The sequence below is a fragment of the Microcebus murinus genome, chromosome 6 (assembly GCF_040939455.1).
Source record: "Microcebus murinus isolate Inina chromosome 6, M.murinus_Inina_mat1.0, whole genome shotgun sequence".
NCBI lineage: Eukaryota > Metazoa > Chordata > Mammalia > Primates > Cheirogaleidae > Microcebus > Microcebus murinus.
In genome coordinates, this window is record NC_134109.1 from 34,652,202 (window position 1) to 34,796,380 (window position 144,179).

Genomic DNA, 144,179 nt, shown 5'->3' on the forward strand with positions numbered 1-144,179 from the left:
ATATTGCTATAATTGCCAATTGCTATAATAAATCTTCTCTTATATCTTTCCCTCCCTCCTTCTCTCTCCCCCTCTTTCCCTCTCTGCCCCTTTCCCCTTCCTCTCTCCACCTCTCTCCTTCAGTTCTGTTTCTCTGTCTAATACAATTGGGTAAAATCACTCCTAGGTTCAACTACTGTCCTCATGGTGCCCTGCTGTGCTTCCCAGTTGTCTATTTTGGGATTGTGCTATTCTCAAATCCATCAGATTCCCTCTCCCTCTCTCAGCTTCTTCTGGCACATGTGCCGATACCTTGCAGATCTCGAAGCTATTGGTGGTTTGCCACATCTGCTTGTATTTTGTGGTTTGTGAGGATATTTTGTTACTTAATCTTGTAAATATTGTTCAAATCTTTTGCTATCTAGTTGCTCCATTTTTATGTGGGAATTCTGGTGGATTTAAAAAAATATGCCACTGTCATTGCTGTCCTCCCAGAATCCCTCCCCAATAACCATTTTTTCATAGTTTGTCTTTGAATATGAATATTGATTTTTTTATATTCAGATGTTTTCAATTTTTATTAGTCAGATCTATTTGATCTTCCTTCATTGTTTTCATGTTTACAAAGCCCTTTGGCATATAGATAAAGATCCTCCTACAGTTCCTAGTGATGTTAGAAGTATCATTATATATATCTTATCCATCTCATCCATTTGGAAATTATTTCGTAAAATACTATGGGAGGAATATCTAAGTTAATTCTTCTTTCCTTAAATAGTAAATTTTCCCAACTCCACTTATTAAATTTGTAATTCCTCCTTTATTATAGGTCAATTTTAAATATCAAACTCTATATCTAGATTATCTCTTCTTTATATGTCCATTTTTGCAATTGTGCCACAACATTTATTTCAGCATGATAGTATATTTTAATATCTAGGGCATGTCCCTCCTCACTATTTTTTTTTTAATCTTAGTTGTTTTTACCCATATTATTTCTTAATGAACTCCAGCAGAGGGAAAGTCCAAAGTCATTTTAGAGGGGTACCCTTTTGGTTCCCTAACAATTTTTTAATTTAAAACATAAATACATCTACTTGTTTAGCCTCTTCCAAATAGTGTGTAACTTTCCAAGAGGTGCTGTCCATGGTTGTATCTAAGGATAGGCTGAGATAACTCATGACAGCTTATTCAAAGCTGGACAAATAAGTTTGGGAGAAGATTCAAGTCTTGACATTAGACTTGCTCAGCCAGATGATGGGAGAGTGATTGAGTTTAGGGACACCATCTACAAGTCAGGGTTCAACCAGGAAGACAAGATGTCTTATGCAAAGAGACTTAGCCTTTCCAGCTGTGATTCAGGAAAATGCTCAGCATTGACAGGTCCAAGATATAGAATCAGTTCCATCCACAGATAACAAGAACACAACACCAAACTGTTGTTCAGAGAAAATGTTTCTTAAAACCAGTAACATACATTTTCAAGATAGCTGGTTGGAGATAGGACAGTGATATGAAGCCATGAAACAGAACAAAACTAATGGAATTACAGAGAACACAGATCCATGATCTTGATCTCTCAAGTTGCTGAAATCGTCCAACTCACACAGCCATAAGTAGGCAGTAGCAATACAACATATTTGCATCCTGGAGTTAATTTTTTTTCTACACAGGGCTTTCAGCCTTGACCTTGTAAGGTAAGGCTGACAGTTTATGCATATCTTCTGTAGTCTTCCTGAGACAAAAACAAAATGAATATGTCTAATAAATGGAATATAAATACTCCCATCTTGTAAATAAACTTGGAAAAATATTCTGGAATATCTCATAAAGTATCAACCTAGAGCCTCAGGTGAGATTCAATAGATTTTATTTTATGTGCAGCCTGTTGTTTAAAGGGATACAAGGAGTCAAATAGTAAAACTCAGCCTTCAGGGAGACACAGAGATACTAAACAGGAACAGGCAGCTCATGTCTGTCGGCAGTGAATCCTCCAGTGGCCCTGGCCCATTAATCTTTTTTGTATTTTCTGTTTTCAGCAGTCAGAACCTTCAATGCACCTGCAAGAAAACATATTCACTAGTTTCATTAACTCATTCAAATTCAAAGCTTCAAGAACCTTAAGGATGACCACTTCCATCCCCCTCATTTTCTAGGCCTAGCCAGGAGGCCCACAGTCCTGGAGGGGCAAAGGGACTTGCCCAGGACACTTGTCACAGGAAAGGCAGAATCTGCTAGGTCATTGCTGTAAAATGGCAGCTGTACTCACAGATTTCACATTCTTCTCATTTTGCAGATGGACAAAATAAAGCCAGCAATAGGGAGACCATGTGGCCGAATTACCAAAAGAGGTTCTGGGAATCCTACTGCTAAGAAAAGCATCAGGCTGGAAGGACCAGAGCTTATACGAGGTTGCTTTTGTGTAAACTGCCCATAAATGCGCTCTCAGAGGGTGCAGTGCTCTAAGCAGCCACAAACAGAACAAGTAATCCGTGTATTTTAATTACTATAGAAAACAATAAGCGATTTTAAGTTAGGAGAGCTGCCATAACACCATAACTAAAGTCAATACGTTGCTTAGTAGATAAATTAATTGATATTTAAATAATAGAAATGACTATCAATTATAAAACATTACGACAAATTACTTGCTGCACAAACAGCTTCTTTTGCTATTATTAATAATAGCAGCTACTGGTTTGCTGCAATTGTAAGGCACAATTTTCCTTTGGATGAACAGCACAGCAGGGCCACAATGCAAAAGCCAAGGTCCCACTCGCTCGGGGAAAGATCACCTGGTGCCCTTCCCCATTCTCCTGGTGCTTCAGAAGCAGCTTCTCAGCCTCTGTTCTCTGCTGTCAGAGAAACCTAAGAGAATCAACCGTTTAGTGTTTTCCCATTATGGATAAAACTGGCTTTGGTATTAAAATCAAATATCCAGGAAAACACCTGAGGCAACATTTTCTGTTTCTGAGCACGGCTTGCTCCGATGAAATCACTCCACCTTGTGTGATCAGTGCGGCAACGCTGGGAGGCATATCTTGCAGGTGGCAGATGACAGGGAGTAATGTGATATATTAGGAGTCCTGAGTCTGTGCTTTAGAAGAGCAGGGTTCAAGTCCCTATTCTTTAATAATCTCAATGTGGAATTGGGGACAAGTTATTTAACAAATTTGAGATTTCATTCTCCCTCTTATAAAAGGTAGCCTGTGCTCCTGGCCATTTATTTCACAGAAAAATGGGTGGGGATTGCTGTTGGTGTTTAAACCCTAAATAGGACAGATGATAGACGAGGACAGACTTTGCTCTCCTTTTCTCATTTAAAATGAGTTATCGTTAACTCTCGGGCTGATTATGATTGGGTCAACCATTTATCCTGTGTGGACAGGGCCCCAGGAATAAAGGTCCAGGTTTTGGGTGTGCTTCACCTTCCTGTCCCCTCCGAATGACACACACAAAGTCAGCTGCTGCCAAATTAGCAAAGTTGGCATTTACCGAGCACTCCCGGTGGCCAGCACCATCCTTAGCCGAGGCATGGATTTCTCGCTCAGTCCTCTCAGACTGAACCGGCTCTGTGAGGTAGGCCCCCTTTCTACAGATAAAGACACTGAAACAGCAAAAGGTCAAAAGATCTAGCAAATGACAGAGCCAGGATATCAACCCAGGAGGACTCTTAACCACCCTGCTAAACTGTCAAACATACAGTCGTCATTCTTAGGCCGGGCTTCTCTCCCGAGCCCCTGCCTCATTTCCTGCCTCCGTAGCCTGGTTCTGACAGCTAGGAAGGCAATTGTCTTACATCAAAGGAACCTTCCAAGCAGAAGCCAGCTCAGACTCCACTTCCTCCAAGAAGCCCTCCAAGGTGCTCCCACAGCAGCCTGGGCTCACCGTATCCTGGCTCTCAGCTCAATCACTTCACAAGACTACAAGCTTCTGGAGGACAGGAACAATTCATTGCCGGGTCCCTAGTCCCTTACTTAGACTCTGCCACTAGTAGGTAATGTTTGTGTAACAAGTCTTCTCTCTCTCTCTCCAATGACCTTTGGGCCCCAGAAGTCCCTGAATGCATCTCTAGAACTCCTGGGCCTGCAATCTCTTCCATCTGGCCAAGGCCCTTCCTACACCTCTCCTCAAAGATGGCTACAGGGAGCAGGGACAGGAGGGAATGGCTGCCCCACTCTAATCCTCCTGGGTTTGTCTCTGCTGTGATGTGGGGTTTCCAGTGCCTCTTTACCCATCACCGTGTACACCCTTCTCCCCCAGAACACTTGCAATCTTCCCTAGACCCTTCCTCCATGGGGCTGGGTACAGTCGGCAGCAGATAACGTCCAAGAGAGTGAAAAGACCCTGGTCTCTGCTCAGCTGACTGCTACCTGCCGCCTGTGAGCTACCCTCACCCCACGAACCACACCACCCTCTTAAAAGGTGACTGCAATAAAACAGGGAATAAAAAGCAGAAAGCCCATATTCTTTGGCTGATCAGTCTTTGTAATAAATACTACAAGGTGGAACAGAAATAAATTTATGAACTATCTCAGCTGCAATTTCTTGATTTCAAAGTAATCCAATCGTGGGGAAATGTCAGTTCCAATTGAAGAGGAAAACAAACTTCAAGTGTCTGGTGTTTCCCCAACCTGAGCAGTCGCTGAGGTAATAAATGTGGTAATTGTTTGAGAGCTCCAGAAAGTCCTGTGCTGGGCTCAGTGGCCACGTGTGTTTACAGGAGCCTGTGCAAACCCTTCACTCCTCAACAGCTCACGTTCTCACCATTCCCGGCATTCCTCCTGCCCACCAGGGAAAGGGATTGGTATTTGAGCCACTGCCGGCCTGCAGAATTCACACTCCAGAACACAAGGGGAAAGAGCCCAGCATGGACCCCGATGGCAGAAGCCAGGCTGATCCATCAGAGCCGCCAGGGCATTCAGGAGGTTCACTGGATCAATGGGAAGTGAGAGACGGTGCCCAGCCCAGGCGTGGCAGGCGTGGCCTCTCATGGACTCTCCAGGGGCAAGGCCTCTGGGTAGCGCGGCCTGGATGATGACCGTGGTGACCTGCTGCAGGAAAGGGACGCTGTGCTGCAAGGTGTGGCTCACCCAGAGGGACTGGGACAGGACAGGGACTCCAAGTGCCCTGGATCTTGCTTTTATTTGCTTTCTGGACATCTCGGTAAATCACTGTCTCATCCTGTGGCTAGGGCTTTATGGGCTCATCTGCTGTGGGGATTGTCTGAAATTTCTTGGGCCAAGATCTGTTTCTTTTTTCCTTTGTTTTTAAATTAGGTAAATTCCTTGTGGTCCCTTATAAATTCTTTGCCTCTTCCCAGCTTCCCACAGAACTGACCATGCCTTCTCTTTTAGAGCACTACTTCTGTGCAACCAGGATGCTACTCTCCCTGGGCTTTTCTCCTTCCCTTGGTGGCTCTCTCTGGTCCTCTTGGAGGACTGTTGCTTTTATCCTTGAATGCTGGCCTCCTTCAGAGTGCTATTTTCCACATTCTTCTAGTTCTACACACACACTCCAAACACCCTCCTTCCCTCCATGATAGGACTAGGTCACCCTCCTGTGCTTAGGAGCATTCTCTTGTTCCTTGTTCTTGCCCCTGTAATAGCACTTACCCATCCATATTGTAATTACCTAAGGGGAGGGACGATATCTTCATCCTAGTGCTTAGCCACTATGCCAGGGTCCTTGTAGGCACTCAATCAATAACTTTTAGTGGTTGGATAAAGGGTACCACATGGGAATTTGCCCATGAATACAAAGTTTAATGCCTTAGTCTTTCTTTTTTACATAGAATTAGATAAACTTCAGGTATAAACCAAAAGTAGTCTGGTCCAGTTGATGAGATAAACGTTCAGATTTGAACATAACATTTGCCTTATTCTGAATGGAGATCTACTTATTAATATTAATGCATTAAAACATTTAAAAGTATTATAAATAACAGCTCATTTTATGTGTCAGACATTACTTAGTTGCTGACTCAAAATCCATTCCCTACTTCTTTTAATGGAACCCCAATTCTGCCTGGGGTGCAGTGTGCCTGCCCTCAGGAGAAGATTCCAGATGGGTCCAGGCCAAGCGTGGGATCCCATTCCCCATGCCAGGGTGGGCCTGCGGCCTGACTGGCCAGTGAGATCTGAGGTGAAGCCCACTGGCTACTCCAGGGAAGTGTTCCTCCCTGATAAAAGAATGAGCAGCAGGAGGAAAAAGGGTGCTCCTCCCTATCCCCTTCTTGGTGCTTAAGAAGATGTTTTGTGAGGACATGATTTAGTGAATGTGGCAGCCATCTTACCACCATGAGGGGAGACAATACTGAACTACTGAGGAAGTCAGAGCAGAACAGCAGGTAGCGCCCAGGTCTCTAATGCACCCAAGCTGCTCTCCCCATGCTAGAACCACCTGCCTCTAAGTTTTCTGTAAAAAATAATTAAATGCTTTTATTGCTTAAGCCACTATTATATGTTTGTTTATTATTTGTAGCTGAAATAATTCCTGGCACAAATGACTTTGAAATTTACCTTTGAATACCCCAAATTTGTTATTAGTAAATATCAGAAACTTTAGTCTATCATTTAGCATAGTTTTCTTAAGGCCTGAAATGTTTCTGCAGCTGGCTTATTGACATAGCGGCTGATATGCTGGAGAGTGGGACTCTTTGGCATGAGGGTTCTGCTGCCCGCTTCGTTTGTTAGCCAGGGCTCCAACCCTTGCTTCTTTCTCAGTACGTTCCTTGACTCCTCAAAGGAACTGGCAGGAGTGGAACTAAGACCTCTTTACCTGTTTTCTGAGACTTGTCCTGGGAATGATTCACCAGTGTGGTAGGGAGAATGGCAAACGGCCTCTCAAAGATGCCCATGTCTAATCCCCAGAACCTGTGAATATTTTGCTTTACATGGCAAAAGGGACTTACGGTGTGACTAAGGACCAGAGATGGGGAGACTATCCGGAGCCCAATATAATTACAAAGGTCCTTAAAAGTGGAAGGGAAAACAGAGCTTGAGAGGGAGCTGTGACTACGGAGGTGGTCAGAGACGCAGCGTGGTTGGCTTTGAAGGTGGGGGAAGCGGCATGGCCCCAGGACTGGAGGCAGCTTCTAGAAGCTGGAACAGCAAGGGAGGGATTTTCCTCTAAAGCCTTCAAAAAGGGACACAGCTCTGCCAACTCCTTGATTTTAGCCCAGTGAGGCCCATTTCAAACTTCTGGCCTCTAAAACTATAAGATACTAAATTTGTGTTGTTTAAGCTGCTAAATTTTTGATAGTTTGTTATAATAGTGGAGGAAACTAAAACAACGAGAGGGCGTAACTGACTGCAAAACTGAGCACTGCTGATTTGGGCAAGTATCGGGGTGCTGCCTGCATGAGGGAGCAGCCATAAAACCAACTGGAGCCAAAGCTTGAGGGGCCGGGCTCAATACTGGAATAGACTTTGGAAACTGTCAATGAAAAGGTAGTTTTCATCAAGGGACAAGAAAACTCAAGGATAGGAAAGACTCAGCACAAGCGCAGGCTGGCTTAGTTCTAAAGGTTCTAAAGGTTTCCTTTAACACTCTGGAAACCAGGACATCCTCCTCTGCTGACTTTCTTCCCATTCCTCCTTCCATCTCTTTTCCCCTTGCTAATGCCGGTGGGAGTGCCCAGCGTGTCTCTCCTACATCCTGTGAGCAGTGCTGTGTGTGGTTAGGAAGAACCTGAGTCCAGGGTCCAGGGCAGAGAGTGAGCCCTGACTCCGGCCCACTGGAAAGTTGTCAGACTTTTCTTTTATCAGCAGCAGCAAATGATAGGGCACCCATTCAACAAATGTGAATTAATTACCAGCTCACTGCATGGTGCTAGATGCTGGGGGTACAGTGTTGAACAAAATAGATATGGTCCCCATCTTCTGCCCTAAATTCTTGTAGGGAAGTAGATGTTAAACCAAAAGACAACACTTAAACATATAGCAACACTCACAATGAGTGTGACAGAGGAAAATAGGATACTAAGAATAAGAGGTGACTAATATAGGTTGGAGGGTGAAGGGAGGTGTTTCTTAGGAAATGATATGTAAATTAAGAATTGAAAGGTAGGTAGGAATTTACCAAAGAAGTGCTAGGGGAAGAAGCTCTAGGCCCCAAAACAGCATGTGCAAAGGCCCTGAGGAAGGAAGGGAGGGGCAGTTTGCTGTGGCAGTTCTGTAGTTTGGAACAGCAGTCCCCAACCTTTTTGACACCAGGGACCATTTTCATGGAAGATAATTTTTTCATGGACTGAGGTGTGGGGGATGGTTTTGGGATGATTCAAGCACATTTATTGTGCACTTTATTTCTATTATTATTACATTGTAATATATAATGAAGTAATTATACAACTCATCATAGGTTGGGGATCCCTGGTTGAGAAGGGGTGAGCAGGGCATGAGAAGGTGTAGTGCATTTTAAGAGGCTTAGGTGGTTTCAGGCAAAGGTTCTGATTTTCACCTGTCAAGCTTTCTATGACATTAACTATGGCTGCCATTTATTGAAGAAAAAACCAGTCCAGAATAAGGCTCAGGCCACCAAGCTCGATGGTGCCCTGCAGCCGGTCCTCTCTTTAGATGGTGAACAGTGGGCCAGGGGTGAGGGGAGCCAGTACAACTTGTATCATATCCTGGCTGAGTTTTTTTGCTATAATCTCTAGAGATTTCCAAAATTAGGGTCATTACCTATATGGGGAGCCTGCAATGCAAATCCAATGAGAGGCAGCAATAGGCCAATGAAGGCCGGAGACCTGGCAATCGAATGAAACGAACAGCCCTGTTACAGGTAGAGGACAGTGCCATGCCACGTGCTGCATGGAGCAGGAACAGAGGAAAATTCGGAATTTGTACTGTGTTCTACAAAGGCAAATACAATTTAAATATATATTTATATATCCATTATCTACCTATCTATTCTATCTATTAATATCTATCTAGCTATGTGGCAAGGGGGAGAGAAAAATAGGATTTAGATACCTTGGAAAGGCAACGTGCTCTTCTTATGTGGCCCAGTTGATCAAGGTTTCTCTGGTTCTCAGTCACTGAAGGGTCAGGAGATGAGCCTCCAAAGCCACTATGGCACCATGCCCTTTGGAATGGCAGAGCGACGCGTATTCGGCCAAACTGAGGCGAAATGGTAAGATAGACGGATAATGCAAAAGAAAAAAAAATTGTCCTTTTATATGTAATAAAATATAAACATGTATATATACTTAAAACTTTGTTACTTACACAAATATGTAAAGTTAATTTATTCATGTAAAAATCATTCCTTGAAAACCTGACAGGTGCCAGGAACTATTCCGTGGATAGACCTGATTTTTCTGATTCTTGGATGTTTGGAAAACATAGGTGGTCTCTGAATTTCACTTGACTCCAAACTTTGTGATACTTCTGGAAAGTACCTGTCCAACTAATTGGCAGACCATCACCCTCAGAATCAAATTTAATGGGTTTTTCAATCTGGGAGCTCAGTGAGATCAAATGCTAGTAGATTCTGTTTAGGTGTTGCCCCATTATGCTGTGAGATTACAGGATCTTGGTTTTCTGAAATTTCATTCATCCAAGAAATAGCAATAAGTGCAAGGATGATACTAATAAGAGCTGGGATACCACCGTAAAGGTGACAATCAAGGTTGCAGCTCTCAGTGAGCTCATAATTGGCTTGGAATTCAGTGATCAATTCTCAACATTAAACAATTTCAAGAAAGTCTTGGATGCTCAGAACTGAGGAACATTTGCTTGAAAACCACTACCTCAGGGTAAATCAATGAAGCCTGTGTTTTCTCAGCTCATCCTGTTTCGACAGTAGCTTTCGTTGGTTTATTTTTATGAAAATTCAGCCTCTATTTTTATTGTCAATAAGTTAATAGGCTTTATTTTTATATTTTGTTATCCTGAGACATAATTCTTTATGTTCATAGATCAATATTAGAGGAAATTTCTTTGCCAAGTAATGATCCATGTAGTCATAATAAAAGGGAAAAATTTCGAAGGTTTTTTTTTAAGAGCCAAGAAGAACGATTAGAGATTCAAGTGGTCCTATCTATAACTGTATTGTCCAAATGTCCCACTAAATTTATTAGCCATTTTTAGCTCTTTCATGATTGAAAATGAACTTTTTGGCAATTGGGGCCAGAAATGAATGAATCTAGCTGAATTTTAGAGCTAGAAGGCATCTTAGATACCATATAATCCAATTCATGCAGTTAGGAAACGCCGGCCAGGCTGTTGACAGCTCCTGCCCATTCAAAGTCTTCTAGGTCATGGCCATTGATTTCATAAATCACAAATAAGATTCTTGCTTAACCACTTGCATGAACCTTCCCACCTGTCTCAAATTGCTTTTTAAGGAAGACTGAGGCTGAAAGAAGTTAATTTGCTTTAAACAATGCAGTTGTTGCAGATTTAAGATTAGAACACAAGTCTTCATAACACTCAATCCTGGAGTACTTCCATGTAACCAAAAAGCATTTGTAATAGGGATAATAATACCTCCCCCACTGGGTAGTTATAAGGATTAAATAGGACAATCTGTGGGAAATCATTATGTTTACCTACAGTTTCTTTTGTGGCAGATAACTTGCCTAATCAAAAGGTGGATTTCTCAAAGCACCATAGGGCAGGCAGGTTTGCAGCTTGACCTCAGGAAGGGCTATGATCAGATGCTGGAACTTATCAGGGCTCTCTCTCCATCTCTCCTCTCTGGCCCTCACTGCACATCACTTTGATTCTTCTTTATCTATAGACAAATCTCCTTTGCTTCTCTGATCCATAGATCATGGTCAACTGATTTATGTGTGGGAGGCTGACTCTCTCTCGTTCCCCACTGGGCATTCTCAGGGAAGGGACTTTATTGCCCACAGGTCAAGCACAGACCAAGTAACTGGGTGTGTTGTGTTGGGGGCAGGTGTCGTGGGGACAGCAGTAGGGTGACCAGAAGTTAGGAAAGTTTCAATAAATAGGTAGTTCTCCTTAAGGAACAAGAAAACACTATGATAGGAAAGACTCGGCACAAGCCTAGTCTGGCTTACAGTTCTAAAGGTTTCCTTTAACACTCTGGAAACCTGGACAATCCTACTCAGCTGTCTTTCTTCCCATTCCTCTTCCCATCTCTTTTTCCCCTAGCTAATGCCGGTGGGAGTACCCAGCGTGTTTCTCTTACATCCTGTGAGCAGTGCTGTGTGTGGTTAGGAAGAACCTGAGTTCAGGGTGCAGGGTGGGGAGTGTGTTCTGACTCCAGCCCACTGGAAAGATGTCAGCCTTTTCTTTTATCAGCAGCAGCAAATTACAGGGCACCCATTCAACAAATGTGAATTAAGTGCCAGCTCACTGCATGGTGCTAGATGCTGGGGGTACGGTGTTGAACAAAACAGATATGGTCCCCATCTTCTCCCCTAAATTCTTGTAGGCAAGCAGATGTTAAACCAAAAGACAACAATTTAAACACATAGCAACACTTACAAGAAGTGTGATGAGGGAAGAAAATAAGAGAATAACAGAGAGGTACTAATTTAGATTGGAGGGCTAAGGGAGATATTTCTTAGGAAATGATATATATACTGGGGCCTGAAAGATAAGTAGAAATTAATCATGGATGGAGCTGGGGAAAGAGAGATCCAGGCCCAGGTAACAGCATGTGCAAAGGTCCTGAGGCAGGAAAGGGAGAGGGTTTGGGCTCCTATCAAATAGGTTGTGATTACTAGAGATGGGGAAGAATAGTACTCAGAAAAAGAGAACTGGACAAATAACCCAGGAGGTGTTCTTTATTAATGTCAATTATCATACACATGAGTTTTATTATAGACTTAGAGAATCTAAATTCTTACAGATTTAGAGAATCTATCCTCACATAGGCATATTGTTATACAATTAACAATCTGACATTGGGACTTCTTGGAAACTACTGATGCAACAAATGCTACGTAAGCAGAGAGGGACATTCTGTGGACTGAGGGCTTCTGTCAGGGTCTCTGTCGTGGTGAAAGAAGGTGACAGGACCCCACAGATCCCAGGATCCAGCTCTGGACTCGTCATTGATTGTACGAGGCAAGGGAGTGTGGTTGCCAATTGGCTTATCAGTTGAGTCAGCGACAGTTTGTGTTCTTGGTATTTCCCCTCTTTTCCTTTCATGAATATGGAGCAACTTATTTCTAAATAAAAACCATTCAGAGCATGCACATGTGTGAAATTCTATTACGAGGCTGAGCTGAGAAGAATGCTACTGGGGTCAAGGGTAGTAAAATGAAGTGATTCAGTTTCTTTGTCTCAGCTCCTCGCTCATTCAGCTCAACCTAGGAGTTCTCCAGCAGGCTTCAAGAATTGAGGAAATTGCTGATGGAACTACCCCAGGGGTTGGCAAACCATAGCGCATGGGCCACATCCGGCCTGCCACCTGCATTAACAAAGCTTCACTGGAACACAGTCATGCCCGTTGGTTTACCTATTGTCTGTTGCTGCTTTCTCACTTAACTAAATGGCCCACAAAGCCTAAAACATGTACTCTCTGGCTCTTTCCGATCCCTGGCCTATACCACAGATTATCCACAAACTGTTATGTGAATGATAACTTCACCCCAAAAAGGTAGAAACAAGATCCGAGCAAGAGTGTAGGGCTAGTGATGTTTTCTTCATTTAAGAAAAAGGTTTCAGACAAGAAAGAAAGAAAAACAAAAGAAAGGCGCTGTATAATCTTGTCTAATTCTGTTGTTTTATGAACAAGAACACCGAAACTCAGATAACCTGACCTCCCAAGGGCACATGGCTGGTTACCTACTCCCGGTGTAATGTGTACCCTCCCAACGCAGCAGGGCCTACTGCATCAAATTGCTACAGTCTCTGATCTTTCATTTTAGGGGCTCTTAAAGAATTATGTATTTTCCTTACTTGGGAGGTGCAGGAGTTAATGGAACACAGACTTACCTTTCAGATGGTCAGAGAGTTGCCTGAGTCACTAAAACACGGTTCCCTGTCACTCTTTGTAGCAGGAAGAGGAGGAGGGAGTGCGTCCAGGGACCGTTCCTGGGACCAGGGGTGACAGTGTGTGGGCTAAGCAAGTGTGAGCCATCACACTTTTGCTCTACTGTTCCTTGGCTCCTCACACATGCCTCCTGCAAACACTGATCAGGCTTCCCGAACAGGGGCGATGGGGCTGCATAAATAATTTCAAGTACCCTGAACACCAGCCATCTGAGCGCAGTCGAGTCAAGTAATATTGGAGCTTGCATTCAGCACATGCCACTCATCCCTTCTTATCTGCCACTGTCAGCAGCATGTCAGCAGCTGGGAGTGCTTAATCCACATTCTTCAGTCTCTCCCATTTCCTCCTGGTGCTGCGAGGGATTAGACAAACTTTCAAATAGGCCTGGCCAACTTGCATGCGGCTAGGGCAATGGGCAGAGCACCTGCGTGTGGCTGATTAGACCCTCTCCTCTCTGAAGAGCAAGTGGTAAGATGGAGTCTGGGGAATGGACAAATTCCCACCTGGGCCATCTGATCAGAAGGTGCATGAGCCCAGCGTTGGGTTATGTAACTCACAGCCATTGCCATGGTCCCTCTGCCACTGCTCTTGCTCCCCTCCACCAAGGAGACTATGGCTCTGAATATTTGTCCTGGCCCCTAAACAGTCACTGCTCTTTTGAATCTCCAGATGTTCCCTTGGGCCCTTTAGGAGGGCATGTGAGGTTGAGCGGCTATCCCGGTCTATCCCAGATCATCTGCCTAAAAAGGCCACAGCGCATGCTGACTCTTTTACCTCAGGGTGAGTCTGCTGCCCCATTTCTTTTTAGAGATGCTCCTTTAATTGCCACCACCCCCACCCCCGCCCCATCCACTTCTGAGATTGAAGCAGCTCTTTGTTGGAAAGGTTCTAGACACCACTGCAGCCCTACTGTTTCCCACCAGACCTTGAAACATGCACCAAAGAGGACTTCTAAAAGTGCTGGCCCTTGTAAGTCTAATAGACTAAAATCACGCCTTCCCTAGGCCTCATGTTCCATCGTCCTCAACAAAGATGTGATTGGAGCATTTGGTGCAATATTCAGCTTCTCCAAACAGCCAATCCAATTAGCAGGGATCTAGACAGAGTACATGACCCACCCCTGCACACTCTCTTATTCTCCTAGGTGACTCTCAAACTGCCAACACCTCCTTCCTCAACCTTGCTTCTAGAGAGATGATCTTGTTTCTAATTTGCTGGGAAACTAAAGCAATCAGAGATTTCCCACAAACCCTCACTACTGTATCTGCCTCCCACCAGCATCTGCACCACATCCTCTGCCTTTGCGTACATTAGCTTAGAATGAACATCCATTTTCTTTTGTCTTTTCAAGGACATCCTTACAGCAATTTATCTTTCTCTCTCCTGCACCATCAATTTTCTCTCTCTAGTAAGTCATTCCCATGAGTATACTAGCGTACAATTATTTCTCCCATCTAAAAAATAAAAAGAAAACAAAATAGCCTTTTTCTTAACTCCACTTCGCCCCACCAACTCCTGTCTCATTTCTTTGCTCCCTCTGCAACAAATCTCCTTGGAAGAGATGTAGGCACTAGCTGTCTTCCGTTCCTCTCCTCCCATGTCCCCTAACTCTTCCAACACCAACCTCTTCTTGTCAAGATCAGTGATGTCCATCTGGTTAAATCCAAAGGTAATCCACAGTCTTCACCTTCCTTGACCTATCAGCATCATTTGATGACATGTTTTAGTCCTTCTTCCTCCCTAATAAACTCTCTTCACTAGGCTCCCAGGGCCCCATGCTGTGCTGGTTTTCCTGCTGTGTTAATGAACACTTCTTCCCAGTATCTTCTGATTCATTCTCTTCTCCCCAGCCTTTCAGTGCTGGGATGCCCTGGGAGGTCAGTCTTTGGATCTCTTCTCTTCTCTCTGATTTCATTTCCTTGATGATCTCATCATGTCCCTTGGCCTTAGATACCATCTATACATCTCCAGCCCAGATCTTGCTCCAGCGCTCTAGACTAGTGTAAGCAGGCTGCTCAGCTTAGCTGCCTGAGCAATCAGGTGGTCTGAAAGTATTTATCGAGCACCACTGTGTCCTTGGCACTGGGGATGGCAGTGCACAAGTCTGAGAATCTCTGCTATCAGGAGATGACATTCTAGAGAAGGGAGCCAGGTTATAGACACAAAACCAAGTCAATGTAAAGAGGTGGTGTGGAGCACTGTGGTGAGAGAAGAAGGGCAGAAGTAGGGCAGGTATTTCTAAGGCATGACATCAGAGCTGGAATAGAATGCTGAGAGGGAAGCAGCCAGGCAAAAATCTGGAGGAATGGATTTCCAAGGGGGAAGAAATGGAAGAGCAGAGGCTCTGAATCAGGAATGAGTTGGCCTATTTGAGGACTGCTAGCTAGAGTGTAGAGAAGGAGAGAGTGGAAAGAATTGTGGCCACAAAGTGGGCACAGCCAGATCAGGCAGGGCCTTATAGGCTATAGGAAGTGTACATTCTTTCCTTATTCTAAGTGTAAAGAGACCCAGTGAAGCCATCCCTGCAGCATCTCTGCATCTCTCCTGCTAGGGTCTGTGGGAAATTGTGGGGATTGTCTCCTTCCATGGAAACCAAAGGGAAGCCTGGCACAGGAGCTGTTCCCCCAGGTCCCAAATCTGCTGGTGTTTACATAGCCCTACCCTTGGCTTAGTTGGGAGTAGGGCAGGACACAGGCTTCCCTGTTAGGGATGCCTATCACACCCAGCTACCTTGTCAGGAAAAGTTGTGAAAGACTTCAGAAATAGGCAAAATTGATTAGTGAGTATCCTACACAGAGCACTCTTCTGGGTCACCTTTTATTATCAGCTATTATACAACTCTGTCAAGATGTGGGATTCTGGTACTAATGCAAGTGATTCTTGCACAAAGGAATGCAACTGTGTCCAATGGAAGGAAGCTGATTATTTTCCTGCAGATATTGACCAATTTTGTATTCACCTGTATTTATTTCAACATTCTATTTTTTTAATAAATTTCCCCCCCACACACACTCAGATGCATATATACAAGTGGCCCTGAATATACACTCCTATTTCAGCATTCTTGATGGTCTATATGTGTGTGTTTTTTTGAATCTTCCTTTGAACTAGTTATAACATCTTATCGGGTGGGTGGTGGTGGCACATATGTGTAATCCTAGCACTTTGGAAAGCCGAGGAGGGAGGATTACTTGAGGCCAGGAGTTCAAGACCAGTCTGAGCAAAAGCGAGATCCCATCTTTAAAAAAAATAGAAAAATTAACTGGGCATGGTGATGCATGCTTGTAGTCCCAGCTACTCAGGAGGCTGAGGCAGGAGGATCGCTTGAGCCCAGGAGTTTGAGGTTGCTGTGAGCTGTGATGGCACCACAGCACTCTAGCCTGGGTGACAGAGCAAGAATCTGTCTCAAAACAAACAAACAAAATATTACTGGTTTCCTCATTAATATTGATATATGTTTATTTTATATTTGTATAAAAGTCAAGATTTTCCCTTTTATAAAATAAATATCCTTTGACAACCTTAATCTCCTCTCTATTCTTTCTCCCTGGCCTCTTTTTCTTATTCTCTTGTTCTGAACAATCACAAGACCCAGAGGTAAGTCAAAAGCAGATGGCATTCTCCTGTGTGTACGGAGGGAACTGGAGCTTGGAGAAGCGAAGACACCCTTGGTTTTCTGACTCCTGCTCTGAGGCTCCACGGTAGGCGGGTGGGGAGAACCGAGGGTGCTTTGGGAAATGCATCGACGTATTCTTGGGAATGGGGAGGGGTCTATTCCCAGGGATGTAAATGTCCCCCAGTGTACAATTTAGCCCCCCACAAAATAAAGACTCTCCTGCTCCCAAAGGAGCAGCCCCAGGGAGAAACGCTGTTTGTGGACAACACTGCTCTACAGAACATTGCTCTTGGATATGGGGGCCTTCATGACTGACTGGTCCCCAGAACCCTGCTGGGACCCAGACAAACATGTTATTCATTTACCAAACCATTAAACCACAGCTAGTTTTATGGTTAGTGTCCACCCCTTTCCCAGCATGCAAAAAATAAAATAAAATTATGGCCTTCAATAAAGACTTCTGTCAAGACCTGAGGTGGATATATATTGTTTTAAACTCCAGCATCCTTCATTAAGATTTATATTCCTGTTTTGCTTAAGAGTCACATTTTAATGTGACAATAAAAACAAGTGAGATTTGTCTCATTGGAAGGCATCCTATTTAGTTAATTATCGGGCCCCATGCTGCAAATCACTGATTGGGTTTCTTAATACCCAGAGAAGGCTGCTGTTTCTCCCTCTCCTCACATAAGTCACGTGAGCCTGAGAGCCATGCTGAAGAGAGAAGAGCTGGGACTAGAGGTCGTGGAGAGGGAAGGGTAGGAAAGCAGTGAGTGACTGCCCTACACTGTGCAACGCCCCCCCTCCAAAAAAACCCCCCACAATATATGCACAGTTCAGGAGGGAGTGTGGTGAATGGACAGTGTCCAAAGTCTAGAGCTAGACCTTGAATCCCAGCTCTACCATTTTCCAGCTCTGTGACCTTGAGTTATTTAACATCTCTGAATTTCCAGGTCCCCATATAGATTATAATTATGCTATATCAACCTCCTGGCTTTGTTTTGAAAATGAAATTAGGTAATGGGTTTAAAGAAGCTGGCACCAAAAAAAAAAACAAAAAAAAACCAACCAGGAGTTGGATCTTTCCCCAGTAGAGGCTGACAACCTTGAGAAACATCCAGCACAATGTGCAATGTGTCTGACTCCTGCAAGGGGTCACCAGAACAGAACCACAGGCAATTAGCCAGGTTGCTGGGAGCAGACAAGCAGGAACTGGGGAGCTGAGGGTTCAAGCAAGAGTCTGAGCAGCAAGGAGCAACGACAGGTAGGACAGGGCCAAATGTGGCCAGAGGCCGCACAGAAAAAGGGTAATTTGTGGACACACAGGTGAAGAACAAGAGTGGCCTTGGTATTAACCCAGTTAGCTCCTGGGACATTTCTGAACTAAGACCAGGAAGGCCAGAGACTGCAGGTAGAAGACAATGGGCTGCTTCACTTGACAAGGAAAGTGGGTTGTGGGGTGGAGTGCTTCCAGGCAGAGGCAACCCAAGTAAGTCCCTCTGCAGAGCCCAGTACACAGCACAGTCTGCCCTTAAAGAGAGCTTGCCCTCCCAGCCTTCTCCACCACACGAACAGGAGTAGTGCTGAGGACAGTCCTGACAATCTGGGGTGGCTGCTTCATGCATCAACAATCCAAGCATTAGTTCAGGGGGACCCTTTATGCCCTAACAATGATTGGGATACTCATGGGGCTTCAGATGGGTTTTATCTCTAGTGTCAACTCTCAATAATAGGTAGCGGCTGCCTGCAACATATTTCTGTAGAGAAATATCTTGAAGGCCACGTTTGGGAAGAATGCCGCAATTGATTGATTATGTCTGCCTAGGGCTTAGCAATGATGAATGGAGGTTTACGTGCTATCTTTTAGCTTGAAGTAGCGCAGCCAATGCCTCCTAGCTGACATGCAGCTGGAGCGGGCCTCTAAGGTGTTGGTGGAGGAGTTTACTCATTCATGTATTCATTTATTCAGAATTCTCAGAATAGCCTCCATCAGCAGCATGCTGCACTGGAGGAAAAGAGGATGTGCTATCGGAAGAAGTTGTTCCAGGGACGCTCAGAGCTATTTTCTAGACTCAAGTATGCTTTGGCACTTCATTTAGATTCAACATCAGTAAATGACCCTGGGAGCAGAAATTATTATTATCAACCCAGTTTTGCAAGCTAGAAAACTGAGTTTCATCTCAGTTTTAGAACAACGAAAGGAATAATTCCTACTGCAATAATTGTCCTGTCCTCAAATGCAGCTATTTGCATCTTTCATTGAAGGCCCTACAGAGAATGAGACCATGCTTGTATAATATGAAGCCATTTGCCCTCTGTGTTATTTAAGGGTAGCCTTCCTGACACATGGGCCAGCCCTCAGTCAGGCTCTGAGCATTACCTAAACTCAAGGAATGCGTATTCAGTGAATTGGCCCATATTTTATCTCCCTACAAAATAGTTATTTAAATATCCCTGGAGTGTGCACTTTCTGAATCATTAAGGCTTCAGGGTGCATCAATTACACTAATTTGGAAAAGTGATCAAATTCATGCAGGGCTGTTATTTTTAAAGAAAAGACATTTTAGTGTATTGATGGGGAATTGGTGTCCGGAGTATATAGATTTCCAGTTATCTCCTGTCATGGCAAGAGTCCATCGGTTTCCTTTAAGAGATGGAAAACACATTATGCCTGGTATTAACAAAGATCAATTTCAGTAAAGGAAGACATTCAACACAAGGGAATTGAACTGAGCTGGGAATAAATGACGTAATGTTTGAAGCGATAAGGGATAAGTCATGCTGGGACTCCAAGTTCTTGTATAAATGATGATTAAATGGAATTTTTTTGTCCCTGCTTTTTGCTAGAGGTGATTTTTCTTTACTGTAAAGTATAATGTATCTATTTCAGCATTGTCAGCGAAGTATGCAGTTCATAATTGGGCTTCTTAAAGATTTCAGATTTCTTAGGTCCTAAAGTGAAGGGAGGGTCTTATCTTTACCGCCAACTCATTCCTACTTTTCAAACCAAAGTGACAGTCTTTTACAAGAATTTGGCTTTGGGTATTATCTTTCAAGAAAACTGTATTCCAAACTTCAATACAGTGAATAGAGTTACAAAGGCACCATAAGGATAATATGAAAGATTTTGGAAATAGAGTAAAGATAAGCTCTCTGCTGAGATGTGAGATGCAATGAAAAAAAAAAGATGACAAGATGACTAGGAACAGGGCTGGTGATTTCTATCAGTATCTCCAAGGAAAAAAGTCAAACCAAACCAGACTTTTTCTTTGTGAACAAATTTTTGGGGATTCATAAAAGCTGTTTAGCTATTTAAGTATATTCATATTAATGTTAGAGCTGGAAGAAACCTCAGGTATTTCAACCAATAAGAATAATAATGGCCAGAGAGGCAACGTGACTTACCAAGGACGACAGTTTCCCTTCCTTCTGGCTTTTAGGTGTTTCTTGGGAGCTAATTTAGGAAATTTTCGTTTTTAAGAGAAACATTGTTCCAGTTCTTTCCATTTTATTTTTGATGATGGCATTAATTTTGAATATACACCAAAACCTAGAACCATGATGGGATGCCAGGAGTTCTAACTTGGAACTAAATCGAATGCTAAGTTTCTGATACCATGTTTCTTGAGGATGGCATGGCAAAGATACAAAAAACACATTTTTACAGGGTAACATTTGAGAGTCAAGCAAGAACAAGAGAAAAATTATATAAGAAAATCAGTGTGGGTTCATCAAGTAGTAGCGTGTTTCCTTCTGCCACCCTCCCTAAGCAGAGAGGACTGGGAGGCCACAAGAGAGAAGAGCTGCACCACCCAAGGCCGGGCACTACTGACATCTCCAGCTCAGAGACAGTTCTGGAGGAGCCAAGGTCTAAACCAGGAGGAGAGAACAAATGACCTCACCCTTATTTTTTATTTTCGTCCATGCCATCATTTTTTTCCATACTAACCTTTTGATAGACACTTCCAGGGACTTGCCCCAGAATGAAAAGGCTAATCAGGGGCCAGGATTCTCAACCTCAGAGGGGGGCACATCCAGGGTTTTGTTGAGCAGAGATGGAGCTGCCATCCTGACACCTGGAATAAGAACTCTCAGGTGAGGTTTCTTATTTAAGAGCTGTGTCTCACACGGTGGTCAGCAGCAAGGTGGGCAGTGCTTATTAATGGAGAAGACACAGAAGATGGCAGCCCAGAGGCCTGGGCTCCAATCAAAGCACTGTTGCTCTCCAGCTCCATATTCTCTGGATGAATCTGTTTCCTCCCATTGAACTAATGGGCTCCAAAGTCCATGAGGACAGGTCATCCAACTCTCCAGTTCATCCATACCCCTCGCCCCCTCCTCCCCTCTGCCTTATCCACCAACTGCCACCTCCTCCCTTTCTCTTGGCACTGCCTTAGATTTGGAGTCTCCACTCCTGGCCACTTTCAGATCTCTGGTCCCACCATCCTTCAAGATCCCCAGTTCCCTGACTCTGCAGGGTCTCACAGCACTTTCTGGCTTTCTTTCCTTTTCTTCCATTATGTTCTTCATAGGAAGTCACTTCACTAACACTCTTCTGAATGCCCTCCTCTTTCTCCTGAGCCACCCTCCCATTGGTGATCAGCACACTGACAATTCCAACTCAGGATTAATACAACCACCCACTTCCTCAGGTCCTGGTGCTTAGTGGCACCTGTGAAAACCAATCATGGGACCATCCTCACAAATTACAGATGCCAACCCTTTGGTAGCTGAAGTTTCTCGATCAGGTTCCATAGGACTATTTGAAATCTTTACCACTATCCTCAAACCCTCTACCCTACCCCTGTTCCTACTTTCCATACCCTTATTCATAGCAGATGACTTAGCTTTTATTCCATGAAGAGATGAGTGGGAGTTGGAATGATAGAGTTTCAGGGAGTCTGAATGCCCTAAGCTGGGAGACAGCAGGGCAGTTCAGACAACAGTAGCATGAGCCAGAGGGAAAAATCCTTTAGCCATAGCAGAGGATGAGAAACTGGCTGGATAGTCACAGTGGGTTTCAGTGTGGGGTGTCCTGAGGCTGAGGCAGCAGGATTCATCTAGACACCCTTCAACAGGACTGTGTCTATACCTCATCGAATTTCTAGCTCACTTCAAGTCTCAACTAAAGACTTTCAGTTTCCCCTCTACCTGAAACTCTTAAACAAATCACAAATAAATTTGCTTTGAAAGGCATTTTTGGATATAGAATGAAAGAAAAGAAGCTACACAGTAAAGTTGTGGTTTTTGTACTGATTTAGGCTAAGAGAAATTCTTAAATAGAGTTTATAGGAACTCTATTTAACTTAAATAGTAACTTAAATAGAATTCTGGTCCAGTTATTTTCCATTTTGTTTTCATCCTCCGGCTTCCTAGCAGGTGTAGAATTTTAGCCTGAAGAAAGAGTTGGTCAGGTGTCCTCACAAGCCATGGAGTTGCAGAAGAGATACTGACAGATCGGAAGTACTCTGGGGTGAGTGGCCCCTTTATGGTTGGCTTCTGTGCCTCACATTGTTTTACTCTGCTTGTTTTTTGATGATACACAGAATTCTTAAGCAGGAAAGTAATGACCTAGAGTGAAGAGTTTCTACTTACTTTACTTCTTTTGGTCATAAGATCTTGATCTCTTCTGGCTCTTCCCAGTGCAGGAACCTTATCAATAACCAGTGATTCTTTAGGCGCAGTTCTTGGGAACCAACCCCTCACTATGGAGGCCAGTAGCTCTGTGCACAAACAGGCCTCAGCGAGCCCCATGGCCACTGACAAGGATTTTATCCTGCATAAAAGTTCCTGGACAAGTATGGTTCTTGAGTCTTTCTCTAGGCAGTAGCAAGGGCAAGTGCAGTGAGAGTGAGAAAAAAGTAATGAAGTGGACCAAAGAACAAGGTAATGAAGTGGAAAAAAAAAACTCAGTCAGCAACCCTGCAACTCTGATTAGACCAATCGGCCTCCTTTCTTGAAAGCTGAACAAGAGCCACGGTGGGGAAGGGACACTGGGCAGTGGTCATAGGGACCCATCACCAAAGGGAAGAGCTGTGGGCCAGGGCTTCAGATATACTTATTGAATCACTGACATGTTTATGCTTCAAAAAAGAGAACAGAAAGAAAATTCTTTGAATGACTCTACATCCTTTATTAAGCCAGAATGTTTGTTATTTAAAGAAGCCTGGACAAATTATTCTGGAATACAAATTGCTAAATTTTGTTTTGTCAGTAAAATAGTTTTGCATTAGGTTATTTGTGATAGCTACCCTCATCTACTACTACAAGAGAGTTTAAGGAAAAACAACAAAAAGGGATTTGTGGTGGCATTTTTCACTTCCTATACTCTTGGGTTTTGCTGATGTAGAGCCAAGTTCCTTATTCGAAGGGACCCTGAGTGACTCTGAGTGACACTCCATGATTACAGCCCTCAGTGGGCCCTGGTGGCAGGCACGAGGAGGTAATAGCAGTTTCTCAGGCCTCGACATGTCACGTTGGTCCTCTTTACACTGCCACACCTTTGTAAGAAGGTTCTTATTAGCATCTCCTCATTGAATTTTTTCTTGCTGGGACGCACATTGCTGTAATCTCCAACATGTTGGAAAATCTACAAATTGTAGCATTTAAAACAATCTGTTCTTGGACAAAGCACCACACTCATGAAAACATAGTCCTGGTGTAGTACTTTGTGCTTGTTCAATGTTAAATCTCTTGTTAAATCTCTCATTTCCACAGCACCCCTGTGGAGACAGGTAGTGCAGACACCGTCAGTTCCATCTTGCAGGAAAGGCAGTGGAGTCGCTGGGAGTTTAGGAATTTGTTCAAGGTCCAGGAATATTGGAGTTAGCGTGGTCTAGAACTCAGCTCCCTGGCACTCTGTTCCAATGCAGATTGTTCTGACTCACCAGCAGCCAAAGGAAGGTGAACTTGCTCAAGAGAGACCTCCTGCCTGAAGGCCATCCTCAGCGTAACTTGCAAAGTGAAAAGCACGGGTCTCCCTTCAAGGCCATGAGGTCATCTCCTTCCCCTTGATTTCCACACAAAATCCCTGCTGCTTCTTAAACTCATCAACCTTTCACATTAGGTTCTGTTTCAAAGATTTTTTAGAAATCGGACCAACGGGGGCAGCCTAGATTTAGCAAACAGAAAGAGCTCTGGTTTCATCGTATCAACCACGTTGCTTTCCTTCTCTGTCTTGCTCTCTGCCTGTTTCCCTCTTTCTCTCTCTGTGTTCCTCTCTTTTCCTACTTTCTTCATCCTTTCTTTCACAGACGTCTTATGGGATGGGTTGACAGTCCTTTGCATGTCGAGGTGCCCAGAGACTCCTGAACACCAAGGCGGTTACTAGAGCCCAGTGAGAGCCAGGGTCATGGGAGGGAACTGGCACGGAGTACCTGGTCTCTCTCTCCGCTCCTACCTTCTGATCTCCTGCTTGCTTCCCACTGGCCCAAACCAACCGTAGGCCAGAGGGCAAGGGAGCCTGGGTGAGTGGTCGAGAGGAGCAGCCTCTGAGGGGACAGCAGGGAACGGAAGAACAGAGAATGGATGAAAACAAGGCAGGGGTGGGGAACAAATGGAGAATGGCCACCATAGGGATAAGCCCACCTATTGACAGTAGTGAGTCTGGTTAGCGGGTAAAAGCTATGTTTATTCATTTTTTCACTACTTCTCTCCCCCACACCACCAAATGGCAGCCTTGATTTTTTTCTTGATGAGTTTCAGAGGGGTAAGACCCAGGTGCCACTCTGAACATCTTTGTTCCTCATTCTCTGCTCTGCTTTGCCCTGTACTCTGTTGGCCTGGACTTTTCTCTACAGCAAAGCTGACTTGGCAGTAGCATCTCTTCTTTTCTCCTGCATTCTTCTCCTTTGCTAAATGCCAAAAAGGACGACCAATTTCCATGGATAGTCTCCCAAACAAACCATGGCAGAGGGGCTGTCTACTCAAATGGCTACCACAATGGTGACACTCTTGTTTCCAAACATCAATCACCTGATTGATACAGGAGACACTCTTACCATGAAGCAAATGAAGTTTGGTCGTCAGTGTCTTCCACCCCGTTCACACAGGCCCCTTCCAAGGCCCTAGCAGTGGCCTAGAGAGTCCATAAGCAAAATTGTTAGTCTTTTTCTTAAAGAAGAAGGTCCTCAAAATAGTATAAACTTTAGGCCTCTCAAAACCTGGAGACCTGTCACTTCCTCTATATCTTTGTCCCTTTTTAGCCCATGACTGTCCTGGCAGTGTTTGCAGCCATGCAAAGCAGAGGTAATTAATATATGATAGATCTATTTGGCTGAGACTCCTCAGACATATGGTCTAGTCAATGGGTGCAAACAAAGGAGCAATTGCAAGGTGCCACCACATGCTGGTAAAGCTGTGGCAGTGAAACACAGTTGGTGACATGGATGACAAAGGCAGGCTGTTGAGGTCTGGCTAGTCACAAAGTGCTGGTGCTCTGCAGTTTAATAAGCCTCAAGTGTGACACTGTGGGGACAGTCACCTCATCTGGCTGGCAGACTTGCATACCTGCTTTTCTGGGAGGTGTGGTGAGGAGAGCATGGGGCAGGCCTGCCCTGCTGGCCTTTCCAGAACTGAACTTGGTCCAGCCCACAGGGAGGCCAGCAGGAGCTCTGCACCTGGGTGTATTTGGAGGTGCCAGCCCTAGAACACTGTGCCCCAGGTTGGGTCACAGAGACGGAGCTGTGGCCCATTAGTTCCAGCTCCAGCTGACACTGCCACACCCTGGTTTAAGTCCCAGACAGTCAGGTTTCTCTTTATCCACAGTCACAAAATGCCTGAGATACTTCATACTGTCAGTTTCAAGAGCAACTGGTTTAAGATGCAGATGCCTTAATGCTGACCCTTCCCTCCACAGAAAAACAAGTCAAAGACCCAATCTAGACTGAGAACCTGCTGTATGGCAGCCCTAGGGATTAAAGAAAAAACAGTTTACCTTTTCTTTATATTTAGCGTTTCAAAACTCACCAGGCCCTTATTTAAGAACAGAAGGAGAGAGGGGGGAAGAAGATGGAGGAGAAAGAAAGGAAAGGTGAAAGAATATTCCACTTACAAAAGGGATTAAGAGCAAAGGCACTAGGGGCTTTGATCCCAGCCACTCTACCAGCTCTTGGACCTTGGGCAAGAAACGAGACCCTCTCAGGGCCTTAGCTTTCCAATTTGTAGAATGGGAATAAAACAAATACCTACTCCCTAAGGTCGTGGTGAGGTTTAAATGAGGTGACATACATAAAACCCTTAGAGCCATTCCTGGCCCACAGGCCGAGCTCAGCAAATATTAACTGATGCTATTTTATATATTCCTGTATTAATATGACATCTCAAGCCAGGAGCACCCAATAAGGCTCTGAGCTGACCAGCCGAAGGATCTTGGTCGTGACTGCCTCATCAGCATCTGCCATCTGTAAAGCAGGAACACCAGTAATCTCTCGGCTTCACCAAGTTTGTTCTAAGTCGTCAATGAGTAAGACGTCACGCCTGAGATTTCACTCTCTGCGAAGGACAATAGAACAGCTGTATAATATTTGGAGATCATAAAATTTCTCAGACAACTCGGGTTTGCCTGCCTGACTTGCTCACGCCGGAACCTCTGTAGGCTCCCTTCCTGAGTCCTGAGATAAGGGTTCGCTTTTGTGAAGACCCCTGAGAAAAGCCAGTGCAACCTCCACAGCCTCTGGTTCCGTCCCGGAGCAGATGCTCTTCAGAACCACCCCTCCTGCCCAGGAAGGGGCGCTGAGGGCCGGCCCCGAGCTATGGCTTCACAAAATGCCAGGCCCAGGGGCATCCCAGGCAGCGGGCCATGAGGAGGGCAGGCAGGGTGTCCGCGCTCACTGCCTGGAAGACAGGCCCCCCTGGCACGGCTCTGCTGCTCCTTTCCAGCTGGCAGCTCTGCTTAATGAACTGCACTCAGAGCTGCAGAGAGGGGCTTTTTGACGGGCAGGGTCATTAGCGCTCTGTTTTAATTATGCCTCCTGGCAGTCTCCATTGCTTTTCTTTTACTTTACCTGACAGTGGCTCCCAAATGCCAAATGGTAATGAGTAAACTGAACTGTTTATTGTAAGTGTGGATGAGTATCAGGCTGGTTGGAAAACAAAGGAAATTAGTCTTCTCTTTCTTGTGTCAATGGAGCAGGTCTTGCCTCCTTGGGAGCCCAAGAAGTGGGCTCCTATCTGAGATTCACTTAGGTCTCGATGGGGTCTAATGTCTAACTCCTGGTGCAGACAGCCCATTTGAAGAGCAACTGTCAGCAGCTCCTTGGTGCCATTTCAGCAACGAGATAAGAGCAAGGAGAGAAGAAATGCAGCTCCCCCATGCAGGTAGCTACAGAACACGAGAACTAGCAGAAAAAAGGAAGTGTGAGGGGAGGAGAAAGGAGAGGGCTGTCTTCTCATCAGGATCTGCTCCTGAGACCTCTCATGACCAACACTGTGATGGAGAACTGTTCCCTGAGGAGGAGGAGGAGGAGGAATCTCTCAAGAGATTATTTAGGGAGATTCTATTGGTGGCAAACTCTTTACATTTCTCTGAAAACTGTTTTTTCTTTTCCTGGATTCCTGAAAGATATTTTCACAGGGCATACTATTCTTGATTGGCAATAATTTCCTTTCAGTCTTTTGGAGATATGATCCCTCTACCTCCTGGTGTCCAGCACCGTTGTTAAGGAGGCTAAGGTCTGTCAATGACTACGCTGTGATCTGAGTTTCCTCTCTGGATGATTTTAGGATCTTCTCTTTGACTTTGCTATTAAAGAAGTTTCACTGTGAAGTAGCAAAGTGCAGATTCTTTTTGTCATCCCACTTTGGATTTGTTACAATTCCAAATCAGAAAAACTCTCAGCCTTTATTCCTTGGATATTGCTTCTTCCCATTTTCTGTATTATCTTTCTGGAACTCCACTTAGATTTGTGTTTGTCTTCTCTGTCCTTCATGCCCTCTTGTTTCTCAGGCTTTTATCTGTGGGAATCCTGGGGACTAGGGTTGAAGTATGCTCCTCCAGAGAGGATTCGTATTTGCTTCTGCCATATACCAGGGGTGCTTGTAAACTGGGCTGCTTTGAATTAATTTCTCATTAATATCAGGTTTTGTTGGAGGGGGGGATTGGTATATATAGGTAGTGTGAATTCAAGTCCCAAACCTGCATGGGTACAGGCCTTTGGTTACAAATATTTGGGAGAAATTTTTTATCTTCCAAAAGCCAAAGCAGGCTGGGTATGGTGGCTCACACTTGTAATCCTAGCACTCTGGGAGGCCAAGGCGTGTGGATCGCTCAAGGTCAGGAGTTTGAAACCACCCTGAGCAAGAGTGAGACCCCATCTCTACTAAAAATAGAAAGAAATTAATTGGCAAACTAAAAATATATAGAAAACATTAGCCAGGCATGGTGGCACATGTCTGTAGTCCCAGCTACTTGGGAGGCTGAGGCAGTAGGATTGCTTGAGCCCAGGAGTTCAAGGTTGCTATGAGCTAAGCTGACACCATGGCACTCTAGCCCAGGCAACAAAGTAAGACTCTTTCTCAAAAAAAAAAAAAAAAAAAAGTCAAAGCAAAGGTAGACACATTGATGCCTTCCGTGAAGCAGAATTTTTTCCTAGTCTGTCCTTTCCCAGAAGGTGTAGCCTGTAAGGGATCCCTGCCATTTCCAGTCCCTGCCTGGTTAGGGTCCATTGTCTGGAAAACTGCCCCAACATGGCCATGAAAATTCAAGGCTCTAGATGGGGGTTGAGAAACCCCTGTGGGAAGCTGCAGCTTCACACAGTCACTTTATTTTCACATTCTGAACTTTTCTCCACTGTCTCAAATGTTCTGAATTTTTAAAACATTTTATTCAGCATTTTAAGTTGTTTGCTTGTTTATTTTAGAGTGGGATGGCTTTCAGGATTTCTAGTCCACTATATTTCCAGAAATGGAAGCCCACATCTCCATAGTCATAATTCTCCTCTCAGAAGTATTTACTAGCTTCCCACTCTCTGCATCTTCCTTTTGTTCTCACAGGCTTACCTCAGAGGAGCTGTATCAGACTCCCCCCTTGGCTGGGACCCACCGTCAAAGCCACAGGAGGCCTGGAAGGTAATGTGCTAGCCCGTGTGAAGAAAACAGTGTTAGAACCTCCGTTTTTATGTTTTCTCTCACACATTATTTAGCTTCTATTATATATATATTATATACATATGTGCTTTGTCATACACACATTATGTTAGTATATTAGTACATGCTTAGAAGGTATTAATAAAAAACATAATTTTTAACTGATAGGGTTTTGTAATTATGAGAATTTAGAGACCCCACTGCCTTTTAAAGTCATTAGAAGCCTGTTGTCTATGTTCCCACTGCCTTTTAAAGTCATTAGAAGACTGTTGTCTATGTTCTTATGATTTTTATGGCTAAAAAAAAAACCCACCCAGAACTTAGTGCACATTGAACTTTATTTCTTCAGATGGAAAACGAAAGGTCTGGCAGGGTTATGAAAACAGGTCCTGCACCCCAGGGTGGAGGTAAGTAAGTGGATGATGAACTCTCTAAGGGACCCATTCTCTAAGACTCCTTTCAGCTTCTCTGATGTAACCCACAGTTTCTCATTTCAACATTTCTCTGCTGCATAACAAGCTTTTTCACAGTTTTCGATTCACCCTACTGATACCACAATAGTTTAGTTTCTCTGTTTAAAGAAAAAATATAGAACCTGCACAAAAAAACATCAAAACCTGAAAAAGCAATTGACAGCCCATGGCCCCAAATCACCAGTTGGAGCTCACCTAGGTTGTCCTCCAGGCACCCTGCCTGGGGCTGTGTTCGCCGTGAGCCCCACTACCTTTGCAGCTTTCTCTGATGCTGTGTTCCTTTGCCCATCTGTCTGTGTTCCCCGTGTAGGTTATGTTTTTAGGCCTCAGAGAATGCATTTTATCCTGGCAGTAGACACAGTGATTGGGGTTCAAGAAAGCGACCCAGCAGAAGGACCACAGTTCAAGAGTCTACAAACAGAAGTTAGGGAGTCAGAGCTTCCTTCTCCATTTTAAAACTAAAGTCCAGCCTTGAAGTTCATTTTGATTATGGTTCTAGGACCTTCAGTTTCTAATATGAGCCCAAATGGGGATGTAGAAAAATGCTCATGCAGGGCTATTTACTGTTTACAGCCTTAAAAGATATTATAGCAAACGGGAGGCTCACATGGTAAATATTATATAAATATATGTGTGTGTCTGAGCATGTGTAGGTGTGGATATGTGTGAATGGATATAATCCTGTGGTTGCAACAGCAGATTTTATGCAGTCATAAATAAATTTTTAGGTACAGAATTGTGATACTCTGGTTTATTAGTATTAAGGAAACATGGCACAAATGAACAAGACATTTCATGCTACAATGCTCATGTGCACTGTTCCTTCCATCACGCAGACACATGAATTGTGCCTGTGTCATGGGGTGAGTCACTCCCAAAGACATTCAAAGCTGAAGCTGGACTCATTTTTTTCTCAGAATCTTTGAGAACTCTGAATCCATTAATGTGGACAAAAACAGGTTCAGACTGCACTGTGCCAATGGGCATTATTACCTCCTGCTCAGTCAAGAGAAACAAACTGGGTCTCCAAATAGGCCTGCATTTTCTGAGCTAACAGTCCTCCCTGTTTATATTTTCTACTTAAGGAGAATATTTTTTAAAAGCCTATTTCACAGAATCAATTTTAGTGGGCCTTTAAAATGGGCGGTGAGCTGGAGGAAGTTCAGTTTGTTTTAACAATAACTTCAGCTTATTGAAGCAAGCATTGGTGGATCATGTGTCCATATGGCAGTCATTAGAGACAGAGGAAACTTGAGAAGCTTATTGCTCTAAGATAGCTAGTAAAAAGAATTGGAAGACATTTTTATAGGACCTAAAGATAGTGCCAATAAAATAAGGACAAAATCCATTTGTAGATGATAGGCAAGGAGAGGAAATCTTTGAGCAACTAAAAGATCTTACTTAGCTCTACTGTATACACGGTAGAGAAGCTTTCAGGTAAGAGGACTGTGGTCCACGTGCATATGAATTAATTTATTTCCTTTTCTAAGTTGCTCAGTTAAGTGATATTTATTGAGAACATACCATGTTCTCCAAAGTGGCGGCTTCTGTGGACACAGTGATGAACAAGACACAATCCCTGCCTCGGCGACTTCACACTTAGACAACAGACTGGGGAAAAGGCCACTGAGCACAAAGGCAGGGATAAGTGGAGAGGGAGGCAGGGTGCTGTGCCAGTGCACGTGGGGACACTGGGGTGCTTCCCGCCTGCCCTGCCGAGGCAGGGCCACAGTGTGGGCTGTCCCAGGCAGATGGAGCTGGAGGTGCAAAAGCTGCAAGGAGAGAGAAAACAGGATGCCCTTGTGTGACTTCCAGGTAGCTTTTCATGGCTTTCACTAGTTCAAGAAAGTGAATGTCAAGAGGCAAAGCTGGAGAAGTAAGCAGGCATGCGTAGCACAAAGAACCTGCTATGATCCCTGGCAATGGAAGACCATTAAACAGTTCTAAGCAGGGCAACGGTGTGATCAAATTTCTGTTTTAGAAAGATGGTGTTGGCTGCAGTATGGGAAATGCATTGGAGCCAGGAAAGCTGGAGACAGGAGGCCACTTGGGAGCCTGGTAAAGAAATAAGCAAGTCAAACAACATGAGTGGACTGAGCTAAGGTAGCTGACATGGGATAGAGAGAAGTGAACAGACTGAAGATACGTTAGGAAGGTCAACTCAACAGGAAATGGGTTGAATGTGGAGGAGGAGAGAAAGAAGCTAAGGGGATTCTGGCTTATTCCACTGGGTGGAAGATGGAACCATTCATTGAGACAGTGAACAAAGGGGAAAGAGGGAGTTTCAAGAGGACAACAGTGAATTAATTTGCAGACATCTCATGATTACCTGTGGGATGTCCAATAGACACTTAGATATATGTCTCTGGAGTTCAGGATAGGGAACTGGCAGGACTTAGAAATTTGGGAGTTACCATCCTGTTGTTGGTAATGGAGACAATGAGACATGGATGAGATGACCCCAGGTATGGGGAGAAGAGAAGACAATATCAAAGGGAAGAAATGAGGATGAGGAGCCCATGAGGAAGCCTTAGGATGCATAGAGAATTAGAGGACCTAGGAGAACATGGTGCCATAAGGGCCATGGGAAGAGAGGCTTTGGGAATGGATGAATATCAAAGATGCTGCAAAGAGGTCATACAAAAAGAAAGAAGGAAGAAAGAGAAGTACTAAAGGCGTCCATCACATTCAATAACAAGCAGATCACCAGTGGCCTGGGTAAGAGCAGTTTCAGTGCATGATGTGGAAGGAAGCCAAACTGCAGTGGGTTGCCGAGTGAATGCAAGGTGGAAAAGTAGAATTTGAGAGTTGGAACAACTCTTCTCTTTTGAGAGTCTATGTGTGAAGGAGAGGGACATATGAGACAATAAGGAAAAAGAGAAGGATAGGATAGAAGGCAATTATCTAGGAACTGAACGATAGAACAGACTTGAGGTGATTCAAAGCTAATGAGAATTATCCAATAAGGAGGCAGAGGTTCATGAGATGGGAGGCAGAAGGGGTGATGATGACAAGGGCATACCTGAGGGGGGCAGTTGGCTTGCCTGGGTCCAGGGTACAGAAAAAAGTGGTGAACCTGGACAGGAGGATAGACCTAGTGTCAGTTAACAACCAACCACAACAGCCCACGTGTGTACACCAATACCTGCTGATGCTCCCACCTGAGGAATCCACTGGGTTCAGCTAAATAGCCACGCTGATCTTGGATGGACTCAACTTCCTGGGACTCCATGGCTGTCACCTGGTCTGGGCAAGCCTCATCTAGGGACTGGTGGACTTGCCCAGGCTTGTCCTTCTTGTGGCAATGGCTGAGATGCAACAGAACAAGCTCCAGTGCCCAAGCCCATTTGCAACCTCTTCTCGTGTCAGTCTGCTAATCACCCACTGACTGAAGTGTGTCACGTGGCTGAGTCCAGCCTCAAGTCACCCCATCCACAGTGCAAAGTTAAATGGCACAGAGCATGAGGTCAGAGCAGGATGAAGAATTTCTTAACACAGACAAAGAGAAATATGGTTTTGACATTTTGTCAAACACAAGAAGAAAAAGCAGTTTGCAAGGATCCAAGGGAAAAAGACAAATTAAAGGCCTAGCCATCCGCTCCTCTTCTGTGCAGATCAAGGTGCTGCTGTATTATTTATGTCTGGAAAGGTTAGCACTCGGCTGTGGTTAATGAGCAAAGCCGCCTAGATGAGAACACTTCATGATAGGGTCAGCATCACCTTATAAAACTTAACGACGGCAGAGGCAGCTTTATTGCTTTTGTAGAGAGGGGAAAAGCCCTCCACCACCTCCGTGGGGCTGGTGGAATCTGCTCCTGGGCAAAAGAAAAAAAAATGTTCTCTTGAAAGCTTGTTTATGAGAGTCTTGGACTGTGAAAGAGTTTAAAGACTGGGGTAGGGAGACTGGAGTGCTCTACAAAATTGAGGACAAGCTGTGGGTTACATGCATATTACACTGAGAAGGGCAAGAACTGAGCTCATGGATCAATGAAGTCAGGTGTCTAAAGGCTAAAAACCAAAAGGGAAAAGAGTAGGGAGCAGAAAAGTGATTGCGTGATAGGATAGGGGCACCCTGCCCATCCGCTTCAGACGTCTCCCAGCGTTATCACCTGCCCTTCTCGCTCCTCTCTATTTTCAGGTGGAACCATTCTATAAATACTTCCCCTGCTCTGAAGCACTAAAATAGGCCACTGTGAGTTTATAAAGCTGCATACCCAGAGACGTCCGTGGTTATCACCTATGGATCTTGCACTGACATAAATCAGGGGTCGACGCGTGGCACTCCCTCTTCTTTCAATGCGGAGTAGTGTGATGTATTCCCTGTTAGGGGCATGGATGGAATGCAGTGTTTAATTTTAACTAAACCAACTGCCAGAAAATGGACACATGGCTTTAAAAGTTTTCTGCAAAAATAGTATTTGGAAGATTTGCAGAGACAGACAAGGACTGGCCAGGCTGACCATTAGCCCACAAGAACGAGCTCTCAGTCGGCCACACTGCATGGTGACACGGTAGTGATCTGATCACTCCAGGGAAGTCAGACAAGGGGGAAAAAATGGAAAAAATGAAGATTATTATTTATAATACATATTTATATCCACCATCCTTAACTGTCACTAATTTGTCCCCAGTGCATGCCGTGTCTAAAGTCATGGCTAGTAGGCATTCAGAACACAGGCACAAACTTCTACAATTGTTTCAGCAATATTCTAGGTCATGTGGTTCCCAGTCCAGGGTTTTTTTTAAATGTCACTAACCAACAATAAAGAAGTATCTTTGCAGCTTTCTTACCTAGAAGAAGCAAAAGGCTTCTACGTTCTTCCTTCTGTGGTAAGAATGGTTGAAATCAGATGTGGAAAAGAATATGGCCACAGGGTAAAGTGGATTACCTTGTCAGCAAATAATATTAAAAGATGCACAGAAAACATTGTTGAAGGTTAGGAAAAAAATGGGTATGGAGCAGGAGCGAGAGGTCTGTAAGACTGGGGGGAAGAGTACAGATGTTGTCTCAGTTAATCGTATTGCTAGGTTCTGTTCCAGTAACGACTAGAACTGATTTTGTGAGTCACTAAAGGAAAGAGACACTAAAGAAGATATATTTCTCACACAAAATGACATCTTGAAAACTGAATGTTACCTCCGCTGAAGCAGGTGGTTTGATTGGATAAAAAAAGGATTCTGAAGTCAGGGTGCAGTTGCCCCATATGTGAAATTCATTTACTTCATTTTTTCTTGACAAGCTATTGCAGCAAAGAAGTGGAAGGCAGACTTTCACAGGGCAGGGTTCTCACACCTGAATGTGTATGTGACTCACTTGGGCACCTTGTTATAGTGCAGATTCTAATTCTGTAGGGCTGGCCTGGCCTGACATTCTGCATGTCTAAAAAGCTCCAAGGTGATCCAGACACTGTTAGTCAATGAACTACACTTTGCATAGTGTGGGCATAAAGAAATACAAAATGTTAAGTTTGGTACTCATTTACAGATCATTTACAATATAGTAAAATCTTTGATTATTTGGTATGGCTCATGCAAATTATTTTTACCACCCAGAAGTTTGCTGGTTATGTTGTGTCAATGTCCTTAAGAGTTGTCATACATTAAAATGTGCTAATTTTGCTTTTACAAAAATACAATATTTTCCAATTTCTGACCTTTTAAATAATGAAAAAGTAGCTGTTAATAGAATTCTATCTAGCAGGAAAAAATACACCTAAATAAATGCACCTCCTTTATGTAAAAGTGGCAATTTAACAATGAATGGGAAAGTAAATTGCTTTTCAAAAGAAATGTGTGCTATGGAGACAGCACTGTGAAAATAGATATTCTCATCATTATGATTTTGTTACTGAAAACGACACTGCACCCCCTACAAAAACTTCCGTATCTTCATACCTAGGAAGCTTAGAGGCAGAGTTTTCTAACCTTTAAAACCATTCTCATAGTAAATTTTCAACACATTTTCTAAAAATATAAAAACACAGCAACTTCTAATTCATTTGAAAGAAAATCAGGTTGATATTAAAGAATTTAGAAAGTATTAGCTAAATTTTCACAACCTTTGCATAATTGGTAAATAAGATTGAACAATGAATACCATGATTTAGTAGGTGTGACTAATGGTGCATGCCTTTTTTTCCCCCTCTGTCAAAACCAGGCAGGAAAACAAACCAAACTTAGAGCTAAACCATCCAATGATTATACTACAAAGTCCCAAGCTAAGATAAAGGATGAAAAGAAAGTATTTTCAATTGCATTGTTCTCACTAAGAATATTAACGTGTAAAAGATGTCATTGAGAATAATATTTTACCATTAATAAAGCAATTACTTAAAAGCATTATGCTTTCTTTTTTATCTAATCCTTTCTTAATTTATATTTTTGCATGTATTTTCATGTATATAAAACATTGCTAGAGTAGTGCATTTGAATAACATATATAAATACATACACATTTTAGGGAGTTCTTTATCTTTTTTAACTATGGGTCATGCAATCCAAAAGGACCTGAAGACACTGATGTAAATTAACACACTTATAGACTATACACTCTGGTCATTTTCATTCATTCTTTCTTTCTTTCAATGAATATCCGTTACATACAAATAGAGTCTCAATGAGTATGGTTGCCTTTATAACCTACAAGACATTCAACTTAAGGGTGATTGGATTTTGTTACCAATATGCAAAAAATACGAATGGGCTATCTCCATAGAAGGAAGAAAAAAGTTATCCTTTAAGTTAGATTAAGCAGCTGTGCTATGGAATGCTTTGAGCTTGGATCATCCCTGTAGAGTACTCAGTGAGCATTTATTGCATTCCTTGCATACCTGCTGAAGGAGAGTGAACCAAGGAAAGCATGTGGTCCTGGAGATCTTAAGATCTCACCTGACTCCCAGCTAGATCCCTGCTGCTGATGCCGGAGGTGTGCCCTTTGGAACTGGCATTCTTCAGAGATGCTGTGCAGAAAAGCTTAAATGCCCAATCAGAAGCTTTGTGTAAATGTTGCTTCATTTTTCTAAGAGCTCTATCTCTATCTTTAGAAAAAGAATTTCTCTGGAACTCTTATCACAAAAACAGTTTGTATAAACTGCCTCTTGTGGAACCATTGCTATGGCTTCACTCAGATAAGTCCTATTGTACATAATCAGTAGTTTAAAGAACTCCCAGTGTGAAAATCAAATGAAGGGAGCTATCTGGCTCTTATTTAAGGAGAGGCAGAAATTATTTTTTTGTATTAGAATCTGGGGCAGAATTGTGCTTTCAGGATAAAGGAATAGGTCTCTCTCTCTCTCTCTCTCTCTCTCTCTCTCTCTCTCTCTCTCTCTCTCTCTCTCCCTAATTTTGATATAAGGAAGAGAAGTAAAAGAGCTGGTGTTGAGAAAAGGGAGTTGAGACACATGAGGAGCTAAGTCATTGGCAGGCTCTAAGTGAGGAGAGAGCTCAAAGCTGAGAGAAGCTGCAAAGCTTTGCAATACAGATCTAGCCTGAAGGTCCAGCTTCACACATCAGCCTCAAGGCACAATGACTCCAAGGTGGAACTGATGTCATATTAGAAAGAACACTTTAATCAGAATAGGGCTATGTGGGAGGATTTAAATTTAATAATGATTTAAAACAAATATATACACAGAGAACAGAGTGTTTCTCTAAGTGTTTATTCTCTAAGAATAAACAGCTTTACTCTTTATTGTTTCAAGTCAGCAATTTTAAAAGTACATTACATAATGAATAATTAATTATAAATCTGTTAGCATGGACTTGGGCAAACAACACCATTTAAATCTCAGGAAAAACACTTGCCTAATACATTGCCCCAAAAGAGTAAGGCAGTACTGTCACTTGGAGGCAATTTATGCTAATTACAAGAAAATAGCCAACAGATTTTTTTTTTAATCCCAATTTTGTGGATAGAGATTCATTTTTGGCCCGCCTTTGTCCTGTCTTCCAAGGTGATAAGGATTTTAAAAGCTATAAAGATGAAAGCTGCAACATTCATTGATTCAACAAATGATTATTGGGGGTCCCCTTGATGTCTGGCATCATTCTAGGCACAGGGGATGCGAGTGAGGCAGCAAGTTGATGACTGTGGTCTCAGTGTTTAAATTCTGATGAGAAGACAGGCAATGAATGAATGACTAATTTCTGATGTTGCTAGGCGCCATATGAAAATAAAACAGGGCAAGGTGGTAAGGAGTGACTGAGAGAAGTGCTCAGGGAACATCTCTGGAGCTGACATTGAAGATAAAATGGAATTCAGCCTTGCAAAGATCTGAGAGAAGAACCAGGCAGAGGGAACAGAAGATATAAAAGCCCTAGAGTGAGAGCAACTGTTGGTTTTTAGTGAGCCGAGGAGAGATTGGTGACAGGTCAATTCATAAAGAAAGGCAGTGCTAGATTATGCAGGGCCATTTTGAACTTTGTGTTTATTTATTTACTTATTTATTTATTCATTTATTTATTTATTTGAGACAGACTCTTGGTTCCTGTATCCTCAAACTATTGGGCTCAAGTGATCCTCCTGCCTCAGCCTCTTGAGTAGCTGAGACTACAGGTGTGCACCACCACGCCCAACTAATTTTCTATTTATTTATTTTTTAAGAGACAAAGTCTTGCTATATTTTCCAGGCTGGTGTTGAACTTCTGGCCTCAAGTAATACTCCCACCTCAGCTTCCTGAGTCCCTGGGATTATAGGCATGAACCAGCATGCCTGGTGTTGAACTGTATTTTTAATTTCTTAACTTACTAATTTAAGCTTTATTCTAAGTGCAAAGGAAAGCTATGAGAAACTGAAAAAGAAGGACACAATATTTTACAGCTCCTCCCTTCAAGAGTTGGAGTCTATCTTCCCACCTCTGCAATCTGGACTAGCTTTGTGACTTTGACCTCAGCTTTGACCTCAGAATGTGACAGAAATGATGTGTTAATTCCAAAGGCTCAGCCTCAAGAGTTCCTATAGCTTCCACCTTCACCTTCTTGGAATACTTCTGCCATTATGTAAGAAATCCCAGACTGGACTACTAAATGGTAAGTGATTATATGGAAGACAAGGCCTGGCTAAGCACCAAAGTCCCAGGTGTGTGAATAAGGGGCATTTAGACTTATTAGCCCATGGAGTTGGCAAATGAGACTGCAGCCACTTATGTAAGCTCAGGCAAGACCAACAGAAGAAGTGCCCACCTGAGTCCAAACTATATTGCTGAGCCACAGAATTATGATAAACAACGAATAGATGTTTTAGGCCACTAAGTTTTGCCATGGTTTGCTACACAGCAATAGATAAATGAAACAGAAACCATAAGAGAATTTTAACCCTAGAAGTAACATGATATAATTTACACTTTACAAAGTCTGTTTTCACAGGTCATACTCAGAGGGAAACATTGGGAATCTAAGAAATCAAGAGGGAAACACTAGGACTCCAACAAAAATACTTGCCAAAAATACCTGTTCAGGGGCTGGGTGGGATGTTCTCATTCAGAGATGACCACTATGGGTTTATTGTAGCCAGGATATATGGCTACATGGCTACTGCTATGGGGACATTGAACTTGAACTAATAGAATCTAACCCTTCTTCTGAGTAGAGCAAGGTTTCCTAAAGCCCCAGAAATCCCCGCTTCCCTGAATGAAACTCTCTTTCCAGACAGATTGCATTTCTATAGAAATTGATGAAGCCACTATGAGAAGTAAGCCTAAGAGTAGAGTTTAAACCTAAAGAACAAGAATCAGGCATTTGTTTCTGGCTCTGGTTATGATGGGCAATGGGTACTGGTCTTACCCTCTTGCCATAAGCAAATATAAAACTGGACAAAACAGTGCAGAGAAAAATTAAAGAAAACCTAAAGAGAGATATACAATATTAATGGTTTGGAATACTCAACATTATTAAAATATCAATTTTCCACAAATTGTTCTCGATATTTGATGCAATCCCAATCAAAACTCCACCAGGCATTTTTTTCCCCAAAATTGATTCTTCCAAAATTGATTTTTCCAAAGTTGATTTTTCCAAAATTTAGTCCATTCTAAAATTCACATGGAAATATAAAAGTCTAGTATAGCATACAAGCTTGTAAAGGAATGACACTGAAGAATTTTATACAACCTGATTTCAAGACAAAGTCTAAATTTACAATAATTAAGTAGGTATGGTATTGGCATAGGGAAAATAAATATATCAATGAAACACAATAAACAGTCCAGAAATAGATACACATTTATATAAGCAATTGATATTTAGCAAAGATGTCAAAGCTATTCAAATGGGGGAAGAAAGCAAATTGTCTTTAACAAATGGTATTACAATAACTGGATTTCCATGTGGAAAAAATGAATCTTGATGTCTACTTCACAATAATAGAAACCAAAATATTTCTGCCTCAGATAGTGAGGATCATTAAGTTACAGACACTGAAAATGTAGGACGTAAACCTTTCTTTACTGGAGATAGCACTTGCTTTTCAGGCCAGAGAGGACACCAGCGGGCACCACAGGCATGTGGGAGCCGATTTTACTACCTGCCCACATTGTTCCACCTTCCAAAGACTGGAACTGCTCTCCCCTTTGTCTTGTCAGTATAGAATTTGTGGGGTTTAGAGATACTTCTGAACTGAGGCCTTTCACATATGATGGGTACACTGTGCATCGATAAACTTCTATTGGTTTTTCTCTTGTTAATATGACTTTTGTTTTCAGGAAAGTGTATCAACTGAGAACTTATGAGAGTTAAAAAGAATTACATTTTCTCCTCTACAACATCATATACAAAAACCATTCTAAATAGATCAGACACCTAAATATAAAAACTCAGATCATAAAGCTCCTAGAAAAGAACATGGGAGAACATCATCTTGACTTGGAATAAGCAAATTCTTTTAGGCACAGAAATCAATGACCATAAAACATTTAGATATTCAATTTTATCAAAATTAAAAACTTTAATAAAGTTTTTATTCATATAAATCACCATTATGACAATGAAAAAGCAAGGCACACATTAGAATAAAATATTCACAACACATATATTTGATAAGGGACTTTTATCAAAATATATAAAGAACTCTTATAACTCAACAATGAAAAGACAACCCAATTTTGAAAAAATGGACAAAAGATGCAAATAGACACTTCACAAAGGAAAATATCCAACATCACCATGAAAAAGTGTTTTAACATCCTTAGTTATCAAAACAATATAAATTAAAACTTCAATGAGATACTACTTCATACTCACCAGAATGGCTCAGACTTAAAAGTCTGACAACAAAGGATCGCAAAGATGTGGAACAAGGGGAGCTCTTTAACATTGTTAATGGGAACTCGAATGGTCAATCACTCTGGAAAACTGGCCGTTTCTTATTAAATACCTATCCTGTGACCTAGAAATTCTTCCTCTAGGTATTTACCCAAGAGAAATGAAAATATATGCCTACAAAAGACATATAAAAATGTTCATAGCAATTTATTCACAATAGCTCCAAATTGGTAACAACCTAAATGTCCATCGATAGGAGAATGGATAAACAAAATGCTGTCTATTCATCCCTCAGTATCCGTGAGGGACTGGTTCCAGGACCTCCTGAGGATACCAAAATCCATGGATGCTCAAGTCCCTGAAACAAAATGGCATAATATTTGCATACAATGTAAATGTTATGTAAATAGCTGTTATACAGTATTGTTTAGGAAATAATGACCAAAAAAATCTACACATTTCAGTACAGGTGCAATATTTTTTTCAAATACTTCCGATTGCAATGAGTTGAATCCATAGATGCAGAACCACGGATACGAAGGGCCAACTGTATATTTATATGATAATATACTCTGTGATTAAAAGGGACAAACAACCAATCCATCAATACCATGAATGAATCTCAAAAGCATTATGCTGAGCAAAAGAAGCTGAACTCAGAGAATATATCAACTAAAACAGGCACAGTGATCTATGATGTTCAGAAATCAGAATCGTGGAGCTGCTCCGTGGAGGAATGGAGCAGAGATTCACTGAGGGAACTTTCCTGTGTCATAGTAATTTTCTCTAGCTTGATGGAGTGTGGGTTACATGATTGTATTCATTTGTCAAAACGTGTGTACCTCCATAAAACAAACTTTCAAAAAGAAAATGTAATCAATGATTAAATGTCAGAATAAAAGAGGGGTTCACTTAAATTTAATGATTGAGACCCAGTCTGATACTGTGGAAGCTCTAGACTGAGATTTAGAAGAACTGAACCCTAATATTCCTTCATTTCTAGTTGGCTGACCTTTGGCAAGCTCTTTAAGTCTGACCAAGCTATCACAACATGGGGAAATCATTATGTATGTTCTGTCTGCCTCATAGAATTAAGATAGAGATTAAAGATAAAAGGATATTTGTTAGGATTCCTTGAAACAGAAAGATTTTTTAGGATTTAATGTTTTGCTTTCTAAGCAGTTTTATCTGGAGTTTAGAGACATAGGGTTGGTGGCCCTGGGTGGCCTACCCCACCTGCTATAAATAGCTACTTTGTTCACTGTGGGCGGGGCCTGCATTGAGCACTGCACTGTCTCATTCCACCTTTACCACATTTCCCCCTTTTACAGATGAGGAGACCAGGGTTTAGGGGGGTGAATTGGCTCCCCAGTGTCCCCCAGCTAGAAAGTGACAGGTGGTGGTGTGAACCCACTCTGCTAGTCCACTTGCTCTGTTGCCCCAGGTCCCCCCAGGGGTGACTGGCCCCAGAGAGATAGGAAGAGCCACCATGCAGGCGGTAGGTGGAGCAGGTGTTTGTTAGCACAGATGCAAGGAGGCAAAAGCACTGGGGGTGGGGTGGAGGAGAAATGGCTGCAGGTGCCAGGTCTTAAAAAAGCTGACAATGGAAACGACTGCTGGCTATGCTGGCTCCACGAAGTGTGGCAGCAGCAGGATCAGAGGGAGGTTTTTCCTGGCAGTTGCTGTAGAATGAAGAGTTGGGGGCGGGGTGGAGGAGAGACTTAGAATTACTGAAAGGGGGACATCACCTGCAGAAAATGCTTTTATGCTCTGGAGAAAACTCTCCAATGAAGCTTCTGCCAGCCCTGGACATGGGGCAGAGCCGTGTCCCTGAACAGAGGCAGTCTCAGTAAGAACAATTTCCAGCAGGAGGACTGGGCTTGGGCAAACCCTGAAGACTGTGTATCTGGTTTGTTCGTGAGCCTGATGACACAGCCAAAGCCTGCCCAGGACCCTGAATTGGGCTGAGCCCTGCCTGGGCCTTGGAGATGTCTGGGGCCCCTAGCATGGAGGGATGTAGAGTTGGGATTCTAGGGTTCAGGATGGAATGAATTTTTCTATCTCTCCATTTGTAAAATTATAAAGGTTATACTTAGGGCAGCTCGGTGAGAACTGAGTGGAGAGAAGGGGATTCTGGACTCCCCACTTAAGCTTTTGGGGTCTGGAAATTAAGCAATGTTATTGCCCCTTGATATTTTGAATTATCTTATCTCTTAATTACAAGTGACAAGCTTCACACTGCTTATGACAGAACATTTGTCTACTTCCTAGTTGATATTCAGAGTCTATAGAATTCTAGGTACCAATGAGCTGACCCAACAGTGCTGGATATTGGAGAAGAATCCATTATCCAAGATGCCTGCTAAAGCCTAGATTCTTCCAAGCTCATTTAAAGGTGGTAATGAGATGCCAAGAGCTCATCAAGGGACATCCCTGACAACCATCTCTGATAAAAGAACAAGGATCTCAGAGGCAGTGACACATCCCATCTCTCCTGGTAAGGTTCCCTTCCCTGCCCCACAGGACAGGGAATGTCTCAGGAGGCAGCTGAACTGCCTGTGGATGTGAAAGCAGAGACTTTCTTCTTGCTCCGTAAGCCCTGTTCATAGAATGTTCTTTCTGGAGCTGGGTGGGAAACTTCTATTCCTAGCTCCCTTGGTATGGCAAGTACCATTCCCTTCCTAAATCCCTCCTAGGATTTCACAAGATTATGCAGCTTGGATCTCATTTTAAGTGGCCTCAGCAATGCAAAGAATCACAACTGTTGGCATCATTCATAGTTACAACAAGCTCTCCCGGCCAGCCACTCAGCCAAAGCCAGACGTATCTCTTGCCTGTCCCTGGACCACATAGTCTGTGCTTAGGCTGGAATATGTCCCTGTATTGTTCCTTTGCTCCCACCCTTCCCCCCTTCCCCACCCAATTCCAGGCCCATCTTTTAGTGATACCATAATGACCTTCCCTTCCCCACCTATGGAAAGTGTGGAAAGTGTGAGGAGCACCCTCCGTGCCCAGGCCTGGCCTTGGGGCCTCTGGATTTGACAGTGGCGTCTCTTTCTCCTCCCTCAGATCCAGAGACAACAGACTTGTCTGTTGTCACTGGATCTGATTCCACTTGAGTGGTTTCCAGCCTCCTCCTTGGCAGCATGGTTTATATTTTTAGGTTTGGCTGCAAATGGACAGACTGCTGGTGTGGAACCACCTCCCCCCTTGGGGGTGGGCCCCACTTCGTCTTCCTGACATTCCCTGTAGGAAGCAGGTGGGGAGCTCTCCCAGAGGGAAGAGTTGTCTTCATGCCCAGGAACTGAGAAGATCAAGCTGAGAGGTGAGGGGAGTGATTAGTAGCTAAAGGAAAAGGTAGAGAGATTAGAAAAGGGGAAAATAAGAAGAGATGCATTAGGGACTAATCACCTAAGCACAAACTGCCCATGTCAAAAAAAAAGATAAGAAAAAACTCCTTGTATCTTTGGAACTTGGGTTGTGATATAGACTCAATCAACCATTTGAATTTGATTGAATACTACTATATGTATCTAGCACAGTCTCTGCTCTCAAGAGTTTATGCCCACTAGAGGCAATAAATGCAAATAAAAATTATGATGCAGGAAAGAATAGGCATTTGTGTAAACTGCACTGGGAGCCCAGAGCCTGAGGGGGTAAAAGAGAACATGCTCCAGGAACTGCCATGAGCACTGGGCCAACAAGGATATTACCAAGTTGAGAAGGAACAGAAAAAGGTTTTTAATTAGAAGAATAGCATGAGCAAAGCACAGAGGCTATAGTCAGGAAAAAGTGGGCATTTTGGTGCAGCTGAGGCATGTCAGATTTGGTGGAAGTCTGGAAAGAAGGAAGAGGCAAGGACATGAGGCCAGAGGTCAGCGTCTGGAAAGCACCATAGGAAGGGATCTGGACTCTATCTTGCAGGGAGTGGGGATGTAGAGGTTGTTGGTAAGCAGAGGAGTGACAATGCTAGAAGTTGGTAAGCAGAGGAGTGACAATGCTAGATGTGTTTTGGAAAGATAAGTCTGTGATGTGGCTTGGAGGCCAAGAGATATTTAAGGCAGGGGACTATTTAAGATCCACTAGCACTTGACAGAGGAAATTATTCTAAACTAAGACAGGGACAGGGTCTGGACAGAAGGGACTTGATTTCTGAGGTTTGGTTGAGGAGTTAGAATCAATAGGATTTGTCGTCCAGCTGGGTATGTGGGTTGTCGGGGAGGGAGAAGAAAGGATGATTTTAAGTTTTCAACCTTGGGTGCTTGGGTAGACTTCTGTGCCATGAATTAAAATCTGAAATACAGGAAGAGGAGTAGGTGGTTGGAAATGTTACAAGTTCACTTGTGCCCATGAGAAAATAGTTCAGGAGTTCCAGAGTTGCAGAGTATTCCATTTTTGGTGGAAGAACATGCCATACCCCACCCCCAGTTCTGTCCCATTTTTCTATTAGCCCCCACCGCAGAGCAAAATGAAGAACAAATGCAAATATTCTTTTTATCTAAATCACTCATCTAGGAACTGAGAGGACAAGTGTGTTCAAAGTCTGATAAGCTTTTCAAGGCATCATTGCACTCTGCTAAATGAACACAATCCTTTCCTCTTTCTTCTTTCCTACGCCACCTCCTCACCCCCGAGGCAGTCAGGAAGGACTCCTAAAGGAAAGGAACGGAGGAGTATCCTGCCAAGCCCTCAAGTGAGAACAGTCAGGAAACACCTGTACAAAATAAGGAGCAGGGTCCTTTTTGAGTCTGCTTCTCTCAAAGTGAGCAAAGGTTCTCAAAGCAAGAAACGCATCCCAGGGAGGAGTTCTCCTTTCCAGGGCTTTAGGGACCCGGGCACTGGGAAGAGTCACTTCTCATTTTGGAGTCATTCTGCCTCACTCCCATGGCATCTTTGACTTGACTAGGCTCCTTGCCAAGGCCTAGGAAATGAGAATCCAGGCAGAGGATTATGCATTGCTAGTCTTTTCCTTAAGATCAAGGTCTCAATATGGTTCATGCTGATTTTTGCTGATCTGTAACAGAAGGATCCTCACTTAGTAGACTTGTCTCCTTACCCACACTAACACCACACTATCACCAAACAAGTAGCACATGCTAGTACCTGGGATCAATGACAGAGTCAGTTTAGGTTTTTAAGTTTTATAAGTATTATATAATACTTTTGCAGTATTAATGAATGATCTTTCTCCCATCTCCTATCACCTAATGCACTCTACCCAACCCGATATTCAGGCAGCCAGACCATTTCACATTCATTTTCTTGGGAAAGAGATGTAATAGCACAGGGGTGAGGAACCTGTAGCCTTCTAGGTCCTTAAGTATGGCCTTTTGACTAAATCCAAATTTTATGGAACAAATTCTTTTATTTTTATTCATACATTTTTGTTCATCTTTATATTTTTATTTTACTTTTAAAATGAACATATTTAAGATACTCAAGAATAAAACAAGTTTCAATGAAATAATTCTCCCAGATTGGCACAATTATTTAATAGAACATTAGTAAACCAGAAGGGCTAAATTTATGGCTGCTACACTCATGATTTAGCTCTAACTTACCCTGCCTGACTGGTGCCACAACCACATGAGGCTGGTTGGTGAGAGTTTATAAGGGTTGAGTATGCCAGTCTGGTGTCAGCTTTTGACAATGGTTCACTGTGTTTCTGTTTGAAGTAGAATTATGAATACTGGCATAGCTTGACAGTATTTTTTAATTCTGTCTGCTTAACAGCCCATAATATCAAACAAGACCAAGAGAACACTGAAGGAAGAAAACAGATTTTTTAAATGAGGATTAGGAATTGCAACATTATCTTGTTTCTGCTAAAGATAAGATGGTTTGCTTGCTTTATGATACCACAACATCAACATTCATAAAAGAAATTCATTAAAGAAATTCAATGCTTATCAGCATTATAACATTCATAAGGACAACAAATAATTTAAATTAGAAGAAGAGGCACAAAAGGTGGTATTATAGAACTTGAAAGGTTGTATTACAGAAATTAAAAGATGAAAAGCTAAAGCAAAGACAATTCTTTCAAGCAGCAATAAGATCTGGTAATAGTGCCGCTGAAGCAACTTATAAAGTAGCTTATACATTTGGAAAAAAAGGAAGCCATTCAGTGATGTAGAAATTGTGGAAGAATGCATTGTCAAAGTTGTAGGATGCTTGGACCCCAATAACATTTCAAAGTACAAATAACTGCCTCTTTCAAGGAGAACCATAACTGATGGTCAGCATGAATTAGCCTTCAACTTAACAGAACAACTTCATGCAATACTTGAAAAGGAAAATATATATTATTCAATCACTTTGGATGAATCAACTAGTGCTACTGAATTGGTACAGTTTTTATACTTCATTCAGGTCATAATAGAAGATTTTCTTTGCTACGAAGAGTTACTTGCTTTGGGCACTCTTGTGAGCAGAACACAGGAAATAGATATTTTCAACAACTTTCAAAATAAATGCCATGAAGTTGGACTGAATTTGGTAAATTTAGTTCGTGTAGGTATAGAAAGTGTACCTTCTGTGACAGGAAAACATGAAGGAGTTATTGCACAGACAAAAAACAGTATTAACAGATGCAGGTGCTCTCATTTCTTTTCATTATATCTTGCATCAGCAAAATCTCTGTGCTAAAGCTACTATTTTAAGTGACACTTTGCAACAAATCATAAGTATTATTGACTATATTCCTGCAATGCAACATGGCATCTTCAGATTCATAACATGCTAAAGTTGAACCATGAGATATTTAGTGTGGATTTGCTATATCATTCTAAAGTGTGTTGGCTGCCACAGAGACAGCTGTTGGCCAAAATTTTATCTCTGCAAGAACAGATAGTTAAATTTTATGAAGAACAGAATCAGCAATGTGAATTATTGAAAGAAGATTTCTATAGGAATGCATCATTTCTGCGTGATATGTCAAATCAAAATGACTTGAATATTTCTTTGCAAGGTAAAACTAACTCTATATACGATATGTAGCAAAAAATCCAAGCATTTTGAAAAAAGCTATCTTTTTTCAAAACAGTTCTTCTTCAAAAGGAAATTTCAGATGAACATTTTCCCCAGTTAGCAAAGGTCATTGATGAGCAGAATGATATATGTGAATCATTTGAAGAATATGCAGCTGTTATAAGCCTATTAATTGGAGAATACAATGACTGACTTTGAGAATCATGATATCACATGCAAATTAACATTTCAGCCTCACCTAGTTGATATCACCAAGGCACCAAAAAAAACCACAGATGGAATTGATTGAGCCATCAGTAGGTGACATTTTAAAGTCATTGTTTGATGCTAAGAAAGATCCAATTGAAATATAGAAAAATGCATTAGAACACCCACACCTTTGGCAATGTGCCAAAAAAATGCTTTTGTGCTTTTCAACCACTTGAATCTGCATTCTCCTGCCTAACCCAAATGAAGATGCCCTTAAGGTCACAAATGACTGATGCCCATCTAGAGGATCAACTGAAATCATGGACCTCCATGCTACAACCAAATATTCAAATGCTTTCCAACAAAAAGCAGACACGACAAAGTCATTAAAAGGTTAGCTAACTTTAAAATTAACAAATAGTTTTCATTTTTTGAAATTGTTAAGTACATAGTAGCTAGATTTTTACAAAATAATGTGCATTTTTGAGTATATCTAATTGAAGTTTCTTGAATGTAGCCTTATTTGATTATAGCTAAATTAACACGGCCTTCTAACATGAAAAGGTTCCCCACCCCTGTAATAGCAGAAAGTGGGGGTGGGGACAAAAACAAGGACTCTTCCAGGCTTTTGAGTTTTAAAAGCCTAGGCCTTAGGAAATAAGCTATGATGCATGTCACAGACGAAAAAATAAGTGATTGAATTAAATATTCCCTGGGCTGGGGTGGGGCCACATACAAGAAAGGATAAGGATATGAATAAATTATGGGTACATATTTATTGGTGGATTCCCAAAAAACAAGGAAGAGGGGAAAACCCAGTTGGAACTGGTTGTTCAAAGAAATGAGGGCTTTTCCCAGGCCCATGATTTAGAGGGAGCAAAAATATGAGATAGTGATGTTTAAAATTTTTACCTGTTTCAAATAGCCCTCCACTCTCAGGGAGTGTGACCCTTCCCTCTTCACCTCTCCAGCCTGAGATCAGTGTGTTCCCGCCAGACTCGCCCCTTGCCACGCCCACTAGCCAGGCAGAAGAGATGGTTGAAATAGGAGGTCCAAAGGAGGCAGCAGAACGTGCTACGTCTCAGACCCGCGTCCTTTCCTTCCCATTCTTTCCTCACGGCTAGTTATCTCAGTTGATTGGAAGATAAATCCAGAGCTGCTTGCCCACGTTGCTGTGATGACTCCATGTTCAGGTATTCTCACAGATGCCCTGCCAAAATTGACTTTGGTAGCTTCTTCTAGGTAGCCTAGACAATCAGCTAATCACACTGGGATGGGTGTTGACCCTAAGCTCAGCTTCACATAGGACTATGGGCTTCCTTGCTTCAGAAGCGGGTTCTATAATATCGCAAGAGGCCTGTGTTTTCAGGTGCTGGGCAGCTGGATTCCTAGGAATAGGAATCCTATAAAAAGCTGCCTCCCAAACCCAAACTACCTGTTTGTTCCTCAATTAACAAGGCCATTTCTTACCCTTGATGTTTGAAAAGGCAGAAATAGCAGAGGAGAAAGGCGCCCTGCCACCAACACATCTCTCGAAGATTGATGGTTGATGGGGTCTGTTCTTTCTCTTCTTTTGTCAACCTGAACCTCTTCCATTTCCTGTAAAAAGTTATTCCTTAACCCATATCAAGTAATGCTGGGCCATTTGTCCCAAACCTGAGGTGTGCCAAGCAATGACTCAGAAGGGACTCAGCTTGAAGGATAATTCTCTTAACAAATTAAGAAGTCATGGAACATAGATGAAATAACACAGGCTTTGAACCTGAATTTCCATGCTGGCTCTGCTCTTTTTAAGCTATCTTACAAGCATATGGGGTAAATATACTTCCCAGACTCCATTCCCACATCTGTACAATAGGAAAATTAATATCAAATTCAATAGGATTGCAGTGAGGATGACATGAAATAATGCTCCCAGTGTGTGTGGCACTGTAACTAACATCCTCACAAGTATTAAGAAGTTGTTGCCGGGGAAGCATGCTTCAATCCACACACAATTCCTTCCTCTTCAAGGGAGTCATGAAGTTTCTCTGCACTGGCCAATTTCTATCATGTGATTTTTTTAAATTTATTTTTTATTTTTTAGAGACAGGGTCTTGCTCTGTGTCCGAGGCTGAAGTGCAGTGACCCAATCATAGCTCACTGTATCCTTGAACTCCTTCTACCATGTGATTTGTAGAACTCTGTCACTGTTCTTGTTGTGGTCCAATTTATCCCTCTATAAAATTACGCACTTTGAAAAACAGTTCTTCAGTATACAATCACTTGTCTTGTGGCTTAATCCCTTACCTGGTAGCCTTTCCTGAACAGAACCCCTCCCAGACTCTGGAAGAAAGTGACAAAGGCCTATGAGCAGCCTTGGTGTTCCAAGGCCCAATCGTTGTAGCTCACATAGGTTGGGAATAAAAGTTTCCCGAGTTTGTAAGAAAAAGTCTATGGCTTAGAAACCAGAGAGGAATTCAAATTCTAGTTCTACCACTTAGCAGTTACATGACCTTGGAAACATGGCTCACTTTCACTGAGGCTCAGTTTCCTAAATTTAAATTAGGGTAAAAGTAAAAATAGTGAAAATTGGAAATAATGTTTCTGGCCCACAGAAGCTCCTTAATGACTGGGCTATTATTATTTCTGTATAGGCCAGACTTCTCTGGCCCTTGTTGGAAGCCTATTTAACACAGTTGCACAATCTTGCAAGCATAATCTTGCTTCTCCAATCACTGAACCAGCAAGTTCAAACAACTAGGAGGAAGTAGCCACACAGCAGTGGTCCTGCATGCTAGCTGCACATTAGGATCACCTAGGACGCTCTTAAACCCCCAGTGCTCTCAGCACACCCTAGACCAATTACATCAAGGCTATGGGGTGGGGGAAAGCCCAGGAATCAGTATTTGTAATTCTCCCCAGGTAATGCCAATGTGCAGTCAAGGTGGAGAATCACTGGTTTAAACCTAGAAAGCTTCCTAAAATTCAGAATCTGATTGAGAAGCCCTGGGATGGGGCCCAGGTTCTGAATTTCTAATAAGCTCTCAGATAATGCTGATGCTACTGAGTTACAAGAGCTAAAGGAAGATTTTGCTCCAGATATAACAACTGAGAGCCAGGCATTCAAGAAAAAACAGAAAAACTGCAAAATGTAATCTTGAGCTCCAAAAGCAGAGTGGGAACCATTTAAAGAAGACGCATGTAACCCTAACTTACATGCGTCTAACCCTAACCCTAACTTAACCCTAATAATCCCGAGGAGTATTACTATGTTCTAACAAAGCCCAACTTGATGGTCATAATTATGACCCTGAGTCTCTGAGAAGAAGTTACATTATGTGTAGTATAGCATTTGTTCAAGAAGATCAGGAAATGTATTTGTTTTAGTTCAGGCTGCTGTAACTAAGTATCACAAACTGATGCCAGATATTTATTTCCCATAGTTCTGGAGGCTGGAAGTCCAAGATCAGAGTGCTGGCATAGTCGGATTCTGGTGTGGGCTCCCCTCCAGGTTGCAGAATGCTGACTTCTCCATGCATCCTCACAGGATAGGAAGAGGCTGACAGAGTTCTCTTGGGTCCCTTTCATAGAGGCATTAATCCCATTCATGAGAGCTCCATCCTCAGGACTTAATGATTTCCCAAATATCCCACTTCTAATTCTATCACTTTGGGGGTAAAACTGCAATATATGAATTTTAGAGAGACACATTCAGTTTATTGCAGTATTACACATTTTTGAGACTCTTAGAAGAAAACTTACCTCAAATTGTAAGAGGTAAACTATAGACAAATCTTCCTATGAGTAATAATCAATATCACATTGATGTGAATTACTGGGCTTACCAATTAGCTGTCACTCAAAATGTGCCTGACTGTTCAGCTCTAGTCATAAACTGAGGTAGACAGCATTACTATTCCCAATTATTAACTCTCCTCTCCCTATAAAAGAATTATAGTTTCCACCCCATTGACATCGAGATTGGCCATATGACTTTCTTGGCCAACAGAGTGTGAGCAGATGCAACATGCTGCTTCCAAGCAGAAGTTTCAAGAGCTGTCATAGGGTTCCTTTGTTGCTCTTTTCTTTCTGCCACAAGACTCATATAGGGAGTGCTCCTTCATCCTTGCTGGAATGAAGAAGATATTTGTTCTTCTTACAGACAACATGTAATGGAGTGAAAAATAAGCATTGGGTGTTATAAGCCATTGAGATGCTGTGCTCCCGCAGCATGGCCTATTGAAAATTGACTAATACATGAGACAGGGCTACAGGACACAGAGCAGGTGCCGCCTCTCCCCACATGGGGGGTTATGGTATGAAGAAGTCATGGATGTCACCAGTAGTGAAAGTCCTGAAGAATTATTCACATATACATGTGGGGACAAGGAGAGGAGATACATCCTGGTAGACATGGGGAGGTTTCTTCTAGAAAACATTCTCTTTGAAATGAAGGGAGGACATAGCAGGACAATAAGAGGAAGCATGGGGGTGGGTCTAGAAGAAGTTAATAGAGTGACTTGTTCTAAGAGGTGAGAGGGCTCACGCAGGTGTTAGATTGGACCCAACTTTAGAGTTAGATAGAAGGAGGGGGTGGAGGGAGACAAGAAGAGGCTGAAGGTGTTGAGGAGTGACAAGTTTGTCTCCTTTAGGAACACCAAGTCTTCATGATGCTTCTCTCTGATCTCCATGGAGAAGGCATCTGAGGCCACTTTCAAGCCCTCCTCTTTGGTTCCTGGGGATAAACCCACACTTGATTTCAGGGTGTGTGTTGTTTGGCTTTTCCTTGTTCTTTCTCTGGTTCCATGTTCCCTGGTGCTGATGAATGTGGTTTGGGTGGAAATGAGGGCACTGAATTCTCCAGCCTAGGAAATCAAGGTGCACCAGGGCCTCCTCCAGCTGCCTCAGGTCCTGTGGAAAAGCCCCAGCTGTTATAAAGTATCCCTCTGCTTGGCCAGCCAGTGTCCTGTGCTATGTCTCCCTTGGATACCTCATCTGCAGGGAGAAGTATTAATAATTAATGTGGGTAGGCTTCAGGTATTTCTGGGTCCTCTGGCCAAAACTCTATCTTTGATACCATTTAATTCCAAATCTCTCTCTGACCTCTAAGACTTCCTGTCTTACTCATGCCTGCTGTGCCTATTAACTGATATCCAGAGAGGTATTTTCAGCCAGAGTCAAGTCTTAAATAATTGTGTGTGTGTGTTCTAAGAGAATCATCACATGCCCAAATTATGCCAATTATTTTCTAAACCCGCCTCACCAGTTTATCAGAATCCAGATGGGAACGTAAGATCTGAAAACAGGGAATGCAGCTCAGCAATTCCAGACTTAAAAATAGTGAAACTAAAGTGGATGTGAAGGGAAGAGTAAATCCCACAGAAGTAGAAAAGGTGACTGGAAAAGGTCAAGTACCAAGAAAAGGGAACATCTTAAAATGAGAAAACCAGCTATGGACCTAATGACTTTGGCATCTTCCTCTACTTCTTTAACCTAATCTCCCCTTCATCTGATGGTGTGGCCAATCTCAGCTTGGTAAGATGCTTGGCTGAGGAGAATTTCTTTGTGTCACAAGCTAACAGAGAAAAGAGTCTTGCAAAATCATTTTATTTTCCCTCTCTGCATGTAAAATCCATTATAAACCTTGAAGCCACCTCTCCACTCTAGAGAAAAGGAAAGTACTTACAAAGAAGGAAGAAGAATGTCTTCACATTTACCACAAAAGAGAAGGCCAATTGAAGCCCTCAACAGGGGAGAGTTTTGTGAACTTGTTTCCGTCAGGAACAAAAACAGCCTGGCTGTCCACCAGCTTCCTTTAGGCAAGGAACCAGATCAGAGTTGTGGGGCTGAGAGAACTGAAAGATGGATCTGAAGTACGAATTCACCATCCACCAGCTTGTCCTCCGCCATTTCCCTCCAGGCATCAGTCATGAGGGGCCAGATAGGACGGCCGTGGGAAGCAGGCTTCTCCTGGCCCTAGCAAGGATGTTGGATGATCCAAGAGCAATTAGCATGAGAGACACAGCCACTTCCTTTATAGAGCCACTGCCTTCCCCTCCTGCATTCCTCATTCTTTCTCTATTTTTCTATTTTCCTTTTTTAGAATCCTCAAAAAAACATAATCCTCTTACTTTTTCCTAATCGCTACCACCTTACAACTAACAGGGAGGGGTCTCCTCCAATGTAATTACTATCTCCAAGGTGAGGCCAGCACGTCAGAAGACTTGAGTTGAATTCGGGGAGAAGACCCTAAGAAGTTAAGACCTGCTGGGGAACAGTGGGGCACTGGGCTGACAAGAGACCTGTGAGCCCCACTGTAAGGTAGAAAGCTGGGCTACCATCTCACACCAGTGGAACAGTCATTGTTACAGCAAAGGAATGTGTCGTGGATATTCTTACCCCATTGTTTGACGTTTGACCACTGACACCTTTTCAGCCACCCCTCCCTCTTCCCTACGTGGCTACACCTGGACAAGCTGGTGAGAAAGCCTGGGAACTCTCCCCTTTGGTGAGGGTGGGAGATGCAAACTGAGCAATCCATGCCTGGGTGGGAACTCTCAGGCCAGCCCCATCCCCTGATCCAATAAAAGTCCTGAGCCAGGTTCCTTTCCTGGCTCTTGAAAGTCATTTCAGACCTGCTTAAGAGGCCTGCCCTGTTCTCCTGAGAGACCTTAGTTACATAACTCAAACCTTTTCATACCCACTTGGTGTGTGGCATCATCGATCTTGATATCCAAACCAAAATTTGGGTGGACATCCACCTACCTCTGCAGGTAACCATAGCAGAATAGACCCAGGAAGTACCAGTGTACTCCCATTATCCATGGCGATATCTAGAAAATTAGACAACCTGGGTCCAGTTGATGAGGAAAAAGGGAAGGTCAGAGGTTGGCATAGCTTACAAGGGATGGAGATGGAGTGAGTTAGAGTATTTTTAATCTCAGCTTATTAGCCAGGTCTATCACCTAAGTTGCTTCCATTAATTCGAGCTGTCTACAAAATCACATGCTAGAAGCATGTAAAACATGAGCTGGGAACATTGGCCATGGTTCTAGGACAATTCTTAGACAACAACCACTGCAATCGCACCTGCTCTGACCCACTCTAGTTCTCTCTGATTGTTCAGTTTCCATCGGGTTCTCTCTCTGCCTCCAATTTGTATTTTATGTGCTCACGATTTGATGAATTGCTCTGGATGTGGTAGTCTGCCTTGAGCTGGCATTCCCCCTCAGACTTCATTCTGAATTTGATTTTTGCTACTACACATCAGGACACCAAGTAAGCAGTACCTCTACACACACACACACACACACACACACACACACACACACACAGCATTGGGTATGTGTGGATTGTGTGAATTAGATGGATGAGCACTAGTGAGAATGGAGAGATGCTGAGATATATTCAAAATCTAAACTTACCGGATATCTTAACCACTCACACCTTAGGGTTCACATTGGGCTATACATTACAAGGAAATTACATGAAATTAGGACAGGACAACTTTTGTCATTGATGAAAGAGTGATTTTTGTCAAAAAGCAAGAGAAGAGTGCTTGGCCCAGTGGTGACTAGTGTTCAGTTAGTCAAGAATTTGTGGTTAACAGATGTGAGGTTGAAAATATTAGATCTGGGTTGTATATAAATCAGCACAAAAGATGCTCTGTGATAGTGGAAAGAGCTAGCTACTTCCATTTTAAGCTTTATCACTCTCTCTCTCTCTGTCACTTTATTTTTGGAGGCCTTAGTTGTTTTTATCTATAAATTGGTAAGTTGAGACCAATTTCTAAGGTTCTTCAAACTCTAAACCTTTAGTGGATACGTTAATCAGGATATTCTAGGCTAGGTTGCAGTAACAAATAAATTGGGAATAGCAGTGACTTAAAACTCAGAGTTTATTTCTCACTCATATAAAATCCACTGTTGTCCAGGGAAATTCCTTTCCAACGATCCTAGCTGACAGAAGGCCTATCATTTTGTAGCTGCACCACCTAGAAGTCAGGCCTCCAAAGTCTTTGCGGCAAGCATAAGAGATAACTGAAGGTCACACACTAGCTTTTAAATGCTCTGGCCCAGGTGTGACATACATCGCTTCCATTCACAGCCTAGTGGCAGCTGACCCTACCCACCTGCAAAAAGGTGGAGCCATGCAGAAGAGCTTGTGGATACTCAACTTGTGCTGTGGTGATTCTAGGACTCTGGTCCAACATTACATGGCCCGTTTACCATGACATAGAGATATTCCAAAGACCACAAGTCAATACCTCCAAGAAGAAAGCCATCTTCTAGAAATGGCTCAGGGCTCACAAATACACTAACATGTGAATGGCTCCAAAAAACTCATCCCCAACAGGGCAAAACCAGATCAAACACAAGGTCTTCTGGCAGTGCAAGAGGAAATGTATAGATGATCTGTTTGAGACCTACTGGGAGGTGAGAAGAGGTCCCTGTGTAAAGGTAACAAACTACACAAGGATGGAAAATGGGCCCTCCTCTCATGATTCTTGTATTCCACCTCATCTAGTACACTGGGCCAGAAGAGTGAACAAAACTAAGTTGCTTGAAGAGTTCTTTCTGATGTAGCAAAACAGATTCCACATACAAACTAAATAAGCTGAGGCAGAGAAGGCCTTTGTACCCAACAAATGTGTACTTACTGGTTGGCTACCTGGCTCATCCCCTCAAACTGCAATATAAAGATGTGATTCCTGTATAGCTCAGCTGAGATGAAGAATCTTGGTTGTCTTCCACAGATCTTGTATAGCCTTGGTGAATTTCTGGGAGGCCCCTCTTTGCAGAATGAGTCCAGTTGCAGGAGAAGAGAAGGAGGGTTGGAACAGATCCACCTGGGGCCTGGGCTGCCACAGTTGGGTTATAGATTATGCAGGAGTCCTCCTTCCAAGGCTTGGAGTAAATCTCACTGGATGCTGCCTTTATAATCTGAACAAATTTGGTTTTGCAAGGCATTAAAGGGCCCAGGAGAGGAAAGGAAGAAAAATGAGTGATCTTCCAGGCAGCAATTCAGTTTTTCTTTAGTCAAAGAGTTCAATCGTATCTCTCTCTTCCAAAAGATCCACAGGGGAATGTTTGCAAAGGGCAACTTCCCCTTTGCTTTATTGAATGGCTATCTAGAAAAATAGCTGAGCGGGGTTACATCCAATTCATCTAGATGACTCCATGTGTAGCTTCTCTCGAGGACGTCACTTTGGCAATGCAGGAGGGACATTCTCAGATGCAGGGCCATTGGAACATTGCATAGCATTTGCTGAGGCAGCAGATCCCTGTGCTTGACTTTTCCTGCCTCCTCTCACCCTTCCCCTACCCCCACTCTTTGGAAGGTCCCTAATCCATTAGAAGCAGAGCTGGGATGGGAAGGCCCAGCTGGGTCCAAAGCCTGAAGTTAAGCCATGCCTGACTCATGTGGAGGGATTATCAAGTCTATTAAGAAATGTGCTAGGAGACCATTCATTCTAGGGAATAAAAGAGCCAGCAACAACTAGCTTATTTCTGTAAGGAAACCTTGGTGGTCAGAGGAGCCCCTGAGTTTATCTTAAAATTGACCATTTAATTGTATTTCCCAGACAACCCTCTTGAACTCATGTCAGTCTGATAATATGAATAAGAACCTATTGCAGAATGAGTTAGATGCCAGTCACTATACCAGGTGCTTTAGACACTTTATCTGACAATCCGCTTAACAACCCTGCATAGAAGTTAGGTCTTCCTTAAAGATGAGAACACCAATGCCAGTGAAGGTGTGTGGAGGTACAGTGACTGCCTGGGTCCCAGGGCTGGCATTACAGAGGAGCTCCCCTTCCTAATAAAAGGTGGGGCTGGTGTTTGAACCCACCTCTGCCTGGTTCCAAGACTAGTGCTCTTTCTACTGCACAATATGCCAAAAATAGCAAGAGAGAGTCTAACACAGAGGAAGTGAGAGGAATGTTAACTTCCCAATACAGCATCGGGCAGCCTTGGACTCCCAAGTGCTCAGCTGAGACATGGAAAGGAAGAGCCTGGAAGCCCGGATGTGGCTGGCATGAGAAGATGGAGCACAGCAATGCTTTGCAGGAGCAGACTGGTCAACAAGCACTTGAGAAACACCGCGGTTCCCATAGGCAGGTGGGACCACCTGTGGGGCAGAGGCCCAGCACAAGCAGGAGGGCGAGAGCCCGTGAGATCCCAGGCAGCATCCTTACTATGACATCACTCATTCTTACAGGGGAAAGATGCACAGGAGATTGGGGCTACCATAAAAAACCCCAAACAAGCAAAAAACTTTAAAGCCATTGAATTGGAAGAAGCTTACAAATTGTTTAGTTCAGGAGTTCTCTGACTTTAAAAAAATAACAATAGAAACTTTTTTATTATTTTTCTAAGGTGGAACCTCAGTATTTTTTTTTAAAAAGAAAACCAAAGCCTGCTTCACTATTTTTTATTCTCCTTTGGTGGCCACTGATCTAATTCGATCCTCTCACTTTGCAGGCTCTGGGAGAAGTAAAGTGAGTTGCTCCGGGTCACAGAGCCAGCTAGCTCAGGTCATTTCACTCCCGGCTGAGGGGTCCTTTCAATGCACTGCACAGGCCACTGACCCTTCGGCTGTTTGCCCTCTAAGGTGCCCAGTTCTGTGGGCCTGGAAAGAATGTCCCACCCAACCACACCTGGTCTGTCCTCTACAGCCATGTTTCTTAAAGTATGATCCACAATTAAGGATGGTCCACAGTCAGGGTGGGCCATGAGAATGGCAAAGTGATGCTAAAATATGAGTGCTCTCGGCAGTTCTGATGAAAAATGATGCACAGGTCCACAGACATTCACTTTTGTGTGTGAATATATGGCTAGTTCTCAACATACTAAGCACACAATTAAAGATAGTCAAAAAGCTAAAGTTGTATATTCATGAACTAAAGTGAGCAGCCTCTGGAGTTTCCTGAGGTATCTAACTCAGTCAACTGCCAGAGTCTGGATTCCTACTGAAGCTCCTATTATGTGTGTAGAGACCTGGTATTCTGGATACTTTGGGGAATGACTGTGTTGTCACTATGGCATCACTGTTGTCTTGAGTGGGTCATAATTTTCAATTGCTAATCTTCTTGAATGAATTAAGATAACTGCAGACACCTACTGTTAATAATTTTGTGTTTAACTCATGCAGCATTATATTTTTATTGTTACTATGTTCTTCTCTAATGCCTCATTATCACCAAATTCTTTTTCCATTTGAAATGGGACAAAGTCAGACAGATGGTCTTGTCCTCATTTTGGGGGCTGGGCTCCAGAGATGAAAGAACTCCAGCTATAGATACTTGTGACAAGAGTTGTTTGAACCAAAATGGGAAGCAATTTCAGCCACTAAAGTCCTGAGAAAAGAAGCTCTAATGTCAAGACCTCCAGCCCTGCCAGGCCAGGCACCCTGTACTTCTGGGGAGGGCCCATGGAGTCATGGAGCGAATCTTGGTGGCTTCAGACCACAGCCTTATGCAGAGCATACGACTATGCCTGTCTCTGCAGAAGAGGAGAAATCATACACAGGAAGAGACTGTTTCCACTCTTGCCATGCGTTTTGTGCATCCATACTTCATACTCATACTTCATACTTCATACTTCATACTCATACTCATACTTCATACTCATTACCCACCTGCCTTTTGGTTTCCATTCCTACTTCTTGGACCAAATGGCATTCTTGCAAACCTTACCAGCTACCTCTTGACTGCTAAACACAACAGTCTGTACTTGGTCCTTGTTACGGGTTGAATTATGTGCCCCCAAAAGGAAGGTGGAAGTCCTAACTCCCAACACTTCAGGGTGGACCTTATTTGCATATGTAATTAGTTAAGATGAAGTCAGACTGGAGTATAGTGGGCTCTCCCAGCAATATGACTGGTGTCTTTATAAGGTCACTACATGCAAAGATACAGACACACACAGGGAGAAGATGTTCATACGAGAAGACTGAAGTTCTGCTGGCTGCTACAAGCCAAGGAATGCCTGGGTCCACTAGAAGTGAGGATGAGGCAAAAAGGATCATTCCCTAGAGGCTTTGGAGGAAACATGGCCCTGCCAACACCTTGACTTTGAACTTTTAGCTTCCAGAACTGTGAGAGACTGAATTTATGTTGTTTTAAGCCACCCAGTTTGTGGTACTTAGTCCTCATCTTGCATTTTTAACCTTTTCTATTTTAATATTTACTACTTCTCTATCAAAATTCTCCTCCATCTGAATCTCCTCAACCAGCATTACCTTACTTCTCAATGCTCTTCTCTTTTCTCCTCTCTGGCTCATGGCTCTAGATACCCCGTCCCTAAATGTATGTGTATGCTTCTTGTAGTTCTGCTCTCAAACTTTGCTCTTTCTGTGCTAAGCCTCTTCTAAGTTTCCCTTATCATACTGATGGAGATCGCTCTCCAGCTGAGATCACTCTGTATGAAGCACCTACTATGTGTTAAGCAGAGTAAGATGCTACAGATACAGGATGCAGTAACACAGCTGTAGCACTAGTGGAATATGTAGTTTCAAGTTCCAGTCTGCCAGCTCTGTGTTACCTACAGCTCTATCTGCCACCTCAACCCTCATTCACCAGCCTTCCCAAACTGTCCCTCCACTTGTTTTACTATTTTGGTTAAATGCTCCATCAGCATTCTATTCCCCCGGGCTAGTGACCTTGGATTCATCTTTGATTGTTCCTTTTCCCATAATGATCAATCAATTACCATGTCCCCTAGATTCTGCCATTACCTTGTCCCTCCATAACCGTCCTTGTTTAAACCCACATTAATCCTCATCTGAAATATTCTGACAACTCCCCCTCCAGTCTCCCTACCTCCCATCTTTCTCCCTTCTGAGCCATCTTATGAGAATAATTACTCTTCGGCAAGCACAGCTGTGATCAGACATTCCTTTACCAAACCCTCAATGGCTCCCTACTGACTGACAAATTAAGTGCAAATTGCTCACCCAGCATTTAAGGTCTCTTATGACAAAGTCCTGCTCTACCTTATACTCCAACTCTTCCCTACTGGACCTTACACATCAATCAAATTAGATGACTTCTGGCCCTTCTCCATCTTCATATTTCTGCTCATGAAATTCCCTGTACCTAAAAAGTTTGAAATTATTTTCCCTACTCCCCTATCCCCACCTGATGAAATGCAGCCCATCAACCTTCAAGGGCGACCACCCTCACATGACCCTTCCACCAAGTGAGATTTCCACCATCTTTGGCCTCCCATCTCCCATAGTTTGTACCTCTCTTTCATTTGATTGCATTTAGACAATTTTGTGTCCTGTTTTACCCCCACAGCTGGACCGTGTCTTATCCACTATGACAGATGTCCGAAGAACATACCAGGAACGGACAGCGTGGGTTCTGTGCTGACTTCCGTGAGTTGGTAACACTCTAGGAGTGGCAACACTCTGGGACATCATGATATTCCTAAAAGCTCTTTGTTAAAACACATAAGAAGGACCAGACATGAATCTGAGATGCTACAATGACCTATCCCTTTGAGATTTAGTGGTATCTAAAAGAAAAGAAAAATTGAATTTAAAAAAGAATACCTTATCTCATAGGTAACTGAAATCTTCACAGCATAAAATCATAAAAATACCAGCCAATATTTATATATCACTTATCATGTGCCAGACATTGTTCTAAATATTCCACATATGCTGATTCATTTACTCCTCATAAAGACCCTTTGCTGATGAGGAAACTGAGCACAAAAAGGTCAAACATCTCGCCCAAGATTACAGCTATTTAGTGAAGAGCCCAAGTAGTCCACACTGCCAACAGCTGAATTATCTAGCCTCTCGCTATGCCTTATGGCTGGGAAGGGAGACCCCTCCCCTGGAGCTGTCCTGAGCCCCCAGGACACATCCTACCTTTCAACTTGCATGGTTCTAAGAAACTACCGACACGTGTAACATAGTGTCCCTGGGGTCTCCTTGGAGCGATGTTTCACACCATGTAGCCCCAGAGGGTCATTCCTGTGGGGCTGCTACATGACTTCTCTAAATATGGTGCCCAGAGTCCTTGACCAGAGGATGGACACAGCAGCTATGGCCACTCAGAAAGTGTGAGTCTGGAGCTTAGATGCTCTGAAGAAACATGTCCCAGCCCCATGTCTCGAGGCTGGGGTGGCTGCTAGAGTTGGCTCCATTTTCCCCACATACCATCTGGCCCTCCCCTTTCCACTCCTTGATCAGGGGCCATGACAGGTGCTAAGATATAACGTTGTACTGAAGCCATGCAACTGGTTCTCTGGCCCCATCACTCTCTGGTTTCCCACCTGTGGTCTCCTCTATTTAAGAAGTGCTGTGTTAGAAGATGAACCACGGCAGCGGCAGAGTACACAGATGCCAGCAGGCTGGCAGTGGCAATCACCCTGCTCCACCCACCCCCTGGACCATGCCAGCTAGCATGAAGAGAGCTCCCATTTTGTGCCAGGCACTGTTCTAAGAGCATTTAATGTATTGCCTTATTCATCTTCACAGTAAGTACTTACTGTGGTGGTTCTCTCTCTCTCTTTCTTCCTAATTTTACATATGAGAAACCTGGGGCACAGAAAAGTTTGGTAATTTTTACAAGATCACACAACTGGTTAGTGGAAAAGTCAGGATTTGAACACATCCAGAGCCCTTGCTCTTAACCACTAACCTGCCTGAATGCTCTTCCCAAAAGAGATGTAATTGTAGGCATGTGAAATCGCCCTGCACAGCAGTGGTACTTAACTCCACCTGTGCTATAGAATCAGTGAAAGCACTTTGCAAAATACCAGTGGCAGGACACCACCTCCAGAAATTCTGGTCCCCTTGGGCCACAGTGGTATTTGAATGACATTATTTTTTACAGCTCCCCAGTGGATTCTAATGCTTTAGATTTGGGAGGGTTTTAACATACGCTTAAAGTGCATTTATTCTTTCTTTCATGAATTCAGTCATCAAATGTCTTATGTACCAACATAGAGAAATTCCCTAAATCCACCACTGAAAAGAGTCCCACAGAGTTTTGGACAATGTAAGACATATGAGCTTTTAGAAATATAGATAATATAATCACAAAATGAACACTTATATTAACATTAACTTATCAATTTAGTTACACATATACATTTAAAATAATGCATCACACCAAGTAGTCATTTAATTTAGGAACATTGCCTTTTCCATTCTCATATTCCAAAAAACAATTATAAACTTTTCACAAGCATCTGCCACGTTCGTGTCTTCACATCACTGAAGCCACATTTGGTGTCATCGGCATAGGTGTGTGGTACACGTCCCCCACAGTGCTCTTCATTGATAGAAATACAGCAGTTTTTTTAATACATGCATAACATAATTTCTGGAAATGTTATCTCATTCCACAAAAATATGTGTTTGCATACCATCGAGGCAGTTGGTTGTTCATGTGTGTTGTAGGCAGGGCTGGTGTCCTCTGGGAGCCTAGGGTTGCCCCTAGCTCCGTTCTAACTGACCTACACCTTGTTGTGATCAGTTGTTAGATATTTCAAATATCACCTCTGCCTGTGGACAGAGTCCTTGATTTTTACAACCTACCAACCCCTTGCTGTATCATCCCCTCAAGTGAACTTTAAAATGGCTTATTTACAGAGACAGCCACCCTTGCAATTGTGAGGTCACGTGCACAGCAAGAATTACTAAAACTGCACTGAATTTGTTTGTCTCTTGTTTCTTTCTTTCTTTTAACTAATTCTATCAGAGGCAACCTCTGTGGTGTTGATTGGGGTGGTTCTTCAGTGTTCTGGGTTCGAAATAAGGGAACTGAGGATGTGGCCTATAATGTGGGTTCCATTACAAGGTGACTGACTTGCTTCCAAAAGGTATTCTAGAGAGAGTGGATCGCACTTTTCATCAAAGCATGAACACTGGATGATGAGTAAGGCACTGTTGCTTATGTCTCTACACCCAAATTTTCAAACGGCATGGCACATCAGGCCGTCACTTTGAGTTTCTTTTCCTTCTTTTGTTACCCTCAGACTCTGAGAAGTAACAAAGGCACAAGAGATCTCCCCGCCCTCACACCTCCGCCCCTGCCAGGTGTCGGCATCTCTGCCAGCTACCCGTCTCAGCGGGACGCCATGCAGCGAGCAGCTTCTGGAAGGCGCCCGTGTTTGAACAGGGATGAGACAAACCTCCCTAAGCTGCTTATTCTAAGTTGGGGATTGTTTCTCCTAGTCGATTGATACTGGAAATAATTACTTCTTAGAATCTTTGAAAACCAAATGTGTAAAGAGAAATTAAAATCTAATTAAATGGATGTAGGCAGTTCTGTCTGAGCTGACAACTCTTAAGCCACTGCAGTTTGTCAAAGGTTACATTATCTCTCTGTCCCTGGGCACTTCCGGCCCTGCTTGGCTCTGAGCCTGGTGCTCCCTCTCCAACACCCTTTTGTCTGCCCAGGTGTCTCCTTGTTCTTAGGCAGAAATGCTGGCTAAAGTAGGCCGTCTGAGCAGGGGTTGCTGAGGAGCTCCTGCAGAGGATGGGGTTCCTCCCTGATCTCAGAGCTTCAGACCAGTGTTCCTCAACAGGGCTGCTTCCGGCATTGTCAGGGGACAATTCTGTTTTATGTCCCTCTGGCGGTGGGAGGGGCAATGCCAGCCCAGGTTGAGAGTCACCACTTAAATTCAACTTTATTCCGCCACCAGCAAGTAGCTGGTAGCCAATGACAATGAGCCTTGGACTCTCAGCCTCAATATGACAATCTCACAGACGATGTGCAGTCTGTGGACTGATCCAGTCTGTGAACATGTTACCAGCCTCCAAGGAGACTCCTGAGTAAGTGGCAAAAGTTTTTATGACAATTTGACATTGCCACATTTCTATTGCATTTTATGGATTAGACAATGAGTCTGTAATGGATTGGAAGGGGAGAAGGGGGCATGACCACAGATTGTTTGAGAGGGTCTGTCCTAGAGCCCCCTTGCCTAGTCTGGATCCTGTTCTTATGACCAGGGGCTTTCTCTTGATGTTTGAATAAGGTTTTCCTGGCTTTGTTTGGCATGTGGTTCTTTCTTTCTCTGGCCACATTCTTTCACTGAAGCACTTTTGGTTGCAAGAATTCACATCAACTGGAGAAAAGGCAGGGTGGGGTGGTCACTGCGGAGATCGTGTGGAGAGAAGCTGGGTGTGTGTCTGTGAGTGCTGACAGCATCCAAGGGAGGTGAGATCAGGGAGCAGCTGCTGTCCCCCCCACCCTCCCCAAGGCCACCTGTCTCCTCTCAGCACCCCTCTTCTCTGTTTCTCTCTCTCCCTGTCCCCCCTCTCCAGCTGCCTCCTCTGTGTGCTCATGGTTTCTGCTCTGCCCTGCATGGCCCATCATGGCCTTTTCCAACCTCAACGACCTCAGCTCCACCTCCCCAACTCTGACATTCTCTAGTTTATGGTGACAGGAGAGGGAATCTGATGGCCCATGGCCATCTTTTTCTGCTGGGCCTCTGTCTGAGCAGGCTCATGGCCTGGCTGTGCTTGGGCCAGGTGCCCTCTTCTGGGCCCATCAGCTTTCTCCCCAGAGGGAAGGGAGCAGAGCCACTTGGTAAAATGCAGACCCCTAGGCAGCAGGGGCTGGGAAAGGAGTGCTTTCTCTTGAAAGCATCCTGGGCTCGGTCTGTCCAAGACACTCTTGCTGCTTCTCCTGCTACCCAGGCTGGGTGATATCAGACAGTCTGGCTGACTCCCTGGGCCGCCCTAGTCCTTGTGAGGGGCTGCACTGGTGGCTGTCGGAAGACTGCAGGCATCACCTATCGGATTGTGTGGCCTCATGAAATCCACATTCATGGATATTTCTCTCCTTGGAAGCATCCCAGCTCTAATGCTTAGCTGGTGAAGGGGAAGTGCAGGCGACGCTAGAGGCATTCCCACCACCTAGCCACAGTGTGGTAGATGGCTCCACGGGGGTTAATTGGTTTTTGGCTGATGAAATCACAGCAGAGTTATCCATTGTTGAAGCTCTTCAACAGCATAACAGCTATTACTCCCTGGGCACTTCTCCGCTCCCTTCTGAGCCATTCCATTTTCTCATTCTTGTCGGAAATGAGCATTTGCATCAACATGTCAGTGCCCCCCTTGTAATAATGCAATTGTGTTATTGTTTTCACACCAGTCAGGAGTGGGTGCCGCAGAGGCCGCCTCACACGCGCACCTGTTCCCTGGCCAAGCCCTGTCTGGGGCCTGTGGCATCACTTAGTGGTGCGCCTGGGTGAGAGGCCATTCTACCCCCACGCCCCTCTCCAGTGGCCAGCAGGGGACCTCCCGACCTGCGCGGGTGCTCCCATCCTTATCACCAGGCACTAGAGTTCCAATCTCACCCCATGCCCTGCTCTGAGGCAGGGACAAAGCACGCTGTGTGGGGGTGTCTCCCCCATGCTGTTAAGGCTCCTTCTGGTCCCTAGGAGGAGCTCAAGGGCTCCCCAACTTCTTTTCTGGAGTGAGGCACTGCTGTTTCCCGCCCCAAGGGGTGAGACTTTGAAGATCAAAGGTGGACTTTGAGCCTAGGGACAAGAGAAAAAGAAGGACCTTTATACTGTGTTTGGTTTGGGCTGCAGAGTCCTGTAAAAAGCTCTGGCGACAGCCAGGTGTTCTCAGGTGTGCTCTTCTCCCTGGCCTTATCCTCTGTTCCTAGACAGAGACCTCAAAGGGGGCCTGCTGCTGCCTCAGGAGTGAGATAGCCACAGGTACAGAGGTCCAGGGTCCTGGCTACCACATCCTTCCCTTTTTCCCCTCTCTCTTCCCTTCTCCCCCTCCTCCTGTCCTCGTTTTCTGTATCCTTCCACCTTACAGATATAACCACTTCTTGCCTCACCTCCCCTATCCTGGCTTGGACCAAGTCAAAGCCTCGATTACTTTTGCCATCTCTTGGATCAGTATCTCCCATTCTAGTTCCTTCCTGGTAGGATGTTAGTCCTGGACAATCTGTTAGAGACTACTGTCTCCTCATATCACCTCCTTAGGAAATTCAGTGTCTGACCTTCAAATAACAACCTACACTTTCCCTGATTTTCTTCGTACAGCAGTGAAATGGGTACGAAAAGATGGCTGGAGAGAATGCTTTTGTTATGAATTGTCAACCTAAAATGATGCCATCTAGGCGGCTTCTCTAAAACTGCCAGGCGGAGAGTAGTAAGTAGTGAGAGGGCCTGAGGATCCTGGGGTGCTATCACAAGACCTTTAGTCTTAGTGTCAAGCAGCTGCTCTCTGCCTTGGCACCGGAGAGACACATTGGAGGCATCACACCACTCTGCCGGGTGCTTAATAGAGCAGCTAGTGTCGCGGGCTAGTGGCTGCAAGCACACTGGGGCTCTGCAGTCCTAGTTCTCAGCCCAGACATCTGCTGTGTGGCATCAGACTGACAGAGATGGGATGGGCACAGTGCTCTGCAGGGGAGCTGTCTCCAAGGACAGGAGTTAGGCAAGGACACTAGAGCCAGGTAATCTGTTCCCTCTGGGTGGTGCATAACAGTGACTAATCACCCCTAGGGTTATGGATGCATTTATAAATCTGATATTAACACCCAATACATTATTTATGACCCCAACTATGAATAATTCAGTGTGTCCACATTTAGCAGGTTTCTGCTTAAAAACCAGCTTTGCACTGGGTCTTGGCCCTTGACACAGATCCAAGAGAGAAGGACTGGGAGAGAAGGAGCCCGGCTCATGTTCTGTGCCCAGAGAGGATGGGGCTGTTCACCATGGGGAGCATTTCGGCCCAGGCCCCATGCTGACATGGGGAATCCATTTAGCACACCCACTACCCTCCTTCAGTGTATTCATCCCTGCAATGAAGAGGGTTGGGCTAGGTGATCTCCAAGGTCCATTGCAGTCTTAAGATTCTAAGAAGAAGGAGGGAAAAAACTAAAGTAAGTAGCTGAAATAGATGTAATATCCATGGTCCAAAAATGGGTGTCCTGGAATGCCCCAGTTTTGCCAGTGGTCCCAGGGACAAGGATAGGACTGCTTGGTGTCCATGTGCTTGCATCGCCTAGAAATATGTCCCTTCTGTCTGTATTTATCTTTGGGTTTATCACAGCACTGAGCACAGCACCAGCACATAGTGGGTCCTTCTACATATATAAATGAAAAAATTAATGTGACAGGTATAAGGTGGGTGTAACTCCTACTCTGTTGCCACTTTAGTCCATACATGATAGGAAAGGAGGAATTTGCCAGATGTGGTTTCCCAGAAGTTTAGCACTCTGTCCTTCACTCCAATGGAGCCATCCTGTCCCTTTTACTTTTAAGCCCAGCAGACTTATAGAAAAAATAATAACCCTGCAGCTCTCCAAAACTCTTTTGTCTTTCGCCAGCGATTGGAGTTGGGCTGATCTCCACTCTTCCTAAGAGTTGATCTTCCATTCCTTGACTGTTGAAACAGGAAAGGAGGTGGCTGAGGTAGCAGCAGGAACCTGCCAGTGCGTGGCCATGCAGGTCAATTCTTGGGGCCCCAGTTTTTTTAATCTACAAAATGAAAGGGTCAGACTCAGAGATTTATTGGGACATTTGCAATCCAAAATTCTTTATAAAAAGGGGTTGAGGAGAGAGGCAATGGGACCTGCCTTGAGCAACCCGGGGTTTAATAGCACTCAGAGAGTGAAAAGTGGAATTGTCCATAACGGCTTAGATGATGGAAGAAACATGATGTGACCCCCACACTCTGTGAGCCAATTTCTCTGTCCCACGGCCAGAGCCAGCAGCCAGCAGCCTCAGCTTTGGGCTGATCATCTGTGAACCCAGCAAGTGGCTGCTAAATCACACCTGCTCCTATAAAAATTACTCCATGTGCATTCCTGTGGGGGAGGGGGAGGGAGGCTGAAAGTGCCACTTTGGGTAATATGTAAGCTGTAGGCAAGAGACAACGTTAGGAGTGATGGGAGTTAAAGTCGGAAATCTCCTGGTTCAGCCAAATGTCCCCAAGTGCACCTGTGCTTAGATCATGGAGGAGAAATGGGGAATTTTTCTATTTTAAAAGATATGAGCCAATGGAGGCTCAATTACCTCTTTTGAGAGCCTGTTCTGGCTTGTGCTCACGGGCACAGTTTTCTTTTAATTGAACTCTGTTAATGAGACCCATTTTGTCTTCTTTAATTTTCTGAGTTGATAGAGAGGCATGGCTATGGTTAGGAACTGAGTTTAGATTCCCCATTTCACTTTGCTGCTTTTGTTTGCCAGCCTTCCTAATGGGGTCTCCTCTTTCTCCAGGAGAAAATACCCAGGTAACCATAAGGTTAGAAGCCATTCCTTTATTTTCCATGACTCTTCTCGGGACTGATTGGATTGCTGCACCTTCTTTTCAAAATACCATAGCCCAAGATTAAGTGTAATCACCCCTTCCAATAGTATAGGTATGCTTTCTGTTGCCCTGCCCCCAAATTTCATGTTTGCTTTTAAATAACATCACTTCTGACTTAATTCAGCCATTGTTTCACTGTGATTCTCAGATCGTTTTCTTCCCCAGAAATGCCTATTTTCATTGTATGACTCTGAGCTCATTTACATGCATATAATGACACTGAGAAATAGACAATGATGACTGTGATGATCATAATGAAAATGAAAAAGAGATGGTGATGACATAATGGTGTTTGCAGTGAATGGTGTTCTTGGAATGCACTAATCCCAGAAAGCATATCATTTCATAGGAATGTACTTCAGTATGCATCTCTAAAAGATAAAGACTCTTTATTTTAATATAAGCACAATATAATTATTACATCTAAAGAACTTTCCTTAATATCATCAAATGTTCACTCAGTACTCAGTTGTCTCATAAATGTTTTTTATAGTTGGTTTGTTCAAACCAGGATACAAACTAGGCTGATAGATTTCTTAAATAGTTTTCTCCTCGCTTTTTTCTTGCAGTTTGTTGTTGAAGAAACTACATCATCCATCCCATAGAGTTTCGCCAAGTCTGGATGTTGCTGATTGCCTCTCTAGAACATTCAGTGTGTTCCTCTTCTCTCTGTATTTTGCATAAACTGGCAGTTCAAGCTAGACCTTCAACAGATTGGGGTTCAATGTTTTCTGCAAGACTGCTTTGTAGGTGAGGTTTGACATTTCCTTTGAGAGGTCCATATTGCCTAATGTCCTCTCTCTATGGGGTCAGGGGATGCCAATAATCATGTTCTCTACACAATGCTGTATGGCTTGACCTGGGTGGTAGTGACAAAGGTGGTCACTTTGGAATTATTTGATAACCTGAACAAGTATGTCTCATGAAATATCCAGCGTGTGTTACATCACTTTTTAAAATTGTTTTTTAAAAAAGAATATGGGCATTTTAATAGACAGTAGGGAGCCCCTGAGGGGTATGTGCAGGGCAGTCAGATCAGACAAAGCAGAGTGCCTAGCAGATTAAAGCCAGACCTTAACTGCTAAAATCCTAGTTTCTGAAACCCAGAGGCCAATTAAGTCACGGGCTCTATTGAGGCAAATGCCCATGGGCCTACCCTTTGGGGTGCTTACTCCATAGAGTAGATCACACTTCTGCCACCCACCAGGATCACTCAGAAGATCCAAGCAGCCCTAGCAGGAGATCTGTGAAGGAGCCCTTATCTTCCTGTGTTTATACTAGGTGAGAGAGTATTTCTTATAGTGGGTGTTTCCGGCAGTTAATTAGGTACAAGTGAGCCTCTGCCAGGGAAGTTTCTACATTTGACCAATGAATGTGTGGCCCTAGGGAGACGCCCCAATATGAGAGAGGGCCAGGTCTTGCCAAGTCAACTACCCTCAGTTTCCTCAACTGTAAAATGGGAGTAATAATAGCACCCATCTCCTAGTGTTATTTTGATAATGAAATGAGTCTACACTTGCAAATAAGCAGGCACATAGTCAGAAACCAATACACACTGGCCGTTATTGCTATGCAATACATGATTCCTCTGACATTCGCTTCCTCAGCCATTGAAGAGCCAGCCTTGAAACAGAGTCTTAAGAAATATCAATTGGGCCAGGTGCGGTGGCTCACACCTGTAATCCTAGCACTCAGGGAGGCCGAGGTGGGTGGATCGTTTGAGCTCAGGGGTTCGAGACCAGCCTGAGCAAGAGTGAGACATCATCTCTACTAAAAATAGAAAGAAATTACTTGGACAGCTAAAAATATACAGAAAAAATTAGCTGGGCATGGTGGTATATGCCTATAGTCCCAGCTACTTGTGAGGCTGAAGCAGGAAGATCTCTTGAGCCCAAGAGTTTGAGGTTGCTGTGAGCTAGGCTGATACCACGGCACTCTAGCCCAGGCAACAGAGTAAGACTCTGTCTCAAAAAAATAAAAAGAAAGAAAGAAAAGAAAAGAAATATCAATTGATGAGGCTAGTATTAAAAAGTTGCCACTTTCTTGGCTCTATGAAGGGACGTGGCTATGACACCCATGTGAGTCAAGTGGTTTACTCTTTTTTCTTTTTTCTGGTATAGAGATTGTGTATTCGGGAAACTGGTGAACTTTCTGAGAGTCTAAGCAGGAAATAAATGATGATGCTCACACTGATTGCCAGGCTGCTCCTTTGACCCTTTGCCAGAACCCTGCCAGTGCCTCGATGGGAATTGTAAAGTCATTAGAAAAAAAGATATAATTAACATCCAAAACAGGCATGGAGACAAGTTGTCAAACTTTGTGATCTCCAAGTGACCGAGAGGGCTAAAATCACTCAAGAGAAAATTAAAACAGCAAAAAACAAATTTGCCTGACTTGTCCTTTACTTTGATTTAAGGAGGGCCTGGCTTGAAACTCACAGGTGGAACTGAGTGAGACCGTCTCTTAAGGAAAAAAAAGGAAAAAAGAAACTCACTGATGGAGATGGGGGTAGCATGATGGGCTCAGGGCATCTCTAAAATTAGGTCCCTCTTTCAGTTTAGAAGTGATTTCCAAATAAGGCATCTTCTAGGACTGCCATAACATCACTGTGCACTCAGCGATCTATCCGACAAGTATGCATTGTGCACCCACATGTCGGACACAGTGTGAGATTCTGGAGAGCCAGCGATATATAAGGCAGACCAGAGCCTGCCCTTAGGGGACTTGCATGCTAATGGTAGAGACAAGTAAAGGAGCAATTATAAAAGAAAGAGAGGGCATATAGTTAAACAGAGCCCAGTCTAATTAATAATATTGAAAAGCAGCCTGGGGTTCACTAGTCAAGGATTTCATAAGGACCAAGAATGGACGCTATTTCTGCCCCTTCTGCTGTTGCCTTAGTCTAGTTTCTCACCACTTTGTGTCTAGACTTTTAAAACATCTCCCAAATGGCAGATTCCTCTTCCCAAAAGACCACGTTTATCACATCAGATCTCTGCTCAAACATCTTTTAGAACTTTCCACACTGGCAAGGTTAAGTTTAAAATCTTTAGGCTGGAACTTGAAACTTGAGTATAATATTACAAGTAGGTAAAGGAGGTGGGGGTGGGGGAGTAAATTCTTTGCAAAAGGTTGGGGCAGGAGGTGGGTGGGGAAGGGACATTCCCAAAGGAGACAGGTGGAGTTGGTGACCTTTCACTTTCTGCCTTCTCCTGGCGAGCTCGTGGTATCTTCTGAGTTTCTGCACCTGCCCCTGGGAGCCTGAAGGGACTGGGCTGAGCTAGATATCCCCAAACTAAGGCTGGTTGATTCCTCCTCCACGTCAGCACTGACAGATCAGAAAAACATCAAAATTACATAGATCCTGCATGTCAGCTACAAGCAATAACGGTGGCCTCAGTTAACGAATGTCATGCAAAGGCTGAGATGATAATTAATGCTAAGAAAGCAAAGGAAAGAAAATTTAACCAGAGTAGATTCAATTTGTCCTATTCAGGATGTATAACTCTGCAATTCCAATGGCTTTTCTGTGTTTCATGTACATTCTCCAAACTTAAATGTCAAGTGTTGGAGCAGTGATCACAACACATTTTAATTACATGTCTCCGTACTACCTCTCGGGCCTTCCAGACTGTGGCATCTTCTTCAGGAACCATCTTTTACTAATTTTTTAAACAAAGTACCTATTGTAAAGTCTGGCACACAATAGATACTCAAATAAATGGTAAGTGAATTCCCATTGTCTTATAAAGCAAATAAAATAGCAAATCAAATAAAGAAACAACTGACTCTTTGAGACTTTAGGAGGTCCTCCTCCGCTTTGGGGTCCTCCAAGGCCCTCACTGAGAGCTCAGTTTTTATTGTTGTGTGGGTAGGCGTAGCAAACTGAAAGCTCTGTGAGCAAGGGAGTTCGCTGGGTGTCGGACAGAACTGGTAAAGACAGGTGATCTTGCATTTATTTACTTAACCCACATTTTTTGAGCAGCCATGTGTTTTAGGCACCAAGAGGCAAACCAAAGAAATAATGGAAAGAATGTTACCTCTGAGACAAAGAGACCTGGGTTGATTCTGGGTTAATTGTAGCCAGGGGTAAGTTGCTTAACCTTTTTGAGCCTCAGTTACTTATTTGCAAAATGGGAACAATAAAACCCCTCTCTGAGTTGTGATTAGAATTAATAAAGCATGCTGTGTAGATGAACTTGCGTGGCACCAATCTCATAGGTGTTGATGTAAAGTGAGATCTCCTCTTCTTCCTTGTTGGAATCTTAAAACACATGAGTGAATTCAAACATCAAATAGCTAGATAATCACCTAAAAGCAGAGTAAAATGTTGCATTAATTTACAGCAAACTGCTCAGCATCAAACAAGAGAGCCTGCAGCTGTCTGGAGAGAAATTGCTCAGATACTCAAGGTAATTTTGCAAAAATCCATTCTAAACAAGCGTTGACGTAAACTTATCTTTAGCTGAGCTGTAGCTTTGTGGCACTTAAAAAATCTGTGATATTAAAAGTAAATTAAATAGTGCATATGACTAGGCATTGAAGGTGTTCAGGGAGCAATTTCACAGTTGATGACTCTAGCCTTCCTGTCTGATGAAAATTCACATTTCCTCAAGGGTGGAGGAGCAGAGTCCCAGGAATTGGGGAAGAGACAAGGACACAGGCAGTGTGACTTGATTTAGGAAAGGGCACAGTCATGCACCTTCCTTTGAATACCACTGTGTGAAGCTGGGTATCATTTTCTGAGCCTTTATTCAGCCAAATGAACAGATACTCTTGGTGGGAGAATCTGGGTCGGGAAATGTGGGTTAGCCTCCTAGTTCCTCTGAATACTGCAGGGCAACTCAGATCTGGAGGTGCAGGTGGTCATGTGGCTCCCCAGGATGTGGAGGACCTCTCGATCATCCCCCACCACCTACTCCCATCACCCACCCCCTGCTGGCTTTTGGGGTCATTAGTGTACATGTGGTGGGCTTTGCAGTGAACATCGAGCCTCTGTCTGTCCACAGCAGGAGATGCACAAGGTGCTACCTCTCCAGCCCCAGGGAGGGATGCAAGTCAGGCCCTGCTTTCCACATGCTCTTGTCTGTCATCCACAGGATGGGACTTGGCTGAGACAGAGCCCAAGGCCCTTCTGGGTTACCAGTGGGAGGCTGGGCATTGGACTTGGTCCTTGCCGGGTTGTGTGTCAGCCATTCTGAGGAGAGAGCCAGAAACCAAAAATCCAGGGCAGAGTAGATCAGAAACCAAATGGGAATGGCCTGGTGCCAGGGGAGGAACAGAACAAAGCCAAGTTGGTAATGAGAAGACAGCCAAGTCACACGGGAGACATAGGCCTAGAGCAGCTTTGACAAATCTCACCAAATTGCTGTCAACCCAGTGGCAAGGGCTATCACGCTAGCGGCCTGCCGGCAGGAGGCAAACCAAGGTTAGACAAGCAGCCTGTGTCTGTGGCTCAGGGCAGTCTCACCTGGCCCTTAAGAACAAGCCTGACAGTCTCCAGCACTTAGGGCTTGAGAATTCACAAAACATTTGGCCTCCACTGTAATACCTGAGCCTTGGGAAAATCCACTGTTAGTTCCCATTTTTTAAATTTTTTATTTATATAAAGTTATGGGGTACAAGTATAATTTTGTTACTTTGATATGTTGCATAATGGTGAAGTCAAGGCTTTTAGTGTATTTATCACTGGAGTAATGTTCATTGTACCTATTAAGTGATTTCTGATCATTCAACCCCTTCATACCCCCCTACCCTTCCAAGTCTCCATTTTCTATCATTCCATACACTCCTTTTATGTGTACACACTACTTAGCCCACTTGTAAGTGAGAACATGCAGTATTTGTCTTTCTATGTCTGAGTTGTTTCACTTAAGATAATGGCCTCCAATTTCATCCATGTTGCTGCAAAAGACATGATTTCATTCTTTTTTAATGGCTGAATAGTATTCCACTGTGTGTATATATACCACGTTTTCTTTATCTAATCCTCCATTGATGGACACTGAGGTTCCATATCTTTGCTATTGTGAATAGTGATACAATGAACATACATGAAGTTATCTCTTTTTATATAATGACTTCTTTTCCATTGGATAGATACCCATTCATTCTCTTGCCCAGGCTAACAGTGGTATGATCACAGCTCACAGTGTAGCCTGGAACTCCTGGGCTCCATTGATCCTCCTGCCCCAGCTTCCAGAGTAGCTGGAACTACAGGCATACGCCACCACACACACACACACACACACACACACATATATATATATATATATATATATATATATATATATATATATATTTACTTTTTGTAGAGATAAGTTCTTGCTATGTTGCCCGGGTTGATCTTGAACTCCTGGCCTCAGTGATCCTCCCATCTCAGCTTCCCGAGTAGCTAGGATTACAGGCACACACCATCACACCCAGCTTTTAAGATTTGAGTTTCCATTTTATAGCTGCAGAATAATAAAGATCAGAGACTTGCCCAAGGTCACTCAGCTTTCAAGTTGTGGAGCTTGGTCTTGACCTACTCCTTCCCACATATCCAATATTGAATCTATGACCTCGGTTGTATCCACACTGTGTGCCATTTAATCTAGCTTCATGGAAAGCTGCAACGATTCATTACTCTTGGTTCACAGGCTGAATGACAGTCTTGCTGGGTAGTGGTCTAATAATTAGCCAATACCCTATTTCTGATCTCACCTATCCCACTCAGACCTGGGCAATGTCCCTGAAATAGGGGAGAGCTCATTTTGACCACTCACCATCTACCTGTGCAGTGGCCTAGCTGCAGTGCTGACCCTCGCCTTTCCACTGCATATATCCAAATCTCATTTTGTTGTTTTTTTTTTACTCCATTTGACTGTGTTTCAACATAGCTGTTCATTTCCTGCTTAATATCGTCTGGCTCTTAGAGGATTCATGGCATGAGTTTTAACAGCTCTCCCATTATTAGATAATCACCTGTATGAAATCTCAACAAATCTAGGTAGCAGTCAATCTGTACTTAATTAATATAAAGCAACCAATCCCATTAAATTCAAATGTTGCCACGGACATGGTTGGTTGGCTAAATATCAGTGCCATTTATAAGTACATCCTTCTCCAGATTGTCCTGGACTTGAAAATATTTTTCATTAACTAGCTGGTATTTAACAGAAATTAATTGTTTGCCATGCATCATCAATTTCATCACCTGGAAGTAAGACCCAGAACTGCCTTGAACTGCTATGTGCACGGAGGAGTTTTCTGGGTAGTTCTCTGAGATACACCATGTTCTCACCTTATTTCCTGATTCTCACCTCACTTCTATATACCCCCAACCTAACATTTTAATGAGGCTTTTTCTAATCAGGCTATAACTTTGCAAGCTCTTCCTTAATTTCTGCCTTTGGACTTGGCTCACAGTCCAAAATATTTTGTTATTTATTAATGCCACACTGGGCATGAGTACTCACATGGTCAGACAATTGGAATCAAGGGAGAAGTGGGTATAACTCTGAGTGAGGCCTCTCTGAGTTCCTCTTGCAGGGTCAGGACCTTAATTTATGGAATGGTAATAAAAACACTTGCCACCAACCTGCCCCATCTGTATTAGTCAGGATTCCTTTATGTGACAGAAGTGAAAGAAACCCACTCAAAAAGATAATTGAAGCAAATAAATGACATTTATTGCCTCCTGTCAATGAGTCACCGGAATTCAGGCGCAGTTGGATCCAAGCATTCAAACAATATCATTAGGACTCTTTGTCTCTCTCCATCTCTATATTAGCTTCCTTGGGCTGCTGTTAAAAAGTTCCCAAACGTGGCAGCTTAAAACAACATAAATTTTTATATGGCAATGTGATTGTACTTAATGACACTGAACTGTACACATAAAAACAGTCAAAATGCTAAATTTTGTATTACATATATTTTACTACTGTTTTTTAAAAACCAAAACAACCACAAAGCAGACATTTATTTTCGCATGGTTCTGGAGGCCAAAAGTCTAAAATCAAGGTGTCAGTGGAGCCATGCTCTCTCTGAAGGCTCTAGGGGACGCTCTTTCCTCGCCTCTTCCTTGCCTTGACTTCACCTCTTCCTTGCCTTGACTCTGGTTGTTGCCAGCATTCCTTGGTGTCCCCTGGTTTGTAGAGGCATCGTTCTGATCTCTGCTTCCATTGTCACACGGCACACTCCCTCTGTGTGTGTCTCTGTAGTTCTTTTTTCTTTTCCATTGGGTTAGGGTCCATTCTAGTCCAGTATGACCTTGTCATAACTAATTCCATCTGGGCATTCTGAGGTTCCAAATGGACATGAATATTTTGTGTGCCACTATTCAACCCCACACAATCTCTTAGCTCCATTGGCTTGTTTGGCTTTATTTTCATTCATGCTCCCTCTTTGTGGCAGCAGTATAAGTTCAGGAAACCCTAGCAATCCCAGGAAGAGGGAGGAATCCCCTCCCTGTGCTGTACCTGGATTTTGACTGGGCTCTGCTTGACCAATCCACCCCTAGATCAATCATCCATCCCCCTCAGAGGCAAGGAAAACAGAGAAAGGTGACTGACACACAACCTTTCCAGAGTTTTATGGGATATAGGACAGACACAGAGAGCAGATACCCCACAATATTTCTTTAACTTTCCATAAATATAACTGTGTTTCTGTTATTAGAGAAAAGGACCTGTATCATTCTAAAGTACTATTTCTACCCACAAGAATTTGATCATCCAAACCTGATAGTTCTTATTTAGAAAACATTAAATTAGGAGTTCTTGAGTGTTAGGAATTGATCATATATGTATATGATTGAATATATATAAAATGTGTGTATATATATATGTATATATATATATGGAAGAGAGTGGATTTTAATATGGTTTATAGCAAGACTATATGAAAAACTCAAACTCTTTTTTACGCATGTATTTAAGTCATAAATTTATGGGAGGGGACCCTTTGATAACACAAAAGGATGACATGTAGCATTTTAGAACTATGGGGTATTCTGAGCATGAGTAATTTGTTAAAGGATGACCTATAGTGGATTTCAAAACTCCCCCTGCACCTCCACCCTGGCTGAACTCCATTGTGTGGCTTGTCTATTCTTATTAAGATGTCATATTCATCAATAGAAGTGCCACCTTCAAACCTAGACTTGCCAGAACAAACAGGCAGTTGCACAGATTATTAGGTCTGTCCAATATCTTGTCCTTCCTCTCTTATTTCTGACATATAAGCAGGGAGAGGACTAGTATTCCCATTTATGTGAAGGGCTGGGTCTGAGGCTTTACCAAAGAGATTCTGTCATCTAGAGTGAGGCAAGTAAAATAGATTTCAGCCCCTCCAGGGCATGACATTTGGGGCAGAGGCTAGCAGTGTCCTCCAGCAACTTGCACCTTGAATGGCTTTTCTAAACACTTGCTTGTCTCAGCAAGAAGATTTATCTCAACAGAAATGCCTGCTGTCATTTCATTAATTTGCTTAGTCAGCAAATGGCTACGGCTGGCCCATCAGTCACACCTGGCAGCACTCGAGCATCCTCTGTGGGGTCCCCATTCACCTGGCCCTGCTTATGCCTCAGTTAACAATCGGCTTTTCCAGAACGCTGACAGCGTGAATGATGCTTTAGACTTAAGCAGTGCACGAACTCTTAGACACACTGTTCCCTGCCCTGGCCTCACCTCACATGAGAGGAGGGCTATGAAATAGCCTTTTCTTGCCTCGTGTGAGCCAGCAGTGGTTCTGATGGGTCCCCAACTAATTTAGTTGCAAACCCTCAGCAGTAACCAGGCACCTAGCAGGCACATTGCGTTTACCAGTCCCCATCCCAGATGGTGTCAAACTGTGGTTCCTGAGACACCTGGAGACAAGACAGTCCCGTGAATCACAGACAGAAGTCTGAAAGCAAGAGAAAGGGAAGAGGAGGCTGGGGGATTAAGGAAGAAGAACATAATAAAAAATAAAGATAATTAATATGGCCAAGGGAGTAAAGACAAGATAAATTGCCACTGGTCATGCAGGTTAAAAGGTGACCAACTGGTCCCGGTTTGCCTGGGACTTTCCCAGTTTTGAATCTGAAAGTCCCAAGTCCTGGGAGCCCCTTCAGTCCTGGGCCAACAGGGATGGCTGGGCACCCCAGGTAGTCATAGGTGGGCTTTCATAGGGCAGGTTGGGAAGCACCTGAAAAGCACCCTGATATCATTTTGGGGTCAAGTATATGTAAAATTTGAAAACTGCCACTTTTGAGCCTGTGGCCCTGGCTACAGGAAGCAGATCCCACAGCATGCCACAGATGTGACCCAGCCTGCTCAACTCTTGAAGGCTGTCACTCATGGTGTCACTCTTCATGCTTCTCTGAAGTCCCATTAAAGGGCTACCAACATTTTGTTCTCCAATACATCAAGCTCCTAGCACACTGCAAAGGTTGACCAATATACACCTCTGGCTGGGCTAGGATGTTTTATGGCATATCTATCTAGGTTTTTCATTCTTAGATCGTATAAAAATCTAGTTGCCCAAGGGGTGCCCCTAAGCATGCGAGGACATGAGGCTAACGCTAAAAGCAAGTCACAGAACAGCAGTGGGAGTCCGAGTCAGAAATCTACCCCTACGTCAACACCAGCATGGCTGCAAGGGACAGCGTGGCCTTCAAGGTTTCTGGACACAGACACCCACTGACCAGGAAGTTTTCCTGCACTTCCCACACCACAAGTCTGGCTTCAGCACCTTCTTGCTCATTACCACGGTCTGTTTTGAGCCCCAGGCTACCGTGTTTCTGCTCTCCGCTCTGGCCTCATTGGAGCAGGCGTCTCTCGTTACTACTGCGCCCTGCAGCAGAGCCGCGGGGTGAGGCTTCAGGACCTGCCCACCGGTCCCTGGCCTTGGCTTTTTGGCAAGGCCTTGACAACTGACCTTGGCCCCAGCAGGACTCAGCCCAGACTACACAAAAGGCGTCTCTTAGGCCAACAGAGAAACTCTCCTGCGGTTGGCTCCCCACGCTACTTTTGCTGCCCATCTTCTGAAAATGGAATAGACCCTCTAATCAAGATGCTCTTTCCAGAGCAGAAGGGAACACACAGGTTCTAGTTTTTTGTACAATGCCCATTTCTCAATGCCAAATGGATTCACACATTAACTTTTTTTAAAATATATTTATTGAGAAATGAGTACATGCTAGGCCCTAATGCAACAACAGAGAACAACATAGGCAAGGCCTTTGCTCATGGAGCTGACATCCTGGAGAGGGAGAAAGAGTGACAACAAGTAGAGTGTAAACAAAGGAATGAGAACATTTCAGAAAGTAACAAGCACTGTGAAGATAACGAAAAAGGGGTGCAGCCTTCCTGGGGAGGGCGCTTTGCCTTTATGGGCCCTCCCACCAGGAGTGCAGTCTAACAACTCCTCCAAGAGCCCTGCACTGACTCCTGCTGGCCAAGGTCTGCAAAACATGCTGCACTCTCCTGGAGTCGCTGCAGTTTCTATCCCTCCTCCCCCCATCCTATGTGGAACCCACAGTCGCAGTACTTTTCAAGGAGATAGGGGCTTGAGGACCTGAGCCTCTCTTGGTAAAGTCTCTTTTTGAGATATTCTCTGTCAAAACAGGAGGCGTCTTTTCCATAGGCTGTGTAGCTTGGCAGTTATGAGCACGCACATTGGTGTCAGGCAGTCTGAGTCCCCTTCCTCCGCCCCATCTATCTTGCTAACTGATATTGGTCCTTCAAAATATGCCTCAAGCATCTCCCCCTGGAAAGCCTTTCCCGATCCTCTGCAATCTATGTCCCCAGCACATGGGCACGGTCAAGTCTTATTAATTTGATACCGAGCGCAGCATCTGAGGCACAGGCTGGACTCAGTAAGCATCTATTAAATGCATGCATGAATAAATGATTAAGTCTGGAGCACAGCCGGCCAGCCTGGGCTGATAAACTCGGTCCCCCAGCTCACTGCATAACCCACAAGTCTACCATGAGAGGCGAAGTAAACTTGTTTTCCCTCAAATCACATCACGCACAATCAAAAAGTTGGAAAAGCATCTCTTGGGTGGTTCAGATGGGCTCTCCCAGAGGCGAGAAGCACAACTGTTTTTGTCAAAGCTGCACAAACACACTCTCGGTGGACTTCTTTGAAGCATCTATTGATCTTTAAGAAAAGTATAATTTAGCAAAAGTGCTGCTTCCAGCTTCTTGTCTCGTTCCCTGAATTCCCTCCACGTATTTCTAGCTGTAATGGGAAATTCAACTGTGTGTCAGCCCCGATGATGGTGAACTCCCCAGCTCACCCATGGGGTTGCTGGGAGAAAGCTGTTTTCACAGCTACCTCTGGACGAGATGCTAATCTCTGTCAGACTGGAATGAAAAGTCCTTCAAGCAGCTCAGACTCCCTGGCTGTGCTGGACAGGAGGTGTCAGTGAGAGTTAACCCCTAGGAACCCTGATTCAAGGCCAAGGTCTTTTGGCATCTCCTGTGGGAGCTGCCTGCCAAGCAGAGAAAGGGGTTTCGAAGGTTTTTGAGGAATAAGGGAAATGTCAGAGAGTCAACTCTGTTGCTAAATGCTCTTTGTTGTGGACATTAAGAAATGGCCACAAATCTCCAGTATCGAAGGCTGGATCACTGTACACTTTCAGAAACCTCCTCTCCCTTAGCTCGGCCTGGGAACAGTAAGGGAAGGTCGTCATCAAGGTTCCAGTTTGCTGAAATGTGACCGCTCTGTTCTCTTCATGGTGAGGGAAATTGATTTTCTGCTGAACCCTTATTCTTGTTAATAGCAAGATGGCTCTACTGTGACAGGTAGAGCACTGGACTTGCTGGACAGGCTGGGGCAGATAGGTGACCACGGACTCCCCTTGTTCAATGGAGCCCACAGCATGGTTGTGAGGTTCAGGCAGGAAACTGGGTGAACATGCTTCATAAACCGTAAAGCACTGCACAGATAGGAGAAATCGTTACTATGGACCACATATATAAATTACTAATTTTGAAGTAAACTATGCTGAATATCATTAAATGTCCCTTTAGTGTCTCAGAAAGAATTTTAGAACCTCCCGGTGCTTCGGGGGTGTAATTTTGAACTTCGCTTGTTACAGGCATAGGCAGGGTTCACAAGCTCCTGAACTTGTGTGACTTCAGTGCTGGATTAAGGGGAGCGGGAGTTTGGAGAGGGCGATGGCAGATCCCACCACCAGGTGGCACTATTGATGACAGTTCTTTGCCTTGAAAACAGAACTGACCTTGGAGGGGCCCAGGTCAAGAGGACAAAAGGAGATCTATAGAGCACACGGTTAATTACAAAAAGTTTTAAATCAATCTAATACACAGAGCAAATAAAATAGGTTTACCATCTTGAGAAACATGTCTTCCTAATGACATGGAAGGCCAGGTACACCTTTTGAAACCTGAGACTCCTCAGGGTGGGGGCAGAACAGGGTAATTGAGGGAGCGGCAGCATTCAGCACCCCCTCTGGTCCCAGGTGCACTGGGAGGGTCTCACAGACGTGCCCCCGAACCCCACCCACGTCCCCTCTCAGAGGCCAGACCGGGGAAAAGGCTCCGGCGTGATCTGGAAGTGGGCTCGGAATTGTCTGAACAGGGACTGGTGAGGCACTGGGGACCCACCATGTGATCTGGAACAGGATCGGCCGACTTTTCTGCAAAGGGTCAGACAGTCACTATTTTAGACTTTGTGGGCAGGACAATCTCTGTCACAGCTATCCAACTTTGCCACTGTACCATGAAAGCAGCCACAGACAGTATATGAAATGAATGGGCATGGCCGTGTTTCAGTGAGACTTCATGCATGAACGCAGGTGGGAAGTCAGATCGGGTCCGCAGGCCACAGTTGGCAGAAACGTGGTCTAGAAGCTGGGGCTAGAGTTGCCAAATGAAAGACAGGACACCAAGTTAAACTTGAATTCCAGATAAATTGAATACTTTTTTTAGTGTATGTCCCAAATGTCGCAGGCGACATACGTAAACTAAAAAATGAGTGGCTGTTTATCTGAAATTCAAATTTAACTGTGCATCATGTATTTTTGTTTGCTAAATGTGCCCATCCTGGCTGGGGTGGGAGCACAGGGTAAGACCATCCCACTGACCCTGGGGACTCCTTACTCGACGGGGAGGCCAGAGCAGGCCCTCTAAGGCACAGGCCCTAGGTCAGGGCTAAGCTTTTCCAGGTCTGAGGGTAGTACTGGTTTTAAATGATTTTTATGCTTTCAAAGAATAAATAGAATATGTATGTTTTACAATTTGAATAGCTAATTTTACATAGTTTGGGCATTTATATATTCAACAAGCATTTGCTTTTCAAGTTCCTGCTATATGCTAAATACTAAGGGATTTACCATGGTGCCAAAAAAAGAAAGAAAAAGAAAGAATCCCCATCTTCATGGGGCTTGTACAGGGGAGGCAGCCACCACGCCAATGCACATAGTCACACATAAGTAATAATTACAGAGTGGAAGGGCTGCAAAGATAAGAACATTAACCAGAGACAAAGGCCCTGGGAGGCAAGGGAAGGCACCCGAGAGTGAGGTCTGGACTGAGGCATAACAGAGCACAGAGGGCTGCCGAGTGAAGCTGAGGGGAGAGCAACCTCCTGAGTGAAGACTCCAAGGACAATATGTAACAATATGGCAGGAGAGAGCCAAAGTGAGCAGGAGGGGACAGGGGTGGGAGGGGTCAGGCTCAGCCAGTCCTGCCAGCAGCTCGCCATTCATTTCAAGTGCAACAGGAAGCAGTTTTCAACGGGGAGGAAATATGATCCCATTCTCATTTTTAAAAGCACACACTTGCTAATTCAGCCCTGAGAAACCTACCCATGTGGTGCTGGGGGAGGGGGCAGGGGCAGGAGGCAGGGGGGTGCCCAGACCAGCTCCTGGTTTCTGGCTTTACTGGGCTAAGGAAATGTGGAGGAGATGCAGGCTTGGGGAGAAGGTGGACATCTCACGAGTTGACGTGTGAAGTTGGAGATGCTTTTGATGCCACAAGTGGACATAGCAAGTGAGCAAGTAGATATATAGTGGGCCCTCCACATCCACAACTCCACATCCACAAATTCAACCAACCATGGATCAGAAATATTCAAAAAGAAAAAAGAACAATACGACAATAAAAAATAACACAAATAAAAAAATATAGTATAACAACTATTTACGTTGTATGCGGTGTTATAAGTACTCTAGAGATGATTTAAAGTCTACAGGAGGATGTGCAGCTCATATGCATATATGACGTCATTTTGTATAAGGGACTTGAGCAACCCTGGATTAGGTATTCACAGAGAGTCCTGGAACCAATGCCCCGTGGATTCTGAGAGGCTGCGATTGTACTTCTCTCAGAAGTACAGTTTCAGAAGAGAGGCAAGGGGTAGGAATGGACATTAGAGGGTGATCGGTGGCCTATAGTAGGTGTTTACGCCATCAAAGTAGCTGGGACCTTCTTGGTGAAGAGAGAAGGTCCGGGATGGACTCCTGTGACACCTCCATGTCTAGAGGAAGAGGAGTCAGTGCAGGAGGAAAATAAAAGGCACGCGCCGCCGTGGTGCCAGTAAAAGGGAATGCGTAACAAAGTTCTATTTCTGACAATCACCAGATGCACCCTTTTCCCTGAGAACCCGCGGGGCCCCTCCCATCACGGCCTCCATTGCCCCATCTCTTTCCTACATATACGACGACAGAAAGACGAAGCAGAGGAGGGACAGATAAAGCACATGCTTCAGCTGCCGTGTATGGTCCCCCCCACTAGCACACACTCGCCCCCAAAGGAGTAAAGAGAGAGGAATGGGTGACTTTTGAGTCAATGGATGAAGATTTTCATTCCCCTCCTTTTTGGGTTAGGAAATAGATTTTAAATAATCTATAGGGAATTTTCTCTAACAAAATGACACCCACTAAAGGAAGAGGCTCCTTGAACAAATCTACCATGCATTGACATTTCCCAGCTATCGGACCTTAGTCAAATACAGTGGCGTCAGGAGCCCGGGGGAGCCAGTCCACTGCCAAAGTCGCCAGGACGATGGGTGCTATGACGACCGACAGAGAAATCACAGGGCTCCCGTGAGTCATGTTAATGACATTTCCTAGCTCCCAGTAAATAACCTTGTGTTTTGACCTGTAACAATATGAAATGTTAACAAAGCCATGAGGAAATTAAAATCCCTTGATGTGGCTTGGAGGCTGCCTAAGTGGATCCCGTCCAGGTGACAAAAGGTCTGCGAGACCCTGAGAAGAAACAAAGAAAGAAAAAGGTTGCAGAAGAAATAGCTGCGTGGTGAAATGCCAAAGCGCAAGAGTTTATCTAGACCAGAGAGATGCATTTTACATGAAGGAATTCCAAGCCGAGGGTCACTAATAGTCGGAACGCCAACTAATACAGGCAAAATGGAAATTAATGATTCAAAGAAGACTCAAGGCTCTGATTGCCATAGTGGAACGAAATCTGGTGAGCAGTGGTACTTTGCTGTTATCTCCTTATCTGTAGCACTTTAGATTTTTGAAAATGCTTTTTCATACATAATCACTTTATTTGATTTTTCTAAAAACCTGGCAAGTTAATCATGACAGGGATTAGGATTAGGACTCCCATTTGGCAGATGAGCAGAGGGAAATAGGCTCAGGGAAATTAAGTAATTTGCTTAAGGTCACATAGCAACCTGGTCAGCTGGTGATCAGAACCCAGGTCATTGATTGTTCTAGCACAATATCTCTCAGAGCAAAAGCAGGTCACAACACGAGATCAATACAGGGCCTCGGTGATTCCACAAAGAATTTTTTCTGCTGAGCTGTTAGCAGACTTCAGTGGCTGATACATGTCTGTGTCCACAGCACCAGGAGTCTGTAGAAATAGAAGCCATCAGTTAAGACACGGCACTAGTATTCCAAAATAGGTGTCATATGGAAAGCTCATGTTTTCCAAACCAAACAAAGTACCAGCTATTACTGGAGCCCATGCAGTAAGGAAATATCAATATCAATTCGTTGCTACTTACTGTTGCCGTCCATGCCAAAGGAAGGACAGCCACAGCCAGGCCACACTGCAGTGCTGCTCCCTGGCTGGGTCCGTGGAGCTGGACGGAGTCAGTGATACCCCATCTGCCTCAAATCATTTCATCTTCTCTCTGGGTTCCTCTTATGGAAACCTGCAGAAGAAGAGCTAACCACCGAAATTCCAGAAATTCAATGTAACTCCTGTCCCCACCAGGCCAAGCCTTGGTGTGGATAAGAAGAGGCCAAGGCCCAGCTAAGAATTCTGGCCAGCACAGGGGCTGAAGGCCTAGATTCCCAAACCCTCGAGGGCAAGGATGGAGCCTGAGGGCAGAGTGAGCTTTCAGCTTCATTTCTCTTGGGATCTCAGTGCACCAAACAGTCACACTAACAGCACTCAGTTAAGGCTTGCTGAATTGAATTACCCTAAATGGATATGAGATGGACAAGCAGTGAATATGATGACTCAAATAGGCACAGCTTCTCCTACAAATTAATGAGAAAAAGAGACAGACAACCCTTAGAAAAACAGGCAAAACACCTGAAGAGGCATGTCACAAAAAAATATCCAGATGGCCAACAAGCATGTGAATAGGTGCTTACCATCAGTAGTAGCAGGGAAATGCTAATTAAAGCCACCTGAGAGACCATCCCCACACCTACTGGAATGGCTAAAATAGAGGAGACTGATCACACCAAAGGAATTGGAGCCACCAGGAGTCTCGGACTGTACAAAACTGGTACAATTCATGCAAGTCAGAAAACCACCTGACAGCACCTACTACAGCCGAATGTGTACATACCCCAGGACTCAACGATGCCACTCCTAGGTCTATACCCACCATAAATGCATGCATGCGTTCACCAAAAGACATGAATTAGAATACTGAGTTATAAATTACAGCCTCAAACTGGAAATTACCCAAAAGCCCATCAACAGCAGGCTAACTCATGGCATAAAATGGTAAAAAATGAATTGAATATTATATGAAAATGAACAAGCTACCTCTACATAGGTGAATCTTGTCAATATAATGTTGAGCAGAGGAAGAGGGACACGAAAGAGTACATACCGGTACTATTGAACTGTGCTTATATGAAGCTCGAAAATGGGCAAGACTATGCTGGGGTGTTAGAAGTCAATGTGGCCCCCGTCACAGGGATAATGACTATTCGTGTTCTTGGGGTGCTGGTCACCTTCTGTTTCTTGATCCTGGTGCTGGTTACATGAGTGTGTTGTTCACGTATGTTGTTTCAGCTATATATTTGTGATTTGTGCACATTTCTGAATGCATTTTATATTTCCAAAAAATCTTTTTTAAGAGAAAAAGGCATATTTACCAGCATTACTAATTCTGCTGTGTCTGCTGCTGCTGTGATCCAACAAGATGCAGCCTGGGTAGAGAAGGAAAATAAAATTTCTCCTTCCCTCCATTATCTCCTACTGCACATCCTTTCCTGGTAGATTTTTCTCTTTTCCCTTCTTTCTTTACCTTTCCACTTAGATCTCAGCTCAGTTGGAAAGCCTGCTGAGAGGGAAGCTTTGAGACTGGCTGGGTGTTGGGAACTGGGGTCCATGGAGGAAGTCCAGGTCACACTGCTCTTTTTGGTGGTGGATCAGATCACAGGAGCCAAAGGCAGGGTCAAACCCTGGAGGCCTCAAATGGGACAATCATGCCACTTACTGTTGCCAGCATCAAGCTGGGTCAAATTTCCATTTCGGGCAGATATCAGGAGCAGCAGCTGGTTGGTTAAGAGCCTATTTTAGTGGTTCAAACAAGAAATATGTCTTGAAAACGGGGCTTCATTGTTTCTTCCTTTTCTCTCCACTTTATCCATATATAAGTGATAATATAACGGCAGAGGCAAATGTCAGAACAACATGAAGATGAATATGGAGGCGAGTTAGCTGGGGTTAGCTGGGAAGAAGATGTAGCCAAGGGGAAGAAAGAAATCCAGGCATCAATAATTAATCATGGCCAAATAAATCTGATATTTAACATAGCAAGGATACCATCAGGCACCCATTAAGAGCTTCAAGGAATGTAGTTCCCTCTGTGATTACTAAAGCCTGCTTTGATAATTTAAAAATCACACTTTGTTTTTCCAGAAGAGTTTGGTCTTTATTCCTTAAGCAAACATTGATTTATTTCCTCCTTTCTGGGAAAAGATTCTTGTAGTTTAACTGCTCTGGCTAAAACAATTCTTTTTGTGCTCCAAAGTCTCAGTAGCCCACTCGTAGGGAAAGAGTATTTTAGTCTCTTGCAGCTGCAGACAGGCAAGTAGAAGATAAAGAAAAGGTAGCCTAGGTTTGGAACCATGAGAAACCAGAGTTCAAACTTCAAACAGTCAGAGGCAGGGGCGTCACACTCAGGAAAACCACTTGACACTACAGCGCTTAGAAATCCATGTTTGGATAACCTGAGTCGACACATCCTGTCAAGGTCAAAACCTGGACCTGGAAGGTGATGGAATGGAACGGGCTTCATGTGCAGCTGCTGGAGGCAGGGCTCCTCGAGTGGGGGAGACCAGGAGTCTGAGGCCTGAGATCCCAGATCTGGGAACTTCTTGAGAGAAAAGAGAAAAGGAAGCCAGAAGGAAGGAAGGGGGTTCCCCGAGTCGATTCCGGAGGGTGGCAGCTGACATCTCTGCGTCTCCAAGCAGGGCTTCCGGGTCTCTGCAGAGGACGCATGTGGGCAGCTTGAGGACCACCAGACCCCGGGTAGTCTGGAAGGAAGCTGGTGGAACCGACAGAGAACCGCAGTCTACCCCTCACCCCAGAATGGAATGGGGCCAGCATCTCAATCACACGTTGCTCTTTATGTATTTTAACAATACCCCCTGCCTCCTGCCTCCTGGCTTCTGGCTTCGGTATATATAAATGGCAGCAAAGCCATGCTCAATTAGCATTAGAGGAAAGGATGGACCACCTCCTGCAAACATCCTCAGACTGAAGTAAGTGAAGGCAACGGTGGGAGACCTTACTCAAGCCATCCTGGTGATGCTGCCGAAGGGAGCAGTTGTGACCCGGTGAATTTCATCACCGTCACAGCACAACCGCACACACGATTCAAAACCTTCAGTGACTTCTCCCTCCCTGGTGAACAGAGCTCCTACTGTGTGCCAGGCACTGTAACAGGCTCCAAGGTACTGAAGTAATTAAAATCCTCTTTTGCTTTTGCCTTCACAGAGCTGGAACAGACAGACAGACAGACACATCAACCTTGAGTTCTAACACAAGGGGGTGAGAACCATGATGGAGATGCTATGACGTACTGAGGAAATACAAATGAAGGCTGAGCCCATTCTCACGGAAGGAGTGGGGCCAGGAAGAGCCTCTCATGAACTCTTTATTTATTGAAATAACACACTGATTAATTTTAAAGTAAGAGGCAGCATTGGAACTGGGTCTTGAAGTATAAGTGGGAATTCTCCAGCTCAAGAAGACACTGGCACCCCAAGCAGAAAGAAAACTTGAGGGAAGGGGCACAGCTAATGTTTGAGCGAGGGCGTACCAAATTGGATATCTGTGTGCTCGGGAACCCACTGCTGTGGTTCAAGGCACAGAATAAGTATGGTGCATCTTTCGGGGATGCTACTTTTGCTTAACTATTTGGGTAAAATAAACTGTTTAAGAAGAAACGAAAGGCATTTTTAAACTTAAAATAAGCACGTATATTATGCAATACAAGGCAAAATTGACATGAATGAATTTTTAAGATAAAGCATTAACCCCCAAAGAAAAATTGCCTGTGCGTTGGGAGTTGGACCTGCCTTCTGCAACAGACCCGGATCCTGTGGGGTCTTTGTCTCTCTCATCTGACCTCAGGGCACTCTGGAGGAAAGGAAGAGAAGCCTGGCTCACACACGGTGTGGGGACCGGATGGGGGCTGGGCAGCAGGGGCCACACAGTGATGAGAGTCACGGGACACGGATTGAGTTCGGGCTGCACTTTGTAGGTGGAGGAGAGTCCCTGGCAGCCTGCCCAGACAGGGTGGCTATGCTGCTCCGTGACCCTCAGGACACAGCCTCGCTGTCAGGACACCATCACAGAAGCACAGTGCTGACCCAGTCATTCCCCTGCTTGAGACCTGCATGGGCCACTCGTGGCTGCTGAATGAAATACAGAACGCATGTGAACCCGGGCTGCAGCGTGGGAATGGATGGCAAGGCAGCCAGAGCCAGGCTGGCGGGGAGGAGACGAGTGAGAACCCCAGGGAGCTGTCATGGGCTGAGCTAAGGAAGCGCGGTGGGGGTGGAGAGAAGCAATGGCCTTTGAGGTCCTTCTTGTTCTGTAATTTGCCATTGCAACCTCCGTCTCTCATGCACATTTTTCTACAGTTGGGTCAAGCTCAATGACTCACCACTCAGTTTGCTTTCCCTGCAAACACATTTTTTGCTCATTCTACTTCTTGTACCTGGAATGCCCTCCCCTGACCCCATCTCCCAGTGTCGAAAGGGCACCTGTCCTTCCGGGTCCAGTTCAGATAATCCTGGAAGCCATGAGTTCTGCATAATCTCTAATCTCCCTCCCGGCAAGGTGAGGAGTAGCATTTCCATTTGGCAGATGAGGGAATGGTGCACCAAAGACGTTAGGTAACCAACTCAAAGCTACTTAGCTTGCAAGTGACAGAACTAGAATTTGTGTCCTGATCTATCTCATGCTCAAACCTGTATTTTTTTCTATAAGCCGATGCTGCCTCCTACTTCAACTGATTTCTTCATTGCCACGCCAAAACATGAGTTGAATTCTTCCCCTATTTTCTCACTGTATCCTGGCGCCTCTCCGGATGTGCAGCACTGCCACGGCGGGGCGTGATGAAGTAGGCGTGGGTGGTGGTGGGTAGACCTGCACTTTCAGGAACAACGCTGGTTCCAGACTCTGGCTCCAACTCTGACAGCTGCGTGGCTTTAGGCAAGTCACTTCCCAAATCCCAGTTGCATTTCATGGGACTGTTGGGTAGCTAAATGGAACACAACAAACATGAAGCTAGGCAGAGGAGTGGGTGCTCACTACTGGTCACTTCTCCCTTGCACATGACAGTTGTGCAATAAATGTTTTCAAGCCTGAAGCAACAAAATGCTGTGACTTCACTTCATCATTTCATCTACATAAAGCTTTGAAAAAATGGAAACCCTGTGTTTGCGTCCAACTCTCTCTCTCTCTCTCTCTCTCACACACACACACACACACACACACACACACACTTATAGCTGTCAAATGCTCCACACATTATATATTCAAGTGAATTAAAACTCAGTTTTACTGGAGTGTTTCAAGATACCAGCTCTCTCTCTGAGGGGACTCTGGGGAAGGAGGAGGGGAACATATGTCACATGAGCCATAGGAGCATGTGTTTGGGGGGCCTCCCAGACCTGCCAATCCTGGAGTCCACACTGCACTGTTCTCAGGGTGGCTGTTCTGCCTCAGGGCTGGGGTCTACACTTCACCGAGAGCTTGCAGAAGTTGCACCTACATGCCCTTCATCTTATCCTGAATCCTCCTTCCTGCCACCCCCACTCACCCCATCACCGAGCCTGTTCTCTCCCTCCCCTCTGTCCTCTGTGTCCAGGGCCCCGTGTCCCTTCCCTGCCTCCCCTCCCGTCTGCGTCATTGCCCTGCAATCCATTCCCCACACTGCAGCCTGGGTGGTGATTCTAATCCAGAACTCGCCAGGCCTTGTTCCTGCTGAAAATCTTTCAGTGCTCACCACGTATTCAGCAATGAGTATGTACTGATTGTCTACTCTGTGCCAGTCACTGATCTAGCCATGGAGGATCCAGGGGCGACAGAGATAAACCCGCCCTGGTGAAGTCCCCACTCTTCAAAAACTGCTAACAAGGCCTGCTCGTGTCCGGGCCCTCTTGCTTTCCAGCCTGTTTCCCCGACCCCCTGGCCTTCTGCACTGTGGTCACACTGAGCCTGGTGTCTCACCGACACAGCTTGCTCTTTCTCACCCCTGCGTCTTTGCATATGCCCTTCCCTCTGCACAGAGCATCTTTTCCCTGCGTGTCATCCCCGCCACTTGGCTCCCAGCTCCTATGCAGCCTCCCATAACCTCCAAAGAAAGGCATGGGGTGCCCCTGCTGTGTGCACCACAGCAGCATGTGTTTTCCTGACTCTCCCTGAAGGCAGAGACCATTTTTATATTTACTGTATATATTTCTGTCTCCCGGGGCCATAGCGCAGTATCTGAGGTTAGTGTAATGCTTATTGGGTAAATGAATAGTTGAAGCAGCCGGTCCAGTCTGCAACACAGGTGTGCTGGGAGCAACCCAGGAATAAACACCTTTAGGCAGTCCCTGCTGGGCATCTGAAATCCCGGAGGGGCTGATGGGGAAAGGAGCGGAGAGGCTGAGAAAACAGGTGCGTGGCTGCCACCCTGCCTCCCTCCTAAGTCTCCCCCTGGGCCGCCCCCAAAGCTCAGTGTGAATCCAAATCCAGTGTGAGTCTAACCCGTGGGCACCTGGTTCAGTTCAGCATCTGGTCAATGGAAATGGAGTTTTCCTTCTTGCCAGGCCATTTTGCAGCCCAGAGGGCCCCTCCTTTCTATGAGCTTTTTATGAACTTTTCACAGGAATTCGTGTTAATGGGGAAAGCCTGGTAGGCCTGGCTGGGAAGATTTTTGTGGTCTCTGTGCCCCGAGATGTGTTCTAGGAGAGAGAAGGGAATGGGCGGGGTGGCCTTGAGTCCTGTCGGGGAGCCAGTGCCCTTCAGTTTTTTCATCCTGGTAAGCATTTTTCAGGTCTGCTGGGTTTTGGCACCTATCAGCAAGGCTATTTTAAAGCACATAAAATCTGAAAATAAATGGAGTGGGGCTGTGGCCGAGGAAGGCTGGTTTGGCAGGGACAGCCGCTGTGGCCACTGCAGGGCACTGCAGCTGGGAGGGAGGACGGGGGTGGGAGGAAGAGCTTCACGTGGGGGGGGGGTCACACCACTCCCTCGGGCCTCCTCCCTCTTGCTGGAGGAGATACTGCAGGTCACACACACAGGGACCTTCTCCTGGAACTTGGAGGACGGGGTGGCAGAGAGAAAAACAGTAGGAAGCAGCTAACTTCAGTGTAGGGAAGAGATGCTAACATCCAAATTCCCCTTCAGCCCTCACCCATCCGAAGGTCCTGCCCATACTTGCAAGCAAGGCGGCCGCTCCCTGACTCAGGGGCCCTCTCCTTGACCCAAGTGGCCAATACCCAACAGCAGAAAGCACCTGGCCTTCTGCCTTCTTCTCAGCTACATTCTCCCCATCTGACTCACACTCCATGTGTCTACCTGTTCCTGCTCACCCTGGAACCTGACCCCTGACCTCATGCCCTGTACCTAGCTCTACTCTTGTCCAGTGTGTCTGACACCTGCTGCTGCTCAGCTGTCCCAGCCTTTATGCCCCTCACTGAAGATCATTTGCATTTGTGTCCCAGACCATCTGCTCTAGGATGCCAGGAATGCACTTGAGGCAGCCTGGAAAGAGTAGGCCTCCAGGTGACACTCCCTGGGTGTGAATCCTGGTTCTGGGGTTTCTTTGCTACGAACTAGATTGCCACAGTGAGTTCCTGAATCTGCTGGAGCCTTGGCTTCTTCATTTGTAAAATGGGATCATAATAGCACCAGCCCCATAAGGTAGCTGAGCGAATTCACTGAGCTAATTTACCTGGTGAGTGCTTAGCAAAGCCCTGACCACAGTAAGCACTCAACAAATGTTAGCTAAAATAAGAAACTCAGCTCCCAAGGCCCTACTGATCTCCATGCGTGAGAAATGGATGCTTACCACACCCATATCCCCCCAAATCCACAATCAAAATGGTTAGAATAATAGTGCCCTTCTTGTTCCTGGACACTTGAGTTCAGTAAAGTGAACCAGAGCTCCTGGAAGGGTGCGTGGATTGAGTTAATACAGCGTGGCTGAGGAATGGGCAGGGGCCCATGGGGCAGGGGTGTGAGGAGCAGGGTTCATTGGGCAGAGGGTGGGGAGTAGGGGTCTGTGGAGCAGGAGCCTTCTAGGCAGGGCCCGAGGGGTAGGGTCCCAAGGGAACCAGAGCAGGGAAGAATGCAAGATGACCAGAGTTCACGCCACCCGGCACATCCAGACTGCAGGGGCCATGTGAGAGGTAGAGGCCAACGGACCTTGCATGCCTGGTGACACTGGTGAGCATCATTAAAGCATTTGCTGGGAAAAAAACATTTGCCAGGTGTCCTGTGCAGCACATCCGGGCAAACTCAGGGGAAGTAGAAGGGGCGTTTTCAGTGTCACCTGCCAGGGTGAAGCAGGCCCAGGTGCTGTTCTCCCCCCTTCACTGAAGTTCAGACTTGGTTCCAGGGCAGCACCTGCATGCCCTGTAGGTCCCTCTCCTTTCCGAGGCTCCTGCCTTCCCCTTGACTTCCAAGATCAGTGATGATAAACATGCCAGGACCTTCCACAGGTCTCCAGTAAGGGCAGACCCACTCATCCCGGAGGCACGATCGTTAGTGTCATCTCATTAAACTGAAAACTGCTGCTGACTCAGGCTGCAGCTGCAAAGGAGGGCAGCCTCCTAGCTCCTGGGTGACCTCCCCCGGGAGCTCCACAGGGTGGGATGAAAACATGGAGATGGACAGTTCAGGAAGGGGCCTGTACGATGGTAGCCTGCTCCTGGCCAGCAGTGAGCTGAAGGCCACAAGGGTACTGAGATGAGAGTATTGTTTGGCACAAGGATTTGGCCGCTCTCACAGAGACACCAAGTTCAGTGGCTTAAACAGGATAGAAGTTATTTCTCTTGCACCCAACAGTCTGGGGCCAAAGTGGAGGACCCAAATGTTGGGAACCCAGCCTTCTTCTCTCCTGTTGCTCCACTATTCCTAGGGTGTTCCCCTCACCCTCAGAGTCAAGGGGAACTTCCCAATATGTGTGCTCACTAGCCAGTGGAAGGAAGGAGTGGAAAGCACAGAGCCCCCTCCCTTGAGCTGTGTCCATCACTGATGCTCGTATCTCTTTGGCTAGAACTAATCATGTGACCTTTCAAGAAAGCCTGGAAAACACTGCGTCTATTAGGGGCAGCCACGTGCCCAGCTAAATCTCAGAGGCTGTATGAAGGAGAAAACAGATGTGGGAACAATTAGTAGTCTCTGTCACAAGGACCAAGACAGAGCCCTGCCATGGGGAATGCACAGGATAGCAGACCAACAAACCACTGCAATGCATAATCAAAAGCACTATTCAATAATTTACCCAAGGAGCATTTACTAAGACCTACAGGCATTAAGAAAATGGAGGTAAAAGTACAGTTCTTTCCTTCAGTGGGTTCACAATCACAAGGGGAAAAAATATCATCTAATGTTCATGTTTGCTATGGTTGAAATGTTTGTCCCCTCTAAAACTCATGTTGAAGTTTAACTTTGCAACAAGAGGTAGGGCCTTTCAGAGGTGATTAGGCCATGAGGGGCTCTGCCTTCACAGGTGGGATTAATCCCATTAAAAAGGACGGGTGCAGCCTCCTTCACCTCTTTACCCTCTGCCTTCTGCTGCGTGAAGGTGAAGTGCTCCTCCCCTCCAGGAAGCAGAGTTCAAGGCGCCATCTTGGAATCGGAATCGTCAAACCTGCCAGCACCTTGACATTGCACTTCCCAGCCTCTAGAATGTGAGTCATTAAGTTTCTCTTTATCAATTACCCAGACTGTGGCATTTTGTTATAGCAGCACACAACACACGAAGACAGCACTAGAAAGAAAAGAGTTATTTATTCTCCTCACCCCTGCTTTGTAATAGCTGACACACCTCCCTGGGGACACTATGATAAATGGCACAGCTCCTGCCCTCAAGCTGCTGACTCTTTAGAAGAGGAGACAGGCGCCTAAACCGGCAACTACAGCGTGGGTGGTTAATGCTGTGATTATGATCCGCCCAGGGACCCCTGGCACAGCCTGGAGGTCTCAGCAGGACCAAAGAGCCTTCCCAAAGCTTTGACACCAAGTGAGACCCCAGGACCTTGGCACGACCCTGGTGAGCAGCCTGTAAGTGATTGAACTTGAGTTTCTTGCAAGCGGAAAGGGTCAGAGTTGGATTCAAATTTATTTTTTAGAGAATACAGAGGCAAGATATTTCCTACACACTGGGTTACACACTAAGATTTCTTTCCACCACACAATTTCGCTCCAGGAAACTGTGAGTTCAGGAGGCAGAACCTGGGAAGATTCCCAAAGGTGGGATGTGGGTTTACAGTGTCCAGAGGACGAAGAGTAAACCATTCACCTTCCATGCATCCCAGAACTTCACAATATTATTGCTGTCAGCCAGGAATCTGTGGGCTGTTAGGTGGTGGTGAGGACAAGGCTGCATGCCCTGAGCCACCGCTCCCTTTTGACACCTCCTCAACGGCAGAGCCCACAGCCCCCAGGTAACTTGCTCTGAGTTTTATTATCTCCACAGCCCAAAATGTGCTTTGCCTGACCCAAATCACCGTTACTTAAGTTAACATCCATTTTCTCTTACTTGGGCTTCAAAGGGCTAGGACAGTGGTTTGTCACCTTAAATTATGAGAAAAATGCTTTCTAAGCTATAAAAGCTTGTAAAAAATATTAAGTGGTTTTGTTTTTATCATAGGTAAGATCATGTAGCAAGTGAGGTGGAAACTACATTTTATTGAATAACCCAGTCTGCGCCAGGAACTGTGCTAGGCACATGACACGCATCACTCCCTGCAAACCTGCCGCAGCCCTGCCATGGAAGCCTTGCTCCACTCTTTTCCAGATGAGAAACTGAAGCACAGAGAGGGCAAGTAACTTCCCCATGGTCACACAGCTCATTTGTGGCCGAGCCAGGACTAGAACCCAAGTCTGTGTGACTCTTTTCAATCTTCGGTAATTCTAGAAGACTATAATTAGGTTATCCATAGCCTTTTCTGTTCTGGGGTAAGTAACTCCAGTTCTATTTAATTTTTTATTCTTTTTATGATAGATTATCTTATAGAATATCTGAAAGGTTTTGAAGATCAAGAGCTGTTCTTGGTGGATGCAAATAGTTGGAGTTGTCTTAGGAGCTTAGAATATTGTAATTTCTGTGAAAAGTTTGTGCAAATCTTAAGATACCAATGGTACCAGGGTCTTCCAACAATTATGGCCAATTTAAGCCTGTAGTGTTTTTTGAGAAGTGCTTAAAACAAGAGTGTAGACACATATTGTCAGCATGAATTTTATTATATTGTGATTAAAAAGTTGATTAATGTCCTTTGAAATACTTAAAAGTGATATTAACATAGAGTTACATGAAAATAGTAGGGATGGTAGCAATAGAGAAAAAACCTATCCAACCATCCCTCTGTTGATGTGTCCAAACACTGGATTACCACTACATTTGAGACCAACACTAGGCACTTTGGAAGACACAAAGTGTGTGTTGGGGGGGGTATGTTTGGGGAAGGGGTACTTATTGTACACATTCGTTACACATGGTTAATTTTGCCTCCTCACCTTGGTTATACCAACTTTATCCTGTGCTTTTTATTAGCATAATCATGAGAAAAACATCAGAAAAATTCCAATGGCCTCCTACAATACACCTGCCTAGTACTCCTTAAAACTATCAAGGTCATCTCCAAAACAATGAAAGTCTAAGAAACGGTCACAGCCAAGAGGAGCCTAAGGAGACACATAATGACTAAAGGTGCTGTGGTGTCCTGGATGAATCCTGGCACGGTAAAAGGACATTAGGTAAAAACTAAGGAAATCTAAATCAACTATGAACTGCAATTAATAATGTTTTTAAAGATCACTCACCCATTCCCATCAAGTAATCATATTGTTCTTCATCAAGGACAGGGTATGAGGGTTAAAGAAGCTAAGAGATATACTAAGGTCACAGTGGGGCAGCAAATATGGATGAACCCCAGGAGGACATCATGGTTCTGCTTGGCCTCCAGCTGTCACTCAGCCTGGGTCCTTCTCCAGCTGTTATCTCAGCCTGGGTCCTTCTCCAGCTGTCACTCAGCCTGGGTCCTTCTCCAGCTGTCACTCAGCCTGGGTCCTTCTCCAGCTGTCACTCAGCCTGGGTCCTTCTCCAGCTGTCACTCAGCCTGGGTCCTTCTCCTGCTCTTATCTCAGCCTTAGGTCCATCATCTCTCAGACTAGCGTGGCATGAGCCCTTTGGCCAGTGAGAGTCTTGGATTCTTGACTAGGCTAGCATCTCCCACAAGACCCACAGCCATCCCAGACCACTTGTCTTAAGCCATTTAAGACAAGCCCTTCATCTCTCATTCGCCACCTTTCAAATGGCCATTGATTTTACGTGACAAGATTTAAAAACAATCCCCACCACCTCGTTAAGCTCTCTTCTTAATTAGCAGAGGGAGAAATGCTGTTATTGGAAGCAACTTCTCTGCAGCACACTTCCCTCTGTTTGGCAAATTAGAAGCATTTGGATGAAACTCTTCCACGGTCCCAATCAATAGCTCAAACCATAATTATTCAGCGGTGCTTGCAGTTTTCTATGCTGACAGCCGGCAGGGTGTGCTGATCTGTAATTGTTTCATATGCTTATGCGGCTGTCTCTTCCCATGATTGGGGTCTGTAGCAGACTAATCAATGGCATCTTGGGGGAAACTGGGGAAGGGACTTGTCAGCATCTAAACCCTTTCCGCCCTCCCCATTTCTCCGGGGGAGATGATAACCACAGTTACATGAGGCTCTTCATTTTCCTGCTTTTACCACTTGATGCAGAGCTGAGCAGCACTTTTGGGAGCCACAAAAATGCCCACTTTATAGGATAATTGTGTAGTATCAGGATTTAGATTGTGTATAATGCTTACATGCGAAGGAGTGGTAAACAATCAAATCCTGTTAGCCCAGATTTCACTAAATTTCAAAATTACTGATAATTTGGATGGGATGTGAATTATTGAAGTTTGTTTTTTCTCAAGCAGATCTTATCCTAATGGATGGTGCAACTTAATGTTGCAAACAAAACTGCAGGGGTAGATGTTTAAGATATTTCAGAAGATTAACTTTTTTCAACATCATCTGTCAATCTTTTAGAAGTGCTCAGTTGTACGTAAGCAGCCAGTATGTTCCCTCCAAACCCTTCTAGAGTCTGATAGGAGAAAGACCAAACTCTGATCCTGCCTCTGTTTTTCCCTAGATAGGTTATTTCATTTTCTGTCTTGGTCAGTTTTGTTTTATTTTTCTATAAAATAGAAATATGGCCTGTCAACTTCATAGGGGGACTGTAAAAATAGTAAGACAAAATAAAAGATATGATAGTGGCTTTTAAATGCAAAAAAAAATCATGTCAGTTTATTATTTCCCACATTAAAGAGAACATTTTAAATACTTATGGTTACTTTTTATTTTCATTTTATTTTTTACGTTTTGTCTAGTTAGGCTTACTCCCAGTGTTCTTGAAAGTGACCAAACTAATTCTTATAAGACTCATTAACACAGACTAAGTTTGGCTACACTCCCACTCATGAACAATTAGATTTGAAAAGACAACCTTTTGACATAAAAGAGGACATGACACCGCTGGTTCAAATTTGAACTCGAGCCCAGGTAGCTTGCACCAATTGCATTGATTATTAAATATGATTAGAGCCTGCACTAGACCAAAGTTGAGGGTCTTCTAGAGCATCGTAGGAATGATGTAATGAATGACTGTCCATTGGGTTCAGTGCTGTTCAGTATCCAAAATTATGGGAGCTCTTTTTAAGAGGCTGAAGTTTCTGAGGATCTGGCCATATTTCCCTAGGAGAAAATGGCCTGACAGACTGAGCCAGGCACTGGATCCACACAGCCATGGAATGTCTCTCACGCAATCCTTTTGAAAGTATCTGGGGTTCTCAGTCATTCATAGCCCACCTAATTTTTAATAAATGCCCACATGCATGTGGTCCTGTCCACAGGTGATATCATTGATGCCAATCTGAGCTCCCCCACCCCCACTCTGCTACATACATACTGCACATACTATGACCACACCCTTGGAAGTCCCATTTCAGTGCACCTTGACATCGTCCTTTTGTTCCCTAGAGTACTGAACCACCTTGACAGGGCTCAACATACCAAACCCCAAGGCATTTTAGCATCTGTACTGAAGACCTATTCTAAGTCTGCAGAGATAGTTCATAATCATTGTTATTCTGTTTTCATTTTCTCGCAGTCAACCTCCATCCACCAAAGCCCATTCATCACATTTTAAAAAATTCAATGTGAACGATATTGCATATATTTCTGAGCCGCTCTCTCCTTGTGGCACAGAAGAAATTAAAGCGAACCAGTCAAAAATCTCTGGGAACATAGAGTGGGTTGGAAATAACTGTCTCTTTAAATGAAAGGGAACATGAAAACTGATGATTCCAATCTGAATTTGAGCCATACTTTATCCTGGAAGAATTATTAGAAAGAAAGGGACATATATTTCTGTTGACACTGTATATTAAGTGAACTTTCTAAACCCTATTTGTCTGTATTGAATAAATATGCCCAGAATTTCCTAGCGTGTCCTGTGTTTCTTCTGGTTTTAAATCAAAGGGATTAAGGCTCCTAATTAAGACACTGGAGGAAGGCCCGATCAGTTTTGCCAGTGCAAATTAGTTCAGAGGCCCAGAGCTGCTCCTTTCTGTTTGCTGGTGTGGGAGTTTTGTTTGATTTAACATGATTGAGGAAATGAAATATCCCTAAGACAAAGAACCAATATTGCACTTCTGGAGAATGGCTGAAGGGAAATTGGAAACTAATGTACATTAACGGTGGATCCAAAATAAAACCAGAAGGCGAAATGTTATTTAGGAGGAAAGTGATGTGACTAGACTAATCCTTTGAAATAGATTGTACCTTCTTCTTCCTTTATCTTTCTTTTTTTCCAGAGAAGCATAAATGAAATAGAATCTCAATTTCCTAAGAAGGTCCTATGAGCTTGGAACATTGTCTTTCCTTCCTTCTGTACACGTCAAGGTTTTAGATGCATTATCTTGTTAATAGTCACAAAATTTCCATGAAATAGTTACTATCATTACCCTTATTTTACAAATAGGAATCTTATACTCCAAACACAGATACAGTAAGTCCTGGCCTAACGTCACAGATAGGTTCTTGGGAACTGCGACTTTAAGCAAAACGATGTATGACAAAGCCAATCTTTTTTTCCCTCTCATCAAAGTTATAACAACACATAACAACATTACGGCAGGACATGCCCCTGCTATGCGTCATTTTGGTTAAAGTTTCAGTTTCCAAGAACCCATTCAGAACGTTAAGTGAAGACTTACTGCATCAACCGAAGGCCAAATATTCTGCCAGACTCTTGATTATTATTGTTCCTGGTTCCATTGATTTGTGTCCGTTTAGTAAATCTGAAGGAGGAGAAAATTCTCAGCCAAGGACAGTCCAGGTTTATCCAGTTTTGGTGTTGCATCTTCTAAACCAAGTTTTATTCCTATGCACTGGATTTGCTCAGGCCAGATGCTTCTCCAAGGGGAGTAGAAAAGGAGCAAGGTGCAAGGGCTACTCAAGTGTCATCAGCTGAAGCCAGACGGAGGACACCAGCCTGAAATGGCTTTCTCATCCCAGGGTGGGTTTGCCTTCTCTGCCAGAGTGTGTTCTTTGTCTATTCCCTCTCTCCCTGGGAGTGTGCAATTTGCACTTACTTATTCAAGACCTTGGGGCACTTTTACAACCTTTCTGCTCAACAAATCCAGTTGTCCTTTGTTAACATAATAGTGTCTAACAAAAATGAAAACTCTTGTGTTGTTTGAGGGAAAGGGGGACGGGGCTCCCCTGTGTGGTGTGTGCTGCACTTCTAGGGTGACAAGCACCTGTGTCATGAGATTGTTTCTAATATCTTAAGGGGAGTTGATCTCATTTTCTGTCTGAGACAGCTAGTCTGACTTTGAGAGAGAAGAGGATGAAAGATGGATTGTTTTAATTTTGTCAAGTTAGATGCTATAATTCAGGACAAACTCAAATCACCCAGTTCATAGTACCTGGGACCTCCATGACGGATGAGACAAAAATGAAACATACACACACACACACACACACACACACACACACACACGCACGCACACAAATATACATATATATACACACACACATAAATGAGACACTGTGATACATTTGCTTGATATATTTATGTATATGTGTGAGTTTATATGGCAAATGAGACACTGGGAACTTTGAGACCTGGGTTTCCATTAGTAACCCATCATGGGGTAGAAATGTGTAATAAATATGTGTGGACAGAGCGGTTTTGAAAAGTCAGCCCCTAACTGTGGCATCCAGGAGGCCTGGAGGGAGAGTCAGACAATATCAATCATTGCCTTTTCTGCTACTTCCCTCATAGAAGCACTGGTGGCTGTCATTGCCACATGACTTCTGGCAATGTGTCAGCCAGGGTTTGACAATCTGCCAGCAGTGCATTGTTTTAAGGATACCCAAGATTTGTTCTAATCAAGTTTAGCGAGACACACAGGCATGGAAATGACTGTTAGGATGGAAGAAGTTTGTTTCACTGCTAGATCACTAGAAACAGGATGCCCAGCACCACGCAGGGCCTCACGGAGAACACAGCTGGGGAGGAGGCAGAGGCAGCAGGGGAAGAGAGGGCAGCAAGGTGAGGCAGGCAGGTTTAGGATTAGCTGGCTTGGGTAGTTTCAGCAGTTCTCTGGCACAGGAGCTCTCCCCAGGGTTTTGGTACCTGGCCCTAAGTCAATCAGAGCAGGGGGATGATGGCCCAGAAAGTGAGAGACAGATAAAGGGAGAGGTTGGGCTACAGGCTCTGTGTGGGTTGGTTTGCTACGAAAGGCACACTCACAGGCCAGGTTGTTTACGATCTCTAGGAATCAGGTGGCCCTGGGAGGGCAGTCCCTCCAGGGTCAGCAAAGTGTCAAGGTATCGAATACAGAAAATAAAGACAAGGTTTATACACACATGCCAAGTACTTCCCGCACTTCTGAAAGACGGGGGAAGGGCTTCAGGGGTGTGGGTCTCATGATCTTCAATGTGTGAAAGGGCTAATGGCAGGTGGGAAAGCACTACTTTTTTGTTTCTTTTTTTGTAAGTGTACAATGCAGTAGTTTTTAGTATATTCACAAATCATGTAACCATCACTGCCATCTAATTCAATAATACTGTCATCACACCTGAAAGAAATTCTGTACCCATTAACAATCACTCCAGTTCTCACCACCTCCAGCCACTGGCAGTTACTAAGCTACTTTCCTTCTGTCTCTATGAATTTTTCTATTCTGGACATTTTTATAGATGAAATCATACAATATGGAGCCTTTTATGTCTGGCTTCTTTCACTTAGCAAGATGGTGTCAAGGTTCAACCATGCTGTAGCATATACCAATATGTCATTTCTTTTAAGGCCCAATAATATTCCATTGTATGATATATCACATTTTATTTATCCATTCATCAGTTGATAGACAATTGGATTATTTCCACTTCTTGGCTATTATAAATAATTCTGCTATGACATTTGTGTACAAGTTTTTTGTAGATATGTATGTTTTCATTTCTCTTGAATACATATATAGGAACAGAATTTCTCATACATGTAGTAACTCCACGTTTAACTATTTTTGCAAAATATTAAAGTGGTACAAATGTTCTTGTTGCATGGATACCTTTTATAATGCTTATGTCAGGACTTTCAGGGTGCCTATCACCTGAATAGTGTTCATTATACCCAACAGGTAAGTTTTTACCCCTCTTCTCCTCCTCACCTCCTCTCTTTTTGACTTCCAATGACCTTTACATCTCTTTGTGCCTGTGTGTGCCTATCAGTTAGCTCCCAGTTATTATAGAGTACATGTGTTTGTTTTTCCATTCCTAATATACTTCACTTGGGATAATGATCTCCAGTTCCATCCAAGTTGCTGCAGAAGACAACATTTAACTCCTTTTGATGGCTGAGTAGTACTCCATGGTGTGTATGTGTGTGTGTCTATACACACACACATTTTCTTAATCTACTCATGAATTGATGAGCACTTAAGTCGATTCCACATCTTTGTGATTATGAATTTTTTACAGTGAACATTCAAGTGCAGGTGGCTTTTTGATAAAATGGCTTCTTTTCCTTTGAGTAGATACACAGTAGTGGGATTGCTGGGTCAAATGGTAAGTCTAGATTTAATTCTTTCAGGAATCTCCATATTGTTTTCCACAGATATTTCAATGTTATGGAACAACTTCTATGGGATAGGTACCAGCTCTTCTCTATAGGTCTGGTAGAATTCAGCTGTGAATCCATCTGGTCTGAGGCTTTTTTCTGTTGGGAGATTTTTTCATTACTGCTTCAATCTCGCTGCTCATCAGTGGTCTGTTCAGGATTTTTGTTTCTTCCTGATTGAGTCTTGGGGGTTTATGAGTTTCCAGGAACTTGCCCATTTGCTCTACATTTTCTAGTTTGTGTGAGTAGAGATTTTCATATTTGCAGATGATTATTTTGTATTTCTGTGGTATCAGTTTCAATATCTTCTTTTCCATTTCTGATTGATCTTATTTGGGTCCTTTTTCTTCTATTTCTGGTTAATCTAGCTAGAGGTCTATTGATTTCATTTTATCTTTTCAAAGAACCAACTTTTTGTTTCATTGATCCTTTGTATTGTTTTTTTGGTTTCCATTTCATTTAGTACTGCGCTGAGCTTTGTTATTTCTTTTCTTCTGCTAGCTTTGGGTTTGGTTTGCTCTTCCTTTTCTAGTTCCTTGAGGTATATCATTAGGTCGTTAATTTGTGATCCTTCTGTCTTTTTGATGTATTTAAAGCTATAAACTTATTTCTTAACACTGCGTTTACTATATTCCAGAGATTCTGGAAGCTGGTGTCCTCTGTTGCTCAAATTGAAAAATTTCTTAATTTCCGTCTTGATTTCATAATCGACCCAAGAGTAGTTCAGCAGCAGGTTGTTTAATTTCCATGACTTTGTGTAGGTTTAAGTATTTCTCTTAGAATTGATTTCTAGCTTTGTTTCACTGTGGTCTGAGAAGATCCATGGTATGATTTATATTTTTTTAAATTTTCTGAGACATGTTTTGTGGCCTAAGATATAATCAATCTTGAAGAATGCCCCATGTGCTGATGAGAACAATGTATATTCAGTAGTTTGGGGGTAGAATGCTCTGTAAATGTCTGCTAGGTCCATTTGTTCTAGAGTCCCATTTAATTCCAGTGTTTCTTTATTGATTTTCTGCTTTAATAATCAGTCCCTCTCTGACACTGTGGTGTTGAAGTCCCTAGCAATTATGATGCTATTGTTTATCTCTTTGCTGAGAACTAGTAGGATTTTCTTTATGAATCTGGGAGCTCCTGTGTCAGGTACACATATATTTAGGATTTTTATGTCTTCTTGTTTAATTGCTCCATTTACCATTATATAATGACCATCTTTGTCTTTTTTTTTAACACTGTTGATTTAAAGTCTATTTTATTTGCTGGGAGAATGGCTACACCTGCTCTCTTTTGGTGTTCATTTGTGTGGAATATTTTTTTCCATTTCTTCACCTGAGTCTGTGTGAGTTAGATATGGGTTAGATGTGTTTTCAGGAGACAGCAGATACTCGAGTTGTATATTTTGATCCATTCAGCCAGACTATGTCTTTTAAGTGGCACATTCAGACTGTTCATGTTGAGTATTAGTATTGATATGTAGGATGCTGTTGGGTGATACCTTATTGTTTTGTTTCCCCTCTTATGCTATTGTTTTATAAGAGCTGTGAGCTATAACTTTGGGGTCTTTTTACGCTGGTGGGTATGTATTGTGCTATTGCATGTACAGTACTTTTGAGCATTTCCTGTAGGGCATGTCTAGTAGTGGCAAATTCTCTTAGTGTTTACTTGTCTGAAAAAGTCTTTATTTCACTATCATTTATGCAACTTAGTTTTGCAGGATACAAAATTCTTCTCTGGCAGTTGTTCTGTTTAAGAATAGAAGGCCCAGTCCCTCTGGCTTGTAAGGTCTCCACTGAGAAGTCTGCTGTTAGCCTGATGGGTTTTCCTTTGTAAGTTAGTTGGTGCTTTCATCTTGCAGCTTGTAGAATTTTCTCCTTCATTTTGAGTTTGGTCAAGTTGATGACTATGTGTTTTGTAAATGTCCTATTTGCTATGAGTCTTCCTGGTATTCAATGACTATGACCATCTTCTATCTACATATCTGAGTCTCTGGAGATACCAGGGAAGTTTTCCTCAATAGTTCCCTTGAATAGATTTTCCATGCTTTTTGCTTTTGTTTTTTTTTTCTCCCTCAGGGCTACCTATAATTCATATATTAGTTCACTTCACATAGTCCTATATTTCTCTGAATGATTGTTCATTCTTTTTTATTCTCTTTTTGGTTAGTTCAAGGGCCTTGCCTTCAAACTCTGAGATTCTTTCTTCTGCTTGGTTTGGCCTGTTGTTTAAGCTTTCTGCTATATTTTGAAATTCCTAAATGACTCTTTTTTTTTAGACAGTTTCATTCTGTTACCCAGGTCAGAGTGCTATGGTGTCAGCCTAGCTCACAGCAACCTCAAAGTCCTGGGCTCAAGTGATCCTCCTGCCTCAGCCTCCTGTCAGCTGGGACTACAGGCACACACCACAACACCTGGCTAATATTTTTTGTCCTATTATTAGTAGAAATGGGATCTCACTCTTGTTCAGGATGGTCTTGAACTCCTGACCTCAAGCAATCCTCCTGCCTCAGCCTCCCAGAGTGCTAAGATTACAGGTGTGAGCCACCATGCCCAGCCAACTCTTTCATTTCGATAAGTTCTATTACATCCTTTCTTATGTTGTCTAGCTCTTTAGTGACTTTTATTTTTTTCATTGATATTGTGAAATTTTTTTGGCTTCTTTTTGTTGGTTTTAAACTTTCTCTTCAATTCCATTCATCTTATTTGCCATCCATATTCTGAATTCTATATCTGACATTTTGACAGTTTCCTTTTAGTTGAGGTTCATAGCAGTAGATCCATTATGATCCCTTGAAAGTGTTAAGCTATTTTAATTTTTCATGTTGCTAGAGTTCTTTTGCTGGTTTCTTCTCATCTGAATCCTATTTTCTCAGCTTAGGCTGATAGGTTTGCATCGCACCTGTTCTCCTTTGGTGGGAACTCTCCTTCTTAGTAAGAAGAAGGAGAGATCTTTAGATGTTGCTTTTTTGTCCTACTCTGGAAGATTGACCTGGCAGGGGAGGGGCAGGCACACTGTGAGCCCATAATGCAGCTGTTCTGTTTGTTCCCATTCCCCTGTGATTGTCACAGTTCAGGCTGGTGCTGGATGTTCTTTGTGTGAAGTGATGGGTTGTTCCCCAGGCCACTGTTAGAAGCTCAAGTTGGGGCTAGGCAAGACCCTCTCCATGGAGGCTGGCATCGTGGGGGATTACTCTGCAAGGGGTTTTCCCATGGAGGTGACAGTGGCAGTGGGGTGAGGCTATCTAGGCAGTGGTCGTCGGTATCTGGGCTGTAGACATTTGCTCGAACTGGGTCCAGGTGTGATGCCTGCTTGAGGTTGGTGGGTCCCTAGCAGAGCATTGACCTGTGAGGGCTGTTCCCACCAGGTGGTTAGTAGGGGCCTCAGGGCTGAGGCCATGGTGCTTGACAGCAGTGGGGAGCCTTGAAGTCACATCCAGGGCCCCAGTGGTAGCACTAGAGCCTTGGGGACAGAGCTGTGGAGCCCTGCAGCTGTGGAGGAGCCTCAAGGAAGGACCTGTGGGTCCAAGGACAGCAGTGGAGCTTTAGGGGCAGAGCCTTGAGGCCCAGCAGCAGCGGTGGAGCCTTGGGGGGCCCCATGTTTAGCTTTTTGAGGGACTCTCATTTCCAAAGTGGCTGCTCCAGCTATGCATAACCCAATTACTCTACATCCTCTTGGGTATTTGTTATCATCTACCTTTTTGACAATAGGTGTCCTAGTGGGTGTGAAGTGGGATTTCATTGTGTTTTGATTTGTATTTTCCTAATGACTAATGATGTTGACCATTTTTTCACATGAAAGCTCTATTTTTTGCACTTTTTTCTTAGAAAGAATGTATGGTAACTGGGAAAAGCCAAAAAATAAACAAAAAAGGGCAATAAAAATCATTCTTAAATTTACAACCCAGAAATGATTACTAATAATACACACACATATATACATACATACACACACACACACACACACACACACACACACACACACATATTCTTTTTAGATTTTCCCCAGGAAGAATATAAAAGTCATGCTGTCTGTACTACTTTCTAATTCCCATTTTTTTCCATTTGACATATATTACGAACATCTTTCCATATTAATACATATTTTGTACAATATTATTTTGTATGGCTGCATATTACTCCTCTGACTCCATTTACAGGATTTATTTCCCCAGTCCACTATTTTGGAGGGTCATGATTGCTTCAAATTTTGCACTAAGACAATTTTGCAAGCAACATCCTGTAGTCAAATCTTTGTACAAATATGTTATTAGTTCCTTAGTATAATTTGCCAGAAGTGGAATTTCTGAGTCAAGCAGTATGCAAAATCTTAAGCCTTTGATGTGTGCAAAAATACAAATGCCAATTTCATGTATCATCAGTTGCCAAACTCTGTGCTTTGTTGAGTCCCACTTTCTAATTCCACTTCAAACTCGAGTCTGAAGACATGGCTGGCTAGCTCAGATGGTTAGAGAACAGAAATAACAAAGCCAAGGTTGTGGGTTTGCTCTCTGTCTGATAAGCCTTGAGTACTCCTTTCCAGCCAATTTACAAATGTCCATCATTGGTCATGAAGTCAACAGAAGGAAGAATTGTGGCCAAATATGCACATTTCCTTCAGGTCTCATTCAAACATCACTTTCTCTGGGAGGCTTACCCTGGCCACCTGACAAGTCAGGCCAGGGCAGGGCAGGGGTGGAGGCTTTGTCTGCCTTAATTATCAGCCAGAAGCTCTGTGAGGACAGGTAAAGTCTAACGTGCTCAACCTTGTGTCCCCAGCACTTGCGTGGTACCAGGAAAATACACGTTTGACGAATGACTCAATAAGAGATTGAATTAATACTGTCGAGAGAAAGAAGCCAAGAGAGCCTTAGTAATGTCAGGCTATACACAAAGGCAAGTGCAACTATTATTGATGACTGCAAATAGAGACAATATAATGACCAAACATGTCATCTCTCTGCCTTGCTGAGAAGGAAAGGGAGGAAGCCAACACAGTTGAGTGTGCATTATGTGCTTTGTATACATTACTTCATTTAACCCTCACCACAATGACACTTATAGAGTAGGTCTTATTATCTCCATTTTAGACAAGAAAATTGAGACCCAGAGAAATTTTATTATTCACCTAAGATCTCACACCTGTAAAAAAGAAGAGTCAGTATTCCACAATAGATCCATCTGCCAGCAGAGTACCTCCTTTTATTTCTTTTTTGCTACATGGTCACATTCCATTTATTCCAGAAAGCTAAGAAGCAAATCTCACCATGTGTGGTCTGAGCAAGGCCTTTTACGTGGCTCCAAGTGTAATAACCAACATTGTCCCCAAATGACATTATGTCTCATCATTTCACCGTGGAGATGCCAAAGTAAAGACAACCTGATTGGTCTCAAAAGGAACTTGCCCTTGGGGGAGCCAATTCAGCTTATGCTTCTGTCAAAGGGGCGCCCATTTAGGACATGGGTCGTGGTGACTCCCAAGCACTGATGACATAAGTAATGCACAGGCTGCGTGACCTCCCCGCCGGCAGTCAGGAAAGCCGTATATCTGCCAGCTATTTCTAAGAGAGGCATTCTCCTTCATGCAGATTTGTGACTTTCCTGGGCCCTGTAGACACATTTAAACAATGAGAGAAGATTAACCACTCAGCCAAAGAGACATTTTTAACGTCGCCACCATAGCATTGCCTTTTTCCACTTCAAACATTCTGCTGGCATAATTCGATGCAGGGCCACAGTGTACACCAGCAGTATTCTTTCTCGCATTTCACCGATGTCTGCCAGGGGAAGGCACTTCCAAGAGCTTTTTAAGTCCTGCCTAATTGCAAAACCATTGAGTGGGTCTGAGCTCAGCTGAGCAAAGCCAAACTGGCCCACTTTGGAATCCCAGTAGAGACTCTTCCCCCTTAAAATGGAGCTAAATGGTTCTTACCTTATCACACAAAAAAAGTGAACTTGGCCAAGATGCCATCGGGCTTGAAGTGGACCATGACCCCACTGAGAATCATGGGCCCTGCCATGCTTTCTCTTGGGGTTCCAGGGTCTCAGATCCACAATTATTTTTTTTTTTAAACTGGAAATGTATACACTAAACTTCTTTGTTGACAGGTTTCCAAGAGATCATGAGCAGAGCCCCTAGGGTTAAAGCCAGGGATTAATGAAGCCCACCTCCTTCAGTCTGGTGAAGCTCTTCAAAGTCAAATTCAGAATTTGTGCCTCAGTATAGCTGAACAGAGAGGGAAGTTTGCAGAGACCTGCCAAATGCCTTCCCCTAATGTTATTAGTGCTTAGTAATTTTGGCAACTTTAGGATCCTAAAATGTTGGGTCTCTTCTTCAAAGAGCAGAAAGAAAAAAGGAGAGGAGCGAAAACCAGAAGTTTTAAAAAAGCATGGTTTTTAATGGATTGATTTTTCTGTTGCTTCAAGTCCGTTCAATAGAACACATTCCTGTGAGCCATTACTCACAAGCACTCATAGATAACAATTATAGTAATGACAACATAAATCTCCCTGGGACAGACAAGGAGTAGCTCCCCAGACATTTTTAGTAAACTGAGGAACAGATGATGAACTCTTTAGGGCACTTGTAATTATGAAAAGAGAAATTATTATTTATCTTTAGGATTTAGAGATACATAGATAACCACCTATCTTGGGTCTGTGATCTCCAAACTTTTGGTGATTTGCTCTACCTGTAAAATTTGTGTAAGCTCATATCCTCGATATTTACATGTTTATACAGTTTTGCATGTCTTACCATATTCATCTACTATGTGTATTTTAAAGTATATGTAAGTCATTGAAATTAGCATAGAGTCAGATGAAAATCAACAGAACTAGATGCTATATTTTCTCTCTTCATCTCAAAGGATCACCTAGGTCCCTCTCATTTTGAAGACCACTACTCTGCATCTCGTGGAGCCTGTATTAGTCTGCCAGGGCCATAACAGGATAGCACAGACTGGGCATCTTAGCAGAAATTTATGTCCACCCCTTTAGAGGCTGGAAGTCCAAGACTGAGGTCCCAGCAGGGTTGGTTTCTGGTGAGGTTTTTCTTCCCAGCTTACCTCTTCCTGTGGTCTCCCTCCGTGCACACACCCCTGTGTCTCTGTGAGTCCAAACTTCCTCTTACTATAAGGCGTCCAGTCAGACGGGATTAGGCCTACCCTAACAGCCTCGTTTTCGCTTAATTTCCTCTTTAAAGGCCCTGTCTCCAAAAATAGTCACATTCTGAGGTACTGCGAGTTAAGGCTTCAACTTACGAATTTTGGAGCAACACAATGCAGCCCGTAACAGAGCCTCATTCAGATAAAAGTCGGATGGCCCCTACATGAAAAAGGACAGGCTGATGCCTGACACTGGGGCCAAGGAGAGGTGTGTTGGGCCTCTGTCTTCAAGCCAGCAGCTGACCACGTGCACTGCAGCCCCTGCGGGTCATGTTGCCCTGTGATAACCATAGGACCAGCTTTCCCAGAAGCCAAGATTAATGCTTCTCCTGTCAGGTAATGTCAGGCTACTGGCTGACTTCCCAGAGGTGGTAGGTCACTTGCTCCCCAACCTCACAAAGGGGAAATGCAAGGGAATTGTCCAAGAGCCTTGGACAGCGCTGGACTGTCCCTCCATCTCTCTCAGCTGTGGCAGCACCAGCCAGGGAACTGGGGAGTCTAGTACTGGAAGAACCAATGATAAATCTGGTCTGCAAAACTCCTTCCACCATGGTGATAGAGCAGGGCCGTGTGTAGGGCTGGTCCCTGGTAATAGCGAGTGTCCTTTTATCTGCTCTCCTCCCTCTTTACACATACTCTACCCTACGATTTTTCAGGGTTACTACTGTAGCTCATGGGCCTCCCTGATTCCTATCCCCAGATGACTCTTTTATTTTTCAGAGTTTCAAGTTGTGGGGAAGGGAGGACAAAATCAATCAATCTAAAGGAAGTAATCTCTAATGTTGGAATTTTAGACACTGGGCATTCTAGGTTAGGGAACTATTTTGGGGGGAGGTGGGTAGCAGAACTTTCCTAGGCCTTTCAAATCATCCCCTGGTGAGAGATACAGATTTTGGCCACAGTATTCCTACCATGAAGAAGCTACTGCTTTCTCGGTGGGACAAGCTCTTGTCCAAAAGGGACTCCCATGAGAGAGGCTAGGATCTGACTTCAGATAATGTCGACTCCACCCTGTTGATTCCAGGACAGGGGGCAAGCCAGAGCAGTGACCCCTGGGAGGGGTGAGGGAACGGATGAAGTGAATCTATGGGCTGGCAGAAGGTTAAGAAGAGGCTCTGGAATTCTATGGCCCAAATGTGGCTCTGGGGTGCACTACTTCCTGCCTGGCTATACACGTGATGCCCCATTTCCTTATTTTAAAACTGGGATAATACTAGTGTCTATCCCACAGCACTATTAGGAGGTTTAAATTAGATACTCCAAGTGCCTAGCACAGTGCCTGGCTTCCGACAAGCTCCCAACCAATGGTAGTTGCTGTCGTTACCAAGGGCCGGCTGAGCTGGGAGGCCTGAACCAGGCAGGTGGGCAGCGAGCTTGCTCCTCTTCAAAAGTGATAGGAACCTGCAGGAAGAAGGGCCCTCAAATAATGTGACTTTCCTACAATAAAATATAAATGTGCAGGGTGAGCATTTTGAAATACTTGATGCAGAATAGTGAGAGCGTTTCAGGGTAAGATGGGGACAGGCTTTAATAGGCAAATGCTTATTACGAGTTCCTGGCGATGCTGGGACGAGATGAGGCAAACCCCATCCAAGGCTTCAGTATTGGGAGGTGATGGTGAAAATGGGAGGAGAACTGGCCAAGAAAATTTTAACCTTGAAAATCAGAGCCCAGACCAGTGGATCTTGAGTTTTTTGGGATTACAGACTGCTCAGAGAATCTGACAGCCATGACGCTCTCCCCAGAAAAACATCACATGCACATAAAAGTACATATAATTCCAGATGACCCTGTACCATCCCAGCCTCTGTCCCAGAGCCCATCCATGGATACTAAAGGAATTTCTGACCCCAGATTAAGACTCTCTCATAGAGAAAGAAAAGCCCGCAGGAGACAGGCTTGGTGTTGGCAAAGGTCTGGAAGCACAGGCATAATGCTCCAATGCTGAGCCAGGACAGCCAGGCCCTGAGGAAGCCTCTGGGTGGCTCCCTGCTCCTCCGAGTAGAGTTTGCATCCCAAAGTGGCCCCCACCATGGCTATAGAGTTACGTGGACACCTAAACCAGTGGCATGTGCTGGACTCTGAGGGCCAGGGTGGGCAGTGGGGGACAGACGGAGTCGTGGCAACAGGGAAGGGGCAAAGCAAGTGGCTGCAGCCATCCCCCTTCAGTGGAGAAACCTTCCCCTGGGACATGGGGGGCAGGGAAGTGCAACCAGGCTGGGGTGGCTCAGACCCCACAAGCCTGCCTCTGTCATTGCTCTGTAGATCTGAGGGGTTCCCAGAAATCGCCCTGGATCCCAACCTCTCTCCCACTCACTTCCTAGTTATCTCATGAGTCCATCTGCTTCTTACCTCCCTCCTCTGTGTCCACTTGCCACCCCTTGACCCTCTGTGATTTTCCCCCTAAGGTCACTACACCCCGAGAATAGCATCCAGGCTCCTACATGCAGCTTGGAGCTGTTTGATGGCCTTGACACTCCCACCCCTCCTGCCTCTTCTCTCCCCCTACCTCCCCACAGCGCGGCCCTGGGGTGCAGCTCTCTTTGGGTCTTCAGGGTCTCAGCCACGCCCCACCCCTTTCCCCTGCCAACTCCACACATCCTTCAGGTCACTTGTCACCTCCTTTAGTGAGTCTTCCCAGCCTTTCCTCTACCCCTTCAACATCTCTTATCATTACCCTAAACTCCAGCCAGAAACTATTGTCCCCTGCAGTCCCCTAAGGCATACTCTCCCTACTCCAGGCCCCCTCCTCCTCCTGCCTCAGCTGGGAGGTGATTGGCTCAGCCCAAGGGCCTTCCAGAGGCCTTCCTCAGGCCTACGTGCCCTCAGCCCCTGGCTGTCTGGCAGCAAAGGTCTTGCCTCACCTGCTAGGTTGCATGCACCTTATGGGCAGGGTTGTGCCTTGTGTGTTTGTGTTGTGTAGTACTGGTTATTGCGAGGATGGACGGGTGAATGTACATGAAACACATAGAACAGTGCCTGGCAAGTATAAAGAGCAGTAGTGGTCATTGCTATGCTGTTAGCATCACATTATTATCCTCACTGACTGCTATAGTCTCAGTGCCCAATATGGGTGGCATGCAATAAATTTTTGTTAAATAAATAAATGGATGATAAAACCATAAGTGTATCATTGCAGTCATCTTTGATGCTTTTTATTTTCATCTCAATGTTTTTTAAAAAAATTACCTTGTATTCTTCAAAATATACTGGAGATAAGGACTCTGGGTCTGGCAAACCCTGAGACCAAAGCATGAAGAGACCTGTTCAAAGTTGCAAAAGAAGCTGCCAGGTGAGTCTGGGGACAGAAGGTAGCAAATCCAGGTCCTCACTTCCCCACCCTTCAGGACTGACTTTCCAGGGGAGTTGGGGAGGCCCACCTTCCAGAGCACCCCCTTTCCTAACCATCGGCCTGAATCCCGGCTGTGCCACTGCTTGAGACTGCTGCCTGGGCAGGGGTAGAAGGGGGCAGTAGCTGAGCACCTCGAATCCAATTGAGATTTCATCAACTTGCGTTCATTTGTGTCACCTAATTATTGCGGTCTTCTAATAAATGTGTTTTCCTAACCCACAGCCTCGGGGCTATCATTCTAGCCATATCTATTATGACTGAATGGCCTCTTGGGACTAGAGTGACCTTCTTTGAATTTTGAGCTAAGTGGGGCGTACTAAAGAGCGCCCGGCCCTCCAGGAGCGGGAGGTGGGCACGCAAGGCCCCTGTGCTCGGGTAACCTACCCTGCTGCTTCCCTGTGTGTCACCTGCTGAAACCATGGGCCTGCTGTGTTTGTGCAACAGTGCACTGGGTGGCAGCTAAGGAGTTAAACCACCGCCTTCTTGTGGCTTTAAATATTAAGGCAACTGGGAAAACTCATTCATCTTGATCTCTTGGCTTCTTCAGGGGACATGAAGGTGAAGGTGCTGAGATAACATCAAGTGAAATGCAGCCCCACCCTGGGGGACAATTTAGATCCTGGCTCTTTCTCACCACCATTCCTATTCAAAGAGAATTCAGAGCTTGCACAGGTTTTATTTCCCTCTGCTCGGTGCTTTGAGTTAAAATTCTTCTTTTCTCTCTTGCCCTCCAAAATAGATTGCACTGGGCAGCAGAAGCTGGGTTTTTAAAAACAAGCTATTGTATTTAATTGCAAACTCCACAAACAAATGAGCAGCTGTATCTGTATTGACGGATGCTTGTCTTTTGTCTTTACAGACACTAGAAAAAATGCACAGTCAACAGAACTGTATGCTTTTCAGGAAACACATTTACCTCCTTAATTATGTTTTTACTTGCCCTCAGATTAAAATTAGTTTGCCTCGCCTGAGGTGACATCACCTCGAGTGGCAAGAGACTGTTGGAGAGAGTCCTGCAGGAAGGGAAAACCAATCCGATATGAAACATCTGAGGCTGAGACCCTGTAGGAGGATGGTCTTTGGGGACTTGCCTCAAAGAGCTGAGAGTTACCCAAGGTTCCTGCTCCTCAGTCTTATGAAAGGTCCTTCCTGGGTGGCAAAAGGGCCCCCTGGGCACCCTCTTTAGCCAGGATTCCTTAACTCCCCCCAGCTGAGACCTGAAGTTCTGGTCTAAATAAGCAGCAAACACTGAGAGTGCTGGTAGCTTTATAATCCCCCCCTTCCTTGGTGCTGGCAAAAGAGGAACGCTGTGGATCACAGCTACTCTTTGCCCGAGCGCATCCCAAAGCCCCGTGTGGTGGATCAGACTGCAGAGAGGGCATCTAATGAGGAGATGCTGCGCTCTACTTGCAGTCTCGCCCGCGTAAACCTTCCGCACCAGCCTCCGTTCTCTCGTCCAATCTGCCGCCGAGTTTAGAAGATCTAGCGTGTGGAGACACTAAAGAAAGTGCTTTCGTGTCTGCAAACCTCGTCATGGAAAGCCCATTATGAAACACACGGTGGGACTTTATGTGAGCGAAAAATAGACTTCCATTGTGTTAAACCCTGGCATTTCTGGGCGAGGCACCAGAAGACAGGTTTCCCTCGGTGATAGTTCTCTTCCTCCATTCCAAGGACCTACATCTCGAGTTCACAGAGACATCTTCGTAATGAATGGAAATTAATTCCTTGGTTTGGGAAAACAAAGGAGATGGTGAGAGAGGAGTTATTTCTTCCAAGAGTATGTAGAGCTAAGGAAGGCAGGTGAAAAGCATCTTGAAAGAGATTTTAAGCATCTTAGTTGGTAAGAGTGATTTTATCAGCCTCTTCTTTATGATGCTCCCAGGTGAGAAGTAGCATCTCCTGTGATAAAGGAGAAACTGAGGTAGAGGGAAGGATTAACTTTGCTGAGAAATCCATCAAATCAGGGCTGCTGATTCTGTGAGTCCCATGCGACGGGCTCTATGAGTCTTGCAGATAAGACTGGTGTTATCACTGTATCAAAGGGAGTGGATACCAGCTCTCCCCAGGGTAGCCCCCCTTATCCTGGGGGTATATAATCCAAGACCCTCATATCCTGGGGGTCTGAAATGCCTCAGTTTCAGTCTGGATGCCTGAAACCATCATGGGAGGATGGATCATGGGAGCCCTATATGTCCTATGCACAAATTTCCTTTTCCTTCTTCACAATTTCATGGGTAGAAGACTCATTCTTACCTTAGATCTTAGCAACCTCAGCATATGATTTTTTTCTTTCCTTATTAAATCAAGAACTTTCACCTCTTCACTTACAGAAGACACTTTAGGGCTTCTCTTTGGCATATCCAAATTGCCAGCATCACTATTCTTGCACTTTGGGGACATTATTAAGTAAAATAAGGGTTACTTGAACACAAGCACTGCGGCACTGTGACAGCTGATCTCATACCTGAGATGACTACTAAGTGACTGATGGGCGGGAGCGTAGGGAGTGTGGAGATGCTGGACAAGGGGATGATTCACATCCAGGGCAGGATGGGGTGGGATGGCGGGAGACTTCATCCCACTACTCAGAACAGCGTGCAACCTAAACCTGATGAATGTTTCATTGTTGGAATTTTCCATTTGATATTTTTGGACCACGGTTGACCAAGGGCAACCGAAACTTCAGTACGTGAAGCCTCAGATAAGGAGGGACTGCTGTACTGTGATACACACAGAGGAAGCTCACACTGACGTCACCACTTTTCCTACAATCCTTTCCTAATTTAAGTTCTCATTACATAAATCCAGAAGCAGATGAAGTAACAGAGGATGTGGATGGAGCCCCAAGCCAAGCCAGGGGAATAATCAGAGATGTTAGGAAGAGATGGGTGGGAGGAGTAGAAAAAGAACAGGAGTCAATAGAAAGAATGCTCCTTTTTTCTTGCAGAGACCATCCCTTGCAAATCATCACAAAGTGCAGAGCCTCTGCATGGGGCCCTGATGATATTCTCCGCACTCTGTGCAAGCTTGTCTAGAGAGGGCATCTTCCATCTCCGTGCCTGGAACCTGCTAAGATTCAGATGATTTGGGGGAGAGGTTTTGGGGGAGGCTGATAGTGTAAGGCTGGTGGCGGGGACCCCTCCTCTCCCTAGATCAAAAAAGAAAAGGCTCACGAGACTAGACCCACCAAGGACAAACTGCCAGGCTCCACTGAAAGGAACCACACCCAGAGGTCCACCTGGATAAGAAAGTTTTGGCTCCTGGATTCTGCAAATACCACCAGCCCCTCCTATTTCTCAATGACCACCAAAGGTCACCCCAGCTCTTCCCGCCAAAAGTCCCTAGCCTGGACCAAACGGTGTAAAAGGACTCACCCCCTTCAAACAGGTGTGACTTCTCAGGCTCCCCTCTCTTGGGACTCAAGAACCTCACCTGGGAGTGCTAAATAAAGCCACGTTGTTTGGCCCCACTCTTTCTGTCTCTGTGTCTATTTCTTTCGCCGTGGAAAAACCTTATAGATAGTTGCTTTTGTTTTGCATAAATGACCCTACAGTAGTCTAGGCCGAGTTGTTAGGGAAGATTTAACCCCTCACAGAGTCACAGCACCGTCCAAGGACATTTGCATAGTGACGGAAATGTTCTCTAATTCTGAGGTAGCCCCTGGACACATGCGGCTACTGAACAATTGCAATGTGACTAGTGCAACCAAGGAATGGCATTTTTAATTGTGCTTAATTTTAACTAATTAAAAATGAAATAGCCTCATGTGGCTAGTGGCTACCATAGTGGACAGCAGTGTGGGTTAGGGTTTGCAAAGGTCATCAAAGGCACCATGGGAGCTCTATGCCCTCTAGGGCTCGCCAGAATGAAGGTCAAACTCATCCAAGGACCCTGCAAATATCCTTGGTGAAACTCACGTGAAACGTGTTATTGAAAAACAAAGCTTCTGGACCTGCAACCCACAAGGAAACTGTACAGGCAATTCTTGTATCTCTCTCTTTCTCCCTCATTTACTCCATCTCAGATTGCTAAGAAACAGTGGATTTGGAAAAGTCTCCAAACACAGACCTTGAACCCTACATGCTGGTGCAGGAATAAGCATTATTTAATCTTTAACAACAACCCTATATGGTAAGTAGTATCCCCATTTTCCAGATGAGCAAACTGAGGTTCAGAGAATTTTAAAAATTTGCCTAAGACACTTAGCTGGTATGTGACCGAGAAGGGATTCTTACCCAGCTCTATCAGATTCCATTATATTCTTAACCATCCCCATGAATGTTCCATAATTCAAGCCACAAATGTACTTTTCTCCTCCAGTTTCTTGCACACAAGCATCTGGCCTCCAGATTGTTTGTTTTTGTTTTTGTTTTTTTTTTTCATTTCCCCTTCATTACTGGCTTGATGCTAGAAATGCTAAGTAAAAGAGGTGCCTGGAACCACTGAATATTAATACCTAGCATTTGCATAGCACTTTACAGTTTACAAAGCATCCTGACATTTGTGATTTCATTTAATCCCCCCACCACCCAGCTGGGAAAATATTATCGTCTCCTTGTTACAGGTGGAAAATGGAAACTCACAGAAGCTAAGTGATGCCCCAGGCAGACAGAGGTGGCCCCAGGCCTGGGATCCAGGCCTTTCGAATGGGAGGCCTGGGCTATGCCTCCTGCTCACAGCTGCAGCCTCTGGTCATAGGAGGCAGCAGACAGACCCCAGCAGGTGGTCTCAGCCTCCCTGTGCCTTGTACTCTGATGACCCCCTGCAGGATGTTGTTTTTAAATACACAGAGTCAACTACACAGGGTTTCAAAGAAAACAAATTATACTGAAATGGAAGAATATTTTTAATCAAATGTGTGATATACTCTGAAACATGTGCTTCTTTATTAACTCAACCAGATCCAGCAGCTGGTTTAATAACTTGCAATTTCAAAGCAGTTATCAGTGTAAATGATATTTTAAGGTATGTGCAACAATAGTAATGTCATATGAAAATATCTTTAATGTCTGATAGCGAGAAACAGACAGGCACTACTAATAGTGTTGTGGTTTTTCGCCCACATTTATAATTACAGAAAATTCTTAATTTCAGTTAAAGGCTAGTAAAAATAAAGACATAATTTTCTTTACCCATCTAAATTCACAGAACTGTCTAATTCTGTCCATGGAAGCCCTAGGACTGCCCACTTATGACCTCTCAGTCTAGAAGCTTCAGAACTCAGGACTGAATCATATCCCTAACCTACCTCCTACATGACCAATAAGTAAACCTGATATTGCTGGTTTGTATTAAGTAAGGAGAATTAGAAACATTTTGATGGCCACGATTGTCAATTTGGGACCCCAACTTCTAGTGCATTCTCACTACAGTGCCCTGGAGCCATTGAGTTTTTCTATGCATCCCATGGCAATGGCAATGAGCATCCCAACCATCTGTCTCGTGTCCACGGGGCACCTTCCTGCCCAGGGCTCAAAGGAGCATGTCTAGGAACATCCTTGGATAGTCAGAGGCTCACAATTTCTTTTTTCCATTTTAAACATCTACTTCAGTAACTGACATCAGAACACTGCATTTTGGTAGTTTCAGAGAACAGTACGATTATTCCTGCTTTACAGATGGAAAAAAAATGAAGTACAAAGTGATGGAATGACCGTCCCAAAATCACATAGCATCACTGCAGAGAAGAGAACCCAGGGCTCCCAACTTTCAAAATCCTATGCAGTATTTAGAAATTTGGGGGAAGAGGGAGGTGGTGGGGAGGAGTGGAGAAGGCAGACACGCACAGGGAACGAGGCCAGGTGAAGCAGGCCAGCGAGTGTGCATTTAGCAGGCCTGGGCTCCAAGTTCCCAGAGTAAACACTGGCACTCTATGTCCATCATTGAAAAAGAGAAAAGAGAGAAAGGTGACCCTGAAGATTTGTCATCTCAAATTTTAAGGATCGCATTGCAGATGGCGGTGTGCCCAGACCCAGCAGCTGCTCTTGGCTAAAGGGAGATGTTGAATCTCTACGCTCCTGCAGACAGATTTATAGTAATTTCTTGATGTACCCAGGCAGAGTGACGGGCTGTCCCAAATCATTCCAGAACTCATGTAGGAGAACAAATAGGGGAAATGACATCTATACTAACTCACCCTTGAGGAAATCACTTTACTATTTTTCTCAAGTATCACATGATGGGTGAGAAAATCACTGAAAGCCTGTTTTTCCTTTGGTCATTAGTCTTAGCCCATTAACTGCATGATAAACAAGAATTTAATTAAAAGCCACTGTCATATTTAAAACTCATGACACATACCAGCAATAGGCTCGTGGAGTTGAAAGGCTCACAGCATAGAAGAGCAGGGGGAATTCTAAGAAAGTTATTAAACTGGAAATTCATTTGCTCCGGTGGAGAAACCCCAAACACTTGGTTTTAACCTGTCAAGGATCCTTAATTTGCTTTTCTTCTAGTGAGGGATTTGGAGGTTCTTGAGTATTTGAAGCAATCTATCTGCCCCCCCTCTTCTTTTCCTCATCCCTTTGGGCATTTATCAAAGAAAGTCTGCAGCTAAAATATGAACATATAATTTGTGTGTGATAAATATAAAAACCAATATGTCTTTTCCAAGCCTGGTACAAATACCACCAGTGTCACTACTAAACTTTCCTCAGGATTATACTGATACAGGGAATTTTTTTGGAATTCAGCAGGAGACAAGTCTGTTCCCAAGCTTTAGTTACAACAAAAGTAAAACCACAAGAGGTGGCAGGGAGGTGGGGTGGAAGGAATGCCAAGGACTTGCCCAGTGGCCTGGAAGGCACTTGTACTTACCACGGTGCAGAGGGAACAAGATTGCAAAAAAAGTCTTCCTCCTAGGCTGGTGGAAACGGAGATGGACACTTGCAACTCTCTCTACTGCTTGATTCTTCCTGGGTGAACAGTTAAAGGGACTAGGGTAAGTGGAATTTTTTGGAGTTGATTATGAAACTCCATCCTATAGTTTGCTTATATTCAAATACACAAGGGTGAACACCCTCACCTATGGCCAAAACCACCAATAGATGTTCTTATTGACTACACCCAGATCCAGCCTTGGAATTGCTCTCAAGAGAGCCTTTCAGGCAGAATTCCATTCTGCAGTTCACTGAGTCAAATGCCACAGGCCTTCAGCACCCTCACCCGTGGCAGACATCACCAACAGATCGAGGTGTTCTTGCTCATCAAGCCAGACGCAGCTGCACATTGCCTCGCCACAGGCAGCCTCTACCAGTCAGAACTGGCATAGGAGATGGAATCCCATTACCATTTTCAGCCTGTGCCCCTCTGGTTGCATTTGTTGGTGGTGGATTTTGTTTCGTTTGTTTGTTGTTTCTCCTTTTCAGAATGCTACACAGTGAATGGTGAAATGCCTCCCTTGGATCAGCAGACCTCACTGTCCAATGATGATATTCACATGTCATAAACCTATTATGCTACTTATAACTCAACCACTCTCTCTCCTGTGCAGGAAGCATAGCCAAATGCAGGTAAATGTCAGGGGAAATATTCTAGGGACAATATGGAAAACATTTTATTTTTTAAGCAAGCAATCAGCATATTGCATTATAAATGTTACAAGAAACTACTTGCCGCACATCTCCCGGCCATGGATGAGCACTACCTTACACACTGGAAAGCAGCTTCGGGGTCCAGGCTAAGATACTCCAGCTTCATCCTGCCAAGCTGATGATGCTGGCAGGAGTCAGCCTGACGTCCTCACCACACCTCGACAGTGTGGCCAGTCCCTTTTGACCTATTACCTGCAGGGAAAGTTCGAGACCTTGCTTCAGAGGAAAAGCGAATGACCTATGGGCAGCTTTGTCTGCCAGTGCCCCTCATGACATGCTTCAAATGGCCTTGGGGTTGTAATAAAGGACCCTGTACTCCCTCCCTAGAGCTTCATACCTACTCCACCCACCCGCACTCCCACGGCCCCACCTCCCCACCTTCTGTCTGCAGGTGTTAGGTGCAGGGAAGTCTTGATTGAAAGCCAAAGAGACAGCAAAGGAAAGTTTGAAATGGGTGAATGGCTTTATTGCTCAGTGTCTAACCTCAGCATCTCCAGGCAGGCAACTCTCATTCCCTGTTTGCTGTTTACCCTGAGGAATGTGAAGATTAATGAAGTTTATGCAAGAAAGATTCATGAGACCACAGCTGCCCCGGAAGCGCTCACACCGGGGAGGTGGGCAGCGCAGAGAATGTAATTACAGGCACTGCCACAGCCCCTGGAAGTGGGGAGGTTTAAGTTAAAGCAACCTGGCTGCCCCAGGTGTCTTTGTGTCCTAGTCACGGCTCCCAGCAGCCTCGTGAGTTACTGCTGCAGGTGAGTAGGGGAAGGCCCTGGATAAGGCGGCACTTTGCCTTACTCAGCTCATCACTAGATGACCAAAGTCAGTCCTGAGATCACAGCATTTCCGGGCAGTGCTCACACAGCAAGGGCAGCTGCTCTGCAACCAGAATGTGATGGGGCCTCCCAGAGAAGCCTCCCTAGAAGTCAAAAAGGAATAGTAACTAGAAATTCAAGAGTGAGATTTTCACCTTCCCAGTGAGCCACCCTGGGCTGCAGCCCTTAAGGAATAATTGAAAAACTCTTGGTTATCAGCTCCCTGGGAAAAGAGGCATGACCTCTGCAAGGCACTAAAGCCTCGGGTTTCAGAGACCAGGTAAGCCTTCAGCCTGGCCGTGGGAGGAATTCATTCCCTGTAGAGACGACACATCCGGGGCATGCCTGGGTTTGTCGCGGGGTGGTTTATGTCATGGTTAAGGCTGAAGCAAAGAAAAAGCAGAGATGGCAAATACAGCAGAGCATTTGGCAGGCTGAATGCAGGGTTCATGCCCTGCTGACGTAGCTGATGCCCCAGCTCCAGGGGCCACTTGAGTGCATGAGAGCATGTTTGGTAGCTGAGGGCTTTGTTGTTGTTCTGGGAAAGGAAGGGACTTGGTGGGGGTGGAGCTGGGCCAGAGTCAAGGAATGGTGCCCATTGCAGCCCAGAGTCTTCCTACTCAGAACATGATGCCAATCCAGCAGGCCAACTGATGTCAGAGAGTTGTCTTTTTGACAGGGAAAAAAAAAAAAAGAGGGAAAGCAGAGATAGTCAGGGTGGGCCCCAGAGAGCTGCTGGAGGGCTGTGGGGAGGCAGGGCCAGAACCCTCAGTTCTCACACGGCTGGGAACCCCTCGCCACTCCCTCCCCCTCACCACTCTCCCCCCCCCTTCTCCAAGCTGGGAGACCACGTGTTCATTGCCCACTCAAAACCCATTTAAAAAAATATTATTTTCACAATGCTGACAAAGTACTTTGGAAAACCAACTAAAAAAGGAAACTTTAATTTCTATGACTAATTTTTGATAAATGATTGTGATATGAATATTTATTAAAAATAAGGTTAAAACTGAGTGCAGTCACATAGGCCTGTTTTCCCAGCTACTCGGGAAGCTGAGGTGGGAGAATCAGTTGAAGGCAGGAGTTCAAGGCCAGCCTGGGTAACATAGCGAGGCCTCATCTCAATTTTTAAAAAAAAAATTGAAATGAAATATTAGCAAGTTATTAACCCCAAGTTCCTAACATGGCACCTTTTAGAAAGCCTGATGGTGCGGCACTCAGACGTGGGGCCGTGACTAGCAGCCTCCTTTCTGCCTCACTCAGGAGGGCATGAAGGCCGTCCTTGGTAAGCTGGCCCAGGCTTCCGGTCCTGGGATCTGTTGAGCTGTCACACCGGTGAGCACTGGGGCCATATCCCACCCCAACACAGTCCCCAACAAACATCAGCCCCATTTTTCTTATTATTATTCCAAGAACTTTTATGACTGGCTTTTGGAAAAAGTGGAGCATTAAAGGCGATACTAAGCTTTTCTCCCATACAGACAGCTCGTTCTTGGACTAAGTTGGTTTTCCTCAGATCCCGAAACTTCCCCTTTTATTCCCAGATCATCATGACTTTCCGTCTCTCTCCCTTCTCTGCCACGTCATCACTTCCGATTGTACTCTCTTAACTCCACGAAAGATTCTCATTTTGGTCACTACTTGGGTGAGACTGTGCCTCGGCAAAGAGACCATCAGGGCCAGATGTGTTTGTTTTACAATTCCAGAGCCAAGGCATGTGGTTTCCTGTGTCCAAAATGATGAAGCACCCATGTCATTGTGGGCAGAAGCTAAGAAGTGCTTTGGCCAGGAGGACCACATTATTCACTGGACAGATCTGGTTCTCAAGCAAGAGTCACTTGACCCTGGGAGATTCCAGGAAACACAAGACGATAATCATGTCTAATGGATGCTCCAGCCACAGGACTCCCTTGCTGTGTTCTCTTGCTTTGAGTAAAACATTAGGAAGAAAGTACAAGAATGAATCATTTTTGAATACAAATAAGCGCTTGTCCTTGGTCAAGTACAGAAAGCAGAACTCGGCATCACGCTGACCTGTGGATTTCTAGCTATCAAAAAGTTTAAGAAGGCTGAGAGGTCTTGGGATGAGCCAGGATGCTCCGTGCAAAGCTGGGGAGAACACTGGGAAAGACTTAGCAGAAATAACAGGAATTTGCAGAATAGTAAATAGACAGTATTTTTATTGAAACCATTGTAGTGGAGAAACAAGTGGAAGATACCAAGAAGAAAAGGAGGAAGAGTGGCTGGCTGGTGAAGGAGACCACAGCAGGCCAAAAAAGAAGTTTGCCCTGGAGCTGAGCAAAGGAGAAGCAGCAGCTCGGGAGACAAGAGAAGCAAGGCTGTCGAGTAGAAGAGGAGCCGGTGCCCAAGCCAAGCCCCTTCCCAAACCCAGCCTCCCCTGAGTCGTTGTCCTACAGAGACACTTAGGGTCTCAGATGCACGGTGCTGACTCATGCCTCCAAGCTCTGCACAGACAGCGGTCTCCTTCAATGCCCCCACCTGGCAAATTGCTGCAATCCTTTTAAGACCCACTACCCTGTCATTTTTTGGATCAGCACTCCCTCAACACCCAGCCATCACAGTTTACACATCTTCTTCATGCCAAGAACATGTAACACATATGTATGTGTATATATATATGTGTGTGTGCATATATATATATATAATCACCTCCCTTTACATTGGTCATTCAATGTCATCTGGTTTTCTACCAGATCATAAGCTTCTTAAGAAAGAGAATTGTGTCCAAGTAATCTTGGTATTCCAGATACTTAGCACAGTTTCTCACACGTGACAGGCCTCAATAAATATCTGAAGAATAGTTAAGACGGAGGCAGAACCTACAACAGAAAAAACACAGGCCTCAATAGATTGGTGTTTTTCTTTGATTTACATGAATCTTCAACAATGGGTAGAATTTGCATAAGTTTAGAGCAGGGGTTAGCAAACTATGGCCCACAGGTCAAATCTGGCCTGACATGTGTTTGTTTTTAACAGCTTTTTTGACATATAATTTACATACCACACAAATCACCCATTTAAGGTATAAAGTTCAATGTTTTTTAATATATTCACAGGGTTGTGCAACCATCATCACAGTCTGATTTTGACATTTTCATTCCTTATTAAAGAAACCCCTGTGTTGAATAACTGGGCCACATGCTCTAGCCTGTGAGTGTTCCCTGCAAAGCACCCCACTGGTCTTTAAAATCTGCAGTTGTCTTTTGAATAGTTTCAATACTCACATGGCTAAATATTCTCTTAATTGGGAGGAAAACATAAGTTGTTTTTAGGAGTTTCTGACATTTCTTCTGGCTACTACTAGAAGTAATTTCGAAGTTTAATATAAATGCTCATATCAAATGAATATAAAACTAATATTACCAAAAACACTAGAAAGGAGCATGATGATAGCAAATCATGGAATGATAGAGTCCAACATAAAACCCAACAGTTTTATCTGGTCCAAAATGCCATTGGTCAGTGTTGTATTTTCTCTGAAACTGATTATAAAAAGTAATGTCTAGATATTCTTTTTTGGTTTTGACACTTTGAGAGAGTGGAGATTAATTGATTTGCTTATGGCAGGACACACTACAATTTACAAAGATCTCTATAAAGTTTTCTAAAAGTTTGTTCCAGTTGGTACATTTATATGGAACAATTCTTTCTCAAAGGTAGCTAATGATGTAAAAATAATTGTGAAATATGGACTTATTTCTAACACATAAAGCCTACCAAAAAAAAAGAGAAAGAAACCCCTTTAGAAATCAATCCTTATTTCCCTGCTTCCCCTCTTCCTCCTATCTTCATCCTAAGCAACTCCTAATCTACTTCCTACCTCTACGAATTTGCCTATTCTGAAAAGCTTATATAAATATTAATAGAAATGAGATCATATGTTTTATGAATGCCTTCTTTCATTTAGCATAATTGTTAATGATCCATCCATGTCATACATGTATCAGTACTTCGTTGCTTTTTAAGGCCAAATTATATTCCACTCTACAGATATACCTCATTTTGTTTATTCACTCATCAATTGATGGATATTGAATTTTTTCCACCTTTTGGCTATTATTTTGGCTATTTCATGCTACCATGAAATTTTGTATACAAGTTTTTGTGTGAATATATGTTTTCATTTCTCTTGAGTATATACCTAGGAGTGGAATTACTAGATCATATGTAACTCTATGTTTAAATCATCTGAGGAACTGCCAGACTCTTCCAAAATAGCTGCACCATTTTATTTTCCCACAAGCAGTGTATAAGGGTGCCCATTTCTCTGCAGCCTCGCCAACACTTGTTATTGCCTGTCTTTTTTATTCTAGCTGTCCTAGTGGGTGTGAAATGATACCTCATTTTGGTTTTGATTTGCATTTCCCTAATGACTAATGGTGTTAAATATCTATTCATGTTGTTATTGGCCATTTGTATGTCTTCTTTGGAGACATGTCTACCGAATCCTTTGCCCATTTTTAAATTGGATCACTTGTCTTTTTATTGTTAACTTAGAAGAGTTCTTTATATATTTTAGATACAAGTCACTTATCAGATATATGAGTTGCATGTACTTTCTCCCATTCTGTGTATTGCCTTTCCACTTTCTTGATAGTACCCTTTGAGGAACAAAGCTTTTAGCTTTGATGAAGTCTAATTTATCTATTTTTTCTGTTGTTGCTTTGGTTTTGGTGTCATATCTAAGAATCCATTGCCAAATCCAAGATCATACAGATTTACCCCTAGGTGTTCTTCTAAGAGTTTTTCAGTTTTCGCTATTACATGTAGATCTTTGATCCATTTTGAGTTAACTTTTGCATATGGTTACAGATAAGAGTTCAACTTTATCCTTTACATGTAGCTATCCAAGTTGCCCCAGCATCATTTGTTTAGAACACTTTTCTTTCCCTATTGAATGGTTTTCCCACTCTCGTCAAAAATTAGTTGACCACAGACCCATGGTTTTATTTCTGGATTCTCAATTCTATTCCATTGATCTACATATTTCTCCTTATGCCAGTGCCGCACTGTCTTGGTTATTATAACTTTGTAGTAAGTTTTAGAATCAGAAAGTATTAGTCCTCCAACTTAGTTCTTTTTTAGGATAGTTTTGGCTATTCTGGGCCCCTTGCATTTCCATATGAATTTTAAGATCAATTTGTCAATTTCTGGGGGGGGGGGGGAACTGTGTGGTATTTTGACAGGGATTGCTTTGAATCTGTAGATCAATTTGGGAAGTATTTACATCTTAACAATATAAAATCTTTCAATCCATGAACATGAACTGTCTTTCCATTTATTTAGATCTTCTGAATTTTTTTCAACAATGTTTTGTAGTTTTCACAAATCTCAGATTTCTTTTGTTAAATTTTTCCTAAGTAATTTGTGCTTTTAATGCAGTTATAAATAAAATTGTTTTGGAATGTCATTGCTAGTGTATAGAAATACAATTTATTTTTGTATTGATCTTGTATCCCACAACCTTGCTGAACTTATGTATTTATTGTCATAGTATTTAATGGATTCTTTAGGATATTCTATATACAAATGTCGTATGTCTGTTTACAATATGTCATCTGCAAGTAGAGATAGTTTTACTTCTTCCTTTTCAGTCTGGATGCCTTGTATTTATGGTTCTTACCTAATTGCCCTGGCTGTAACCTCTAGTGCGATGTTGAATAGAAGTAGTGAAAACAGACAACCTATTCTGGTTTCTGATCTTAGAAGGAAAGCATTCAGTCTTTCACCATTGAGTATGTTGTTAGCTATAAGTTTTTTGTATTAATAGATGCTTTTTATCGAGTTAAGGAAGTTCCCTGCTATTCCTAGCTTGTTGAACATTTTTATCACCATCACCTGTTTTTGTAAATAAAGTTTTATTGGAGCATAGCCATGTTCATTCATTTACATATTGTCTCTAGCTGCTTTTGCACTGTTAGCAACATAGTTGAGCAGGTGTAACAGAAACCATATGACACACAAAAGCTAAAATGTTTACTATCTGGCCCTTTATTGAAAAAAAAATTAATGACCCTTGGTTTAGGAGAAAAGAAAGGGGCATGCTGGGGAAAGAACATCAATCAAGGTTCTTGATATAAAATGGAAAAGAAACAGGGGAACCAGATTATGGAGGCTGAGAAAACCTGACACAAAGGAGAAATAAATGAGTCATTATAGGACACTCAGAAGACCATGGCCGTGAAGAGTGATATCAGGAATAGGTAAGACAAGGAGAAGCGTGAAGAAAAGAGCAGCCCCAGGAGGATGTGGAAACAATCCAGGTGGAGGTGACGTCAGGCCGGAAGGGGAGGGGAGGCTGTCAGTGACTTTCCAAGGGGCCCTGCTGGTGGCGCTGGGAGGCGAGGAGTCAGGAGCTCTGGTGCTGAGTCTTGACTCAGACTCTACCTTGGGCAGATCCTTTCACCAACCTGACCTCAGCTTCCTCATGAAATAAAATAAGGGAGTCAAATTCCATAACTATGAAGTTTCCTTCCACCTCTACTTTCCATAATTCTAAGCATTAATTTTAAGGAAATTGAGAAAAAGCATTTCCTTCTCTTTTATCCACCCCTGGAAGGCAGGCTTGGTATTCTCCCTCACAGCTTCATTTTAGTGCCAGTCGCCCTCACAAAGGCCCTTTCGGCCACTTTGCAGGTTTGCTGGAACAGGCTGTGCATGCAGCGACACGTGGTTCTCAAGTGTTGGCGTGGACCAGAACCACCTGAAGGGTTCATAGATTGCTGAGCCACATCCACAGTGTCTCTGAATCAGTTAGGCTGGGGCACGGCCCAGGAATGTGCATTTCTAAGTCCCCAGGTGCTGCTGATGCTGAGGCCACGCTCTGAGACCACTGGATGAAGGCAAACACTCTTCCTCCTATCCGGCCCACTGCTCGAGTGCAAGAGTCAGGTTTTCCCTCTTTCTCTCGGCTCTTGCTGTCTAGCCACATCCTCCCATATCAGCGTGCCGTTCCATGTACATGGAACTCCTGGAATGCTTCCCAATCTCCACCCAGGCCAAGTAATCTTGAGAGAACCCCAAGCTACAGCACCTCTTGAGATCTATTTCCCACATAAACCTAGGAAGTCACTTATCCTCCACTTACTGTTTGGGGAATGAGAGTAATTCAACAACACAGGATGCTGGGAGAGTTGGTCATTAAGAGTTTGCCAAGCGCCCTAGAGGGCACCTGATAAGGCACTGTGAGAATGGCAAGGGACTGAATGTGAAACAGCTTGGATTGAAGAGTGGGCCCAGAGTAAGGAAATGGATTCATAAAATCCCTTCTGACAAACATGTAAGGTACAAATATTGAGATTTACAGCTATTTGGGGATAGGAATTGCATACTTCTGCTCTGAGGCATTAGTAATATGTATTTCAAAACATCCTTTAAAACTTTTTTACACTTTCCAGTGATGGACTGAAAAGTAGTCTGCGCCTCCTTTTCGGGGACTGGTTGCTTTCCCCAGCTGTTGGCTAGGTTCACACCCCAAGGCTCCTAATTTCCACTTCTTTAGAGCACATCGCAGCTGACAGGCACGTCCCAGCTCTTAATTTCTCACCTGCTCAGCTCTGACCACTGGTGTCTCTGGTTTTGGTGTTTCTCGGTCTTATTCCAGTCTAAAAGATGCCTGAAGAAAGGCAAACCCAGCCTACCTTTTTATTCTCTATGCCAGCTTCCTGGCTGGTAAATAATGCCATGACTGGAATTGCCATTTTGTTGTTGTTGATGGTGGCGGTGTCATTGTTTCTGAGAACCACATGGTGGAACTTTTTATTTTCCTCCCTCCTGTCTTGCTCATAATCATGCTTTCCCCCCCAGCTGGTCTTATCCCAAAAGGAAAAGTTAGCCACTTCCCCCTGAGAATCTGGGGGATTCTCGGGTTTGACAGCCAAAGTTGACGGTGTGCTTAGTGAGTAACAAGTACCAGGCTGAGCACATGGCATGCATTATTTCATATAGTCCCTACAGCCCCAAGAGGGAGAAGCAGATACTAACATTGTCCCCATTTTATAGAAGAGGAAATCAAGGCTTAGAGTGAATAAGCAACTTGTTCTTAGATATACAACTAGTGAGGAGCAGAGCCAGGAACACTGGAAGTCTGACTTCAGAGCCTAGGGTTCTTAACCATTCATCATACCACGTGAGTGGGAAAGATAGATAAGTGATAGATGATGGATAGATAAGATTGATAGGAAAATGCACTTTAGACTTTATAAAGAGTTGGAAACGTGTCATTCATTAAGAAATACATGCAGAGCCTACCACCCTGGCTGTACTCCCTGTCATGAGCATTGCTATGGTTTGAAGGTGTTCCCCCAAAATTCATGTTTTGGAAACTTAATCTCCAATACAATAGTATTGGCAGGTGGGGCCTAATGGCAGGTGTCTAGGTCATGAGGGCTCTGCCCTACCGAGTGGATTAATGCTGCTATAAGGACTGTGGCAGTGAGCTCTTCTCCTGCTCTTTGCCATGTGAGGATACAGTCTTCCTCCTCTCTGGTGGACACAGCAACAAGGTGCCATCTTGGAACCCGCTGGCACCTTGACCATGGACTTCCCAGCCTCTAGAACTGTGAGAATAATTTTCTGTTCCTTATAAATCACCCAGGCTGTGATACTCTGTTGCAGCAGTACAAAATGGACTAGGTCCGGCATCATCTTCTATCAGTTACTAAATGGTCACTCCTTGAAGGCAGTGATTATGTTTTGCCATCACTGTGCCCCCACAGTCTAGTTCTGTGCTGGGCACGTGGTAAGAATAAGGAAGTATTTAGTGGCCAACAGATAAGCCAAATCAACCTAAAGACAGAAGCTTGTCCTTTCCCAGCCACCTGTCTGATTGTGTGTACAAAGAGCTAATGGATCAGTCAGAGTTCAGTCAGAAGTCAGAAACCGCACCAACTGTAATATTTATACACCATAAACTTAATCTAAAGATTAAGTGGATATAAAATTGTTATCTAGGCATCTAAAAGAACAATAAGAGAATTCTATGGTGTCACAAAGGTAGTAACTGCAGAAAGCAGCTCCCCTAGGTGCCTAATGGGATGACCTTGTAGGATAAAGAAAACAGCAGGAAGTAAATAAAGAGCAAGTGCCTTAGGCCTCCTCGGTCTCCCTGCAGCGCCCCCTACTGGAGAGCCTAATAGAGAGCCATCTGGCAAAGCAGAAATGTGCTTTTGCAGAGTCTCAGCTGCAGTTTCACAGAATGTTATATAGAAGGGTGGGCTTGGAGTAAGAGACACAAGGGTGGGCATTGCTATAGCCTGAACATGTCCCCCAAAATTCATGTGTTGGAGACTTAATCTCCAATACAATAGTAGTTAAATAATAATAGCTAAATAACTAGAACTGCTCATTATGGTGGGGTTAAGGAAATACACACTCTTTACTTTTGCTAAAACAAGAAGCTAATTGGGGCATTTTTCTCAGCCTATAATTTTTACTTTACGCCGTTCCCTTTCCCCTGCAGCATTCCTTCCCAGGGGTGACTCTGAAGCAAGTATTTTTGCAATGTTTGCCAGGCAAACCCTACAGAGACTGGCTGCTTCCATCCAAACACGGTGCAAACAATTCTAGAAGCTGCCAAAGGGAAGCCATGGAGCCTTGAGTTATGAATAAGCTCTTTTTCAGGAATGGCTAACTGAGAGAGATTTAAACACTAGCCTCCACACTGAAGTGTGTGGTTTGTTTTTATATGTGTATGTGCGGTTTTTTTTCCCAAAACATCATAACTCTTTAGTAAAACATCCATGTTGGGTATTTAACTTCTGTACTCGTGCACAAAAAAATACCATTTGACTATGCAGCTGATGAACTCTTAGAACAGAGCGATATATGAACAGGGAAATTACAGGTGCCTTATAGATGGAGTCCACCCTCATCCAGCAAGACATACAAGTCTTAACTCCAGGTTTTTTTTTAACCTGAATCCCTGTGTCCAGGGTTTTGCACAGGTAGGTCCTTCATCCTGCTCTCCAAAAGGTTTCTGGTTGTTTTTTTTATCCCCATAGTCCATTCCTGCTTCTCTCCTCAATCAAAGCTGGACAGCGAAAAAGCAATGTATCTTTTATGTCAGTGCCTGCTTTTGTTTAAAAGTGAATTACATCTCAAGCCCTGGAAAACACCATCTCCTGCTGCTTGTTCTTGGCTTCATTCTATGCACTTGTTTTTATTTCTCTCCCCTGCATTTTTTTAGTGGAGTCACACATTTCTACCACATCCCTCCCAACCTCATCGTCCAGCCTGTCCTTCCTGCATGCCTTCCTTCCATAGGTGTCGCACTCTGGACCACGAAGACACCCTTTGTGCAGGCTACATCAGGGCTGATGGTGTGTGGAACCAAAAACCCCAAAAGAAAGTATTCCTTGGCGAGCTTTCCATCACTGAAAGGGAAGCCCTGACCCAATGAAGCCTGCATCCCTCTAGAATAGTAATATGTATGCAAGATGCTGTTTGCATAAGACATTTTCTAAAATAACGCGGAGTGTGGGAGCTTTCCGTTTTTATAATGCAAGGACAACTTAAGCAATAAAATATGTAGTGTTGTCACATGGAAGCATGCAACATACATGTCATCACTGAATACTGTTTATGTTTCTAGGGTCTGATATGAATGATTATGGAGTGGGGGAAAGAATGTACCCGCAGAAGGATGCTGGGAAGATAAAAGCAATTAGTTCACTGCATTTTTCAATTAGGCCAGGATATTTTTTAAAAAAATGAAACCCCATGCTGGCAAGGGTGTGGAAAGACATAAACTCTCTTGAGCTGCCAACTGGAATATATTATTACAATGGTTCTGAAAAACAGTTGGGAGCTATATATCAAGAGACTTAAAAGTGTTAACATACATCCCACTAACTCCAATTTCATGAATCTATCCTAGGAAACAATTAGCAATGCTATTGAAGATTTATGTAAAAGAGGCCAGGCACTGTGGCTCACGCCTATAACCCCAGCACTTTGAGAGGCCAAAGCAGAGGATCACTTAAGGCTAGGAGTTCGAGACCAACCTGAACAACATAATGAGATACTGTCTCTGCAAAAAAAATTTAAAAGTTAACCACTCATGGTGGCATGTGCCTGTAATCTTAGCTACTCAGGAGGCTGAGGCTGGAGGACCTCTTGAGCCCAGGAGTTTGAGGTACAGTGAGCTATGATTGCCCCACTGCACCCCAGCCTGGGCAACAAAGTGAGACCCTGTGTCTAAAAACATTTATTTCAAAGAAAGTTTTTGAAAATATTATTTGTAATAGTAATAACTATAATAAGTAAACTAAATATGGAAAAAGTCAAGTAAACCATGATGGATAGGATGGAATATTACTTGGCATTTAAAAATCATAAAATTGAGAAAAAAGTAACATGAAAAGGTGCTAGTGATATAATGCAATATTTTTAAAAATATCAGACTACAGAACTATATATATAGTTTTAACCTGATGTTTCAAGCAATGAATATATGTGCATATGTACACATATGCATGTGTATGTGTGTGGGTGTGTATCCCTCAAATGTTTGGTGGATTGCAGGTAAGTTTTACTCTCATGTTAGACCCTACTGTAATTTCCAAATTATTTTTTAAATGAGAAAAAGTTCATTTTAGAAATATATCTAAATTATTTGATAATAGAAAATAATAGTAGCATATTTATCATATTCTTTAAAAATACAATGTTAATAGCAAGAACAATTCTCACACTGTGGTTTCCATTTCTTTCCTGATAAAGTCCACTGACTTGTGAACCTCAGCAACATCTCCATTATTCTTCTCTTCGGAGCCTTATGGATTCTGCCTGGACAAAGTTCCCCATCGGCAGCTAGGACGGCCTGATAGACGTTAGCTGTAAGTGGGGCAGTCCTCAGATACAACTCAGAAATGTTTGAAAACCACAGGAAAGGACTGATTTAATTTTTGAGACTGAAAGATAAAATTATATGTAATAATGCATGTTGCTTTTAAAAAAATAACTAAAATTACAGAAAAGCTATTGCGTTTTCTCTCAAGTCTTTTGCAGTAAATTGTCTGCCTAGAGATTTTACTAGCTCCCTTTTTTCCTTCCTGTCCAGCAAACTGGGCTGATGGGGTGAATAAATGGGAAGAAGAAATTATTTTCTAGGAAATTGCTTAAATATATTAATAACTAAGGCGTGGGGGGCTTTGTTTCTCCAGCATTCTTTCATATGTGCCATCTCATTTGACCATCACAACAATCCCATCAGAGGCAGAACAGGTCTCATTATCCCAAGCTGTGGAAATTAAGTACGGAAGGATGAGGACATTTACCCAAAGATTCTAGTGATTGTCTCTGGAGTCCTTTAACCCTGTGGTCCCCAACCCCCAGGCCCTGGACCAGTACTGAACGGGGCCGCACAGCAGGAGGTGAGCGGTGGGTAAGCTAGCGAAGTTTCATCTGTATTTACAGCTGCTCCCCATCACTCACCAATAGCCCCCATCCCCGGGTACATAGAAAAATTGTCTTCCATAAAACAGGTCTCTGGTGCCAAAGAGGTTGGGGACCACTGCTAACCCGTTGTCACCAAGGCTTCTGCTCAGTCCTCGGGCTAGTCAGAACCTAGTGTTACATTCAGAGCCCACTGTCAAGAACTGACCCAGTTTAAAACCCAGTACGTCTGAGGGTGAGTGTCCAAAGAGCTGACGCTTTCATGACTCATAACACGTGTCACCCCGTTGTCAGATTTGGCTGTGAATTTAACTGGGGCTTGAACCCCAGCTTTCCCAGGACTCTTACATTCTACCTTGCTCTAGACTGGACTCCATTTGGCTGGAGTCTCTCAGCTCTGACCCCTGCCCTGTCTTACCCCACCACCATCACTACCAGCACCGCCTCCACCTTCCACACCCTGGATCGTCTGGAAGCTGAATTGCTACGGGTCGCCATAGGTCACAAACCCGCTTAGTGCTCACAGAATCAGAGTACATCTCTGGATTCTTCCAGATTCATTTCTTCCTTCCTCCCTCTCTCCCTCCTCTGCTCCTCCTTTCCTTCCTTCCCTTTCATTTGTTACTTTGCTGTCCTTGCACGTCAAGGGCTGGGTCAGCATGTTATCATCATCTGCCCACAAGAGGCCTCTTCATAGTCTTACCTATCGATTGACCTATTCTTAGTCCCAAAGCCACTCCCCCTTTGTCCTCCCTCACAAGGCAATTGTAAAGTGTCTAATGTATATCTTTTTGTTTTATAAGTGGTATAACAAGACCTAAATTGTTGATTTGTATGCATATGTTTTTAATTGACATAAACAGTTTCGCAGCATAGGTCTCATTCTGTTACCTACTTTTTTCACTCAACACTTTTATTTTATGACCCATTTGTGCAGCTAGGTTTTCATCACACCCAGTGCATCCAACTGCTGCATCCATGGGCATGAATCCATGACATTTATCCTCCTCTTTCACACTGACTGCTATCCAGTTGCCAAAAAAAGCAGATGCAGGAGGAACCTGCTCTGCCTTCACTCATTGCTGAACTGCATCATTCTGCCTGTGTGTACAGCTACAAACCAGGAGCCCTCCTGGAAAAAGCACACACTAAGGTATTTCAAAGTTCAATCCTAAAACAACCACCAGTCCCCATGGCCTTAAGTGTCTCCTGCCCTACTAAGAAAGGTTTATTTCAGGATGTCTCCCGATGACACATGGGCCCCTTCCTTGCTCTGTGTGAGTTCATGACAGGAGTCAACAAACCTTTTCTGTAAAGGCCAGAAAGTAAATATTTTAGACTTTGAGAGCCATACAGTTACTATTGCGACTATTCAACTCTGCTATTTTAGCATGAAAGCAACCATAGACGGTACATAAACAAATGAGTGTGGCTGCATTTCAGTAAAAGTTTATTTTTAAAAAGAGGCAGTGAGCTAGATTTGACCATGAGCTAAATTCGTTTGTGAGTCAGATTTGGCCAGGGGCTGTAGTTTGCCAATGCCTGGTTTATAGCAACTGGTCTCACAGAAGAGAAATGGAAGTGATTCATTCTGAGACTCCTAGTTGTCTTCCTGCCATGTCACTTGCCTCAGTTTATTAGATTGCCTGCTGGTAGGAAGCTGAGATTCTAAAACTCTCTCCTCCCCGACATGCTTTCTTTTCCTGTTTTTCTCTCAAACACCGATATATCAAAGCTTGTGGCACTTGGATTACAGTATGCACTCACTAAAAGCTTAATAAAGGAAAAAACTTAATATACACGAACATTTAAGTTTTATCTTAAAGGTCACCAGAGACCAACCTCTGCCCCCGACCCCAAACCAGGAAGATTTCCAGCTCATGCTAAGGAGGAAGCTCTTTCCTGCCTGGGTGTTTTCTGCTGGCTCAGAGACACAGCACACTCCTTGGTGAGGCAACCTTCTGTGCTAAGCCACCAGGGATCAGCTACCAAAAAGCATCCAAGAGCCTGTACAAAATGTTTTCCACTACCTGTTCGTGAAACCCTCACTCCTCCCGTTCTCCTGCTGCCCGAGTATATGTCCATTACTGCCACAGCTGCTGAATGAGGCTCTCAGAGACATCTTCCCCACACAGTGGGCTCCCAACCACAGCTGCTCCTGGCAACTTGGAGAAACACAGTTGAAATCATAGAAACACATGCTCAACCTGGATTTCGGACAGTTGCTACTGAATTAATTTCTCTGCTAATTTCTTAAAGTGAAACTAGATTCTTAGGGTTTTCTGGCCTTGGGAAGCAGGGAGCACTTCCTTATGCTTTGGGTGGCTGTGGCTAAGGTTGCTAGAGTGTTGGTTTCATCATCCCTGTTCTAGGTCTTGACAGCCAGTTCCAGGAGGTTGGGGTCCAGGAAAATCCCCTGGTCAGATTTTGTTCCAGAGCCAGGAGGCCACAGTCCAATCCATACAAAGGATGGAGTACATTATGCATTTTTTAAATTGCAATATTTTCAGGAAACCACTATAATCCCCTTTCAGGCACAAATATTCAATGAAAAAAAAATGAAAGGAGAAGAAAAAGAAGATTGGGAGAAGAAAGAAGGGATAAGGAAAGCTAAATTTAAACCCAAAAGATAAGTCTGTTCTATGAATTTTCATATCCAGCATATTCATTCAACAAACATTTATTTTAATTAACATTTTTTAAAAATTGGAATGTAATATATTCGCATGGTCAAAAATTTCCAATAGAGTTAAATAATGAAAGAGAAGCCTTCCCCTCATGAGACCTTAATGAAACACTGCGTACTCTTCCAGAGATAGTCACAGAACTGACAAGCCTACCTCTTTTTGTGTAAGTATGAAATGTTTTCCTACCTTACGAGAGTATTAATAAATTATACTATAAAGAAGCTCTATTCTAACTGACTTAAAGAGATAAATTAGTACTTACATAATCAAATATTCCTAAAATTTTAATAAACTGGGGAGATTGCATTTTTGATACTTTAGACGTACTAAAATATTCTTACAGAAAATAACTCAGAAACACTTTGAGAACCCAAGTTCACATAATTAAAGTAAATCTTTGGCAAATAGGCTTCAGACAGTCCCTGACTTCCAATGGTAAAACTTAGGATTTTCCAACTTTATGATGGTGTGTCTAAGTGATGTGCATTGAGTATGCTTCTTACCTTCAATGGGGCTACATCCGATAGACTCATCATAAATTGAAAATATTCTCAACTTACAATATTCTCAACTTACAATGGGTTTATTGGGACATAACTTCATCACAAGTCAAGGAGCATTTGTAGTTTAATATATTTGGTTTAATAAAACAGTTATGTCTTCTCTGATTTATCTGTGTTGAGTATAAGAGAAGCATACATTTTATTTTACTTGGGTTTGATTTTTCCTACAGTTATCAGGTTACTGATTGAATAAACATTATTCTTATATAATGTAAATTTGTGCCTAATGAAATTGAATCATGATTTTCATATCTTTATTTTAAGAATAATTATGTTTTGTAGCATGCCAGCTTGAAGATAATTTCCAAGTTCCCTAGGTAGCTTAAAACCTTGAACTAGTATTAAATTGAGTTAATTAATGGATATTCATTGAATACCTAGATAATTTCTAAGATAAAATACTGTAACATATAATTAATTATAGGCTCAAGAGGGGCTATATCTATGGGTAATGTTAATGAGCATGTTCGCTTTTGCCACTTTAAAAACATGTAAAAGAGATGTGATGGCTATAGAAAGTTGTATTCATGAGCTTTTCTAGTTTGCTATAATGCTGGTATATTGCAGAAAGTTCTCCATTATCCATCCTACACCCAATTTGCTCCATGAATGAGTAGTTAGTTACTTTGGTTAAAAGTTATAATTAATATGAGTTGTAACTACACCTGGAAGCAATAGTGTCAGAGAAATCCAACTACATATGTGTTTTGATTTTTCAAGGAGAAAGGGTAGTTTTATCCTAAAGTCTCCAAACCATTTTGCACCCTTGGGACTTGTTGAGGATCCCAAAAGATGTCTGTCTGTGTATGTAGATAATAATTATCAATATCATATTAGAAATTAGAACTAAGAACTTTTAAAATATTAATTTGTTGTCTAATTTTAGAATAGCATTGATGTATAAATTGCATATTTACATAAATAACATCTTAGAACTATAAAAAAATTATTTTGATCTTGTGGACCCCTGAGATCTATCCTAATGTAAAGTGTCAGTTTGTTCCATAATATGAAAGAGCATAATGAAAGACAAAACTTGGAATGTGAATTCTACTTGCCTTGGTAGATAATACCTCAGTCTGAAAAGAAGTTATGAAATGTGTGAAAATCTTAGCAAAGTTCATTCTATTTTGATGGATTTGTTTCCCCAGTTTGCTGTTAAATGTCTTTCTTTACAGAATGAATGGTTATTCTTTAATTTCTTTAAAGAATACTCTACTTACTTTACAGGATTAAAGTGAAGAATTCTTTCTGCCTAGAGAGGAAAGATCCCATGTCTTCCCAGATTAATTTTCTGTTTTATAAAGACTTTATTGTGTCCTTGATTATTTAAGGGGAAAAAAATTTCCTCATTTGTGAAAGAGGTAAGGTTCTTTCCAATTGCATTCCTGTTGATATGCATTTTTAAATGTCTTATTGTCACTCACTTTGATGAAATAAGTAATCGAATATTGTTTCTCAGGCATCCATGAGGCTTTCTTAAGCAAGTGTCCAAACTCCTCTTGCAACTTTCTAAAATTTTGCCTTTCGAAAATAGGATCTTAAATGTAAAAAAAAATAAAACTTTTAAGATCTTTTTTCCACCTAAAACCATCTGTGAGATTTCCCAGAAAGCTCCTAGGGGTAAAAAAATGACAGAGTTGCTTTTTCTTTTACCTTATAAAAAGAGAAGTATTATAAAGAATTGTGACTGATACAAGAGTTTCATGGGAAGAGATGTCAGAGTAAACATTCAGCCTATCCTAGGTGAAATCTGTCTAAGTAAAATGAATACTTCAGAAACTGTATGCTTTGTGGGAAGACCCTGGGGATTTGTCAATGTTCTGACTTTCTGTAATTTGTTTTCACCTCAGGGAAAACACTGATCAAAACTCTAAAGACATATTTTCTGTCAAGTTTTTCTATATTTATTAGTGTCCTGGCAGTGCTTTGCCTGATGATGTTAGGCAATGGCAGTGCAGTATTCTTAGTCATAGATTTAGTTATTATTTGAAATGCTTACATAGCCAAAAACTTATACCTTTAATTTGAATCTAGAGGATTCTAGACCACTGGTTCTCAAATCAAGGATGTACATCAGACTTACCCATGGAGTTTTAAAAATATATAAAATAGAAGAATGCAAGTAAGATGACTGATTAGACCAATAAGCCAATGAAGAAATTAAGAAATTTGAAAATTTCCTGAAGCAAATGAAAATAAAAACACGATATGCCAAAACCTGAGATACAGCAAAAACATTTTTAAGTGGGAAGTTTATAACAGTAAACTTTGATGCCTACATCAGAAAGGTAGAAATATTTCAAATAAACAACCTAATGACACATATCAAAGAACTAGAAAAGCAGGAACAAACGAAGCTCAAAATTAGTAGAAGGAAAGAAATAATAACGATCAGACCAGAAATAAACAAAATTGGAATAAAATACACAAAATCAGTGAAATGAGAAGTTGACTTTTTGAAAAGATAAACAAAATAAACAACCTACTAACTAAACTAACAGAAAAAGAGAAAATACTCAAATAAAATCATAAATGAAAAAGGAGACTGATACGACAGAAATACGAACGATCATTAGAGACTATTATGAGCAACCAATTGGAAAACCTAGCAGAAATGAATAATTTTGGGACACATGCAACCTACCAAGATTGAACAAAGAAGAACCAGAAAACTTGAGAAGACTAATTATGAGTAATGAGACTGAATCAATACTAAACAGCACTGATGAATTCTATTAAACATTTAAATAAAAACCAATAGCAATGCTTCTCAAACTCTTCCAGAAGAGTATAGAGGAGAGAGTTCTTTCAGTTGCATTCTATGGAACCAGCATTACCCTGATACCAAAACCAGACAAGGAGACAACAGAAAAAAAATCTATAGACCAATATCCCTTATGGATATAGATCATCAACAAAATACTAGCAAACTGAATCCAATAGCACATTAAAAAGATCATTCACCATGATCAAGGGGGATTTATACCAGGGATGCAAGAATAGTTTAACATATGCAAATCAATAAACACGATATCTCACATCAAAAGAATGAAGGACAAAAACTATAAGACCATTTCAATAGATGCAAAAAAAAAATCATTTGACAACATTCAACATCCCTTCATGATAAAAACTCTCAACAAATTAGGTATAGAAGGAGTATACTTCAACATAACAAAGGTCATATATGACAAACCCACACCTATACTGAATGGAGAAAAACTGAAATATTTTCCTTTAAAACTGAAACAAGATAGGATGTTCATCTCACCACCCTTATTCAACATGGTACTTGAGGTCCTAGCGAGAGCAATTAGGCAAGTGAAAAAATAAAGGGCATATAAATTGAAAAGAAGAAGTCAAATTTTCCCTGTTTGCAGACATGATCTTATATATAGAAAACCATGAAAGGTCCACCAAAAAACTTTTAGAACCAATAAATAAATTCAGTAAAGTTGTAGGATACAAAATCAACATACAAAAATCAGTAGCATTTCTATGCACCAACAATGAACTAGCTGAAAAAGAAATCAAGAAAACAATCACATTTACAATAGCTACAGAACAATTAAAATATCTAGGAATAAATTTAACCCAAGAGGTGAAAGATATCTACAAGGAAAAGTATAAAATACTGATGGAATAAATTGAAGAAGACACAAACAAATGGAAAGACATCCCACGTTCATGAATTAGAAGAATTAATATTGTGAAAATGACCATACTACTAAAAGAGATCTACAGATTCAATGCAATTTCTATTGAAACATCAATAGCATTATTCATAGGAAAATAAGGAAAAATCCTAAAATTCATACAAAACCACAAAAAACCCAAATAGCCTAAGCAATCCTGAGCAAAAAGAACAAAGCTGGAGGACTACCTGACTTCAAAATACACTACAAAGCTATAGTAACAAAAATGGTATGGCATTGTCATAAAAACAGACGTATAGACCAGTGGAACAGAATAAAGGTTCCAGAAATAAATCCATTTATAGCCAACTGATTTTTGACAAAGGCACCAAGAATATTCAAGAGGGAGAGAACAGTCTATTTAATAAATGGTGCAGAGAAAACTGGATAGCCAAAATATGGAATCAATCTAAGTGACCATCAATGAATGGATGAAGAAAATGTGATGTATATACACAATGGAATATTATTCAGCCATAAAAAAGAATGAAATCCAGTAATTTACAGCAACCTGGACGAAACTGGAGCACATTATGTTAAGTGAAATAAGCCATGCACAAAAAGACAAATATTGCATGTTCTCACTCATGTGGGGGCTAAAAAAGTGGATCTCATGGTGGTAGAGACAGAATGATGGTTACCAGAGGCCAGGAAGGGTAGGGAGGAATGGAGATGAAGAGAGATTGGTTAATAAGTATAAAAATACAGTTAGATAAAAGATATAGGTTCTAGTGTCCAATAACACAGTAGGGTGAATATAGTTAACAATAATTGATTGTATATTTCAAAATACCTAGAAGATTTGGGATATTCCAAATACAAAGAAATGATAAATATTTGAGATTATAGATATCCTAATCACCCTGATTTAATCATTACACATTGTATGCATGTATCAAAATATCACTTGTGCCCCATAAATATGTACAATTATGTATCAATAAAAATATATATATAAATATAAGATCTAGACTTATTGACTCTTTCCTTGATATTCTTGGTATACTGTATATATTATCATCTCAGGATTATCTTATACCTCAAGAATTTTTTCCTTTATAAAAATTATGTTCATGCATTTTGAGAAACCAAATGCAGCATTCACTGATTTCTTTGGAAATGTTCGATATCCTTAGAGATATTTTGTCTAAATTTTCTGAATGACTTTATTATCTTTGTTTTACATGTCATCAGACCTTTTCAATTTCAAAATTATCAGTAATAAATTAACCACAGCCATATGTCCTTATTACCTACAGATGGTTTTTGTTTTGCTCTATATCCCTGAGGTGATACTATGAAGTACAAGCCAGGGTTTATGTCTTAATTAATGAAGCACCACCCGAGAGCCTCATGGAAAAGGACAGTATCAGGTACTTCAAACTATTGACATTTCAAAGAACAGACTTTTGGGTACAATCTTCTGATATAACATCCCTTAGACAATTCTTACACTGTACTGGTGGGTCTGAGCCTAGAATTCTTTCTAGAACTCTTTTTAGTTAAGAAGCAGATGGCTTCATGAGATTGCTAGCCCGAGCTCCAGAGGAATAAGAATTAATAATAGGACCGATAAGCCAATAAGGGAAATTTTACTTTTGTTAGCTGGGATACTGTTGATTTTGTTTTAATATTCTATTTTGTGGATCTATAAGAAAGCCATTTTTCTTTCTTCTTATACTTCCATCACCCATGACAATATAGTAAACTCTGCTTTTGTAAACTGAAATGAAACAGATTTTAAATGATATCTGATTCTCACTAACTCCCCAGAATTCAGAAACAAAGGATTTCTTTACTTTTCATGGTAATATAGTTACTTGCATAATTTTAGTACGATTTGGTCTTCCTTTTCACCAGGTTATAATTTGAAAAATTGATTATGGAATCAAGGCCTTATCTGAAGTGTCATATTTGAGAATGGTGT

The 144,179-nt window shown here is 43.4% G+C and overlaps 2 long non-coding RNA genes across 2 annotated transcripts; one reads left to right on the top strand and one right to left on the bottom strand.

Annotated features, from left to right (window-relative positions):
* Positions 1 to 1,868: 1,868 nt before the first annotated feature.
* Positions 1,869 to 9,448, bottom strand: LOC142871373 (uncharacterized). The gene is made up of 3 exons (XR_012919622.1): positions 9,210 to 9,448; positions 8,955 to 9,101; positions 1,869 to 2,039 (listed from the first exon to the last, which is right to left on the bottom strand). It is a non-coding gene; the product is annotated as an uncharacterized LOC142871373 (long non-coding RNA).
* A 12,370-nt stretch (positions 9,449 to 21,818) lies between these two features.
* LOC142871374 (uncharacterized) lies at positions 21,819 to 89,515 on the top strand. Its single transcript, XR_012919623.1, has 7 exons — positions 21,819 to 22,046; positions 28,565 to 28,639; positions 29,007 to 29,064; positions 60,852 to 60,931; positions 69,427 to 69,607; positions 73,204 to 73,269; positions 89,017 to 89,515. It is a non-coding gene; the product is annotated as an uncharacterized LOC142871374 (long non-coding RNA).
* The last annotated feature ends 54,664 nt before the right edge of the window (positions 89,516 to 144,179 follow it).